Below are 144,179 nucleotides of genomic sequence, written 5' to 3' on the forward strand. Positions count from 1 at the left end.
AAGTTCAAAATGCAATGTCAGTTAACTACAGAGAACCATAGAAACAACTAAAAATAGCTCTATACAGACAGAGATTTTCTAGCATTTCTTGTAGGTAGTTTCACATTTGAATAGGTTTGTTGATCTTCTGCATTTCAGCACAGATGCTTTGATAATTTTGCTATCGGTATCCTGCTCAGTGAACAACGGTGATTCATGATTGCTTCTTGACATTTGGGTGGAACCTGACTGATCACAAGTTTCAATGTCAACTTCAAGTGATATGAATTCAGTAAATAATCTAGAAAAGTGCTGGCTTGTAGAGCATTATGTACCTCACTTAGCAGTGCTTATAGACCAAATATAGTAGGAGGATATTAAAACGGTGTATTATTCTCAGCAGATTGTTCCTCGCTCTGTCTCAAACTTCCTGCATTATCTTGTACAAATTAGTTTCACTTTTTCAGTTAATGTCCCAAACGGGGGTAACATTACAATAGTATCTCCTTGGCGATGAGGCAAAAGCACCAGTGAAGATAAGAGTTGTCAGATAAACCTGCAAGATAAGAGACCCTCAGTCAAATCCCAAAAGTTTCGAGTTGAACACCCAAGTATTTCAAGTCAGGAAACTCCAGTGTTCACAAACCTAGCAGGCGTCATATGGAATATAGTGTAAAAAAGTGAAAATTAAAACAGATACCAAATCAAGTGTTCCATCTTCTTGCAGAGGAGCAAACAAGACAGGTTTGCTTTCATTAAGAGTTACCAAGAAAATGAAGCAGACCTCCAGTTTCCTCCCACGGCTTAGCTACAGGTAAATTAAAAAGGTTAAAAAAAGCAAACTGCGGAAGCCAGGGTGTGTAACATTGCACCCCTTGCTGCCCATTGCCACTTCAGACAGGTACTTTAACAGTTACCCTTTCTTTTGTGTGAGAAAACAATGTTTCACAAATTAAATAATCACTCATACAGGATTACACCTCTCCCCCTTTCACAGGAATCTGAATCATGTCCACCATGTTTTTATACAAGCATATTTTATGACAAATATGAATCAGATTACAGCGTGGAACGAACCGTGACTGGTATGCGGCTACTAAAGCGGCTGTAGCTGGCCACTAAGTATCATGCCACTACAGAAGCATACTCCAGGGATACCTAGGTCTCTCTTGGGGTGACAGAGCATGAGCCTTAGCTGGGGGAATTTCCGTCTTCATTCCAGAGACCTGTAGCAACCCCAAACTATTGCGCGCCCAGCCAAAGAACAATTTAAAAGACTTAAGCAATAGGCGGGGGTAATGAACCATACCTGTACTTGGCACCGGGCTGATCTCCTCCCCGCGGCAGCTGGGAAATGCAATTAGCGAGGTCGCTGGCGGGCGTGCAGTTTCAGAAAGCAAAAAGTCAAAATTCAGCCCCAGCCCTGTGGGCTCGGTGTCACCGAATGCGACAGTCCTCAGACGCCCCCGCGTGATTCCTACGCGCACTGCAACGCCGTGGCTTTAAAGACAACCTCCAAAAAAACGAGTTTGGGGAGGAAAAGGTCTGGCAAGTACATGGAGTTTGCATCAACACGTTACGTTTTATGTTCACTCGTGAATTGGGGTGACTCAGTTCTTCCCCGAGTGGAGTCCTAGGGGAACACAGCTTGCTTACCACAGATGAGAAGTCACGCAAGTAAACGGGTTAAGTTTGAGGTTTTCAAGTAAATTAGAAATATTCTTGCTGTAGATTGGAATGACCCCAGACAGTCTCTCAATCCCGAAAACATATAAAAGATTCGTTATGTTTTATGAAATGTAACAAATAGAAATCCCATATCTAAAAGTATCTCAGAGTACAACTACTTAGTGAATGATTGTACTCATTTAGAGATGACCCGAAAATATTCAGTGCCCTCTTGTGGTTTGAATAATGAAAGAAGAAAAATTTGTAAGACAAAACTACTGAAGTTTGGACAGTCTCACAACTGAGGTGGCACATAAATCACACCTTCTGTGACACTACTGCCACAACTGTTACCCTGGAGAAAAAACCTACCATCATCCTACTGTTTTCTGTCCATGCCTCCAAAAACAGAGAACCTGATGCAAGGCTTTCGAGAAAACAAGTGCCTACTACTGTTAAAAAGCAGGTCTGCCTGAGATGTTTTTCTTTTTAAACATCATCCTAGTCTCTACAATACAAAAAAAAATACCTGCCCCTCGAAAAAAACCCAACAAAGTAAATGCTTCTAGCATTAAAAAAATAATAATAAAAAAAATCTGACTGGTGAGACGTTTAGATTCTTTCAAACTGCAAACACATTCTGAGAAACATAAACTCCTCCAAGCCATAGAAGTAAACATGGCAGGCGAACTCTGGAAATTATTGGTGCGAAGTTTCTTAATTACTCTATTTATCCCTGAGGCTCACATCGGCCCCGAGATATTGAGGGTACAGCCAGAGGAGCTTATAAAACATACAGAATATGAGATAATACTTAGTAGCTAAGTAATATAATCTTAGCTATTTAATTGCTGATTACTTTAAAAGACAGAAAGGGGAGTGGGAGAGAAACAGCATAAACTTATGAGAATTGCTGTAGGGAAATGCATACAGAGGAAAAAAGAGAGACAGAAACACAACAGTAGAGAAAGAATATAAAGTAATAGTAAGGAGCACTTTTCTCAGGGACTAAGCATCCTCATAAACTTAAGCAAGTTCATAAAAACAGTATTCTGTCACTAAGCCCTGGGAAATGACCTGCAGCTTCATGGAGCTGAGGAACACATCCTAAATGTACGCAGAGGATTGAAGGCAAAGATTTAAAATGGAATTAGATGCTTTCCACAAAACACATTTGGCAGTGATGACTTTTTCCGGGTTTTTTTGTGGTTTTGTTTTGGTTTGTTTTTTCAGTTCCCTAACAGTTTGGGGGATGGTGGGGGAATAAACATAAAATTTGTTTTCCTGGTTCTTTCTTTCTTGATCATGTCCACAAAAATAGAGATATATGACTGGCGGGGGGGGGGAAGGGGAATAGAATAAGGCTGGTTAGGTCTGGAAAATAAAGAAACTGGTGGAAACTGATCCTTCCCAAAGCGGAGACTAAGAAACAGTACAGACCTACTTTACTTATGAGGGGGATAAAAAAGTCCATGCTCTGACCCTAGTAGGAGTCCGGTAATTCACTGGGAAGCATCATTTTTAACATCATTGAGAACTCTTCTCATGGTGAAGGCCCTGGATTTTGTCTCCTACGTGTTTTCAAACATACCCCGCAACAGGACACAAAAGAAACCTGGCATGTAGAGCAAGCTTGAATGCACACTGTTCTGAGAAGGGACTAGGTAGTGTTTGTACCCTCTCATTGCTAGTTTCTCCAATTCTAAAAGAACCCTGAAGACGCTTTTGTCAGATATTCTTGTAGGTCTGCTTGCCTACAATAAAACAATCTCGTCTGCCAGGTTCTGCAGACATTTCACAAATGGCACAGCATTTACAAGACACAGCAAAGTGCACAACTCTTAAGAGCATCTGTGAATTAGTGTGTCTGTTTCAGTATAACATTGGAACAGGCTGCCGGGGGAAGTGGTTGAGTCACCATCCCTGGAGGTATTTAAAAGAGGGGTAGAGGTGGTGCTTAGGGACGTGGTTTAGTGGTGGTTTTGGCAGTTTTAGGTTAATGGTTGGATTCGATGGTCTTAAAGGTCCCTTCCAACCTAGACGACTCTATGATTCTATAAAACAAAAGATATGAAAAATATACTAGGTGTACTTTTTTACAGCAGAGTCCTCACAGACACATGTTTAAATCCCACCAGACTCAGAAGCCCCATCTCAAAAGAGGGACACAGGAATGCTTCCCAAATACAGAAAACCTTCTAGCCCTGACAACCCGTCAGAAGAGGACCTGGGTGCAAGTCTCCCTCTCTCCCTGGGAATGAAGCCCTGCCTTAGGACTGGAGCAGAACAAAGACGAGTTCTGCAGAGCTCACATATCCTATAACCAACATACTGCCAATGACAATTAGACACATTGAGCGCTTTCTCTCTAAATAATGAAATATGTATTGCTACAGTAAAAGAAAATGAAATGGAATCTCTAACAAAGGGCTTACAATCAGATTTACGAGATACAATAATCCATTTAGAGCTCAGAAAATTACATTCTAAGGGGAAAGAACAATAAACTAATAAAAAGTAGATTTACATACTTTTGCTATATTTCTAGCATTCAAAATAAGACATTAACTCAATTCATAACTGTATTATCATCTGTATGTCCTTAGAATGTAAAAGCACAAAAAATAACCACAGGGTTTTTCAGCTCAGAAATACAGGGCAGGAAGACAAATCATCTAGATGCCACCTTGCTGGTCCAATACTGCAACCAGCCCAAACTTCTTGACAATTCTTTCCTCAGAAAAACATTACCTCTTCTTAGTAAATCGACCTTTAAATAACAAGGTTTTGCTATCAGTCCCACGTGTCACAAACTCTTTCTCCTTTTAGGAGGTTATTTCTCCATTAATGACAGCAACATATGAACATGGAAGGCAGAAAAGAAGCATGAATGAGTTTTGCCCAACCTATCATCTTTTCTGCTCATGGAACTCTTAAGATGTGATGTAAAGTGACTCAGCTCATGAGAGGATCGTGAGCCACAACTCATCGGTTCCAGCAGGGTACATGCAATTCTAATCATTTAAAGCGTGAAGGCATACAACTGACCATGTACTTAAATTTAGAAAGCATCTGAAAGGAAGAAGTAGCATCAAGGGGACTGATCATCTTTATTATGCAACAGAGAGACAAACAGAAAATAAAATACTTTAATAGGAGAAAAAATAGAAGGTACAGTTCAAACATAATATACCATATTAAAACAATACACAATGCAATATGAACATGAAAACATTGTTAAACAGCAATCTTCTAGTAAAGATTGCATGTTTTGAGTACAAGCATCACCCATCACAAATACACAGCTTTTTGTGCATGTCTGCATTTCAGTGAGAAAGATCATGACCAGCAGCAGCATATTTAAATAGATTGTTTCATTTCCATTAAACGCTTACCTAGTGAATGTATTGGATGCAATCTCTTCATATTAAAAGTATAAAATCTTAAGCAAGGCAGCGCCTGCCAATACAGATTTTAACATATGCAAATAAAGAGGATAAACATTTTGCAAGGTTGGTTTTTTTTTTATATTGCATTTATACACATTTGTTGCTTTAAAAATGTGTATTCAAGTCTCTCAACATTTAAACATGACTAAAATGTTCAGCAACTATGCATCAAGTGACAACTAATTATTGCTATAGAAAAATTTGTTTCCCAGAGTTTTAAAATAGATGTAATTTCATTTGCAATTCTCAAGATATGTTCAAGTAATAGAAATATCTAGTTCCAGTGTCCATGAGGCATTCTGAATCTGTATTGGCTGTAGGCATTTATTGCCAGATCATATCAATATTTTATTTAATCTAAAAAAGTTAACCAAACTTACATATAACTATTAAAATCCTTAGGAAATGTATGCAGTAATAAAATCACCACGGTATGCATTTTTAGTTTAAAAAGCTAAAACTTTAGTATCAGGCTACCTTGAAATTCCTTTCTGTCAAAGTGCGCTATTTCATAGTCGGCTTTACAGAGGAACAGAGAAAGTAGAAAGTCCAAACAGCCTTTTCAGTGGAATCAGTGAACCACTCCAAATCAGTACGTGGTCACACAAGCACTAGAGCTGACAGACGAGTGAGAATACACGGGTAAGAGTACTGGGGGCAAACAGGGAAGTTGGAGTACAAGATCAAAGCGTGGCCTGCTGCCAAAATACTGTATTAAGCCAGTAACAAAATACAAGACACGTTAAGTTGTTACAAAAAGGATATCACCTTTAGACATTTCTGAAATAGCCAACTTTCTCTGTATTTCAACCGGTTATGCCTTCAGTAATGTTTTATACTCTTAAAAACCAGAAGATAGAAATAGCAAGTTACAGTGTATAGTGTTTCAGTTCCAACATTCAACATATTAGAACTAAGATTCAGTTCCAAAACCCATTACATTGCAGAACAAGGCATTTCAGCCTTACTAGTTTTGGAATAGGAAATATCCCAATATTCAAAGAATAATCAAAACCTCTATTCGGAGAGCAAATGAGAGCCAGGGCACAAGAAGCAGATTGTACTTTGTCTGCACAACTGATATTATTACACATAGGTCACCAACTAGACTAAGGAAATTACTGGGGATGTTCTCCACCACATGTACAATACCCATTAAGAACAGTAGTTTGACAATGGGCTATGGCGACACAGGATGAAGAGTCAGTCCTAAAAGGTATACATTCAGAACAGTCTCTATTTAAACCTACAAAATATAAGCTGTGCAGCTTGCTTTCCCCTTCTCCCCATTATAGTATTAAATAAAAGATTTTAAAGTTCTTTTACAAATGGACTTTCCATGTAAATTCAAAATTGCATTATTGCTCTGTTTTCTCCGATTTTAATGATGGTCTTCCTGGGAATGTGGCAATCTAGAACAGGAGTTCTTAAAATATGTTGGTACTATTTAAGAGCAAGTTTTTCTTGTAACTGTTTTTTCAAAGGCTTTGAATGCAGGAGATGTCCAAGTTTTAAACAGTCTTACTAAAATAAACAATTTCATTTTTCTGAGTGTTGGTAGGTCTGAAGCCAATTAGTTCTCTAGTTACGCAGCCTTCCATGAAAGACAGAACAGACCAAAATTTGAATTCCAATTCAACAACAGAAGTTCTTAAAAAGCTCCAACAAAATGAAAAACTAGCTGGTCACAGTCATATACCAAAAAAGTATACCCTTTGCAAGTCATCTTGAATTGCTCAGGAAGTGTGTCAGGGCACCATCTTCCTTAGTAGTTGGGAGTACAGGGAAAACACCTCACCCATAACTTTAGTAAGCAAGCATCCTATTTCAGTTATGATCCAAAAGGGGAAAAAATAGATGTAATTATTCCTAGGCAATGGCATCATTCTTTCTCAATGAAAGGTGAAAAAAATCTGCTCTGCGTTGTTGAGCTATAGAAAGCAAGTCTTTTTATTTCTTAAGTTGTTGTTATTTTCATTTACATAGTAATGGTAAAAAACAAATCACAACATCAAATAAAATTTTGTCCTTGGTCAGGAGGAGAAAAGCAAATTAGTATCTCATAGATACCTTAGCAGATGACAGCTGAACTTGAAGAAACTCAAACTCAGCACTGCAACAGAGCATCTTTGCATGTCTTTCTAAAGATACTACTTTCTAAGTTGGTTTTGGTGAATTAAAATATCTGACATTAATAAAAGAAACTGTAATTAACAGAGTAGTAAAAGTTAGAGAAAATCAGGACAACAGTAAGAAGTTCCAAAAAGGTCCCTAATTCCACAGGGACGGATCTCAGTAAAGATGTGAAGTTTGATTTTCAGCAAAATCATTTATGAACAGTCCTTATGAGTGTGGAAAAAAGTTGAGCCTGAAAAGTGGTTACTGAATACCATTTGCATTAATATACACTTCAGATCACCAACAGCAACAATGTAATTTTTCTCTCGGATAATCAATAAGATGAAGAGGGGCGATACTTTAAAAGTTCACATGACAGGATTCTTGAACTGCATTTTGGTATTGGGCTTCTTCATCAAGCTGAAGATTCTAAACAAAATGAAAACATCATCAAAATGGACAAATACTCAAGATATACCACAGTCCTTAGTTTAATCATTCATTTTCCACATTTTTACATAGGAATTGGCACCTAGATGAAGACTCTCCATCTTTATGTGTACTGGATGCTTGTTTACGTTACACAGTATCTTTTATTTAACCAAATACCAAGAGATACATGAGACAGGAGAAGAATCAGATGAGTGGGACAAGGCTCATTAAACAGAAGGGTCCATCTTCTCTCCCTGGCTCAATTACATTACAGAATAGCCAGCTCAGGAAAGCTGACTTGTGTCACACAATTCTTGTAACAGGGCTTGCAACCAGCCATAACATCCTCCATTAATAAAAACAAAATGTGATCCCCAGACAACAGTAATCATAGATTGTTGAGAATATACTGCTTAAAATGAGAAAGCAAACATGTATCACAAGAGATGGATGGTAAGCCTGCTACTTTTGAAAAGCTATCTTCCAAGCTGCTAATATGTCAGAGTAACACACCTTTTTTGTGCAATTCTGGCAGCTTCCCCAAATCAGAATTCCAATCACCAGTTCTACATCCTCCAACATGCAAGATACACTGACGTTGAAGAACACAATCCCCTGTATCAGTCTCCTAGCTCTTCATGCCTTTGTCAGAGATCACTCAAAACAAAGAACAACATGCATCATCTTTGCCATCTCTAACCAGTAAGGCTGCCAATGCCCCAAATACTAAGCTCGTCCCACACAACGCTCAAGCAGTGTACCCCAAAGCCTGTCAAACTCTGTAGAAACTACAACACAAACTCTCCAGCTCTCTGGTCCCATATGCAGAATTCAACTGGTTGGTTTGACTTAAGATCCACTCAGTGACTACATCTGTGTATGTAGTTCTGCATCTACTCAAAGGTCATTTACTCAAACTGAGCCTGAAAGAAGGCAACCAGAACAATGAACGATTTAATGACACATCTTTTTTACATTCCAGCCTCTCCCGCAACATACTGTAAGAGAGGCGGTAGCAGCGATACCCACTCGTCAAGCTACGCTTGGAGTTCTGAGAATTATGATTTAGTGTTTTCTGCCATAAAAGGTCAAAAATGACAATTAAACAGAGTAGCATCTATTTTATTTCCCCTAGAAGCAGCAGTAATAAACTGTTCTGGAGGAACAAATAGTTCAGATTGAGAACACTAAGCTAAAGACTTAAGTGATCAGTTTGGAGCAGGGCTTGACTGTTGACAACACCTATTCCCAGTAGCACTTTGTGTTGATAATGGAAAGTTTAAGAACAGACAGGCCTACTTCTGAGTTCTGTACAGAGCAGGAACATAGCATGTCCAGAGCACAAACAAGTTCAGTACAAAATTTTTATTTGTCATTTTTATTTAGTGAAAAAAAGTTACCAGTTATTCCCCTACACATCAAAGAAGAAAAAGCTTACCACGAATTCTCCGTAGTCAAACCGATGTCTTAGATTTAGATGGCTAACAAGATTTCTAGTAACCTGGTTAGTATCTGCCCAAGGAAGTGATACACAAATAGGACAGATCTGAATTTGGAGGGGAAGGGGAAAGAGAGAGAATGAAAAAAAGTTATTGGTAATACAGAATGCATTAAAGACATGTTCTATAGGAATAACTAGTCTATTACTCATCCACTACCAAAATACAGTAAAGGTGTTCACATAAAATCAAAATTCTAAGTGTTCTTTTCCTCAACTGCATAACATTTAAAAAATACATTTCAACTTCCCAAATTTCTTAAGCGTTTCTCTTAGGAATGGGGGATTATCATGTCTGTCTGGCACTCTTTTTGTCAATTTCCATTGCTTAAAATTTAGAAAAGAAAGGGATTATTGCATCCTACTTATCGTTTGGGAGGATTTTCATACAAATGAGATCATCAAGTAAGCTGAAAGAAAAAAATAACACACCCTATACAGATGAAAAGGATAGAAAACCAAACAGATTTTCTCATTCCCTCCCTTTGATTACCTTAGATTACTTTTCAAGTAACTGTAGGTTTCACATGAGACAATAGTTATGTTATAAATGGGATTCCATAGAATTACTAAATGAAGAGAAGTAAGTATCAGGGTTAAAAACTGAGCTTGTTTCACATCAAGATAAGTAAGACAGCTAAGTCAGAAATGCCTTAGAACTGACGAGAAGCCAGACAAGGAACATTTTCAAATGAAATGTTTCTTAACTCCTCAAGTTAAATAATGCACTGCATTAAGTGTATTGTCTTCCTCAGATCACAGTGATCTTTACAGATATAGACTACCTACTGCACATTTAAAGTTGTTCACATAATTATAATGAAAGTAGCTTAAGCAGCATACATAAGCAACTCTACTTACTACAGGAACTATCTGATAAAGATGTCTATTATTACAGTGATCCAGCAAACGTTGCCTGGTAAAATTGGACTCCTGACATAGGGGGCATTTGAAGGTTGGATGTCCACTGTAAACAGAAACACACAGTATTAAACAGAAAAGAGAGTTTTAGAAGTAGTATTACAGAAAGCTTAATTCATCTGTTATCTTGTCATTATTTTCCCTTATTTTGATAACAAAAGAAACCCCCACCCTCACTGACATAATAGTGGATCTAATGGAGTTCCACTGCTATTTCCAAATTGCAATTTTAGAGGACATTTATTACTTGTATACCTAAATGCATTCTTCTGAGACTTGGACTTTTGAAAATTTTTGTTCCAATTGCAAATGCACCCTGTTCTTACTTACTGGTAACATCTTTTTAAAAGTTCAAATCCTTCAGTACAGTACTGAAAAAAACAAATTCTAACATATAGATACAAATGTAGAGAAACTACAGGGTGTTCTTTTTTAATACCACTTGTTGTAGGTGGTTGCAGGGGTTTTTTTTCAAGTTAGTAGAAGCTCGCACTCTGTCTGTCTGATCTATTTTAATAGTAACTATAGAAAAATAAGCAGCCTACCTTGTTTCTCCTTGAAGTATTTGATTATTAGCCATCTCGCCATTATCAGATATTGCATCACTCCTGCTACTTTAAATGAAGAAAAAAAAAAAAAAAAACAATGAAAACTGAGATTATTTTACTCCACTATTAAATTTTTTAGAAGTTTAATAGTAACAGGGGAAAAAAAGATATATATGTATTTTTAAGTTCCATGAATTTCAAGGCAAAATATGTAAGGGCACATATCTTAACTCTCACAACTTTTCCTTTGGATCAAGGTATGTCTTAGTATTTAGTTACCATGGTGACCCTTGGTGGAATACTACACAACTTTATAGGAAAGTGGTACATGAGACAACAGACATTTAGTCAACAAGAATGGTAATGCAGATTACAGCCAAGTAGCTCAACTGGCATTATGAACTACGTGAATGTAAAGAAAGGTAGCCCTTTTAGTTTTTTGACTTATAACTATATAAATAGGTATTCAACTGCCATGTGCTTACACAAATAATTTACAACTTTCAACTAAGCAAGGTAAATTTTCTTATGCTGTGCACAAAATAAAGTCTTTCCTAAAGTAAGAGTGGCAGACAGGAACATTTTAGAAACAAAACTTGACCATAAGTGCATCTCTAGCTAAGCCAGAAGAAACTGCTCAGACATGCTGCTCATCCTAAGAACATTAATATTTACAGTCACAAATCTGGTCATGGTACATTTTTTATACTTCTGTAATGTTGTAAGTACAAGTATTTTACTGTGGCATAGTCAATAAATAGTGATATAACAGTATCCAGACACTTTGGTGAAACATGGAATGGAATGGAATATTTGAATTGGAAGGGACCTACAACAACCCTCTAGTCCAGCTGCCTGAACAATTCAGGGCTGACCAAAAGTTAAGCCATATTATTAAGGGCATTGTCCAAATGCCTCTTAAACACTGACAGTCTTGGGGCATCGACCACCTCCCTAGAAAGCCTGTTCCAGTGTTTGACCATCCTCTCAGTAAAGAAATGCTTCCTAATGTCCAGTCTAAACTTCCCGTGGCACAGCTTTGAGCCATTCCAACATGTCCTATCATTGGATACCAGGGAGAAGAGATCAGCACCTCCCTCTCCACTTGCCCTCCTCAGGAAGCTGTAGAGAGCAATGAGGTCACCCCTCAGCTTCCTTTTCTCCAAACTAGACAAGCTAAAGTCTTTAACTGCTTGTTTTGGGCCATGCCTTCCAGCCCTTTCACCAGCTTTGTTGACTTCCTGTGGACACACTCAAGGACCTTCACATCCTTCTTAAATTGTGAGGCCCGGAACTGCACACACAGTACTCAAGGTGATGCTGCACCAACGCCGAATACAGCAGGATAATCACCGCTTTTGACCAGCTGGTCATACTGTGTTTGATGCACCCCAGGATGCAGTTTGCCCTCATGGCTGCCAGGGCACACTGCTGGCTCATATTGAGCCTGCTGTCGACCAGCACCCCTCAGATCCCTTTCTGCAGGGCTGCTCTACAGCCACTTCTCTCCCAGTTTATACTTGTGCTCGGCATTACTCTGTTCTACGTACAGAATCCAGCATATCAACTTTTTAAATTTCATCCCAATGGTCCAATCTATCTAGATCCCTCTGCAAGGCCTCCCATCTCTCCAGAGAGTCAACAGCACCTCCCAGTTTGGCACCATCAGCAAACTTGCTAATGGTGCATTTAACTCTTGCATCCATACCACCGATAAATATATTGAACAGGACTGGCCCTAGAACTGAACCCTGAGGTGGTGGTGACCCCTGGTGACTGGTCACCAGCCAGATGTAGCTCCATTCACTACAACCCTTTGAGCTCTGCTCTTCAGCCAGTTCTTCACCCAGCACACCGTGAACCCGCTCATCCCACAGCTGGACAATTTGTCCAGCAGGACGCTGTAAGGGACAGTATCAAAAAACTTACTAAAATCCAGAAAAACTCTATCCACCTCCTTCCCTTCATCCACTAGGCAGATGCCCTTATCATAGAAGGATAACAAATTAGTTAAACAGGACTTTCCCTTTGTGAACCCATGCTGACTGTGCCTGATGACTGCATTATTCATTAAATGTCTTTCAATAGTACTCAGTATAATCGTCTCCGTAATTTTCCCAGGAACATTGCTGCAACTAGTTCTGCTAACAGCTTAAAGTTCCACTTTCAATATATTGATGGGTTGAAAACCAAACACAGAGAAGTTCAGACTGCTAAAAATAGAAAATAGATGTCAAAAGAAAGTAAATAAAGGACAGGCTATATATAATAAAGCTCTGTGAGACTAATATGTAAAACAGGTCTTCAAAAATAAGCAGAAATCCTCAACCAAACCAAATACATCAGCGAGAAGATATGAAAAAGGTTCTTTAACTTTACTGCCTGAAAAACAAATGGTAAGTGGCATTTATATTTTATGGGGTGTAACATACTGGAGTTCCTTATACGTTTCATAAAAGATCAGTTCAAAATAAATTCAATCAGAAAGCAAAAGCTTGCACAGTAATATTTTGAAACAGGATACCCACTGAAACAGACTTAGGGAAGGGGGGGAGGTGGGGAATAAAAAGAGAAGAAAACTTCCCTGTGACTAAATATTACGAAATTTGTTACAAAGTAAACTGCTAAAATGCTGTCAAGGCAGTTAAAGCAAGCTGCAAACACTATATGCTTTTTAGAAGAGTCCCTAGAAGACATTCCAAACCATCACGTAGAAAGGTTTTCTTCTGTTTGCTAAGAGTAAAGAAAAAGACCTGGAAAAACTGTCATTTTCTGAAGCACTAAGTACGGAAAAAATTATTGCAAAAAGAAGGCATGCCCTGGAAAAAAAATACTTTCCTTTGGGGGTGGGGGGAGAAGAAGATGCATTGTTATACATAAAACACCCTGATTACCTGTTCCCTGTTGAATCTTGGGAAATCTGTAAGTTTGGAATAATAGAAGAAACACCATATTCATCCTGATACTTCTTACACGTTTTATAATGCTGTCTCATCCACGAAAATCTAACCTGCAAATGAAATGCCAAATTATTGAAATTATACTAACCAATCCAGGGATAGAAGGAAGAGAAATTTCTGCCAACAGAAAGCAATGCATGCAGGGATTATTTAGACAACATATGCAGAAGAAACCAGAACTTGCGTCTCCCCTCTCAGCATGAACACTTTCTTCCCCAATGGGAGATCTTCGTTTCCTTTTTCCATAGAGCCTCTGTTACCCTGTGAGACTGGAAAACGTGCCTACGCCCCAAATCCCCCACAGCCAAGCAACTGAGAGTGCTCTCTCGGGCATAAAAGATGTGAGTAAACTCCATTTAACTGAAACAAAGTCACAGGAACTACACCTCCCAGATCCAGGATCAATGACTGATGAGCTACGACAGAGAGGGGCCGTGAGGATGGGATAAGCAATACTGCTCCTTCAGTCTTCTCTGGTTTGCTGTTACCTTGTGCAGAGCAAAGTCTTTTTGCATTACATGTGTTCTGAGAATACAGAACTTTTCTGAGAATAAAAAAAAGGAAAAGAAGCGGGGGGAAGCCTATCCAGCTTAAATGCAAGGAAAGACAATGAGTTGCTCGGATTTGTCAGAAGGCCGCAGTGCTGGGCATGCCCTAAATCAGAATTTCAGGTCCAACAGCACTGTCAGAAAGTGCTTAACAGGTTTAGGGGCTGAACAAGATCACATCTCATGCACCTGTGCCTAAATTCTATTAGGGTTCTTCTGGAGATCCATTTGGTTCTTCCTTCCAGTTTACCAACTCACTATTGTTTCTTTCTCCCAGCTTTTCATCCTAATGAATCATGTGGAACAAAGCAAGCGACTCAGCTTTCCACTAGTGCTAATCTTCACATTGGGAGAACGAAGTCCCAGGTGAAATGAAACGAACACAAAGACAACTACCTGGATTTGATGCAATTTGATGTAAACAAAACGTGCAGCTGAAATCCTGCATCCATTTATACCAGAAGAGAGATTACTCTTGATTTCAGTGGGGGTCAAGATTTCACCCAATGTTCTGAAAATAATGACCCCTTTACAAAGGGAACAGAAGGAACATAGACTGATGGGGCAGGGGGAAATTACATATGATTTTATGTACACCAAGAGTAATCAACCCATATTTTTTGGTTTTAAATTAAATTTTACAGTAGCTGCTCTAAGCACTTTCATTTCCACAGTGAAAGTTTCTGAGCTTTGCCATGTATCTGCAACTTTCAGTTGTCTAAATTTTCTTTTGCCAGTTTTATAGCTATACCCAGTTTTCGCATTGTTTTGGAGAAAAACTGGCACTCGACTTAAAAAGTTCTTATAGACAATACAAGATCCTCTTTCAGTTTACATCTGTTAGACATATCTAGCAGGCACTCCATGCCTAGCATATGCACAAGCCATACAAAGCTAAATTCAAACTAATATAGGCTCTTTAGTTCCAAGACAAGAATGACACACAGTAAAATTGTGTCTTGGTAAAAAATAAGAACAATTTATCCAACTTTTTGTAAAGTTTTACTCTACCTGCTTCTCACAGCATCTACAGCCCCCAGAAGCTTTCTTCATACTGTTTTCAACATCTAGAGCCCTTTTGGGATACGTTCTTTCTTTTTTAGTCACGCTCCCCCGGCAGAGAGGACAATGTGTTCCACTTTCTCTGATAGCTGTCAAGAAGCACTTCCTGCAAAACCTAAATTGAAAAGTTACCACAAACACAGGTTAGCAAAGAGAAGAGAGTTAGATACTTTGTCCTTGAAGAGAGCAGGGTGATTATTAGCGGTAAAAAAAAAAAAAAAGATATATATCAGAATAATAGTCTACTGAGTAGAAATCTTTATATAATATATATATAATAAGCAAATAATATATAATAAGCAAAATGAAATAATGGTGCTTACAAAGAAGTATACGGAAATTAGGGGAACTTGGCAATGCACTTTAGGTAAAGATCTTACTACCTATTGACTAGTATTCCTGAACCGTATACTGGATTGATCATTAATGAGATATGAAATGGTGCAGCAGGCACGTGATACTGGAAAATGTTATCAGAGTAACTCCTGTTTATTGTCCTTAAGCGGAGCCAAAAATACTGCAAAGCTTAATTTAGTATGCATCCCCAAAGACCTTAGTTCAACAGCTTTTGCCGTTCTCTCACTTTCTTTCCTCGCGTGCCAACTGCCAAAGCTATTTTGTTTTCCTTTTTCTACAAAGTAGCGCTTTGCAATCCAAAACTGCTCTGAAAAACGCCAAACAGATGAACTGAAGAGAGCCAGCAGCTAAGCTATGGTCCTTGTTTGAAAACGAAGAGGAAATTAAGAAGTTAAAAAAGGCGAGTTAGGTTAGGTGTGTGAGGCGTCTCCACCGGCTGTGGAACCCGGGCCACCACCGAGCAGACAGCCGGGGGCTTGCTCCAAGGGCCGCCCTTCCTGTCTGACCCCTCCTTATCGCTGGCTACAAAAGAAGGAGGCGAGGGAGGGCAGGCTGGGGCACCGCTTGGCATGCACCCCTCGAAGCCAGCTCTCGGTAGCGGCGGCGGGTCAGCCCCCGAGGTGACAACGAGCTCCGCGGTCCCCCGGTGCGGCCGGCTCCGGGCCGAGGGTCTGCGCCCTGGGGATGGGGCTGGGGGCAGAGAAGTGAAAGGCGGAGAACCGGCAGTAAAAGGCTTGTGAAGGGAGCCGGGGGAGGGGGAGGTGGGGGTGGTACGGGAGGGCTCGGCGGGGAGGAATACCCACACGTGCTGGCAGTTCGCGGTCCTCACGGGCGTTTTGAACACCTCCTGGCAGACGGGACAGTAAAAATCATCCTCGCTGAAGCACGCCGCTGTCGCCGCGGCGGCTCCCTCGGCCATGGCAACACGTCAGGGCCTCTTCGTGCGGGAGCGGGGACCCGGAACGAGCCCCGCCCTGGCGAGACGACCTCCGCTCCGCTCCCCGCCGGACGCGGCAGCGGGGTGGAGGGAGCCGGGGGTGCGGGAGAAGATGGCGGGTGGGCACCTGGCGCCAGGTGGGAGGCCGAGGCTGCGGCGGAGGCGGTGGGGGAGCGGGCCCGGCCTGCGCGCCGCTCGCCCCGCCTCCCCGGCCCGGCTCCCCCCCTCCCCGGCCCGGCAAGCGCCCCCGCCCCGCGCTCTACCTGGCTGTGCCCGGGGAGGGAGGGAGCGAGCCGCGGCGGCGGCTACCGCCTCTTCCCAACGGGCCCAGCCGCAGCTCCGGCCGGGCTCCCGTGGGTACCCACGCCCCGCCACCACCGCTCTCCCGGGGGTGGGCAGGGGCGGGACCGGGGCCTGGGTTTCCATGGCGATCGCCTGCCCGGCCCGCCGGGGGCTGCTATGACACGGCGGGGCGGCCTCCCTCCGCTCCGCCCTGCCCTGCCCGGGAGGCTTTCCCGCTCCGCCTACCCGCTCTCCGCCGGCCCCACCACCCTCCTGGGCCCCGCCGGCGCCGCGCACCTCCCCTTCCGCGGGCGCCTGGGGCCTGCGGGCGCCGCCGGGAAGGGCCGAGGGCCCGGCGGCGACTGGGGGGGCGGCCCGCTGTGGCGGCAGGCGGTGCTGCCCCTCAGCTTATGTCCACCGGGGCCGGTCCCCGGCCCAAGGCTCCGGCCTTACATCGGAGGAAAACCTTTTTGACCATTCTCTGAGGAGAAACGGGTCCTTGGCCTTCATTTTCCCCATCTCCTCGGGACTGCGGCTGCCTCTCCCATAGCTAGATGTTCAGAGGAGATCGCTAGGTTGGGGGGGAGACCTGTGGTTCCCCTGCGCCTTCCAGCGTTTCAAAACTCTTCATGCTTCAGACCGTCCATCAGAGCTGCTGCTTGTTATGGGCAGCAAGAGTCAATGCCCTGGCCACCATCCGGGCTCCTGGTTTGGAAGGGAGAGAGGCAACTGCAGGCAACAAAGCTGAAGCTCAGGTCTCTCCCTTCGTGTGAGGGGCAAACCACCTTGTGATTCTGTGAAGGATGCTGGCTCTGTTTTCTTATTCAGGATCTATCGTAATTACTATTAACTAAAAATGCTCGTGTCTTCCTAAGCAAAATCCAACGACTGCCCTAAATACTTTCTTTTTAGACCACATGGAGGCAAAATTTGAATGCCTCGAAATACCAGGAGATCTGCAATGCTGAAGGGAAGCACATCCGAAGCGATGGGCTCAATGTCAGAGTTAAGTTGCCTTACTGCCCATGCTCATGCCATGCCCATGCTTCAGATGAGAAGAAAATCTTGTGGAAACCTCTGTGGGCAGGGATCTCCCAGGAGAGGACAGGCCTGGGATTTGAGGCATTGTGGTAAGATGTCCTCTTGTAACTGTGGCTGTGCTAGCTCGGGAGGTTACTGCTCCCCTGTGCTCATCACTGCTCTGTTAGAGGCTGCTAAGGGTTATCTGAGCTGGCAAAAAAGCTCTACTATTTAAAGTGATTAACTGATTATCTCCTTCCCTGAAATGAAGTAGGAAGCCAGGCCAGTAGATCTGAGTAGGCATGACGGGCAATGAGCGGCGGTTGGTGGCAGTAACCTCTTCAACAGTGCAAGTACAGCCAGAAGATGACACAGAACTACACTTTCAGTGATAAATAGTCTGCAGAATGCTTCTTGTGTGGTTTTGTGTCAGTTAGGACTATACCGCAGGTATATAGCCAGCTTCAGGTGTGCCCTATCCATGCTGTGGTGGTACATTAAAAGGAAGAATTACAGAAACCTCAGTTCAGATGTTATCACGCTGTCATCTTGTGTCTCTCATTGGGAGGAAGGCAGCACGGCCTTCAGCCTCAGCACAGGAGAGGCTGGCAAAGATGGGCTTCCAAGTCTTTTCAGTCGTCTTGTATGACTTCAGCAAAGCACATCCTTATGCCTCAATTTCTCAATCTGTAAAAAGGGAGCAGTTTTTAATCACCGAATAAGGTTGCTGTGAAGTTAAATTAATTACTGCAGGTAAAGAGGGTTACGTCCTTTGAAGGTGTTAAACAAAAGCAAAGATTTATTACTAAAGGAACACGATAGGTCCATTTGAACTTTGTTCAGGAGACCGCAGTATTTTTCGATTAGTAGCTTTTGGCAGGGGGAGAAATTGCACAGATGACCTCAGGGAAGTAAACTACAGGAAGGTGTGTGTGAAGGCATTCGTGCTCTTGCTAACGTTATTGTAAATCTTGATCCTTTAATAAAGCTGTGACCTTGGAGTTGACAACTAGTACTCCACGGAGCAATATATAGCATGGCACCAGCCTTGTAAATCTTATGTAGTTTTTGCTATTGACGCAGACAACATGTAAAGAGAAATTGGGCAGCTGAAGTTTATGAAACACATTTATTTGAAGGAAAGCATTTTAAATCAGACTTTTTAGATTAAATGAAACCAATGGCCCTGCCAACTTTTTATTCCTCGTGTTACAATGTGCTTCTGAAATGAAATCTCAACAGTGAAAACTTGTAGAACTGCTCATAAAATTTTGCCACTTGCAGGGGGCAGCTGCCACCGAAGAGGTACATTTTAGATCACCTTTGCGCAGCTGTTGCACAACTCTGTACGGCTACTTTTTGTACTATTATTTTGGTTGCTTCCTTGACAATGCTGCTGCAAGAACAGCACATCTCCTTGCCACCGTGAAAAGGACAGGGATTTGTCCTGTGGGAGTGGTCAAAGATGGATATGAGGAGAAGGGGAAAGGGAGAAAGCCATGTAACTGCAGGGGGAATCGAAAGGTGCCATATGCAAGGGGAAGGACATCTTTTGCTCTTGCCAGGTGTGTCCGTATCACTACCGACAAAGAACAATTGCAGACACAGATAAAACCAAGGACAACGCTCCTACAGTGGTAGCTTATTTCATACATATAAAAAGTTCTCTATACATTTTTTAGATGTGCAGGAAGCCATAAATTCGATAACTTTTCCCCTATATGTTTGGCTACTTCGCTTTGGCATACCAAATTTATTTATTTTTTTTTTAGTTACTCAAATGTTCCCACAAATTTCACCCTTTGGAGAAGCATTGCCCATCTTTCTGACTGAGGAGATTTCATTCTGAAAGAGAAACAAAAGCAACTTTCCCAGGCACATGAAATATTGAATCTTTCTCTTCCCAAAAAGGAGCCGCTTTCTGATTCCAAGAAAAACCAGTGGAGACCTAAATTCTATTGGGAGTTTCCTTCTTAACATGTTACTGTGTGATTAAAGCTACTTTAATCACTGTACATGCTTCTGTGCATGAACATGAATTTTATTTTTTTACAAATCAACTGTATCTTTGAAAGATACTTTGTTATAATGTACATGTAAAAAAATGTACATACTTTTTTTTAACTTACATAGTAAGGATACAGATTAGTTAAAAGACGCTGTCAATCTCTTGAATGGGTTTCTATTTTTTTATTATAAACATAACATTCACTTCTTGCTGTCCTTTCAAGTCGGCTTCCACTTACCAACTTTGCTAATTTTAAGTCACATCTTGCACTGTAAATGGAAACTTAGGTACAGTCTTATGGTGTCAGTAACACTGTCCTTGACAGTAGGCAGTGTGCCTGATACTGTTTTGAGGGTGGGTTTGTTCCAATTTTTTTGGTCGTGTAGCATCTGGAAAGCTGTTGTTTGTCATCTGCCTCCAGCACTGCATTGTCATCATGGACGTACGCAAGACTGGCCTGCTCCTGGAACGGAGCTGCAAACAAATAGGAGAGGCTGCTGTCAAAGCCGGTGTTTCTGTATACAGGACTAGCAGCAAGTTCAGGGCCATTGTGTTTTAAGTAGAGAAACTAACAGTATTTTCTTTTATCCTTACAAAGAAAAAAAAAAAAGAATACATTTTTTAAATGAAACTGAAATTTAATTTACAAAAAAATTAAAAACAAAACAATGCTTAAGAAAAAAAAACCACAATATTTTTAGGTCCACGCAGGTTACTAACACCCCATTAATTGCAAAAGGCTAAATTTTAATGACTGTGTTTATCTACAGAACATGTTCTTCCACTCTTTTGCAGTAGTCCTTACACGCTGTTTGGATGACTCATGTGCATACATTCTAAGAATGATCCATCCACAACTCATTCAATAAGGACTTTTCTAACAGTGTTTACATCCTGAAAGAAAAAAAAAAGGTTATTTTATTGACTATCAAGACAGTAATTAATGTGTAAGTAGATTTAATTTTGACTGCTTGCGTTACCAGTTAACAAAACACTGGTTTCAGTGGGTTTACATCCATGTTTAAAGTTTACTGCCTAACTTTCTACTTCTTAGTGGTAAACGCTTGCAATAAAGCAAGAGAAATAATTATGAAACTTGAAATAAGTGAGAATGTCAAATGCAGAAACAGATTAATTCAGTGATTATGTAAAACGCAACAATGCTAATGCTATTTAATAAAGAGTCCAACTTGGTGATGCATGTTATATTACTGTGTATAGAAATAACTACTTAAGTCTTGGCTATACTTTATGAAGTTATATATGTGTAAGCTACCATTAAAATGCTATCAATCATACATAGGTCTGTTTCCACCATGTGCATGAATTATAGGTTCAAATTATTAAGATGGTTTTTCACCCCTGCCCTCTATTTGGACATCATTTTCTCTAGTGCTTTTGCCTGTTAAAAAAAAAAAAAAAAAAGTTATATATCTTTCTTTGGGATTTTGTCTGGATAAGTATCAAACATAAATATAGGAAAGAACTAAGTGATATTCTTGGGAAATTCTAACAGCATGTTAGCATGTAGTCTTCCTAGTGGCGTGTATGTCTGAGTTGAAGATGCCTTACAAAATTTCAGCTGAAATAGCTGGGATCTCTCCCAGGTGCTAAACAACAAATTGGACAACGCTACAAATAAATGGCAGGAAGTATCCAATTTTCATCTTGGGGGTCTTACAGAAGAAATATTATCAGTGTTTAAAAAAACATAAATGTGAACTAAGTGGACCTGTTAATGGCCAAATGGCATTCTCTGAGTGAGGCAAATATTGCTAGGCACAGTGCACTGTCAGATCAACTGTCAATTATGCTGTGTAACTTGTGTCTGCAGACATCCCAAGGACTGTCCACCTGTATAGATTTGATGGTTAATATATTCCCTCCTACTAGCTACAAGAGAACAGTTATGCAAAAGCATTTGCTTTATCCAATACAGAATTTGTTTATAATCCAAATCCATTCGTTTATCATTCAAATAATAAAATAATAACAAATAATCCATTTGTTTACCATCCAAGCCACTGTTTGGATGATAAAGTGCTACAAGAAACACACAGGCTTTCTCTGGCCATCAATAACAAATTAATTCATCTGTGCGCTTACAATAGAAATGCCTAAAAGACTTAATCAAAAGAAAAGCTGAATTACTTCCGGTGGGTTCTCTGTAATTTAAAAGTTGCAGTTGCTGCAACATTTATTTCTTCAAGCAATATCATGAGAACACCATGTGTATGCTAAAAAGATGATTATCACGGAATACACCACCATGAATATACTATGTGTAGACTAAAACCAGCTTTATGACTTGTTATGGTAATGAACATTACGATACAACACGCCAAAAAAATCTTATGCCTTTCTCAGAACTAGAAGTCCGATGTGTTTATTCTGATTTTGAAATTAAAAGGTTGGAACAGCTGTGCCAAAACACTTTTTCAGGTACTCCTGAAATCCTGAAACTGTTGCTCCAAAGGTGTTTCAGAATTAAAGGGAAGGGTCAGTGTGTCAGTAGCGAACAACAAAGTGCACGTCTCAGCGTTTTCCCTCTCTTTGCCTCGTATTAACGATGTGGTGTCTGCAGTTTATAAACCAACTAAAGCAGTTATGAAACCAGTATGACTTAAAAGACCACATTTTCATTTCCCTGCTTATAATTTTTACGTTATTTGCAGGCAAACATAGTTCTGAACATTGCTTTTTACATTAGTCTTCAAAGAAATGTGCAACCGAGGCTGTATAATGCATATTACTCACGAGTCTCTCAGGATCAGCTTCTATATGCAACTCTGAATTGAGCAAAAGATTTAATAATTTTCCAAGTTTTAAGGCTCAATTCTGCCCTAAAGCTACACAATACAGCTATTTATGAATTTGCCCTGGGTAAAAAAATAGTAGCTGACAGGTGTGATAAAAAGTATTGACAATTGTTTCCATTGACCAAAGTAAATACAGAGTCTAATCTGAAAAATACAAAATTTGGGAAAATGTTATACATTAAAGCATTAAGTCAGGTAACGGTGAACACAGTATACACTCTGAGTGAATTCTTCCTTTAATTTACTTGGAGCTCTGTCTCCATGATAACTTACTAATTTGATCATGGTTAAAGTGGTGAAAAAACTAACCTGCGAGGTAAAAGAGAACGGAGCGGGTTTCCCCCATCCCACCCACTGCGGGAAATGGGAGCGTTGGTTGATTTTTCTACAAGTCCTTCAGTCTGTAACCTCTCTAAAACACCTCTTCTGCGAGATGTGAGAATTGGAGTTTAAAATGCCTCAGCAAATAACGAGCAGGGAAGTAAATTACACTTGTCGAGGTCTGAGTCTACACCCGATGGACCTCAGTCCTACAAACAAGGTCACAGTAAGACCTTGCAGCCTTCGTGGGCCTTCAGAATGAAGCCATTTACGTGAAGTTATCTCAACTTTAAAAAAAAAATTGAAACCCCCACTATGACAGACTCGTATATAAGGCCACATAAGCAGTTCTCAAATTATAACCTCAACACCCAGATGAGAATGCGCAGCAAATGCTGCACATAAATCTGAGTTAGGGCAGTAGAAATAGCACATGCGGGATTTAAAAGCAGGCAAGTCACTGAACCTAATAATGCTCGTCCTCTTGGTTGTAAGTAACTGTTTGTTGTAGCCATCATGAGACTTCCTACACCGTTTTCAGTGCTCCTACCAGTGATAGGAGGGCTAATATTTTAAATACTATGTGCATGCATACTTGTCTCTGAAAGATGGGGAGAGGGAATGAATATAGGTACATTTTTCCTCTGCTGTCAAAATCAGTTAAACAATTAATATATTTTCTCTTTGTCTGCTATCTCCGATCAGTAATACTTGCTAGAATTAATCAGTTTAACATGTGAATTCAATAAAATATATACTCATGTACGTTACTGCTGCTCTCCTTTCTGATCTGTGGTGAGTCAGTGGTCCATTAGCTCGTCCTTATCTACTTCTCACTGGCAATAAGGGTAGGAATACCTGGGAATAAGAGATAGTGTATTGTTAGTGGATGCAGATATAATTGGTATATTTTTAGTACTGCAAGCAATAAAAGAAGTATTTATATTTCTTTGGCCAGATATCATTAGAACCTTCTTTTGCCATAGCTAAAACGCAGCATGGGCATTAAGACGTGTACCTGAGGGTGATGTATGCCAGGCTGGCAAAAGGTCAGCCTTCCTAATGGACGCTGCGAATGCTGCATGGAACTGTGCCAGCATCTCAGGGTATTGATCCAGAAAAGCACTCCTAACACAACCGTGACCTTAGAGAAGAACAGATGAACACTACACCTATGGGCATTTGATAAAAGCGTCATTTAATTGCTGCGATACCCTTGGGGCGTGCATGACCAAACTACCAATTCTCAGGAGCCCTCATTAAGTATTGACACTTTATCGCAGAGGATTTCTACTTAGTTTTCAGTACAGAGTATGGTCTTGTTGCATGGTGGAGATGCTGTTTTCAGGTTAGTGCAGTTTTCAAGTGCATGTGGATAAAAATTCAAGTTTTTCTGACCATTAGAAGAACAGTAACTGATAAGGAGATAGGTCTTCTGAGCAAGCAGCCTGAATAATGTGTCATTTAGGAATTCAGATAACCAAGAGTATAGTGACTTTAAATTATGTAAATCAAAAAAGCATTTTAGTAATGATATCAAAATTGCTCCCAATTGTTAATGGACAAAACTAAAGCCCATTGAACTTCAAGACCTCACTTATTCTAGAGTTGCTGCACGCCTAATCGATTCCTCTAACAGGTCCTGCCCTCAAAGAGAATGAAAGGGACAAAGAATTTGAACTTTTGACATACAACACACATTTATTCTGTAAATATATATATTTTCTCTATATACTATGAGTATATAAATAAGAAAAGCTGTCAGTCTTCTTAATTCAAAACTATTTCTGAAGAAAAAATTATTAGAAGAGAGCCAATTACATTTAGATTATTACTAGTCTTATTAATTCTGTAAATAACCAACACTTTCAAGTTTTATTTGAAAGTAAACATAATTTAAACATAATTCTCCCCCAAGAAAAAATAGCAAAACCTGCTAACTTGTCAAAATACGGTTGTTTCTACAAAACAGGACACATGTTTTACCAAAGCGGGGGTGGGGGGGTATGTTTTTTAAAAAAAATAAAACCTCTTTGTCCTGTATTTTAACTGATGCAGTTGTGGTCATGATTTTTATAGTCAGGCAATCATAGTGTATGAAAACAAAAGATTTATCCTTTCTCCAGCCAAAGCCAACATATGGAGTCAGGAAGATTCAGCTCCCATAGGTTTAGGCTTGAGCTTCATATTTGCAATGGCACTGGCAGTGTTTTAGAACTCTTTTAGATATGGAACTTGACAAATCACAAAAAATGTATTCTTCCATTATCATGTTGGTCAAGTTTCTCTGTTTAGACATGGCCTTAAAAAGGTGTCTTAATGGTGTTAGTTCTTGTGCATGGATACACATCTGGAATCATTTAGTAATTAGTGTTCAAGGTTGCAAACCTGTGTTTCACATTCTGTGCAACTTTGGTATGTGCTCTCCATTTTCTTGGCAATATCAGTAGCTGGAATTCCTTCAGAAGGACGATGAGTGCAGGAGTAAGGGCACATTGACACATTATTCTTTAAAATTGCAGAAATACAGGAATGACAGAATCTATTCATAGAAAGAAACAAAACCACATGTGATAATCCCCCTAAGACATGCTTCAAATAAGGCAGGGTATATAAAAAAAGAATTAAAATTTTGCACAACATGAGATCCCCGGTGTAACATTGTAGGATATTTGTTCTTCCTAGGATATATTGTTAAGAAGACTGCGGGTATTGCTTCTGCAGCACTAGCTGTGTTAAGCAGAGCACTGAAAAAAGACAAGCTGAGCATCCTGGTAGCACTGAAACCTGTGTGACTGTGAGGACTCATTTCAGAGCAGAAGTGAGGAACTCGTCCTCTGCGGGCCAGGCAAAGCCTGCACTCCATGATTCCAAAACTTGCTATCACATCTAAGATTATTTCCTTTTTTGTAGTGTTGCTTACTGTAAATCTTCCTAAGCTCATAAAGAGAAGAATAGTCCATGCCGCTCCTACGACAGACAAGAATCCATGTTGTTTAAGACGAGGGAATTTCTCCAATACATAGTGAAGTCGGGAGTCGGAGAATGACACTCTGAGGTTTTAGGCAGCAGTCGCAGGGAAAGCGTTGGGCTGCTGTGTGATAAGCTGTTCTTTTACCTGGCCATCACAGGGTTTGGACTGGGTAAAGGCATACCTGCCTCTGGGAGTGTCTTAGCCACTTCACTTCTCTGGTTTTAGGGAAAAAAACCCAATAGATTGGATTAGTGGTTACTGCATCTGCTTTTGAAAGCTTTCTGTTGGTTACGGATATGACAGATAAGCTTCGGTGAATCTGCCTGTAGAGATTTAAGACATTACTGCCCTTTGCTATCTGAGCACCATTGCAAAGGCCCAATGCTAATGGGACAGGAGACGGCCTTTCTTTGCATTAGATGATGGCTCCTCATAATGTCGAGATAGGGATCTGAAGGGTCTGGGGTGGAGTGACAGCCTGGAGCCACAAGGAAGGACAAAAGAAAGGATGCACACTGACTGCCCGCCCCTCTGGCTTTGGAGGAGCTAGAAGGAGCTGCTGTGCCAGACTGCAACCCGCAGCGAGCACATCCCTCGGCCTGGGTGAGCGTGCAGACAGCAGACACATACGGGTCAGGAGGTGGAAAAAGTCCTTGCTCCTCTATGATAAATTTGCACTTGTGCCCCTCTGCCAAGTGCCACGGCCCTGCAGCAGAACCAGCAGCAACAAACTTGTGTCTGCAGCCCCAGATGCATGAATGCAAAATTTCACTTAAACAGACTTTGCACCAAAGCAGGTAAGGAGCAGGAACATCTTCCTTTTCGTCAGTTCTGCCTGGTGACTTAAATGCAGTAGCTTCCAGAAGAGAGGAACCTAAAACCATAAATCACTGTGGTCCTGATGAGAAGGTCACTCAAACCTGCTAGTACTGGTGGTCAGGCTGTGACAATTTAGGATGTTGCCTCTTGCACCCTCCTGTGCTGCCCCTCCGTTGAATCACAGAATCATTTAAGTTGGAAAACACCTTTAAGATCATCGACTCCAACCACAAACCAAAGGTTACCCACCTTTCCTTCTGTTTCCTCTCCCAACCCTCCAGCCCAGCAGAAGGTATCACGTGCTTATCTCTCAGATACTTCTACTCTTTTTCGCATTTTTTTGGCAAATCCACCTGCTTTCCCAGTTGCTAAAATGCTAACCCTTGCACCACAGCTGCTAAGTCACGAATCTGCATTGTCCCCACCAGCTCTGACCCGTAGATAGCAACTCCAGCAGAGGAATGGAGTTGGAAGCTGAGGTAAAACCACCTTAAGCCACTGTAAAACATCTTGCTGAACTTGCCAGTGCACTTTGCAACAGCATTTCTAACACACTTAACAGCCTGTGATCGATCTATAGGAGGATTTCAGATGTAATCTCTTCTCTGGAAGCCTTCTTCATGTATGGCTCCATGGAGCCCCATAAAATATGATCAAAGCCTAAGTCAGACAGAAGGTGGTATTTTGCAGTTACTTCACAGAAGTATAAATGATTACACAAAGTGCAAAGAGAGTACAGCCAAGACCCAACACGCTCCCTGTCCAAGGATAAACTCTGAATTGTTACATACAGTTTGCCCTCAGGCAAGTTTTAATTTAAGATATTTCCTGTGCTTTAGACAGGGTTGAAAAGGTTTCTTTGTTTCCCTGAGGAACAGAAGAGTCTTCTATAAATAACCCTGTACAAGGTTCACACGTGCTGTCTGAGAGCTTCCCCCTTTTAATGTCACAAAATATAAAATCAGATTACCCTTTGCCAGTTTGTTAGCCCTTCCCCTAAAACTGTCAGTAGACGGAAAAAAGGGTGATATAAAGGATACAAGGACTGGCGAAGAGCAACTACACCCATGCATTATGCACAGTCTGCCCATACTAGTCAGTGATTTATTCTACTGATTATAAAACCAATTTGCAAGAATCTCAGGTTCAACAGCAAAAAAACCTCACCCTTAACCCAATTTATCACTCTGCTTTATTTGCTCAGTCTGTACCTAAATAGGTAAAATAAACAAACAAACAGAACTTAAAATGGTTCAGGTAGATGAAATAAAATGTAAGCATCTCTGGATATTGATCCTGAACACTGCTAAAGCCCTACTTCCCCCACCCCTTCTGTTTAGCCCCCAAACACTTGCCTCAAGTCTCTAGTTAGAGGCTGCATAACTCTTCTCAAATCCCACAAAAGCTAATAATTAGTTCTTGAAGAGACTGAGGGTGCTGTAAATAGTTGCATTTTTGGACATACATACATATGACGTGTATGTCTCACCTCCGGAGCACATCATTTTCCGTGACCTGTGACCCGGAATCAATAATAAAAACAAGCCTTGCCAGGGGAAGACAGAAAAGGTGCAGATACTTGGCTGCACTTCTGTTGAGAAGGAACTCTTCAAAGTTTCCTATAGTTCCTGAGGTCCACAAGTTGCCCTGGAAACTAAGAACAGGCGCAGAAACGTGCCAGGAAGCCTTTTATCCTTCCCCACCCCCTTTTTTTTTTCTTTTTTTCCTTTTTTTAAATTTTTCTTTCCCTTTTTTTCTTTTTTTTTAATTTTTCTAAAATTATTCCTAGACACTGTCTTAAGCCATACTTCTGACTGCCATTATCACTAGAAGGACGCCAGCTGCCACATTTGTAAAGGGAGTCGCAGATGGTTCATATTTGTTCTTGCAGTTTATACCTGCATACATTGCTCCATGCTGATTCTATTTAGGATTCTTGTGCTGTCCTTACATCTGGACAAGACTGAGATTATGGGAGATACTGCGATTATGGCTCACATTAAATTTGTGGTGAGGACAATCATTAGAAATATTCACTTGGAGTTTGAACCGGAAGAACACGCTCAATCTTGAACAGCTGGTTTTGCGCATTGATTTTTTTTAAGTGGTTCCGAATAACTGGCCTTACCCTAAAGCAGCTATCCCAAAACTGATTTTCTGGCATTTCCTAAACTTAAGTAAATTAAACTGGGATTAATCTAGGCATATTTCTAGGTATTTAACAGAGGAAAAAAATAGGACACAAGGTGTCCCAACCCCTCCCTGCAGTTAGCAGAGAACACAAATTCCTTAAGGTAATTTAGTCTTAAACAGGCTGACTCCAGAGCTGCTTTACCTGTGCCCATCACCTACAGAGGCACACATACGGTGCTACCACCGTACCCTTACCTATATGTAAATTACTGATGAAACACGATTATTTTTAGGCAGTTCAAAGCAGACTTTCCCCCTTTCCCTTGGCTTTTTCCCTCAGTCCTCTCCCTGCCTGGGCAAACGTCGGATACCTGCACCCCAAACCTCTCCTGCACCCCAACCTCCCGCCTGCCCCCGCTGGCAGGGTACGTCCCAGGGCCAGCCAGAGGAAAGCCCCTGTGCCCTGGTCACTTACAGGTGTCGGCAGGGTGTTGGGGTGGCCGTGGTGGCTAGTGGTCGCTCCCTTGCCATGCTGGCCAAGGGGCGGAGGGAACCCCCCCTTTTTTTTCAACAGAATTTTACTTCCCTGAGTGCAGGGGTGCTGCGGGTGGGGAGGGGATGGGGGTTGTGAAGTATCCAGGAGGCAGGCCTGACCTGGAAATTTTTAAAGCCTAAAAAGTGTCAAAATCCAGTAATAGCAGTGTATTTGTTGTGACCCCCTGTAATGCATACTTACAAAATAGTAATGTTTTTAAGAGAAGCCAGAAAGCTGGCAGTGACGCTGTTTTAACTACCAAGACGTGTAACTGTTGAGCACAGATGTAATTGACAACAGACTTAAAATAGTGGTAGGTTATCTTGAAGATGATAATTCAGTCAACGATTACTTTTTAAAATAAATTTCCATTAGCACTGGAGATGGCATTTTCTCAGGTGCAGACAGTGATGGCCCACATTCATTGTGACAGCACAATGGACGGTCCGCTACCACTGTCAAAGAAAACAGGGAAAGGCACAATGGCTAAAGTGATAAACAATTACAATAGACATTTGGGAGAAATTTATTTTTGCTCTCCCTATTGTAAAGGTTATGAAGGACCTTGATTCTCTGTTCTCCCTGTTTTCAGCCTCTTGCTTCCTCACCCAGTACTCTGATGACAGCTGTGATGGGGATGTCTGTGGCCAATAACAACATGGAACAATGGAACGAAGACACGAAGCATGTCCTTGTGTTGGCAATGAACAGAAACGCAGGTTAATTTTAGTGGAAGTTAAGGTGCCCAAGGACTGCTGAGCTGTGGAAACAAAGCTGTGATTTTTCTTGATGTGTTCTCTCATGTCATGCATCCCTGTGCATGGAGCTTCTCTGCCTGCAGTGGAAATGACTGCCAAAGACAAGGGAGAATCCTGGAAGGAGTTGAACATGTACAAATGTCACGCAGTGGCCTTAATGCAGCTGTAAAAGCAACCTACCAAAGCAACTGTTGGCTTATTTTTCCCTGTGGTGAATAGAAATGAAAGCAGATTTCTTCTAGGTGTCCCCAAGTACGTGAACACCTGAAGAACAAAGGTAGTATTCCCACTTATTTCCACAAGTACTGGAAACTTTATGATACATTCAGTAATGCACATTAAGTGAATCAGGATCTGTCTAGGTTTTTCTCATTTGGCTAAAAGTTGTATCTGCTCTATTAGGTACAGTTGGAACGGGTTTCAATATCTTTTGGGCACTGGATTTTTTATTATGACAGATTATGACCTTTTTCTTTAATATTGCAGAAATTTGGACATAGAATCAAAAAAACTAATATCTGGGCATGTCTCAATATATGTATATATTTTCCAGTATCCAATGTATTTTCTGTAACTTAATATTTTTTACAGAAGCAAAGTCAAGTATGACCCACTTTTGAGTAAGAAATAAAAAGGGAAACGCAGTAGATTTGGCAGCTCCAAGATGAAAGCATCAGCAAGTTCCGTATCTTTCAGTTTGCATCTGGCCTGCAGTAAAACTAGTAATCTCCTGTCAAAGTGATTTTCTTGGAAATTTCCATCACAGATGTGGTTTTGGAGGAAGACATCACCATTTTCTGGGCCCAAACTCTGCAGTGATGATTATCTCATACAAACAGCTTTTACAGTCATGTTATTAACTTGCCAAATCAAATATGTAATGACAACAGGACAGCAGCATTTTCTGTGCTTACTATTTACTCATATGCTACCCCACTGATGAATAATAAAAGCAGATCTAGGAAGAATTATGTCTCATCTTAGGTTAAAAACCCACAAAAATCAGGACAGCAGTACGCATTGTTATAGAAGCTGCAACAAAGTATGTTCCAGCATATGTGAAACCTTGTCAGTCAGAATCAAGTCAACAAATTTCCTCTGTCAGTTACTGGTTTTCTTTAGTATCAAATAAATCACGAGGAAAACAATAATACCACGCCACTGGCTGAACTCTAATTTTGCCTATTGCTGCCTATTTGCCTTTGCCTATTTGCCATCTGCCCAATTACTTTCCTAGAAAAAAAAATAGTTAAGAAATAAGAAAATCTGAGAACATACTAGAGGAGAAACTTAACGATATTAATGAAAATCAGGGTGTGTATCAGAAGACTTCATTACATGGTAAGTGTCCCACACTATTTTAAATCTTAACACTAACAATTTGATTAAAGCCTCTTTCTGGAAAAGGAAGGAAAGACAGCAGCTAGAAGTGGATAGCAATTGCAAATATGTCAATAAAAATTACCAAATGACGCCAAAGAAAGTTCAAGCCTAGTAAAACTAGGGACAATAGGAGGAAATCTAAAGTATAAACAAAAGAAGGTAAAACAGCAGCTGAGGCTTCTAGACTGATAGGAGAGTGCTAATGGTGCAAAGGAGTGTTCAACAGTTAGCTCCAGTATTTGGGAAGGAGAAAAAGGATGTATTCATATCTAACCAGGGCACTGGATAATTTGCCGGCCTGTAACAACAATGTAACTATTAAACCACAGTAATTACGAATAACTATTCTAAAAGGAAAGCAGAGAGAACTTTCACCCAATAATCCTAGAAGAGTTGGCTGAGGAGCTTTCTGTCTTGCTGTTAATTATTGTTAATAATTCTGAGCATACTATGGAAGTCCTCCAATGCTGGACTCAAACGACATGGTTGACCTCATCAGTTATAAAATGTAGATGATGAAGTTCAGTCAATAAAAGTGTATTGATGCTCACTAATATGGTTTTAGAAACAGGACTTGGCAAGTTGAACTCAAGCTGTAGTCTGATGAACTAACAAATATAATTGCGTTTTGTATCTGGGATGATGTAATACACTTCTGCAGGGCATTTAACTTAGTCTTTCATGGCCTTCAAACTAAAATAAGTTAACGATATATAGTATTAATAAGATATACAGGAAATAAGAAATGCTGTATGACAGATCTTACAAAGTAGCATCAAAAACATACATACCTGACCTTAGGTAGTATTTTTATGAATAACCTAGAAACAAATATAAAACCACCAAGTGACTGTTATTTGCAGATGCCAAAAGCACAGATGAAGTGATAAATCACAATGGCAACGGACATCGCACAGTGTGAACTGGATTCCAGGGTAAATTGAACCCGTTCAAAGAAAGTGAATCTCAAAAAGTTGAGTGCAATCTCATATATCTATAGGAAAAAAAATGTGTACTATACTTCTGGAAGAGCAACTAGTGTCTGAACACAACCTAGCCACAGGGTGGAGAAGCAGCATGCGCTTCCCTGATAGCACTGCTATCAATGAAGGCAGATGACTTCTCATGGGGATAACGACAGTAGAAGTTGAAAATTAGGATATTTATTGCATTAGGTTCACTGCTGTAAGTGCAGAACAAGTGAAGGAACCTCTGCTTAGTGCGACTCACCTAAAAATTTTTTTTCTTCATCAAGAGATAAAATTAAACACTTCAGTTTAGTTGTTGTTTATCTGAGTGCTGTGCACTTTTTACTTGGTTTTGAAAGAAACAGCTGCAGTACGCCACTGTTCATGTAGGGCAAAGTTGGGCATTTATTGATTCATATCAGACAGCTTTGGGTACTCAGATGTAAATTTTCACTGTTTATCAGGTCTTTATTGTCTGTTTTTGAGGGCTTTGAGCATCGTTCAACTAAGTATTCTGGAGACTCACAAAACCTGAAGGGGTTTGTTAACTTTGGAGTGACAGCGATGCTTATTCATGTATTTTTAGATTCAAAGAGGTAAAACAATATCATCATCTTCTCTGTGTATATATAAATTTGTCTGGTGGTGCCTGCCCTTGCTAGAGCCTCCACCCGACAACAGAGCTGCTCTGTTGAGACTTGGGCCTTCTTCAGTTCCTCACCCAGAAACGGTCCCAGCCCCATCTGTGGGCTGCTGTGGCTGCTCCAAATGCCCACTCAGAGCCTTCCCGGCACCCGCTGCCAAGGCACCCCGGGGGCTGGGGGACCAGGTGTCCTCACCCAGAACTCCCCACGGGGAAGGTGACATTGGGATTAGTCATCGGGGCAGGCCCAAGGAAAGAGAGAGAAATATTGTATGAGAAGGCTCAGGCAGGCAGTAGCTCGAAGAGGCTGAGCTCGGCCTGCTGGCTGGTTTTATTAGCTCTGCTGACAACAGCAAGGGCTACCGAAGCCATGATATTTAGCAAACACAGCCTCCATTGAAGGGATATGAGCATAACCTTCAGAGAGAAGAGCTCAGAACATCATAACATGATAAAACACTGAATAGTTTTCCCTCTTGGGCCCTTAATGTGGCTTCACTGTCACTTCAATCAAGGCATAGCATACTTCAGATAGCCCGTGTCCACAGATAATCTGCACAAAATTGCATTAGGGACATGGGGATAATCGAAGGGTATGAGACGCAGGGCGACAGTTCCTGAGCAGAGGCTCTGGGATACCTTTCCCCTGGTGTAACCTGAGTGTGCGTATAATAAACATTGCTGCTAAACCACAGAGCACGTCCCCACCCACACAAACCCCATGGTTTTACAATTGAAAATACTTGTTGAAGCACAACAACAGATGTTTGTTGACTGTCCAAAAAAAAGCACACCGAGCCGCCTTTCCTCCTTGTTCCCTTGTCCTAATTAAAAATGCTAACATTGTAGAGGATTTCCTTGTATGAGTTTCCTGTCATTTATGCAAGTCACAGAGGCCAGTATTTCCCCCTCCCAAAAGGGAGACACTAGAGCATGCACGTATGTCAGGCAGCAGTGCTGGTGCCTTGAAATGTGAATTTCAATTTCAGTGAGCATCTTTACATGATGACCCTTCATCTATTTACCTGATTTTAGTGAAACTATTATATGAGAGAGTAATCTCTGACAATGATATTATTCGGTATAGCTTTCTAAAACCTTAATGTCTTAATCTTTCTTAGAGTGAATCATAACATTAAGTAATTGGGTAAGGTCAATTGAAGCAGACACATGGTGCCTGATGACAGCATGTGTTGCCATGAAGTTGTTTTTATAAAATCATGGTGCAATCTCTAACTTCTTGTTGTACCTTGAGGAACTACAGTGTTGTCCCAGGGGAATTCAGCTAAAAAGACAAGCCATATAAGCATTGATATTTTTAATTGCTAGCATTTTCAGAGAAGGTTTTAAATCTTTTTGTTAATTTGTGAAATTAATTTTGACTTGGCAATGCCATGCTTTTGATGTGTAATTTATGCTGTAATGTGAAATACCTTTCTTAATTAAATGGAATTACTAAACGTAAAAATTTAAGCAGGCTGTTTGGAAGTGGTTGGAAAGTTTGGACTTTACCTTGCCATGGCTGGTACAGGACACAAGACGTGGAAGAAAAAGAGATTATATCCCATGGTCATGGCTTTCCAATTTGGGAGCCAGCACTGTCAGACTCAATCTAACACACTCCTTTTCCTTCCTTCATTTCCTTTCTTTCCCAAACAGCAAAAATATAATAATCCATTTTATTCTAGTTCCTAGCAGGGAGGATGATTCTCTCTCGTGTTGGCATTGTGCTGTCTGGAAGCGCTCTGATGCTGTCTCCCCTTTGCCCCCCACCTCTTCCCAAGCTATCCCTACAAACACCAGTGGAACAATCACATCTTGTGCACTAAATTCAGTGACTCCTGATATAATTCAGGTCAGAATTAATTCCTTTATGCTTCAAATGATAATACAGCAATTGAGAAGTTGAATAATATTGCAGAATAAAAGTAGTATTTCTTACATTCAGCAGGAATACTTAAAGCAGATAATAAACCTCAATAAATAAAATTACATCTTCTTTGTTTCCCTGTTGTCAGCCCTTTTGCCTCGGCATTACCAAGGAAGGAGCTCTGGTGCTTTCAGTGCAGGCAGTAGCAGATGACTGAAATTACCCTCAAAACAGAGCTGAGAGAAGTTAATATGTGTCTATGTCTACATTAGCAAGTCGTGCATCCTACAAGGAGTGGATTTCGTAGGCTGTAACAGCTGACGCTTTTCAACTTGTGGACTGGACTCCCATTAACAGTATGAGTGCAGTAGCTATGTCCATGGAAAGCATTTTCTAGTTCAATTACATCTAACCCCATTCCTTCATATGAACCCAAAGTGCAGAGAGCAAGCGTGCTCCTCATCCAAACCAAAATAGTGCCAAAGTTATATCCTGTGTATTGCCTCTGCAGGTCCAGTTCATGCCGTCTAAGGAACATTTCATCAACTCCACGGTGGTTTTGCAGATGGCTGAGGTCACTCACAGCCCAGCTTTCCTTTGAAAGGCCTGGTCCTGTCTCCAGCCCAGAGTCATGGCCCCTTTCTCCTGTTTGTGCAGTTTTGGCCAAGTGGTAAGCTGGACCACTTCTTAAAAATAGAGTTAATTTTCAGGTGTGTGAGTTCATTGCTCCAGGTGATTATGTCTCCACTTGAGAAAGACTTGAGAAAGACTTCTGGGGGTACAAAGTGCTAGCACAAAGTGGAGAGCAATTGGGGAGGGTGGAACTGTTTGGTTTTGTTTTTTTTTTTTGTCAGTGAGGCTTAAGTTTGCTTTAATTACTTGTGAAACTACTCCCTAAGTAGACATCCACATGATGGCTCCTAAGATAAATAGAAACGCACAGAAGTTATTTTTATCACTGATTTTATTCAGCAGTCACTGAGGTTGAAAGAATTATTAAACCGAGTAAAACTCATAGATTTTACATGCTATTTGGACTTTTTCATCTTTCCCTAAACTCTTCAGACACACAGAATGAAAGGAACATGTAACTTGAAGAAACTTTTTCCAACTGAATTTTTAATTGTGCCATTAGTAAAGAAATATCTCTTGACCAGTGCTTCTATTCTCCTGCTCTTCAATTTTTTGGCCAACTGCGATAATTTACAGTCACGGAGAGTCTAAACAGGGTACTTTCTAGGAATACTGCAAATTCTATTTATTAGCACCTGAATTACAAAATGTTGGTTTGGAAATGTTACTTCTCACACCTTTTTGCATACAATAACGGCAGTTTTAAAAATTTCCTTCTATTCAATCAGCCTGTGTTGGGATAGATGAATTGCATCTACTTGGCTATTGTGACCGTTAAATTACGGCAAGCTTGAGAAGGTCTTTCTATGGCTATTTAGCTGTTTCTAATGCATTGAATACCTTTTGCAGTGAAAAGCTGCACTGTTGATTCAAAGATTGAATTTCATTAAATGACGAGGAAAAGTTTATTTAGTTTTTTTGCTTTGTTTGCTCTCTTAAATGTGGTAAATCTGTTTGCAGAAAGACAGAGATGCAGTTCCAATCATACAAAAGACAGGAAATCTCACATTGATTTTATCCCCTGGAGAAATATCTGGTGAACAATGGAAAACTCTGATGTTATCATCCCAAGGCATTTTATTATTATTGTATGACTTTGCACTGCGTAGCACTTTATTTATGTAACTAAAAACCTAGGGAAGATACTCTTCGTGAGCCAGGAAAATATTGACTGCTAAGCGAGAATCTACTGTTTGGCTCATTTTCATCTTCTCCTGTCTCCAAGAGTAATTACTTAAATATGTTGAAAAGCAGAAGTGAAAATCCAGTTGAACACAACAGTAATGTACCACCATTCCCTTTTAAGAAAAAAAATGATAAAAAATTAGTATTAAGATGTCTTTGCAAGTTTCTATGCATTAAGCACATTGCTGTTTGACTGAAAATATTAAAATGTAACTGAATAGCAAAAATTTGTAAAGTCAGTATCTCGGATCTTTTAACAACACAGCTTGCACAGGTAACGTGAAAATTTGTAGATTCTCTGTGGACATCAGTAACAAAAATTTATATACTAGAAATATTGCATCTGGTCTTAAACCACAATCAAACCTGACTACATTAAAATTAACTCGAGGACATGATAGCTTCTCAATCCCTCCCTGCTGCCGTCTGTGCTCACAGGCAACAGCATCGCTGGCAGTGGCCATGGCATTGCTGGCTGTCATGGTGTTCACGGGCAACAGGCCTGCACCATGCTGGTGACCAAGTTTGCTCACAAATCGCCTTGCAATGACTTACAGGAAGGTTGGTTTTCATACATGGCATGGTACAATCTAATTTACTGTAAATTTTTTGCAAACAAAATTGAAAAGGTAGCTTCAGGTCCGGATTTATTTACTGTTTTGCTATATAACATGGTATAAAAAAGAGAGCTTTCTGTTAGACAGAAAATAGTGTTTACTTTCATTGCACTTAAAGCAAAAGCATTTTTTCCTTAATTTCAGAGGATTTTCATGGGAATTCATCTCAGGTGAACAGATGTTGAACGTTCATGATTACATCATGAAAAGTTCTGAAATCACAAATCCTCTTGAGAATGCGTTTTCACATCCCCAGCTGTCTACACATTTAAGTTCTTTAATTATTCCCCCAATGAATTATTTTTTTTAGATTGCTTGATTTTAACATTATTGACAGGAATTCCTCTGACAAAGGGCACATATACAAATATAGTTTCAAGAAACATACAGCAAGGATGGCTGATTTAAGGTAGAAGTCTCCGAGATCACTAGGAAAAGAGAAGGAAAGTGTGAGACTGAGTGTGTGTGAGTGTGTCCTGGCTTCAGCTGGGATAGAGTTAATTTTATTTCTAGTGATTGCTGTGAAAGCAATATCAATAATACCTATTGGTTTTAGTTGTTGCTAAGTGATGTTTACAATATTCAAGGACTTCTCTGTTCCTCATATCACCCCGCCAGTGAGTAGACTGGGAGGTCACAAGAAGTTGGGAGGGGACACAGCTGGGACAGCCGACCTCAACTGACCAGAGGGATATTCCATACCATGTGATGTCATGCTCAGTATATAAAGCTGGGGGAAGAAGAAGGAAGGGTGGATGTTCGGAGTGATGGCATTTGTCTTTCCAAGTAACCTTTATGCATGATGGAGCCCTGCTTTCCTGGGGATGGCTGAAGACCTGTCTGCCGATGGGAAGCTGGGAATTAATTCCTTGTTTTGCTGTGCTTGTGCACATGGCTTTTGCTTTACCTATTAAACCATCTTTATCTCAACCCACAAGTTTTCTCACTTTTACTTTTCTGATTCCCTTCCCCATCTCAGCTGGGGAAAGTAAGCCAGCTGCATGGTCCTAGTTGTGCGCTGGGGCTAAACCATGGCAGAGAGAGAGTGAGCGAGTGAGCTTCACTTTTTCTTATGAGGAAACTGAGAATTATACCTGTCCCTATGTTTTGTGGTGATTGGAGCTAAGGTTCAAGGTGCTGAGTTTGGACCCATTTACTTTCCTTCCTTCTACTCCTCTTTCTCTTTTGCAATGTGCCGGCCCCATACTTATATGAAAAACTTACATTGATTCTTATGGAGTCTTTTTAGATTTACATCTGTTAATAAAAAGAGGCTCTTAACTTAAAAGCCTTGGGGCAACACTGGCAAAGAATAAAAGATTGCTGTTAATCCTGGGCTGAGTCAGGGGAGTGGTAGATGGTTGCTTCTATGGGGAACAAAAGAGAGGTTCTAGAGAACTATTACCTTGGAAACCCCACCCAGAGCAGCATCATTAAGAGCTACCAGCTCTTTCTAGCTCTCTAGGTACTGGGAGTTTCACAGGAGGAGCTGTATTATCGTGCCTGGAAGGAGAACTGCATGACCATGCGTTCCCATCCCATGCCCATCAAAGGCATCGCATTGGGATCCCCCATCGGGATCCCCGAGTTGTCAGGGACAGTGTCCAATTGATTCAGAAGAGCTGGAGACTGACCATCTGCTGCCATCTACTCCTCTTTATGACCCACCCTGAGGCATGGCTGGGCAAACCTTACTGTTTAACTCTTGCAGCTGCAGATCTGACCTTCTGCTTCAGCCAGCGTGTCTGTGAGTCAGAGGATTGCCTGGGTGACCATGGCTTGGTGCCTATGGCCTTGGTACGTACTTGAGGCCCCTGTCACTTCTTATTGCCTGGGCGTGTAAAACCTTCCTTCAGAATTGTTTTTTTCCTTGTCTTCTGGGAAAACGTGAGTTGATTCAGCACAGGATGAGTCGTTCTTTCTTCTGTCTGCATGTGTTGCTTTTTGTTTGTCTTGCAAGGCACAGAAGGGCATTTCACGAGCTTCTCCTGGTCTGTGGAAGGAGTGAAGCTCAGAGGGCTACTGGTGCAGGGCAGGCTGCAGGGACCACAGCCTCACTCTGGCAGCAAATTCATCTGCCACACCAGCGACGCTGGTGCAGAACAGCTAACGCTGGGGATCACATTGTCCAGGAAGCTTGTGGAGGCCATACCCAAATCCAAAAGCTGAGAAATCAGGTTCCCGGGGTAACCTTGAGGAGTTACCACATGACAGCTAACTGGCTGTAAATCCACACCGGTACCTAACTTTTGTTTGCGTATCAGCGTGGTTTATTTAAAAGAAAACCAAGCAACCAACTCCCCTCCCTCCCACAATATGTAACTTCTTGCATGAGTTTAGCTAAATCCTAAAATCTCCCTTCAAGTTATGCTGGAGTGAATTGCTGTGCAAAACATCACTTCCATAACTCTGCAGAAGCTTGAACTGAGCAAAAACTCAAATGCACCCTTGAAGTTTGCAGGGAGCTGGGAGTTCATAACATGAACTTTCAAGGGTACAGTTTAACCTGTAACTAACTTTACAAGGAAACAGACACGTTCCATATTTCAATCACTGCAAATGAAAGCATTGGGTTCAACTTGAGTTTGCAGCACTTGCAATTCTGTATTCTTTTTCCTCTGTCTTAAACCTACACAATAATACAAATAGTATTTTATTAACAGGTGAAAAAAAAATCTTTCAAATACGTTTCCTCAGCAGCAGCTCAGTTCAGCAGAAAGCTCCCGCTCTCCGGCTTGGCCATCTGCACAAAGGAATCACAGAACTTGTAAGCTGAGGGAGCTTCCAGCCCGAGGGAGTGAGAGAGCACTCCTGGCAGCTGCAAGCAAGCAGCAGAGGGGTAGAGGATAAGCACTTTCAAGTCCAAGTTTTACAGTCATGTTCTGTTTTTTTACAATCAAAACAGTGGACATATTTTTCTGCCTTAGTGATATTTTTGTTCTGGTCTATTCAAGATACTTTTCTCACTATTTGTTCTCTTTTCCTATTCCCTCTGACTAGGCCTCCCCTGTCCCACCCCATACAACACAATCTCACTTCTGTTCGCTTGCTGTTTCCTTTGATCCATCCCTCCCTCTGTAAAAAACAGTATTTTCAGTTAAGTAATTCAGATGGTTAAAGCATGGATTCATGACTTCTTATTATCCCTTTGTACTTCTGTCCACTCTCTGTCCTGTCTATTTGTACACCGTCAGACTTCGAAAGCAAAATTTTGTGCACACATAGCCAGGTTTGGGAATGATACAAGTAATCAGCGATGATCTATTATATTCCTTCTAATGTGCTTTCTGCCTTGTAAATAAAGATAACGTTACTTGAATCCTCTTTGATGACACTATTTTTAGCAACAGATCTGTGACACAACACCCTGAGCTACCGTGTTCATTGACGATGGGGTTGTTTATCCTTCCTTAGTAGGGCAGGCAAGTCAGAGGCTGAATCAAAGGTTCTCCATCATGGGAAAACACTACACATCCCTGGAGATGGCAGAGCTGCTTGAAACTCTTGTGACAGCACCAGTCCTTGGGACAGTGTCGTACTGGGAGAGAACTGCCATGAGAGAGAGAAATTTGTAGGAATGTGTCTGAGAGAAAATGGTCACGTGAGCCAGCCTCCCTACTATGAGAAATTAGATTAAGAGCAAAACAGGTGGTAGAAGATGGAATTAGTACATGGGAAAAACGGGAACTGAGAAGGTAGAAAACATGTTGTGCTAATGACTAAGTAATTTACTATGTGAATTCTTGTAACCAACCTGATCTGTGAATGAACTGCATGGACAGCGCGTGAACAGAGAATGTAAGTCAATCATATCGCTGCCGCTAGCGCGTGCTCTTATTGCCTGTCTATATATACTCTGTGAAAACTTGAATGGAGGGAGAACGATCATACTCATATTGAGATTCCATCGTTACTCCGGGTCCGTCTCCCACTCCGACATCCTCCGACAGAAATTCTAAGGAGGAAATTCCTAATACTGGGTAAAAAGAAAATGGGATAGATATTAGGAAGAAATTCTTTACTATGAGAGCGGTGAGGCACTGGAACAGTTGCCCAGAGAAGCTGTGGATGCCCCATCCCTGGGAGTGTTCAGGGCCAGGCTGGATGGGGCTTTGAGCAGCCTGGTCTAGTGGGAGGTGTCCCTGCCCATGGCAGGGGGGTTGGAACTGGATGATCTTTAAGGTCCCTTCCAACCCAAACCATTCTATGATTCTATGATTCTATGATTCTATACACAGAAAATAAGTTTTGAGCACAGAAATGTAGGTTTAGAATGCTCTAATTTAAAAAAAAACAACGCAATTACAATAAAAATGAACAATTTCTCACTCTGTAATGGCTACCAAAGATTGCTAATAGACACACAAAATTTGAATCTCTGCCAGAAACTGGAATAAAAAATTCAATCTCTGACAGAAAGACATAATGATGGTCAGAATTCTAAAATAATTTTTAATGTCAAGTCACGTGTGAACAGGATTGGGACTTCTGATCCACTTCAATCTACCAGATGTAATTAGTGTACTGTTCTGAAGTAATGGATTACAAGGAATGGGGGAGAAGCACTGTTCTTCCAAAGTGCCCATGTGGAGGTCATACTTTAAACTATCTGTGAAAACATTATTTTGGAATAGCTCTGGGGAATTTTGAAATGTGGATAAGCCATAAATATTTGCAGGATAACTAATTTTTCATTCACAGAGGAAGTTGCTGACGCAACTGATGTAGACAAATGAGTTAACACTAATTTCCAAATTACTGAATTTGTTAGGGAAGACAATTAGATATTATTTTTCCAAATTTTATTTGGTTTTCAATTAGGATGTATTAATTCTGTAATATCAGCTACAAAAATAACCTCATCTTCCTTTAGCCTTTTTTTTTAATAGAAATAATGAGGCTTGGCTTCTTATGCCTTTGTAAGTCACGCATCTGAAAAATAATGTGCGATCTCCCATTGAATCTAAGTGATAATAACATCTCTGCCTCTGACATTTGCATTTAGAAAGGAGTGATCTCATGTTTTAAGTCTTCCCTCAGAATAAGCTCTCTCTCTTGTACTTACCCTGGCTCACTTCTGTTAATTGGTAAAAAACTTCCTGCTTCTGACAGGCCTGCCAAATACTCCAAAACTGGCTAATGATTTCCAAACCTTACTGTTGAATTCATGCTCTATTATGATCTTGTTAAGCCTTGATTTCCAAAGACACAAGGGCTTTTTTGGTGATGTTCACAAGCCTTGTCCTAAGGACTGTCCTGACAGTGTTAAAACCCAACCCTACTACAGTGCACTACTTTTGTGAAGAACATATAAAAATTACTCATTCTTAATTGTCACTGATCATCACTGTTGGACTCCTTCCACGTCATTTACTTCCTCAGGTTACACATGTAAAAGCAGGACTTTGTATAACATCGTGTGTTAATAGGTGAATCTCAAAAATTAAGTCATTTTGCAAGATTTTCATTTCATGCAGTGACAGGTCTGTCAGAGAAACCCCAAACAACTCTTTACTTTTTAACCATTCTGGCTATTTTTTTTTTTCTTAATAAAAACTCCAGAACGGTTTTTTTTTCGGGCGGTTAATAGCTCTGCAAAACCCTGGCTGATCCAACTCCCCCCTCCTCCTGCACCTCGTTCAATAAGCAGTGCCTCCGCCGGACGAAAAGCTGCCCAGCCACGATGCGGGGGGTGGGGGGGGGGGGAAGAGTGTGTGTGTGTGTGGGTGTAGAGGCGTGTGTGAGGCGAGCGGCCTCCTCGGCGGGGCGACCTGCCCGGCGGGGCGGTTGCCGCCCCGGCGCGGGCAGGGGGATCGCAGCGGCTGGGAGCCCAGGCCCATCGCCAGCCCTCGGCCTGCCGCAAACCGCCTTCCCGGCGGCAGAGAGACCCCCGGGCCGGGCGCCGGCCGCTTCAGGCCAGGCGAAGACCGTTGGTGACGACTCCCCACGCCCACCCCCTCGGAACGCACCAACGACCCTCTGCGGGGCAGGGGGTGGGGTGGCGGACGGACGGATCACACACACGCACCCCCGCCCGGCCACCGTCGCTTCCCCCTTCTCGTCCGCTTCCGCCCCGGCCCGGCCCCGCCCCTTTGGGCCAATCACATGAGCGGGCGCGGGGGCCGCTGGGAGCGGGCGCTCCCCGAGGGGCTCGGCTGAGGTGCAACATGGCGGCGCTGGCCGGTCGCTGAGCGCTCGGTGGCCGCGGCGTCGGCGGGCGGCCGGAGCGGGAGCCGCGGGCAGGCAGCGGCGGGTGGACACACGGCGAGAGGAGGGGAAGCCGGCGGGGCCGAGTGGAGAAGAGCAGAGGAAGGTGGCGGGGCCGGCCCGGGCCCCCGGGCGGCGGCGATGGCCCAGTGCGTGCAGTCAGTGCAGGAGTTCATCCAGGACTCGTTCGTGCCCTTGGTGGCCGCGCTGTGCAGCGAGGAGGCGGAGAGGCTCACCCGCAAGAACAACCTGAGCTTCGCCGAGCTGGTGAAACCATTCTGTCGCCTCACCTCGGAAGGTCGGTGCCGGGAGCGGAGCCGGGATCAAGGCTTGTTTACGCGGGGCGGGGGAGGCGGTGGCCCTCCCTTCCGCCCGGGGAGGGCAGGGGTCCCGCCCGGACTGCCGCAGCGGAGGCGGGAGGCGAGACCCCCTTTCCCCGGGCCGTGGAGGTGGCCGCTCGGACGGGTGTTACCCGGAGCTGTGACAGGCTCTGCGGAGGGACCCGTTTGACGGGGTTGCCCCGGGCTGCTGCTAACTCTGTTTAATTTTATTCGATCTGTTCTTCTCTGTGGAACCTTGGAAGTTGGGCTGCTCCTGGAGACATCAGGGGTGAGGAGAAAGGTGTCTGTGAATCTAGCTCTTCTAAACTGATTTTTTTTTTTTTGTAAAATTACTTTACTGTTATCTGGCCAATACTTGTCCTTGACTCTTGCTGTTGATCTTTTTGGATTTCACACTTATGGTAAGGCTGTTAGCAAAGTACCCAGTCGTTGAAAGTGTGGTCACTGTTTCAGAAACATTAACTGTAATTTCAGGCACAAGTCTTTGCGTTCCCGTACCTGTAGTTTTATCATATATACTTTTTTTTCCTGTTTCTGTCAGTAGGACCTGTGCAAAGAAAAGATGGCAATTGAGCTGGTTATGTGGCATAGGTGAAATAACCATGTAAAGCACCAGCAAAAATGGAAACTGGCCACTTAAGAGAACCCAATCATTTAGCTTACTGCAATGCTTTAAGAGACTATTTGGAATTTCTTTAAAATTTAGCTAAGCTGTGCAAGCTAAGACACTGCTTGCAAAACAGCAGTCAGAATGGAACTGCTCGTCAGAATAGCAATGAAGTGACATTTGTCAGATGTCGTTTTTGACAGATGCTTAACTCAGACTTCAGCCTCTTCATGTTATGTGTTGAGGGAACAGTGCAAGAAAATGAAACTTGTACTGTCACTTGAGTTAGATTTTTGCACCGCTACTTAAAAAATGGCGTGAACTTAAAAGCTAGTATGTGTTAAAATTTGCCTTAATTCTGTGCCAGGTCTTAATAACTTATCATAACTTGATAATAAATGTTTTTCCCTTTGTTTAGCCACACTCATGAGCTATGTGAGAATGCAGCAGAGATAAATGCAGAAGCTCACGTCCTTGGAATTCTGAAGTTACTTAAATATGTCTTTAGTTTCTTTGGTGAAAGGCTTTCAAAACACATCTAGCAAATAAAAACAGGCAGACTATTCAAAATGAAATGTTCATTCTGAAGAATACTTAATTCTGTTTTTGCTTAGTTGTAACTCTTTTTGTTCCAGCTGCTGCAACAGTTAATTAATTTACAAACCTGAATCCTCCTCAGTGTTGCTTGTCTAAGTGCAGACCTTGATGGTATGTTGATGCTTATAGATCAAACTAGTCTTCACCTTCTTTTAGTAAAGGAGTTAGTTATGGCTAAAGATTAGACTCCCACCCTTGATATAATGTAAGACTTTGAGCATATTACTTGAGAGAGTGATACTGTCTTGATTTCTGCATTCTTCTAAAAGCTTGTGAAGGAAAGCTTCACTGTTCAATTTTCATTATTTTGTAGTAATTTTTGATATTTCTGTAATTGATCTTCTGCAAGCTCTGTCATGTAATAATGAAAGCCCTCATGAACTGCATCTAAATCCCCATGATACAGTTTTAATTTCCTAATTTTACAGCTGTGGCCATTGTGAAGAATCTTTGAGGAGGGGCATCCTTGTTTTTCTGTGTAGGCAGCCTAACTTTCACAGTCTGAGCCATACTGTTCAAAAACCTGACCCGAGGGTTAGAGAACCAAGAAGCTGGAGCTCGAGCTCGGTACAGTGGGTTTTGTTGCTGCACTACTATCTGTGTATTCTGATTCAACAAGCTGCAAGCCTGACTGCAGTTCTTCACTCCAAGTGTGACTTCCTCTTCTAGCTTCATGGAAAAAACGTTACTGCATGCTATATGCAACTTCTTGCAGTGAAAGCCAGCATGTGTGAGGGTGGGGAAAGCAGTACTAGGCATTTTCTTCAGGCAGAAGAGTAGTTCAGTGTGAAAAAATTTTTCAGGAGTTTGTGTAACAGTAAGCAATTTCTCTAGCTTCACAATTTATGGAGCTCTATGAAAGGGAAACATGGTTGTTGCAGTCTGCACAACACTGTTGCATAGTGACACTATTAATTGTATCCTGTGCAGGAGACCTGGGAACATAGGATTAAGTCTTAAATTGCTCTACCTTAGTATGTTTGACCAGACTTAGCAGTAAAATTTTTCCATGGTGCTTTTCATGTCCAATTAAGAGGAAGAGAGGCATGATTAATCATCTGATCATGGTACAGCAGAATGTGTGTACATGCACATGCCTCCACAACTGTGTGTTTCACTGCTTGTGATTGTTTTGATCTCTTCACTTCTAAGCGCAGTTTTTCTTAAGGGAGCATGAAATACTGTTATCTTTTTAGTAATACTTGTGTCTTTACCTAGTGGCTATTCCACTAAGTTTGTAATGTAAAATTGGGTTGATTAGTATTTCATCTCTTTAGAAATAAGCTGTTCCTTGTGTTTGTGATTTCAGAGTCCTGTTACAATACAGATTTTTCTCTGAAGCTTTGGATTTACATAGTTTATGAGCCTGCTGAAGACTGCATGTTCATCAACATTCTCATTTAGAGAAGCAGTGCAGTTACAAATGGAATCTCCTGATTTATGTACAAAACAGTTTTGATACAGAGAACCTAAGTTGAGCTTTCTACTGTGCGTGTATGCTTCACATGTTAACAGATGTGGAGTCCCAGACCACGCTTGATTATTCAAGTAGTGTTAAACCACGTGCTTCATGTGGTTGCTCAGTCCAAGGAGGCCAGATTATATCTGATTTCAAGTAGAACCCCACAAACATACATAATGTGGATGTAGTGCCTCTGCATTAATCAGTATTAACCTGCTCATTAACTTCTGCCTATCAGTGACTTGATAATGTTGGTGTAGCCAAAATATCCTTGTAATATAGCAAACTGTGATGGTAGGAAATCCTGAGCACAGGTTCAAAGTGCTCCTTGCTGTAATTTTTAGCTTCTTGACTTTCATAAGTCACTTCTTGTTATTGAAGGAGGAATGGTTAAAATAGCAAGAGAACAACTTTACTGTCCTGGTAAGTCTTTACTTTAGAGGAAAACAAACCCAAAACTCTTCCCAAACTTCCATTTTTCCTTCGATAAAGGAAACCAAATGTATATTGTGGATTTTATACCTTCATATTTATTCTCAAAATGGCAGTCTTTATTAACTATTGTTTTTGTCAGTAAAGATGGATGCCTAATTTAACAAATGTATATATTGTATAGGTAGGTTTTCTTTAAAATAGCATCCTGTTTTTAAGAATCTTTAAAAATATTATCTGTGGTGGGAGGGAGAATTACAGTGTAGACTTCAATTAGGAACTGTCACTTTAAGATAGACTTGATTGTTCTTAAACCAAAGTGTTATATATCTTAAAAAGGGGGAGTTCCTGATAACTGTATTTGATTCTAAGCCTTAAATATGTGCTGAAAGTAAGGAGGTATAGTGGGAACAATGCATTTATTTGATGAGCTTAGTTTGATGTTAGAAATTCCTTGTTCATGAGTATTTTAGTCAAAATCTGAAGATTCAACTTCTAATGCGAAAGATCTTGTTCTGATATACGTTACTACTCCCACTTTTGGCAAAATACTTTCTGAAATGATGTTACAAATACTTGAAGGAAATGTGTATCACTGTAAAATTTTTATTAGGGATTAAGGCAAGAGCTTTGTGGGGTTCCAAGTATGTTCTTCATGTCAGTCCTTAACATTGCATATATGCCAAAAATGTCATGTGTCCTGTATGGAAATACATTTGCTCTTCATTATTATAGCTATTATATTTTAGGAGAGTCACCAAGGATGAGTTTTAGTGTTATAGCTGCACTGGTGAAGGCAAACTGACTTCTTAGTTGTTTGTCCCTCCCACTTCCTTTACTTTTGATCTTTTCAGTAATCATGTGTCAGCAGGGTTGATGATTTACCTATATGATAAGAATGGGGGGGGTGGGAATTCCGCCCTTCAGTGTTCTGATAGAAATGCCAAGCTGGATCAATTAAGTCTAGCCAGCACAATTGCACTCCTCTGTGTTGTTACAGCCTTATAATGAACCAGTTCAATCTGAAATTTATAGCTGAAAAAAACTCCTGTTTTCTTAGATTGTTTTGGACAGGATCAGTTCTCTGAACTGCTTCACACTGTTTTCTCATGAGTTTCAATTCAGGCTAAACGCTGGGAGTGGATGTGTGACCGAGGAGGGTAGAACTACGCCAGTCCAACTGCAATGGAAATCTGCTTTAAGAGCTAAGATGGACTGTGAGCGCATCTAGTGTGGTCTGGATCGGGCTGCGTAGTTGTTCCTTCTGAAAAGGTGTGGAGTGCTCTCCAGGCTGGAGGGGGCTGAAGTCTCGGTTTCAGACCTTCACGGTGTGAATTTTGCGGTTAGTTGCAAAATGAGAACAACACAAAGAATCTTCTGTTTTGCTACCCTTTATATGCTATACAGTGGTTTGTGAAAATAAAATGCGAAGGAGTTGAGGGGTGTACTGTGGGGCACTGTGGTAGTGCCAGGTGTCTTAGGCGTACTCAGTGGGTCCTGCCTGCACATATAGTCTGGCTTACTTGGTGGTGCTTGTGGTTTGAAATAGGGAAAATGACATGAAAAATCAAAGCAGATACAGAATTGTAATGTCTAGTTAAATGTCATGAATAGTTTGGTTTTTTTAAAAGCAGATAGCTGGAGGGAACAAGTTTCACAAAGATTCTACAAAGCGAGCTCTGCATTTCCGAGTCATGTGGAGCTCAAATTAGTGATTATGGTAAAGTGTAGCTTTGTCTGTAAGATACAAAAGTGATTACAGCCCAATCAAATTTTAGTGAAAAGATCACAGAGCTAGACTGTAAGTAGGAAGGTGATCCAGTACGCAGAAGTGTAAAACACCTGTAGTTCTCTTGTGATTAATCATTTTTTTTGCTTTTCAGGCGACGTGCTTTTTTGGAAAGCAAAAAAAAACCACCAAAGCAAAACAAAGTCAGGGACTTAGGGGATAAAAGGAATCACGTATCTATCATTAAATAAAAAAGTAAAATTTGCCTGTGATGTTATTTTTTTAAGCATATAGAAAATAAAGGCACCCTATGTATAGCTGTCACAGTTACATGTATTTTTAACTTTCAGTTAAATACTGTTGCTCATTAATCATCTTGCTGGACTTTGCTGCTGTCTTGTCCTTTAGGCTTAGTATGGACCCCTTTGCATGGGCTTGGGACTCTTTCTTTAGTGGTGTTTTCTGTCTGATGGCTTGCTTGGAGAAGTTGGTGTTAATGAGAGGAAAATATTATTTTGGATAAGTAACAAAAAGCCAAAACAGCATAAGTTACTGTGTGCTAATAACATAAGGCTGGTATCACCCTTTAAAAGGCTTATTTTAATAATGAATCTGTGTCTTTTTTTGAATATTATTTTATAATTGGTAACACTCTACTTCACTCTTTCTAAATAAGCAGCCTCTCCATGCCAACAACTTAGATGCTTGCCAGCTGTTTGTAGTTCTGTCATAGGCACTAGGTCCATGGACACTTTAACTGCACTGTTGGGGACTTTTTTTTTTTTTTGAGGCTGCGTGCAATAATCCACTATTTGTCAGGCAAAACTCTCATGCTTAATTCTGAAATCAGTACTTATACCCATAAGACTTTCTCTGTTTTTTAAACAAACAGTTAAAAATGAATCAGGAATGCTGGTGTTACTAACATTGACTTTGTTTTTAGCTGATTCATTTTTACCAACAGTTTGTCACTCAAGAAGTGTAACCTCAATAACATAAATCCTGTGATGCCTTTTGTAGAACAGGGGAATTCTAAAACCATTTATTTAAAAAACCCAAACCAACCAACAACAAAACAAAGATAACAACATTGTAGTACTAAAAACGAAAGGATATGTTAATTTTGGATGAACTAATACTATGCTGTCCCTGTCAAGTTTTTTTGAATGCTGTTATTTTGTACTGGGGTTTTCTTGGCAACTAGGGACCCCTTGGAATATAAGATGTTATGTGACATCCCTACATGGTTATTATAGTTTTTCTGTGCAAGTTGAGTATGTTCCACAAGGAAGGGGGTGTAGCAGTTTAGGGCATGCATTTTGGGTACTTTTTTACTGTGAGTGGGTATTCTTATAAGCTAAGATCCCATGCTAGCTTTTCATCAGTCATCTGCCTAGATGAGCTGAATGTTGAACGTGAAGTAATCTATTGTTCTTCCATTTCCTCCGATACTCAAGTATTATGGTCTGTGATCTAAAATTAGTAATGGAGAGGTTTAGTGAAGAAAGAAACCTGTAGAGAAAAAGAAGAATCCTTTGAAGAAATACTAATTTATGGTAACTGTTTTAACTCTCTGTTGTACTCCTCAATAAAGCCTATTTTTTTTCTTTTTTAGTTCACATGAGAGATCCTAATAATCAGCTTCACATAATTAAAAATTTGAAGATTGCTGTCAACAACATTATTACTCACCCACCTCAACCTGGTGCCATTCGAAAACTGTTGAATGACGTTGTGTCTGCCAGTCAGCCTGCTGAAGGACTAGTAGCTAATGTGATCACAGCTGGAGACTATGATCTCAACATTAGTGGTATGTAATGATATTGTGTTTTTCTGTAATTTAAACTGGAATTTACTGTAATGTTTCTAACCTTAACTTCAAGTTTGTGGCATATATTAAGGTTACTGTGAGAGTAGATCAGTTTTGAGTCATTGTTTCTACTGATTCAGATTTATCAAATAATTTTGGTTTAATACGATGCTAAAAGAGTGGCTGAACTTAATTATTAAGTTAATGTTTCCTAATGTTGTAGTTCTTCTGAACTTGTGATAAATCATCATATTATTTTAATGTAGAAAATACTTGTGATTTGGCTGCGTTAATAGCTCATCAAATTAGAGAGGTTTTCTTATTACAAAACTGACATACTAACTTGTTACACTTGTCTGAATAAATATCAGAACTTATTTATAATATTGGCCCTAATGTACAACTTTACATTGAAGTTAGTCCTCCTGGCTTCTTTTGTTTCTCTCTTTACTTATTGCTTAATGCATGGAATTCATAAAGTTGTCATAAAAAGTTTAAGGATAAAAGGGTTTTGAGGAAAGGTGTGTGATTCCTTGTCTTGTTTTTTTTTTTTTTTTTGCCATGAAACTCGATGCTTCATATTTCACTGTCAAAATGGCTAGAATATTCTAAAAATGTTATTTTTCAGATCTCCAAGGGATAGGGCATTGTGAATAATGCTAAATGAGACCTGATCTTGAGAGCTGAGAAGATTAAACTCTTCCCAATTAAGACCCTAATCCATTAAAGCCTTTGAGTACATACTTAATTCAAAGCATGTGTGCATTGCCCTATTTAAACATAAGTAATTTATTGTACGTAAAGCTCAACATGCAGTGAGCAATTTGGCTCTGCTGTAGCAAAAGACTGATGAACACTCATGAGGATTAGTATCTGATGTTGTCATGGTATGTTGATTTTTTTTTAATGTCGGCAATGATAAGTTGCGTAATTCTACATCTTTGATACCTAGTTTGCAAGCCACATCCTCAACTTGATGTGAAATATTGATAGTAAAAGTATCAATTTTTGGAAATTCTGATTTTTGAGAGATATTGGAAACTTGCACCGTTTTTCAGTTTCTGTGCCCCCGTTTATCTGTGAAATTGGTAAATTGCCATGTTTTTGTGGCATCTTTTTAGAGGGAAAGTCTGCTTCAATTCTAGGGATTGGAAGACGCTAAGAAAGCAGAATGGTTGCAATGAAGAGATGTTTCCATAACACTTCTAACTACCTTGACTTAGGAGTGAGGTGTTGGAAGAAAAATAGTGACTACATCAAGCCATGCTTTGTAGGTGTTGAAGCAAATAACTCTCACTTTGTCTTCTTTATTTGCTGCTGGAGCCTCAGATGTACAAATTATCATACTTGACTGTCTTCTGTCTCTCAGCGATTAGGTTCTTATTTCCATTCAGACTGGCTATATGCTTATTTGAGAGAATGAGAGATGCATCATCTGTTTAAGATAATACAGAAGGCCAAATCACGTAACAACTTTGTAGTTTTGTGGTACCCCTTTTTAGGGCTTTAGCACAAACTACTGACACAGTGTTCTTGATGATGAAACTTGGATTCCATTACACTGTAGGAGGACATGAGGAAGTCCCTAGCTTGTCAGGTAGAGTTCCTTTTCTACTTAGAAAACTATGAGTATTTATGAAGAAACTTTTTTTTTTTCCTACTTTGTTAGAGTATTTTATTGAAAACCCACAGAAGCAGTCATTACTGGCAAAAAACCATAATATTTTGGCATGGAAATGTGAAATACTCTAATCTGTTCTTTAATTTGCTCTTTTACTTTTGGTGAATTAGTTTTCTAGGATGCCAATATTAAAACATATTTCCTTAATCTTCACTGATGAGCAAGTGCAGTGTATTTTGAAGGAAGACATTATGAAGTTCATTTATGAATGTTTCTAGCACTGGGATCCACTGGGATCATGATCCTGCTCTCTTTTTAGAAAAGTTTTGTAACTGCTGTGATGAATTGGTTTAATTGTTTGTAATCCTTGTTTGTTACACTTTGTTATGCTTGTTATTTAATAGTCTCATAGTTCCATAATCTTCTTGTGCTGAGAGACCTGGTTGATTGCTGAAAGGGTGTTACGTTCAGCCGTGCCTGCTTCTCCCATGTACTCGTGCCTGTGGAAAGCGAGGAAAAGTGATCCCACTAAACACTTTAAATTTATTTTTTTTTTTTTCTTCTCCCAAATAAGTTTTCAGCTGGATCACTTCCTTGGCTATGTTTGCTCAGGGCTGTGTGGTGCTGATGCTGGCATGCAGCAATACAGCAATATGATGGAGATGAGGGAGAATATTGGGGCAACCATTTTCAGCAGCTGACATCTTCAGTTACTTTAACTGTAGTACTACAGGCTGAGAAATCTCAGAAATTAGTGTCTTATATTTATAGTATCTTCCAACTAGAAAAATGGAAATAATATCTAAATATAACTTAATTCTCTACTATTTTATAGATTTCCATTTTTGTTCAAGCCCAGAATTTGGTCTGAACCAGAAATTAATATTGAATTCTATTAAACTAAACAGTCAATTGTTGAGGAGCCTGAAATGTTCATGATTAAGGTTAGCTGGAATCAAATGTCTTCAGCCCCTGATGGGCCTGCATGGTATAGATTTTCTACTTTGTGCTACCAGAGCGTAAAAGCCAATAGTGTGTTTGGACCTCACCCTTTTTAGTATAATAATACCATGTTTTTTCTATCAGATCGCTCAGTTAAAGCTAGTGTTCCTTGGTACAGTAATTGGAAAGAGACACTGATGGAACTGAACACATCCACGTTTTATTCAGGTATTTTTTTGTGATTGGTGCCAATTTACCAAATTGCCCTTTATTGCTTTTCCATGTGCCCCATCCACCTTTCCTTACCATCTGCTACAACTTGTTTAGCACCTTTCTTGGCGTAGATGTGTGTTCCTTCATTTTTTTCTCCCTGAATGAAAAATTGTTGGTGATGGTTGTTTAATTTTTTCTTTTAGTCACATTTCTATTCCTGTTAATCCAAATCATTTGGTCTTTCCATGGAGTCAATAAATGCAGAGTGGTGGTGGGAAAGTACCTGATGCTGTAAAACCACTGTCCTGTTTGGGCCTAAGGAACTGTATGCTGTCACTGTTCTGTATTTCAAATGTACATACTTTCTGCTTCTCTATAGAACTTGCTTCTCAGGGGGTAGTAGTGCTTTACAAATTGGAACTAAAATGCTGACTGTACTTAGAGCACGTATGCCTCTGCTATACTGATGTTCTTTCTGGAGTGTGAATCTCATAAAAAAAAAAAAAAAAGCTTTGTAATACATTTTTGCCTAGTTTATAAGACTTTTTGCTACCAAAATGCATTAGTTATTGACCTCTCAACTTACAGTGAAACTCTGTTTTGTGGTCTAGAAGAGCCAGCTTTTGATTTTTTTCAGTTTTAGATATTTGGTTAGTAATTTGTAGTAGCCTTTGGTTAGTAATAACTATCCTTTCAATAGCATCTGTTCAGATGCTGCTAAATGCCTTCCTTTCTGAATGTGCTAGAGTACTGGTATCCATGAAATTCATCTTGGTCAGTCAAGTAGCTAAAAAGTACAAAACGTTATGAAGTAGTAGACTTCTTATTCTTAAGCTGTAATGTATGAGTAGTATTACCATTTTTTTTTTCTTAACAATTTCTGAACACATCAACAAGTTTGCTTAAACTTCACTCTGACTTGTATAGTATACTGGAAACATTACTGGAAAAATGCAAAACATAAATACCTGTGTACTTAAATGACACATTGTTGCTACGCACTGCTATAATGTGTTATGAAATATTACATCTGTGAAAGCTTTTCAGGTATTGTTTTTGTTTTGAATATGGTGTGTGTTTATTATTTTAAGTATCTACTATAAATGATTACAGTCCTGTAAATGCCCTTGAATGGATACTGTTAACTTATGTCATGGTTGCCTACAGGGAATCCAGTTTCCTTTGTAGCCACTTCCAAGGTTCTTAATAGGCTGAATGAGAAAGGGGAAGGGAAAGAAAACCAAAATCCACCCTGCAAAACAAAGTAGTTCTTCCCTGTTTGTAGCTGTCTTAGATTTTTAAAAAACTTTTTTTTTGCTGTGATTCAGCTGTAGAACAGAAATTGAAAAACTGAAATCAGACCTTGAAACTAAAATGCAGTTGAGATTTCTGTCTCTGGTTTGAACCTGAGTTACTATAAAGCTTTGTTATACTTGTGAAAAATATGCATATTGTTTTTAATAACAAGCTATGTGTTCCTTGATTTAAATAGTTGGTATATTTACACATGGGAATTAGTAAAGCCAAGAGGGTTTTATACCCTTGACGAGTGCTCAGAGAGCATTTGCTAGAAAGGGTATAAACAAAAGCTAGAAGTTTGCCTCCTATTGATTTTTTTTTTTGTGAGATGTGCTGACTGCTAGACTGAGTTCAGTTATGAAGTATGACTATATCTGACATCTGAGTGGATGAAGCTGATGTGAGATGGCCTGACAAGGTAGGATTAAACAAAATGTGTTAATGTAATGCACTAAAAGATAATTCCACCATAAAAATAAAACTCAGTTTCCTAAAGTCAGCTAAGAAATCAAGGTGGTGGATTTTTGGGGGTGAGGGCAGGTTGGGTGCAGGGGAATTTTACAAAGCATTAGAAAATCTTATGAGTTAAATCAAGGAATGTATTTTCTTGAGGCCATATAAGGAAAATACCTTCAGGATTTCTTATTAATGCATTTTTTCTCTACTAGTATTGTTTTCTAGTTTGCAGGTGAGTTTACACTGGATTCCAGCTAACTTCAATGTGAACTCAGGTTATTGGAAATGGACTGACTTTTTGCTCTGGGATCTTTTTTTCTGCTCAAGGGAAGGAGTTGCAGAATTGAGCTGGTGTAAAACAGGCTTCAAAGAAGAAATAATACTTCATTGCTAGACTGATAGGTGGAGTGGAAAGAAACAGACAAGACTTTTAAGTTCACGTGTTCCTTGGATGTCCCAGACGTATTTGGTTTCCCTTGGTTTGTTACCCTTACAAAAAGGAAATCCCTATTGTAAATGGGCATTTGAATGTGGAAGGTTAACATTATAAGGCATTAATGGCACAACTTGGATCTGAGCTTATAGCTTTTTGGATCTCAGCTTTGCCAGCTGACAGATGGACTGTTTATTTTATTGGGGCAGAGGAAGGAACTGTTGTCAATCCGAGTCACAACATTGGCAAAAAACTTTGGGCAAACTGGCAGGATGGGGTTTTGGTGATCCTTAGTTCCTCTACATGCTCAAAAATTAATTTTGCTTCTTGGTCAATTCTCACATCTCTAGCTGAGGCAAATTCAATGACAGTTAAGAGAATTTTGATTTGTTTTTTCTTTCCTAAGTGTGTGCGTGTGTGTATTTAAAGGGGTAAGGAGTGATTACTCTAACAAGGACTGAATACATGTAAGCTTACAATCTTGAGGAAGTTGGTGCTTAAACTACTACTCTGTTTCACAGGATTTGATTCAAAATGTTACTGTTTCTCTCACTTGTGTGTATTTTAGATGCTTTTTCCTTAGACTGTTTCCCCCTTCTTTCCTCTGCCATGCAAACCCCGTCAGAGTTTGCAAGCTTTGCTTTTAGGTGTAGTCTTTCATATTTCCTTTTCATAAATGAGTAAACAGAGTTTTGCTGAATATTCTAATTTGTCCTATCTTATTGTGTATTCCAGCTACTACTCCTTGGTTTGAGTCTTACAGAGAGTGCTTTCTTCAGTCCATGCCTGCATCAGATCATGAATTCTTAAACCACTATGTTGCATGTATCCTTTGAGTGTTACGCACCACTCTGGTGGAGTCTGTTACAGCTGGCTGCAGAAACGTAATGTAGGAGACTTTGGAATTTTGCAATGACTGTTTTTGCTATTATGATTTGAAATAAATGTTTTCAACATGTCTGACTATACATACTAGTGTACTATACTAGACTAGTTTTGTAAGGAGGTCAGGGTTTTCTTTGTGTGGTTTTGGTTTTTTCAAAACCACACTTTTTTTGTGTCAAAGTGAGCTTTAATACCTGTAAACTACACTTCCTTATCCTAAAATGCTTTCAGGTGTAGCTCTTTAGGTATCTATTGACTGTCCTTTATGTACAACAGAGGCTTGTGTTTTTGTGATGCACCTGCTGCTTTTTATAACTTTTTCTATCAGATGGAGCAGGGGGCGGGTGTTTTGGAAAATTGGTGAACTTTGAGCTATTTTGGACAAAAAGAAGTCTGGAAAGGTGCCTAAATGCTTTCACTTTTTTTTTTTAAACTAAAACTTAGGGCTGATTTGCTTGTCTACAGGGAGAATAAAAATATGCACTGTTTCATGATGTAGCTGATGTTTAGCTTTACGATAATTATAATGCTGTAGGTTTCATAACACTTGCTGTCTTCCTAACTCTTTAGTGTACTTTATCATTTCAGTATGGTGGAACAGGTATGTTAGTAGCCAAATTTGTGCAGAATTAACTTGGCAAAATATTCATTCTGGGCTTAGACTTCTGAACTTTAGTAACATTTGAAGTACAACTTGTTTTCTCGCTTCTCTGAATTAATGTCTTTGATTTGGTGAACAGATGTAGCAGAGCAGGATGTTCCTTATTAATGATTTTGTAGTTAAGTTGATGTAAAAATCTGAACATTTTTATTCAGAAGATTTTTGCTGTGTTTATGAATACTGGCTGTTATTGTTGCTCAGGTGATACCATAAAGTCCCAACTCTCCTTGGAAGTTGAAAACTGAAGTACTCTGGGGGTGAATTTCAGTTGTATGTTTCATATGTGAACAGTTGGTCTGTATCTAAAAACTTAGATGAAGTATTAGCTAATAATGTATCAGTTTAAACTTGGATTCAACCTCAGAATTGGAGCAAAATCCTGTTTCATCTTGTGTTATAGATGTTTCTTACCTGACTGTTTAAATAGTGTTTTTTATTGAGACTAAGGCCAAATTCTAATTGTACATACTTTTGTGCCTGTGTGTTTTACAGGTTTAAAGATTGTACTCATCTATTTTATTTTATACACTTCCTGTTTTATTGTATGATCAGTGGTTGTTCCTGGGTTCTTTTGGTAAATGTCCTTAACTTGAATTTAGGTATGCTTGTAGTTTCTTCTAGTGAACCAGAGCCTGTGGAGCAATTTCTGAAGCTGTCTCAAGAACAACATCGAATTCAGCATAGTAACGAATACTTATATCCCAAGTGGTTTATACCAAACACGCTCAAATACTATGTGTTACTGCATGATGTGAGCACAGGAGAGGAACAAAGGTGGGCCTTCTGCCTTCAGTGAACTTATGGATGAATTCTGACTGAAATGCTTGCATTTATAAATTCTGTTGAGATAGACATGTAACAGGATCTGTTAACTAGTATGCTGGCTATTATCAAGGCAGATTTCGTCAAGTATTATTTTTAAATCTACTTTTTGCGTTCATTTAAAATGAAAACAGTCAGTCCTAGCTTCTGGAGGTAGATGCTTTCTCTGCTAGCTCGCTGAACTAATTCTTAAAGATTCTCAGTTTCACCGCTTTAAAAATAGGAGAATTTTCCTTTTAATCCCTATGGATGATAGTCCAAAATAGCTTGTTGCAGTACACACTTAGAATAGAATTGGTTTGATATCAAGGCAGGGTAAATGTTATTTTATTCTTTCAGAGCTGACTCCATTTATGAAGAGATGAAGCAGAGATACGGAACTCAGGGTTGCTATTTGCTGAAAATAAATTCTCGGGTGTCTAACAGAGGAACAGATGAACAGATACCAGATCCTTGGAGTCAGTACCTTCAGAAAAACACTATCCAGAACCAGGTATTATAGTATTCTAAAAACAATTTCGAAGGTGCATATGAAAGACCATCTTAGTTGTGTTAAATTTCTCCTTAGTATTACGTATGTATTTCTACAGAATGGTCTAATATGCAGTCAGGATACTTCTAACATAGCTATGATTTTTTGCGAGAGCATAAGATGAGTGCCCTCTCAAAGAATTGTCCTCTATGCTACTTAATTTAACAGTAAGGAGCACTGAAATACTAGACTGTCAGAAAGAGAGTGACAGGAGCACTGAAATAATAGACATGCTTTATGCACTGACAAGAGCAAGTAACCTCAGAAGCGTCCTATTAATAGTAACTTTCTACCTTCGCTTTGATTAATTTTCTTTACTCGTAAAATTTGTGTGTCTTCCCAGTCTTCTGTACTTCACTGAACAATGTGGGTGTGTTGTTTTGTGGGGGTATGTGTGGGTTTTTTTTCTGGTAACTTCTTGCAGTCCATTCTGGTTTGTCATCTGCTAAGATGGCAAATGATAGTGTGTCTTAGCTCAGAGTCTTGAATTCAGCTGGCCATAAATGTCTGTATTTTTGGCTTCAGGTCCAAAAATATTCCTTCTTGAATTTGCTTTTGACTGACCTGCAGTTTTAACTGCATCTGATTAGAAGGTTGGTTTGTGGAATGATAGTTCTTTACCAATTCTAGCTGGCACTGGGAAGTCAAAACATCTTGTATTCTGTAAACTAAGAGGACCAGTAAGTAATATTCCACCATAAACTAGTTAGTTTGTTTTTGAAAGAAAAAACTTTTGTTTTTTCTGTCCCATGTTGACTGTCCAATGTAGATTTTTTTTTTTCTTGACCTTGTTCAGGAATCACTTTAGGGAGTGTATTTTCACTGCTGTAGGCAGTTGAAGTTGCTTGCTTTATTTGTCCGTGAAGCTATTTGAAAAAGACAGAAGATACTTGCTTCATTTGTTGGTGAATATAACTTCCATATTTACAATATGACGGGTTCTTAAGGCATTACAAACTACTTAAGAAATGAATGTATACAAACAAACATGCTTTCTTAATAATTCAGTTAACTGATATTAAAGTTATCAAGTACTGTTGACTGACTGTTGTGTGCGCTCCAGTATTCTTAAAATTCTGACGTTTTTCCTTTTTTTTTTTTTTTTCCCCCTCACAGGATTGCTATGATGATTGTCCTTATACTGTCATTTCAAACAAGAATACTGATCACTTGATATCAGATGGCTTAGACAGTGAAATTAAAGGTATTTTTGTAATTTCTATCAAAATATTGAAGTGATAGCATTTATACAGCTGTCTCATGTCTTGGACAATAATCACTTAAGTGATTTGTTGGGGAATTCAAAGTAATAACTTTCTAAGTGCTCAAAATTGATATAGCCTGGTGTCCACAAAGAAAAATGCTGTGATGCTGATGTACTGGATTGGAGGTAATTGGTAGATGGGTATTGATGTATTGGGCTCATCTTCTGTAAGATGAAGCACATTGTCTGCAAACTCTAACAATTAAAACATGTAAACCTATGTTACTTTTTATTATTTTCATCATAATAAAAGTTCCAGTTAGTGTGCTCTGATGTAGCTTGGAAGCTGAGGTGTGTGCAGTGGTTTGGGTTGGTTTGTTTTTTTTTTTTTTTTTTTGTTCTTGGTTTTTGGTTTTAAATCTGGAAATGACTGAGTGTAGTGACTCACTTTGTAAGTTGGCTGGAAGAACTTGCCTCCCAATTGAACTCGTGGATGGCAGAGGACAGTAAATGAAATTGAGTGCAAATTAATGCCTGGCCTTTTTTTTTTTTAAATTTTTAAGGCAGCTATGTAGGATTCAGATGAGAATCATCATCAAATAGGGAAGAAGTGGAGGTACCCCACGCTGTCTGGCCTCACTCAGTCCAGACCCTTCAGACCTGACTTGAAAGGCACGGGGAGACCTTGCGTATGTAGGGGAACCTGCAGTTGTCTACAAAAGCGGCTTTCTAGGGCATTACAGCCCAGATGTAGCCTGCAAGCTGCTGTTTGAATTTTGTATACCCTGGCTTACGTTTCATGAGTAAAATCCATTAAGAACTTGCTTTCACAGCTCAGTGTTGCTCAGTGCTAGCTAGGGCTAGATAAAGCAAGCTGATTTTCTTGTATAGAAAGGAGTTAATCAATAAGAGAGCTATTTAAATCTTAGGGTGAAATGTTGTCTTTGTCTAGTTTGGATAGCTAGATGCAGTAGTGGTCAGCAGCTCTTTTCACTGAACTAAGAGGACTTTGAAGGAGGTTATTTTACATCGTGATTGATTGGAGGGGCATGGAAAATCAGCTTGGTTTTTTTAACCTTAGAACAGAAGCAGAAAAGAGTGAACGGATCCAATGGAGCCGTTGTAGTAACTGCTGCATTTCCAACTTTTTGAGAACATTTGACTTTGGTTTTAATGTTTTCATAATTTTCCTGCGGTATTGTTGATACTTGGGGATTCTTTGCCATGTAGTTGAGAACCAAAAATTTACTTATTTAGCCATGTTGGAGTTCCTGAGATTCCCTGAGGTTTCTGAAGAATTTCAGGAGTGATGTAATACTCAAGTAGTGCTCTGCTGCTGTCTGCTTAGCATTGATCTGTAGTGCAGAATAATTGGTGAATAGCTTTGCTTAACAGAGTTCTGAGTAATAAAAGCTTTAAAGTAGGCTAGTAAAAATAGTGTTTTAAAACCAAAATGTTTAAGTAACTTTATACTTATTGGGGTTTTTGTTTCAATCTTTGAATAGATGGCCTATCAAATAATTTTAAGACTCACCCCCTTCAACTGGATCATCCCAGTGGCAGTCTGGATAGTACGGATTACGTGAAGGCTACTGCATCATTGCAAGACTCGAAGAAATCAAATTCTGGCACGCCTCATGGTGCTTGTTTAACACTCACAGATCACGATCGAATTAGACAGTTCATACAGGAATTCACATTTAGGGGACTTTTGCCACATATAGAGAAGACAATTCGGCAACTTAATGATCAGGTCAGTTTACTTTTAAAAATACTTTGTGCCGTAATAAGGAAAAACTGTTGGGGTATAAATCCAGTTATCCAAAAATCTGTTTTAAAATTACTACTTCCTTACACATCTAATGATTCAATGATGTTATTGAAAACTGTAAGTAAATTGAAGAGAAATAACGGAAATCATCATTTTTTGCTCAATTTGTCTTTAAAAAAACCCCCAAAACAAACAACAACCAAAAAAACCAACTTGTTTCAACAGAGCTTCAGTGCAAGGTGGCTTCTTGGTGAAAGCCTGTCTGAACTGTTATCAGGGTTATCTGTCCTTACTCCTAAAATCTTAGTATTTTTATGCTTCTGGACGATTCTGGCACAAGGAACAAAATGTACCTCTTGTTTTTCTACATTAGAATGCACAGCAAAAGTTAAGAAATGTGTATTCATCAATAATTGTCTGCCAAAAAGCTACATTCTTCCACCGCTGCTTCTTGATAGGGGGAGAAATGCACGGACACCCTAAATCATGCAGTTCTGTTTTGATCTCAGTAGTCTTTGCAACTGAATATTCTTCTCTCAAACTTATTGGAAGTTATAGTTATTATCATGCCTATGTTAAGTCAAGGACATGCATTAAAGTTATTTCCATCACAGTAAGGTCCTTCCTGAGTGTTTCACTTTTATATGGTCTTAAACAGTTGGAGAGATGGATTGACATAGATAATACAATCAAATTACAGGACTTAGCATTAGACTTGGACCCAAATATTAGTCTGTTATCTGAACTTTGTAATTTGATTGAATTGTCCATTCAGGTTATACTTTTAAGTATGAGGGGTTTTGATACGAAGTATCACATGCTGTAAGGAACACTTTCTCCCTGAATTGACAGTTGGGAGTTTCTATATGCTGACCATGTTTATGCTTGAAAAGTTTTATGAAGCCACCTAAAAAAAAAAGTGCATACATAAAGCGTAGAAAACTGCCTTACCATTAGGAATGTAGTATATGTTCCTAGTCGTGGTAAGAAAAGTTACATTTTCTTAAAAATTATCTTTAAAAAGAGACGTAGTTGGCCCTATATCTTGGAAATGATAATTCCATGTGGAAGTTTCCTCCTTAGTGGCAATCATCTATAAGAATAAAGTTGTGTAATGTCGCTTGCAGGCATGACTGTACCCTTGACACTTGAAATCGATGTTTGCAGTATGGTGATGCTTTGGGTGGGTGATGAAGGGGAGAAAGTTCTGTCTTGAATTATGTACTTAATCTAGATTTTAGGCTGGACTGATACCAGAAATTAGATAATATGCTTAGATTTCAAATAGATACATCAAATGTTTTAGTTTTTAGTATTGAGATGTCTGCAGTTTGCAGCAACAATAGTGAAGTTTAGGTGTCTGACATAGAATAAATAAATTAATTGCAACTTCAGTGATTCATTCTAAAGGAGTGCGCTCTTGGTTATTTTATTGTTTTTGTTTATTTCTGTTTTATGAAAAAAAAACAAACCCAGAATTTGGAAAGCCTTAATGAAGCTTGAGGCTTTTATATTAGTTTAACTTTTATATAAGTGTATCTCTTGCAATGTAGTACTCTAATTTAGTGTCTCTTTGCAGTTAATATCCAGGAAAGGTTTGAGTCGATCACTGTTTTCTGCTACAAAAAAATGGTTTAGCGGCAGCAAGGTTCCAGAGAAGAGTATAAATGAACTGAAGAATACTTCCGGTTTGCTGTAAGTAATTTCAGTCCATACCTTTAGATATAAACCGAAAATAAACCTCTTTTTTTGGGGAGGGAAAGCCTGTGTTTATTTGGTGTTCTGCGAAGTGAAGTAAATCAGCAATATCGTTATGACTTTAATTGGAGAAATCATGAAAAGTACTATGCCTAAAACTGTACAATAACGGAGTAGCAGAACTTAAAGAAAAAGGGATAAAACAAACTATTTACAGACCCGTCTGCCTGCTATATCTACAGTGTAACTTTCTAAGTTACAAATAATGTACATTTTTAAGAGTAATAATAATAAAAAGAAGCTATCTATGGTCTGCTGTAAGGTGGGGTGGTTTTTTTTTTTTAGATTTCTACAAGCTTTTTTTATTCTTAATTAAGCGAAACACCATTTACTGCAGTTGCTTGATTGACTATTAAGTCTATTGCTTTTGCAAAAGTGTTTGAGAGCTAAATTAAGCTCTAGATATTACCTAGCCAAAGTTAATGTCCCTGACACTTATGTATGGCTTTAAATTTGTGTGCTGTATGTCTTTGGATTCATAATCAGAATGTTGTTAATTTCAACTTCCTGTATTGAACTTGCAAGCATGGTTTGCCTCCTACAAAGTTTGACTAACAAGTGTCTGTGAAAATGTATTTGATCTTCACTTGAAGTGATTCTTATCTATTTGACTAATCAAAAGATAGACTGATGCTTGTGGAGGACAGGAACTTGCATAGTGTTTTAGTGGATTTTTTTCTTTCAAAAGAAATGGTGAGAAATAACAGCTACATCTAGATGAACAGTCAAAGTCCTCTTTTTTTTTTTTTCCTTCTCAAAGCTCTGTTTAGCTTTAACGGTTAATCTTCCTGAGCAGTTTCAGTGATAGCTGCATACTTTTTTTCAGTATTTCTTAGCTAAGAGAAATGCTTGCTTTCAATGTTAGTGGAGCAGTGAATTTCATTAATCAGAAAGTAGGGTGTGTAACCAAGTTACATGTGGTAGAAAGGAAGCAGCTTTACTTTTCTTAGCTGTTTTTTAGGTGAGGCTGAAGCAATGCAGTCTTTATTCCTACTCTGTGAATAGAAATTAAGATGAGATGGGAAGACTTTATAGAGCATGTCTTGCTCTATTTATTAAAATTATGACTTTGAATTTAAATATTTGTATTTATAGGTATCCACCAGAAGCACCAGAGCTTCAAATCCGGAAAATGGCAGACTTGTGCTTTTTGGTGCAACACTATGAACTTGCATATAGCTGTTACCATACAGCAAAGAAAGACTTCTTAAATGATCAGGCAATGCTTTATGCAGCTGGAGCACTGGTTGGTACTTCACATAACGTAAACATTCTGTAAACTTTTCTTAATAATCTCTAATATTTGTCTGAAGGTAACAAAATTCAGTCTCTTCCCTCCACCTCCAAATTTATAAGGGTCTTGCCAAACTTGCTGCATATCTTCAGGAAATGCTAATGTGTTCTCAAATCTATTGGCTGTTTTATGAATGGAGTACAGGTGTGAATAAAAATTGAAGACTTAATTCTTAAAATGTGAAATATGAAAGGAGCAACCTCCAGCAAAATGGATCTTTAAACTTGTAGTCTGATAACTCAAACAGGTGTGAAATGATTTTATAATATCTCTTTTAGACTTCGGCAAAATACTTATTTGCCAGGAAGTCAAGACTATGTCACTATAAATATGGTATTGTACCTTCTTTTTGGTTAAGACTCTTGAGTGATACAGTTTGAGTCTGTCACTACTGAACTTCACTGTAAACACATACTCATTCATTGATTTCTCTTGAGAGTGAAGATATATGTGACTAAAATAATTTTCAATAAGATAAATGGGAGCACTGGGGGAAAATAAGCTTGTTTTAACAATTGTTAGAAACTGTCTTGTAGGCTTTAGTCTGATTAGCTTGATTAAATTTGAAACTTTACATTGTAGAGCTATGGAAGCATTCTTGTATACACTGTCCCATCTTGATGTAAAACCTTTACATAAATGTCTATTTTTGCACTACAGAGAGTTGCTCTGCATTTGGATACTCTGAAAAGTTATCTTAATTTCTTAATGAATGGTTTGTAGAGGTCTTAATTATGAATTTTTGCAACCTACAAGTCTTAGTCTTATTGCAGGAAAACTTTGCTATCCTATCTTCACCCCGTAAGTAAAGAAGTAAAATTTCAGAGTGCACGTTTTACAAGTGTTTCCTTGGAAGCTAAGAATGTAACTTCATTTAAGCAAAACTCAGAAAACAGTCCTCATCTTAAAATAGTGCTACTTTATCAGAAAGATTGTTCCTGCAATATGAAATTACCTCTTGGACTTGTAAGGCAGTACTGAATCAATGCTTCTGCATAGTGTTGAGGGTACCATCAACTGAAAACACTTCTGTGAGTGTGTATAACTCTTTTACTGATGTCTAGTTAATTACAAGCAGAGCCATAAATAGGCTATTTTATTAAACCTTTTATCAGTTATAGTGGGTTGGATACACTTCTATATGCAAGTAACTGATTATATGATGACCTTGAATGAGTAACGGAAACATGTTCCTCAGCACTTTGAGGCTTACAGTTTTTTTGAAAAAAAACTACAGTGACAGTACTGAATTTCACTTGTAGGAAATGGCAGCAGTATCAGCTTTTCTTCAACCTGGAGCTCCTAGACCGTATCCTGCTCACTATATGGAAACAGCGATTCAGACCTATCGAGATATCTGCAAGTATGTTGTTTACTTTCATACTGATCCAATGAAAGTTGAAAGACCTGGTGGCTCGACTTTCTTCCCCTGCACAGTGATAGTGCCAGATGACTAAAAGATCACAGAATGATGGTAACTTTTTATAGAGTAAGATGTGTTAGTTTAGCTGGGATAACATTGGAAGGGGATCTGTGCTGTTCTGAACAGAGTGCTTATTGAACTTGTGTATTGGATTTACTTGGAAGATTTTGGTAGTGGGGTGGCTGCAGGGGTGGCTTCTGGAGAACACAGCAGGAGCTGCCCCTCTGTTGGACAGAGACAGTTCTCACCCAGTTCCAAAGTGGTCTTGCTGCTGCCCAAGTCTCAACCTGTGAGTGGTGCTGGTGATGCCTTTGTGACATACTTAAGAAAGGGTAAAAACAGCAGCAGCTGTGAGAGAGGAGTGAGAAATGAGAGAAACAGCCCTGCAGACACCAAGGTCAATGAGGAAGTAGGGGGAGGAGGTGCTTCCTTGCAGCTGGTGGACAAGACCATGGTGAAGTAGGCTGTCCCTGTGCAGTCCATGGAGGACCACAGTAGAACAGGGATCCACACTGCAGCTCGTGGAGGACCCAGCGCCGGAACAGGTGAATGTGCCCTGAAAGAAGCTGCAGCCTGTGGAGAGTCTACACCAGAGCAGATTCCTGTCAGGAGCTGGGACACATGGGGAACCCCCACTGGAACAGTCTGTTCCTGAAGGACTGTACCCCATGGAAAGGACCCATCCTGGAGCAATTCTTGAAGAACTCTATCTGTGGGAGGGACACTGCACTGGAGCAGGGGAAGAACATGAGGAGGAAGGAGCAGCAGAGATGAAATGTTAGGAACTAACTGCAACTACTTTTCTGTGTCCCTCTGCCCTGCTTGGCAGGAGGATGAGGTAGAAGAGTTGGGAGTGAAGTTGAGCCTGGGAAGAAGGAGGAGTTGAGGGAAGGTGTTCCAGTTTTGTTTTTAATTTATTGCTATCCTATTCTGTTATTGATTGGCAATAAATTAGTCTTCCCCAAACCAAGTCTGTTTTGCTTGTGACTGTAACTGGTGAGTGATCTCCCTGTCCTTATCTCGGCACATGAGCTTTTTAATGTAACTTTCTCCCTGAGTCTTGCTGAGGAGGGGATGTGATAGAGCAGCGTGGTCAACCCAGCACAGCTTGTTTCTGGCTATTGGACTTCTTGTTTATCAGATCGCTTAGTTGGTTTGATCATTTTAGTTGGTATTCTTATAAATACAGTACTGTCCTCTAAAATGCTCTCTAGCTTTGACTTTTGAAAAGCTACTGTAATAGTAGGATAAGAAACTGTGTCAACCTGTATGTGGTTGTTTTGCAGGGGATGAACTTTCATATCTTTTAATTTAAGAAGGATAAACAATAGAACATCAGTCTGGTGTGATGTGGAGAAAATTTGTCAGTTTTGAGGTGAAAAGTTTTCCATGGTTTATTTTGATAAATATTTATTAACACATTTATGTTTTTTACTTTAGGAACATGGTTCTGGCTGAACGTTGTGTGCTGCTTAGTGCTGAAATCTTAAAAAGTCAAAGCAAATATTCAGAAGCAGCTGCTCTTCTGATTCGTTTAACCAGTGAGGTAAAACACTTAGTAGCTTTTTCCACTCCTGCCCTTCCCCCTTTGTTTATTTACCCAAGCACTTCTAGGTTACATTCTAATTTTTGTTCTGTGATGTTTGCTAGCCCAAGGTAGCAAATGAGCTGCTGTAAAGCATGAAGCGAAGAAAACTCTGTTTACGCTTCAAGGGAAGAAACTAGTACTGTTACTCTTTTTCTTTCTAGTCAAATGATTTGCTTGACTTCTTTACATATCCAAATGTGCATTTGTTATCTTTGGATTTCTTTGACATCTGCTTAGCTCTTGTGTGGCATACTTTCAGTTTAAGAACTCACAGGTTAAAAGTATTAGCGTGGCTTGCCGGAGCCATAATGGGTACTATCCCACATATAATCAGAAGTGCTGTATAGTTTAAGTAACTAAGGCATTACTGGAGCTCAGCTGTTATGAATCATTAAAATCTTACTGTGTAAGTGAAAGCTAGTCTGAACACTTCTGTAATATTAAATGGTGGAAATTAAGCATGGAATTAACTTCTAATAGCCCAGAAAGGGTATTGCTTGAAAAAGAGTGAAACAAATGTAATACCAAAAAGGTATAGTGTCTTCTATGCAGCTTGAGAGGAAAGTCTAACTGGCAGTTAGTTCTGTCTTTGTGGCCAGCTGCACCAGATGTGATGCTTCTGAGATTTTTTTTCCTGGGATAGATTAAGCATCGAATAAATTTGCTTAGTTCTGTAAGTTTCTCTATCAAGTGCCTTTGTAGCTTTATTCTTGCCCTTTCAACTTAAGCTTGCTACTAAAATTTATATGAACAGTAGAAGTTATTTAAGCAAGGAATTTAAGTAGTATTGGCTCTGCGCAATCATTTTACAACTTAAAATTATATGTATTATGCTTGTGGTGCCTTTTGGCAGTTGCAAGGAAAATCTTCACAGGATACTATATAGGTATCTCTGAGTGTATTTGTAGTCAAGAGACATACTTGGACCACACTGATAGCATGGAATTCAGTTGTGGTAAAATCAAGTAGATTCTGTTCTGATTGGTTGAATACAGCTGTGCCTTGGCATGAGAAGAGAAGGGCGTAATAATAAGAAATTGTACACTATTAAGAAATCATCCTGCTTCTTGTGATACAAATTCACTAAGTTCCACTGCTCCCTCTATTTTTCCTTCATCCTAGTAAAGCTCTTATTTTTTATTTCTAGCCTTAACTTCTGCAGGGGGAGGGAGGGGGAAAAGGTACTGCTTTAGAGCTAATGGTTAAGTGTTAGAAACAGTAGCATGAGTAACTGAAAAAGCAGAAAATATTTCTTTTGTCACAGAATCACAGAATGGCTTGGGTTGGAAGGGACCTTAAAGATCATCTAGTTCCAACCCCCATGCCATGGGCAGGGACACCTCCCACTAGACCAGGCTGCTCAAAGCCTCATCCAGCCTGGCCTTGAACACTTGTCACTTATACTGAAACAGGTTGATATGTAAATATCTTCACTGGGAAAAACTACCAGCGTGTTTGGTATTGAACACTATACATATAACAAAGTGAAAAATACTTTTAGCCTTTTTTCTTTTATCTGCACACATATACATAAATGTTTTTATATAAAAGAATCTTCAGCTTCACAGCACTGTTACAGCCTATTTTCCCTGTTAGCATTAAAAAAAGGCCACTGTTATCATCATGTTTGTATTCAACTTTGAGGTTAATTCTCCTTTTTGCTTTTAAATAGGATTCAGATCTTCGCAGCGCACTTCTGTTGGAGCAGGCAGCACACTGCTTCATAAACATGAGAAGTCCGATGGTTAGAAAATTTGCATTTCATATGATACTGGCTGGCCATAGGTTTAGTAAAGCAGGCCAGGTAAGTATTATCTTTCCACAGGGAAAATATGCTCAGTATTTGATACTTATTCTGAAAAACGTGTTAAATGTGTCATTAGTCTGGAAAAAGATGCCTGGCTTCTGACACTTTTGTATTAGTCAGAAGTATTCAGCTGTGTGATCTTCTGAAAATGACTTCTGTGTTGATCAGCATAGTCTTTTACTTCTGTATTTGAAGTAATGCTGAAGATCACTGACTCGAAACTGAAGTGATGTGTGTTTGCATCTCTGGGTCTCAGTCTTATACACAGTGAAATATAAGGCTTTTTGTTTGGGCAAAGGAGTGTTTTTGCTCTTGAGAGAAGAGTGAGTTGTAGGAGTTAAGATTTGTTAAACTTTTAATTTATTATAATAATAGCAAAATTTAGATATCTGTTTTTCCTGGTGCCTTAACCACGGGCTTTTTAGTGGAGGCACAGGTGTATGAACAGTTACTACAAGACAAACTAAAGCATCTCTTTATGGCTGCTTAGACTTAAGTAGCAATTAAACCAATAGAAATCAGATTGGTTTTACTTCCATTCACATTGCTGCGCAGGCAGCTCTAACTGGTAAATAAACTCAAAAGTTTGGACATAACTTGCGTGCTTTATTTCTGCCACAGTTTTGGGATAGACTCTCTAAAGATAGCTTGTGCTTGATTCCTGCTGAGGGTAGTCACTGGAGTCCAGTTATGGGGCTGTTCCTGAATACAGTCAATTTCAGTTTACTGATAAGCTGTGAACCTGTGGTAGAACAGGTTTGTATTGCGAATTGGTAATACAGGAGAACCCAGGCATCAGAATTCGGTTTGAAACAAAGCCCTGTGGTCTTGGGGGATGTTTTCCATTCTACTTTAATCTTGTTTTTGCCCTGATAAGGGCCACAGAAAGTATTGTACTCTTGACTTCTGTATTTAAAATCACATGTGTGAAGAATAGTAGGAATGTTCCCCCCCTCCTTGGCTTTCTTCATGTAGTAGTTTCCCTGTCTATTGTTATGACAATAGTACTGACAGGGAGCTGTTGATCACAGTTTTTTTTATTTATTCTTTTATGTCTTACTCCTTTGCCTGGGAAAGCGCGTGCATTTTGTAAAGCTTTGACTTTGTCTTCATGTAACAGGTCTCTTGTTGTTTGTGTCTAATTCTTGTAGGGATTCTGGTTTCCAAGGGATACTTCTGCAGTGTTACAGTAAATGTAGGGTCCCCCCCCCGCCATATCCTTAGAGACACCAAAATATTAAATGCTGCTGAAGGGAAGTCAGGCAGGCTGATCAGCTGCATACTGTAATACCATATTTTAAAGTGTCAGTAATATCTGCTGATGTTAAGGATTTACTGATTGTACTCTGGTGTCATCACTATACCAATTTGAACATATCTTAGATTTTTCCCATTACAGCTGTAAATAAGGGAATGCTGTTCCCTTTTTTTAGAAGCTAAGACTTGCCAGTACAGTGAATGTCTTTGTAGATGTTCAATACCTAGACTTGCGACTGAATGCCCTGGTCCCAATGTAGCTACAGGAAAGGAACTGTGGAGCTGACTGGGAGCAGAGCATCTATCTCCCAATGGGTGATGTGATTGGTAATTTTGTCTTCTGTGTACCGTAAGGCTGTGGTTTTGTTGGTTTGCTTTGCATGGATTTTGTCTGTAGCCTGGCTACTGAGCAACAATTGACTAGAAGTATCACACTGGAAGTTCAGTTATGGAGTGAAATTAAATGTGTTAAATCTAGTTTATGTCCTGAGGCTTGGCGGTAGAGCTATGTAGACTTCAGCCAGTCCTAAAGCAATGCAGAACGCTATTTTAGAAAGAGTCTTCTCTTGTGATTTAGCTTTTGTAACTTACTGCCTGTTACACTAGTCTTTGAAAAAAGTGAATTTAATCTGCAGGCTAGGCTCTGTACTGTAGGAACCAACACTTCTGTACTTAGATTAGTGTTGACCATGTGCGATGAGGTACAGATCTGCAAACATTACTCAGCATAGTGGGGGTGGTGGTAAAAACTTCAATAGCTTTTTCTGACTTAGTGTTCAATCTTCCTAATGTTACAATTGCAATGAGTGGCTAATGGGATTATTTGAGAAATAATCTTGTTGTTTTTTTTTTTTCTTGCAGAAAAAACATGCCTTACGTTGCTACTGTCAAGCCATGCAGGTTTACAAAGGGAAAGGCTGGTCCCTTGCAGAAGACCACATTAATTTCACTATTGGTCGCCAGTCCTTTACACTTCGTCAGCTTGACAATGCTGTGTCTGCCTTCAGGCATATTTTGATCAACGATAGTAAACAACCTCCAGCTCAGCAAGGAGCTTTTTTAAGAGAATATCTTTATGTTTATAAGGTAAGTGACTTTTCATTGTCTTTATTCCTTGAGTAATCAGTAAGTTTATTACCAGTAACTTTTTATGAAGTCATTAAATGATTTTTCTGTCATACCTGCTTTGTTCCAGGGTCGTTTTATCTAGTTAATGTGTTCATTTTTTACTTTAGGCTTCAAAAACCCAAATATTCTGCATCTAGTGTGTATTAAGTGTACTTCCACTAATGCATATTAGTGTGATACTTTTTATGTGTTTTTATTACAGTAAAATGAATTCTTCCTTTTGAGGGTCATGGCCAAATTGCAGTTTGTGATAGTTGTTTCTTTCAGAAGAATTGGATCTGTTATGTTTTGATCAATTTATCAAAAGCCTCAAAAATCATTATAATAAATATTTAATAAAGACTGGCTAGCTCTGTCACCTTTTCTGGTACTATAAAGTACTCTCCATCCATGTTGTAGTGAATTTTATTAATTAGTATGGGTTTTTATAGATGAAGTGACTCATCAAGTTGGCTGTAAGTTTGTGAGTGATTCTGGATTGCAGTATACTATGTACATTATTGGGTGTTTAGTGCTGATATCACCTCACCACACAACTTGCAGCTGTATAGTTACTTACTGTCTTTTAAAGCTTGTAAACAGAATTTCTGTGGTCTTTACAAGTTATGGTAGACCTTACTTGAGGCTGGTGTTTGAGTCCAGAGCTTAGCTGTGGTAAGTCTTGTGTAATGGTGGTGGTGTAGTCAACATAGCTTATCGAATTCTGAGTTAGAGAGTCAAGCTTTGCATCAAATAAAGCTTGTAACAGCCATGCAGCCACAATACTGATTAGATCATTATTATCCTTTTTCCATAAAGTTTTCATGAACTTTAAACTCTTACTGAAGGAAAAAAATACCACTTCAGTCTGTCAAAGCAGAAGAAACTATCAAAACAGTTAATTGAAATGATTAATTCCATTTTAAAAATACCACCTGTTCAAACTTTGACTGCTTATAACTTGGCTTCCTTATCATTCAGTTATTGGTAATGTACATTATGTATTTGTATAATGGCATGACACCGTTTTCCTCCTTTGCTCCAGAACGTAACCCAGCTGTCACCTGATGGTCCCTTGCCACAGCTTCCTTTACCATATATTAACAGCTCAGCAACCCGTGTTTTCTTTGGGCATGATCGAAGACCAGCAGAAGGTTAGAAAACTTTATGTAAACAGCTTAAATTCCCTTGCTTATGGAAACAAAATATATGCAAGAGTTGGTGTCATGTAAAAAAAAAAAAATAAAAAAATCTATCATTATGTAAAATTAACGTGACAAGGTAACTTCTTAAATCAGATTTCAAAAGAAAAGCTTAAGCTTAGTACCTACTCGCTAGATGTCTTCAGACTTACAGTGTAAATATGAAATCTGCATTCATGGATGTGCCGACTTCCACTGTTTTTCATAGATGGAAAGCTTCAATGCAAGTCTGTAATGAACTTCATGAAAGGGGTTATTAATGTTTTAGCAAATGCTAGATGCTATTGCCAATGCTAGAAATTAGCTTTACAGTTAACTTTCTCTTGGATGAAATGTTTGAAACTCTGTGATTGCTGAATGTGAAGTAAGCTGAGTGGAAATTCTTATGTAAACCAGGGCTCTACTGTGGGTCTGTATTCTGTCAAAAAGTAAAAATAATCTGTAAACTGAGTATACCATGTAACATGCTAAAATCTTGGGTTTCCAAAATTTGCAAATAGAACTATACTCAAATTATCCTCACTATTGTCTTCCATGTGTATATTTGAAAATGTCTTGCAATTCTGTGACTTAAGTCAACTGTAACATAAAAATGACAGTGACTGAGAATTTAAGATATTTTAACAATACTTACCAAATTGCCAGTGCAGCCCTGCGTTGCAACTGTTACGTGCCACTGTTTTCATCTTCTAAGATTGTCTTACTCATACTAGGTGAAAAGCAGGCAGCTACGCATGTAAGTCTGGATCAGGAGTATGACTCGGAATCATCACAACAGTGGAAGGAACTCGAGGAGCAGATTGTTTCTGTGATAAACAAAGGAATAATACCTTCAAACTTTCAACCAACACAGTTCTGTTTAAATCGCTACTCAGATAACTCCAGATTTCCACTTGCTGTGATAGAAGGTAAAGTTAAGATTTATACACTTCAGAAATAAAGTGAATTAGATAAATATGTACGGTATTTCCTGTGTTATTGTAGACTTAAACTAATGTTCTTGTACAAGTTGTTTGCACAAGAATGGTTTGAGTTAAGTGAACCTTCAGATTGTGGTGAGGATAGCCTGTTGTCATTACTTTCTTGCACTTTTTTAATAGAACCAATAACTGTTGAAGTGTCCTTCCGAAACCCTCTGAAAGTTCCACTTCTTTTGACTGACCTTTCATTACTGTGGAAGTTTCAACCTAAAGACTTCAATGCAAAGCATGATGGAGAAACAAAAGAGCTGGTAAGGAAAGCTTCATCCTCATCCAACCAAAATCATACAGCTACAGTTCTAGAGTATATATGAACTTAAGTCTTCAAAAATCTGTAATATGAAAACAGCTGGTTTAAGTGTAAATTTAAAAAAAAATGCAAAAAAAGAGTAGCTATTGAATTTCTTTATGCATTGTTTAGGTTTTCCTAGATCCATAGGGCACAAAGCAATCAAGTTAACAAACATACAGTAATGAGTATTGTAAAGCTTAATGCAAAGCAAAATACTTCCAGCATTTCATTGTATGTGTAGTACATCTATTTTGAGTCACGCTAGCCTTGACCAGCAGAAATGACTTACAGTGTCAATAGGTATATTATCAAATACCTTTTTATTATTCGAGCTACTGTATGTAGTGAAAAAGACTGTCTGGTATGACATAGGAACATCGTGGTATCTTGATTAGAAGAAAAACAAAAATTTATTGTAATAAAAACTAATGTTTTGAATACTTTAGATACTACTGTTTAATTTAACACTTCAGCTAATATTGCCAAAACTTCCTTCTGAAGGGCTGTTCTCACATTCATATTTTTAAGGTTTTAATGTGTTCTAATACTGAATGTTACAGTAAATTTTGGTTTCCTGGCCAAAAGCATTTGGAACAGTGATCTCTAAAGGTGCTGTGTTTACCAGAGTTATGAATACGGTTTCATATAAATAAGCCTCAAGGATTACCATACTCTTTCCCTTCTGTTCTGCTCTGAACTGCTACTTTAATGGTATAATAAATAATTCTGTGAGCATTAGTGAAATTGACTGGGAATGGTTCCAATTTACAGTGATAAATCTTAAATTTCTCTCAAGTAAATGTTCACTGAGCTGTCTGGCTGCTTCTTTAATTCAAAAAGCCTGAGAAACTGGGCATACAACACTTACTGGTCCTAACTGCCTGCAGTTTGAAACTTGTGTGCTTTTTTTTTTTCCTTAAGCACTTTAGAAAAGGTGTGGGAAGTAATATTTATGGCAGTCTTTCTGCCTAGGAGTAATAGTATCTGAAAAAGCTGTTCCTTCTTTTCAGGGAACGTGCGATGATGATATGATAGGAACTGAAGCAATAGCAGAATTTTTAATTAATAGTGAGGAGACAAAAGTGGTAAGTATTATACTTTGTTTTAAAAATAGTCTTTTCAGTGTTGAACTTCAGGGTGGAGTTCAGACTTGTTATGATCTGAACTTAATGCTAAACTTGTGGAAGACTTTACTGATACATGAAGTACTAGAACTTCTGAATCTCATCAAGTGTCTGTAAACATCTGAAGGGAGGATGTGACAAAACGAGAGGTAGTGGGCACAAACTGAAACATGGGAGGCTCCCCGTGAACATCAGGAAACAGTTTTGGGTTTTTTCTTTGATGGTGACTGAGCACTGGGCAAGGGCTGCCCAGAGAGATTGTGCAGTCTCCATCCTTGGAGATGGTAAAAGCCATTTGGACGTGGTCCTGGGCAGCTGCCTCTAGGTGGCCCTACTTGAGCAGGCAAGCTCGACGAGATGACCTCCAGAGGTCCTTTCCAAGTTCAACTATTCTCTGATTCTGCCTCTGTTAATGTTAATTTTTGTTAAAATTTAGGATTCTTTCCTAATGTAATGAGCACCTCTTAGCTGTGGACTTTGATAAATTCTGTGTATATGAAACTTTGAATCCAGTAAATGACCTGTAGTTATTGTATGCAGTTACATCTGACACAACTATAAAGTAAATACAGCTGTGAGTGTCTTTAGCAATTGGGACATTTAAATGTAATAATACTTTTTTCTAGTAGCAACAACAACAAAAATTTAACATATCTCCACAGGCAAGACTAAAGCTCTTTCCCCATCAAACAGGGGAGCTACATATTCTGGGAGTCGTTTATAATCTTGGCACTGTTCAGGGTGCTGTGACATTAGATGGGATAGATCCTTCTGTTGGATTACAGACAGGTAAGTGCGTTACTCCCTTAAGCTTTGTGTCTCTGGAAGGGGGAGACATGGCATAGAACTAAATTCTAGTGTTTAACGTTTGAATATCATGATGCAAGGCCTTCCTTCAGGTAAGGATGTAGAAACAACTAGAACAGGAAAAGAATGAATTGTCACCTGTAGGAATCCCATTAGAAAGAAAGTAACCTCTGCCAAACCATACTTATTGTTCCTTTTAAATCTGGAAATTCTGAAGCCATTAAAAAACATAATCAGAATTTAAAGATACCATCTATGCTATGTTGAATCTATAACAGCTTTCACCGATTCCTTTGCCGTTCATTTTTCTTCTGAGTCTTTTTGCTTTGTTAGCTTTCAACTTTTGTCTAAATGAAGTTCTTTGCGTAGATTCCCAAGTTTAAATTTGGCTGGCATAATTATTTGTTTAGCATCTTGACTTTATTTTGGTTCTTTCCTTTATATTATCATATAAATGTCTTATTGCATGTTACTTGATCTGTTTTGAGTCACTCATCTGCAACTCTCTCACAGGGAAAATTTAGTTGTGGGGAGAAACGGGCATTAAAGCATATGTTTGAAAGCATCTAAAAGAAATAATGAAACTTGGTTAGCTATCTACAAACTGTAAACCTTTGGAATAAAAAACATTTGGAGGGTGGTGGCCTGTCTTTGAAGGAAATAAAAATGTTTCAGGTGACCCTTCTATAAAAGGGCAGAGTAGGTTGGATAATGGATAACTGGCTGTCTGAACTTGCAACAGCAATGCGTTACGTGTGACAGTAAGCTTTGAATAGCTCTTTGTCAGTGATGCTGCTTAATCAATGAACACTGCATGTGCCCAATAACAGAAAAATCAAAATGATTTTTGAGATTGGGTAGGGAGCTTTGGATCACTTCTCAGAAAAAAGTTAGGAATTACTTTAAAAAAAAAATCAACCTTTTTAAAAATTGTTTCAGGAAAGTTTGTCTCCAATGGGTTATCTGTACGAGGACGGCAAGATTTAGAAATCCAAGGGCCTCGACTTAATAACACAAAAGAAGAAAAAACGTCTATTAAATATGGACCTGATCGACGTTTAGATCCCATTATTACGGAAGAAATGCCTTTGTTGGAGGTATGCAGCTACTTTCTGTTGGCAGTTTTGAGCAAATAACTGAACCTAGAGCTTATAAATGTAATTCTAACAATGAAGTCTTAGACTTTGTTTATGTCTGAATCTTTCCAGTTAATTTCTGATCTGTCAGCGCCAATCTTGTGTGGGTTTTTTTTTCAAGTGAAGTTTGAAGCCCCCAGATTAATATCCTTCTGAATTTGTTATATTCCATTTTGAATTTTAGTTGGCAATAGCTTTTGTAGCCAAATTTCAAAGTGAGAAGGAGTAGGCAAAGAAGCTTTTTTCTGTTTGCTTCCCATTCATCTAGAATAGTTCTTCAAGTTGGTTAATTAAAACACAGTGGTTTTCTTTACGAGGGTTGTTAAAATGACCTGATTAACTGGTTAATGACAACACTCTACAGAATAGAATAGTTCAGCTGGAAGGAGCTTCCAATGATTATCTAGTCCAGCTGCCTGACCAATTCAAAGCTGACCAGAAGTAAAAGCATGTTAAAGTTATTGTCCAAATGCCTTTTGAACATGACAGGCTTCGGCCATTGACCACCTCTCTAGGAAGCCCATTCCAGTGTTTGACCACCCTCTCGGTAAAGAAATGCTTCCCGATGTCTGGTCTTAACCTCCCCCGGTGCAGCTTTGAGCCATTCCAACATGTCCTATCACTGGATACCAGGGAGAAGAGATCAGCGCCTCCCTCTCCACTTGCCCACCTCAGGAAGCTGTAGAGAGCAATATAGTTTAAATATGTTCATTGTTGTATTCATGCCCAATCGCAATGTGGTTCAGCATTCAGGTTTTTTTTTCTCCTGTTCTCTCCCATACAGGTGTTCTTTATAAATTTTCCTACAGGGCTTCTCTGTGGAGAAATCAGAAAAGCATATGTAGAATTTGTGAATGTAAGCAAGTGTCCTCTTACCGCACTGAAGGTTGTGTCCAAGCATCCAGAATTCTTTACTTTTGGTGGAAATACTGCTGTTCTAACGCCACTAAGTCCTTCAGCTTCTGAAAACTGTAGTGCTTACAAGACTGTTGTGACGGATCCTACCTCTGTGCGTACAGCACTGCTGTCTTCAGCTTCTTCTGTAGACTTTGGGGTTGGCACAGGAGGTCAGCCTGAAGTAATACACGTCCCACTTCCTGATGCTGTTCTTCTTCCTGGGGCTTCAGTTCAGCTGCCAATGTGGTTACGGGGACCAGATGAGGAAGGTGTTCATGAAATTAACTTTTTGTTTTACTATGAAAGTATTAAAAGACACTCAAAAATGTGGTAAGTTTTTTATCTACTTTTTTGTCATGCTTATTGGACACATTATAAATGTTGTAAGCATACCTGTAAATTTTACTGAATTTCTGTCATTTGCTGTGATGGTGTAAATGTGGCTGGTTATCTGCTATTCTAAGCAATAATTTTTTCTCCTATAGGATCTAATTTCCGTATGAAATTACATAGCCTACACTTCTATCGAAGTGGTAATTACTAAAATTATTTAGTAGAAGGAGGATTAATGGAATAACGTTAATACAAACTCTTCGTATTTAATTTCTCTGGAAGCACATCTTTCTGAGGCATAGGGAGGAAAAACTCGTTAAGTGTTTCTGCATGCTATAAAACAATCTTGTATACTTTGAACAAAAGGTCTTGCTCTTCATTAGAATGTGGTTAGTAACTGTACTATGATGAAAGTTATTCTCTTTGAAGAGTTTAAATACCAAGTTTGACTTGCATGCTGTTGTATTGTTCCTTTTTAGACCATTTTGAGACAGTGGACAGTCAAATTTGACACCACAAGCTAACAAATAGTGCTTTCTTTGAACTTAACTTGAAAGGTAGCAAGTTGACTTTGTTTCACTTATTCCCAAATCCCACTCATGTCCCAGGCTAAGAAGGCTCAGAAGATAACTTTTTTGAGAAACCTGTTCTTCAAAGATTCTGGGCTGAATAGGCCTTTGTTCAGAAAGTGGAGATCAGTGTTCAGGAAGCCTTAGTGTAGCAATCTAGCGAACAGCCAAATTCAGAAATGAAGACTGTCTCTTTATCCCTTCTCTTTCACTCTTCTGGAAATACTGTTCTTGCATTGCTACCTTGCAGCTGTTGGAGCTCATAGCTAGAGCTGAGAAAGTTGCCACAGGCTTTGTCTAGATTTAGTTTTTAGCCCACTAAGAATAATGGCCACAGATTTAATGAATGTTACTACTTAATTTTCTGGGAGAGAAATTTATGATGGAGCTGCATGTGCTAGATTTGTTTGTCTGGAGAATGTGTCTCTGCCCACCTTAAGAAGCTGTGCAGACAGAGTGGATCTGTAATCAGAGCTGGGGACCTGGTGTGGTTTAACCACAGCTGGCAACTAAGCTCCACATGCCTGCTTGTTTGCTCCTTTTCCCCTGACAGGATGGGGGAGAGAATTGGAAGGGTAGAAGTGAGAACTTGTGGGTTGAGATAAGGCAGTTTAATAGGTAAAGCAAAAGCCACGCAAGCAAAACAAAGAATTCATTCACTACTACTCATTGGCAGGCAGGTGTTCAGCCATCTCCAAGAAAGCAGGGCTCCATCATGTGTTATTTAAGACAAATGCTGTAACTCCAAATGTCCCCTGTACCTTCTTCCTCCTTAGTTTTATTGCTGAGCGTGACATCATATGGTATGGAATATCCCTTTGGTCAGTGGGGGTCAGCTGTCCTGGCTGTGTCTCCTCCCAGCTTCTTGTGTATCCCCAGCCCGCTCGCTGCCGGAGTGGTGTGAGGAGCAGAAAAGGCCTTGACTCTGTGAGCGCTGCTCAGCAATAATGAAAACATCCCTCTATTACCAACCCTGATTCCAGCACAAACCTAAAACATAGCCCCTTAGCAGCTACTGTGAAGAAACTGGACTCTTACTACAGCCAAAACCAACATACTTGAGTGTCTTTACTGTACATATTCAGGATGATGGTGGGGAGCAGGGCTACTCCAGATAAGCTCTAGTTGCATGGACTGAATGTCTGCTTGTGGCTGGAGCTTGTTTTCCAGGCTAGTTCTGAGAAAGAAACCAAGTTCATGTGCTGTGAGACTGCTCTGTAATGTAAACCAAAGCAAAGTGAGTTGATCAAGAGAGTGGATCAGTGGCATGTTCTTGAAATTAAACTAAAAGCCATGCGAATGCACCCTTTGTTTAGATTTTTCTGTAGCTTTTGAAAAGCCAGTTAACTTTTCATTTGGCTTTAAACTAGTCTGTAGGAATAGGGAATTTGTTCCCCTACAATGTAGTTATTTTTCTTTCCTTTTTTTTTTTTTTAAGAATAGAACTTATTTCTCCTCTGAGTTCATAGTATTCAGAAAGCAAGGTGTTTCAGAGATGGAAGGTGGTTGTTTGGGGAATATATTTGTTCCCTACTACATTGAAGTTTCCAGGAAAACTTAAGTGATGTGGTCTTGTTTAACAGTACTCTTTGTAGACTGAGCATAGCTTTTAAATTTTCAAAAAACGATTAGTTTGTGACACTTGAAAGTTACACAGACATCTGTGTATCTTTCTGAAGATTAACTGCGAAACTGTTAAGTTTATCCTGTAGATTGCGACGTTATGTTGAGTAGAGTTCAGGAAACCACTGATTCTTCCCCTCCCAAAACAAGTATTACATGATGTTTCAGCATATTTAGTTGGTAATGTGTGTCAAACTTTTACATGCCTTTAATGTTTCCAAGTGAAAGTTATGATAACACAAATTTCTACGTGGGAAAAGCTCATGTGTTTGATGGTGTCCAAGAATGTAAGTTTATTCATCATTAGAAAAACAGGAAGATAACTTTTACAAAGGGCTTGCTGGCCTGGAAGTTGAGCTTGTCTGGAAAAAGGCAGGGCAGAGTAGTGATGGTTCTAGAAGTAAACTTTCAAGATTCTCAGTTCAGGGGAATTTGTTGAATGCAGTGGTATTCTGTCTAAATGCTTTTTAGTAAATATTTATGCAGCAGATGTGACTAACTAGTGGACCTCTTATGGTTTATTTACTCAAAAACTCTATTTTAAAAAGCATGTGGTGGCATTAAATAGTTCAGTGACATCCCTCTCCCAATACATGCCTGTTTGCTTTCACTGTGCCAGTTACCTTACACCAGAAATATTTTTGGTGTATTTTTTATCATGGTAACTTATGAACCTTTCTCCAGTATTTCAAAGTGGCTAAGAGATTGCATGTTTGAACAGCACTACCCATGCAGCATGACTATTAAAAATAATGTAGTTCTGATAGGAACCTAAAAAGTGTCTCTCTGGTTAAAAGGAATAAATTGTCTAATGGCCTTAGTATTGATGGCAAACATAAAAGCTAAACTTCCTGATGACAAGTTCTGTACAGCAGTCCTGGTTGTTCAGAATGTCTCTTTTTTTTTTTCTTCCACTTTTCCTAGTCATAGGGTATTAAGGCACACTGCAGTTATTTGTACTAGCCGGTCTCTGCATATTCGAGCTACTGTCTGCAGAAGTAATGCACTTGAAGATGAAGAAGGCAGAGGGGACAGTATGTTGGTGTTTGTGGATGTAGAAAATATCAATACTGTAAGTTCTTATTTTTAATAATACGGTTCTAAATCTCAGCAGATGTGTAATGTCACCACTAGAACCAAGACTTAAGTAAAAGGTTTTTTACAACTATTCTGCAAATGCTAAGTAAACCTTGCATATTTAATCATTCCAGTTACTGTTGGGAAGAGAATGCTGACATTAAGTTATATCTCAACTCTCTGGAAGTCTGCTTATAACTGTCTCTGTTCTAAGTGAATTACAGTACTGTAGCCCGGAGTCTTTTTTCTTTTAGGAAGACTTATTCCAAATTAATGAATGTTGTTGACGATCACAGCTTTCAAGATAGTTCTGAACGAGATGTGTGCCCCCTGCAACCTTTCAGTGAAAACACTGCTGGAATAAGTGGTATTGTGAAGTCAAAAATTTAAGCTCCAAGTTGAAGGAAGCTTCTGTGTTTACATGTATTACCAAGTTCTAAAAGATGTTTTTTGCAAATATAATCCAAATACAGATATGTCTGTATCCATATATGTTGTGATCTGTTGACTTAGCAAAGCAGACTAAAATACTTCATTCTGTCATACCACACTAATTTAAATTTACTCATTTTTTTGGTAAACCTGCTCCCATTTTTTCAAGCTCAAAGCAAGGTAATTGAATCCTCTGCTTAAAGAATTCCTAGACACTTAGCTGGTAGTGGAATCACTGACCTGATTTGTCATTTTGTTTCAAAGGTGTGTGCACTCGGCATTTTTTCTTCAGCTATGAAAGTGAATGTTGTCCAATCCTCCTTTGAGGAGGAAGGGATGTTTTATAAAGTACTTACAAAGTTATCAGATTACGTTGTGACTTAATTTTCCACTACCACTTTGCCCTTTCTGAGGAAGGAAACCAACACTGAAAGCTACTTTTCATTGTGTATATATGATAAAAAAAAAAAAGTTCTTGAATTTCTGGGATTTACCAGCAATGTTCCTAAAGTAATCTTAAAAACTAAGTGGCCTTGTCGACAGTGTTCTGCATTGGAGTTAAAAGCCTAGGTTTTTTTATAGTTGTCTTAATCTAAAATACTAGCTTGTGGGTATTTTTCTGGGGGATCTTTTGTTTCCTCTTTGTGTGGCTTTGTTTACTGGAGTTGGAAGTTGCTGTGAGCTGGGACTGTTGTTTAACCTTACAGTGGGTCTTAAATCTCCTTATTTCTCCTTAGTATTGTATTATGGATGGTGTGAATAATGAGTTAAATTAAGATTCTAACAGTGCCACCTTGCAATGAACACTTAATGTGTTGTGGAACATCACAATTGTGACTGGTCTTATTTGACATAACTTTTGTTTTTTCCTTAGAGTGAGACTGGTGTTAAAGAATTTCATATAGTGCAAGTTTCAAGTAATAGCAAGCACTGGAAGCTTCAAAAATCTGTTAACGTCTCTGAAGACAAAGGTGTGTATCTTTATCACCAAAAGGGTGGCAAGTCTTGCTTCTGTGTGATAAGGACTGTTAAAGGAATCATACAAGGAATTCAATTTGGCTTTCAGAATACTTACTTCTAAAAACTTTGTTTCAAACATACTACAGCCCTTCTTTTGTTAGTGTTTCAAGAAAAGTATATTGACAGATAACTTTCAGATATCATTAATTTTAAAAATAGGCTTAACTTACAGATAAATTATTTCTGTGAGGTAGAGAAATCCATGTCTGTGTTGGCTTATAACTTGCCTCACAAGAAATACGTTTCAGTGTTCCTTTACTTTTAGTTATTTATATCAGTGTTAGATTTAACTGAGCAACGGAGTATTTGATAAGTGCTCTAGTCACTTATTAGAAACATACCAGAATTGCTACTGCTGTATCCTGCCTTAACTAATACAAGCTGCTAATTTTTGAAAAGGCTAACTATCCTGGACAAAAAAAAGTGCTGTTACTGTATCTGACAAATATTATTATTACTTGTATGCTGACATTTTATGTACATCAAAATTGCTCTAGGCATGTATTCCTCTTGTATTAATATTGAGGGTGAACCATTTATGTAAAACTGAATCTTTTGTCTTCTGTTCCTTCTGTCTTTGTATCTTTATGTATTATGACTCACTTCCTGCTCTAGAAGTAGATGGAAGGGGTCAGCAGAAGATGCATCTTCTTTACTACCATACAGTCACAGAAAATGCAACATCTTTACTACCATGCAGTTGCTCTGCTTGATTAGTTGTGCTTCTTGAGTATCATCGGTGTGTGTTTTATTTGTGGATTTTAAAGGCTGACTTTTGGCTAATCAGGAGGGAATCTGATTATGCTGAGGGGGAAAAAATCTTGCAATCTTTTTCTTTCAGATACTAAACTTGCTAGCAGAGAGAGAGCGAAGTTATGCTTTAAAGCAGTAAGGTGCAAAAACTCGGAAGGTAGGTTTTCTCCTGAATACGGTAATGTTTTGAAGAAAATACCATTTGGATGCTGTATGCTGAAGTAACTTCTCGTGATGCTGAAACAATGCCTTCTCTTTTTATCCCTCAGAAAATTACACATTTGCAGACATTGTCTTTGGAAATGAACAGGTAGGTGAACTGGTGCAACTGCATATTTAGTCTTGTGCAAGGTATCCCTGTCATGTGCAAGTATCCCAGTGAAAGCCTCTTCTAAAATTCAAAAATGGGAACAGTGTGTTAATAGTTGGGAAGATGAGTTTTGCACGTCAGAAACTATTGGTCTTCCAGGTCAACTCTTTTGCAAAGAGAAGGTAAGGTTGCATAGGCTAGTGGGTAGCCTGGAATTTTAACTCCACAGCTGAACTAATTTGCTAGTGCATTGCGATGCTAATTTCTTTGCTAATGTTTTCCTTCCTTTCCAACTCTTCAGAGCAGTTCTTCTGAATATTTCCCAGCTTGCTAGTTTTCTAGTAGAGATCTGTGGATATCAGATTCTTGTTCTATTGTTTTTTTCTTAATTATATTTTTATAAGATAAGTTAAAAACTCTAATTAGAGCTTATTCTAAAAATAATCCGGAAACCTCTAATGAATGTTGGTACCAAAATTTCAAAACTGCTGATGTAGGTTGCAAGCAGTTCAAGGAGTCTGTTTCTTTGATTTTTCTTTTTAAAAAAAAAAAACAAACCCAACACTTTAAGATTCTAAACTGTCATGCTCTTTTAATCTTTTTAAGCATACAGGTGTTGTTTGAAGAAGAATCCTTTTAGCAAATGCCCTTGGTACAGTGAATGCTTTCTCAAAATGTGAGGAAAGTAGGCCACTTGCATCAGATCAGAAACTTACATCAGCATAGTGGATTTAGTTAGCTGGATTTCAGACTGCCTATGAAATTTCAGACTGCCTTATGCTGAGTGTACATTTTTCATATATGTATCCAGCTTTTAAAAGCCAAAGAAAACCTACTCAGTGCCACTTCATTTTTTGGGAGTATAAATTTGAAGTTAGGACTAAAAATCTGAGGTAGATGATCCCTCTTTGCATTTTCAAAGTTGGATGAACTGCATGAACTTCAGCTTTATTATAAGAAAATGTTCTGTAATGGGGGGGTGGGCAGGGGGACCTCCCTTCTAGACAGTTACTCCAAAAGCAGATTTTTGTCTCCCTGGGTATGAGTATTCTGCTAATGCAACAATTAGCAGCTCTGCAACAGCTTCTTCTGGAAAGGGGAACGTTTTTGAAAGGGAGGGGTTAGGAAGCTAAAGTCTTTTGTTTTTTACTTATCTTGCTGTCTCCAAGTATCATTGCTGTCAGTCTTAAAACCACTGCTTTCCTATCAAGCTTTTGGTGTTGGAAAAGCTCAGCATAAATGATGACAAACTTGACAAACAGCACAGTGCTTCTGCTGTGCCACTTGTACATGGGGAATATGCTATGCAATCTGCCTTCGCTGTTGCTAGCAAAATGTATGTTCCTAACTTTGATAATTCTAGCTAACCCGAGGAAAATATTAATAAGCAATAAAGACTTGTATGTGACTTATTTTGTGGGTTGGACACTTCAGCTCTCTCCACTATGCTTGGTACATCACAGTAGGCTGTCTGGTGATAATCATCAAAGCCCTTATTTCCAATTCTGGTATTTGTAGTTTTGGGCCAATAATCTATAGCTCTTTTTCACTTAGACAGTTCATTAGGTAGGGCTGATCTCTAACAGGGCAAGTATGGAAACCAAAATGTGTGGCATCCTGTAGGTTTGCAAGGAGAAGCAAGATGATGGAACTGAAGTACTACAGCAATGAGCTGTGTTAGAGTAACTTGTGTTAGCTTGCATCCTGTTCTGAGAGCAGTCTTTCTTGCTTTTTTTTTTCTTGCAGATAATAAGTTCAGCCAGTCCTTGTGCAGACTTTTTTTTTCAAAGCTTATCATCTGAATTTAAAAGAACGCATGTGCAGTCTCATACTCATGCTTCTCAAAGGGCTGTGAAGCAATCATTTGATGAGACAGTCCGATTGATACAAAGATGCAGTGAAGTTGATTTGAATGTTGTTGTACTGTGGAAGGTATGTATGGTTGTGGCCTTTGCAGTAATTTGGCTGTGAAGTATGACTGTTAGAAAAAAAATTTAATATGGCATCCTGAATTTCCGGAGTACTCGTACAAAATTTATGGATGAATTTCTTTAGTGAGCAGTCAAATGAACTAAAATGGTGTCAAGAAGCAAAGACAGTCTTAGTAGCTGTTACTGTAACAAGTATGCTTAAGTGGTTTTACGTTATTTTGGATGCGCCCAGTTCTTACAAGTTCTCCTCTTAAAAGAGAAGATTCTGAAATCTTAAACTAAGATTTGCTAATGCTTGCTTTTATCATAGAACTGTAAGAGTAACCCAGTCTGCTTTCAAGAAGAGGATCTCATTTACCAGAATGTGAATATTAAGTAGTGGAAATCGGCAGTCTGTACTTCAGTAGTTGTCTGTGCTTTCAAAATTGGAAGCATAAACATAAAATAAATATGTCATGCCAGCCTTTAGGTTTTGAACAGTACAACATCTTTCACTTAAGTTAGGGCGAAGTCAGTAGTTCTGTATTACGAAGCTTATGACGGTCTCTGGTCTGCTAATGTCTTTGTGTTGTGTTCTGTAGGCATATGTTGTGGAAGACAACAAGCAGCTTATTTTGGAGGGCCAGCATCATGTTGCCCTTAATACAGTTGGGAAGGAGGCTTTTTCGTTTCCTCAGAAGCAGGTAATCTGGTGTGAAGCGTCCTTTACAATTGCTTGTTTCCCAAAATAGACTTGATGTGTTTTCTTGTAAATAAGTGGAATCACTTTGGGTGCTTTTGTACAATCTAACATCAGATATGTGTTATTGCTAAGTAATTCAGATTTACTTACCTCACCTTTGATTAGTCATCTGTATTGAAATAGCTAGGCTCAGTTTAAAGATGAGAAGAGCATATACGAGTAAGTATACTGCTGTGCAGTTGTTGAAGTAAACTGTTCTGTGGTATTTCAGGGTAGAACTAGGAGCTTATTAATGGTACTAAGTCAAAATTAACAACTGTTTCATAACAAGGTTAATAGTAAAATGGTGAAATTATTTTTGAGCGTTACAAAATCAATTTTATGATTTCTTCTATGCACAACTTTTAAGTGAAGACCTTTAGCATAAAATGTTAGAACAGCAGAAACACTGGAGCAGTTAAAAAGATATTGAAAGCTCCATTAGAATTGATCAATTAATAGCATGTTACTTCACTTTGAAGTTTTATAGCCTATTTGATTGTTCAAAGAAAATAGCATCTGTAAGAAATTGGTGGATGTCTACTGGTACGTGAATCAGTAGCAACTATGGAAGCTATAGATAAGTTTCTGTAAAAACATCTATACTAGATGCAATTTATGCGTGTGAAGAAGACTAATGTGCAAAATAAAAAGAAACAAGTCTTGTTTAGTCTTCTGAGCAGTACCTTGCTGTTCCGTCTTGCTTTGGTGCCATTGTGATGTTCTTGCCAATGTTGCAAACATCATATATAGCTTTTAGTGATCTCTTACTCAAAAGTGCAGCAGGTAATACTGTATATTAATTTTGTCAAGAAAACAATGTAGGACAAATTTATGTTTCTATACATACCATGCTATAATGTAAGTAGTGAATTACTCTGAAGCTGTGCACTTGGCTTTGGTTCATAAGCCTTTAAGTGTTTTTACATCATTAAGATGACTTTTCCATTTGGTTCTTTGTGCTATGAAATGGACGGGAAGGGACATGTAGTTTGAGCTAAACTGGCTGGTGTTCTTTGGTACTGAAAAATAGGACAATTCAAGTTCTAATGTCTGAAGATTATTTTTTTCACCTAACACTGCTACCCCCCCCCCAAAAAAAAAAAAAGAGCCTTTGCTGCACATGTGGGCTCAAGCTGTGCTGAGCAATACTAGGCTGTATTGGTCTAATGACAACTGCCCACTCTGGTATTACCTTTCCTGTTTTAAGGCGTACGTAGAACAGTTGATCACACTGTAGACATCTGAAGTTAAGAGAGAAAAGACGGTGGACTAATTCTGATCTCACTGAGGTTTGGTTCTAGCAAACAGGTGGGAAGAGAAGTAGGAATGAATCAGATGTGCATCCTAAAGTTAAATAGATGACTGAACAGGCTAGGTATAGAAACTTATGTTTCTTGTTGACTGCACTGGAAATCTAGTTGTCCGGATGAAATTCAGTTTCAAACTAAAAGAAATGAATCTTGCCACCAGCAGCAAGGAGGATCCATTTGTACCCTCGATTTGTTTTAAGGAAAACATGCTACTACATTAGCATTCTCTGTCTATAATCTGTTTCTCATCTATTATTATTATAATTACATTTAAATAGATGCTATATTGATTATTGCATTAACTTTCTTCAGCATAAGGAATATACTTCCTTTGAAACATTCTGTACCTGGGTTTGAAGCAAAAATGCATCTGTGTTGTGATGCAGTTGAAATCTGGTATAAGAGTAATGGTGGCTGTTTTTAATAAATGCGTAAAGTCTGTCCCCATGGTAACCAAAGCCCAGATTTAACTTGTATTTTAAGAGCCCGTAATCTCAGGACTGCTAAGAATTGAGAAATTTCATATGCTCATGTACTACTTTTTTTAATTGGCACTCTGTACTGTGAGGAGAGTAGATAAACTCTGCTGAGATGGGAGGTGAGGTATAAAAAATGAAGTGATTTGAGACCTCGCAGCCATTTACTTTGTGCACACTTAAAAATTAAAAGAACCCCCAAAATAGGATTAAATGAGGCTAGAGAAAATTATATACTTACTGTATTAAGGACTGCACATTGCCTTTGAATTACCGTGCTCTTGCATTAAAGTTATACAAGCAGTAAAAAGCTGGGGAGGGGGGGAAATCCCAAAAGTTACTTCTATCTTAACACTTCCAATATATAGTTTCAAGACTTAGAACATCACATTCAAGTAGTTTGTCTTGTAAATCTGTATTTATTCTCTAAGTCATAAACAGGGTTGGAAACTCTAGACTGTTCCTGAATGTCTTGTGATGACAGTATAGAAGTTGTTTTCTGTCCTCTAGACAGCAGAGGGAGATGGAGATACATGCTTTTTACCAACACATGTTGGTTACCAGTTCTTAAATGATAAAGAACTGTTCAGATCTGAAAAAATAGATTTATTTGCAGATTATGAATAGGGTGTCACCTAGGATGCAAGAGTCTGTTCTATGTATTTCTCTTCAGCAACTTTCCTCTTGATTTGGGCTGCTTCTACTTCCTGCTGTTGCAACCAGGAAAGGAATTTTTGTCTGGCAATACAGCCATCCCCAGCCAAGAACAGTCTCACAATAGACATGGAGAAAACACAAACAAGACTTCTCTCTGTATCCCCTTTCTCCTTTTTTTTTTTTTTTTTTTTTTTTTTTAGCCCTCTGAGAAATGACTCAATTCTCAGCTGAATTCATCAAATAACTATGTTGAACAAATTAAGATAGCTTGCTTTATATGTTGGTTAAATTGTATGTACTGGTTGGCTTCTGCTGCTTTGACTGTGGTATCTCTCAGACAAATTCTTTGCCAGCTTTTAAGGATTTAGTTTGGATTTATAGAAGCTTCTAGAACTGTTCAGGGAAACAAAGCTGCAGGAAAGCAGTGTAGTAGAAGAGTAGTGGGTCTGTATTCATTGGCACTATTATGTTTCTCAAGTTCTTCCAGCAGTTGCTGGTAGATTGGTAGTTGGGTGTACTGATATAATGTCATCTTTATCGTATACCTAAGCTAAGATGTCAGACTGGCTGAGGTGCAAGGACAGATGGTTACTTCTGCTTGGTTCATTGTGGAACATTTAATGCATACAACAGGGATGTGGAACAGACGGCAGGATGCGATTATTCCTGTATTGCAGTGGCATAACTTGCCATAGTATTTGATAAAATCAAGATAAGACCTCTGCTTTCTATAAAACACAAGGTAGTGGGGTTTGCAGGAGGCTTAAAATATTTTTCTGCCTAAAATTTCTGTATGTACCCACATAAAAAGAAAGAAAATAACAGTAAAATTCTATACGATTTTACTTGGAAGGTCAAAATACATGTGCTTCTTTTTCTTCCCGTGTTCAAAACAGAATTGTGAATGCTGAACTCTTTTCATTCTAACCGAGACAATGATAACTGTGACTTTGAAGCTTACCAATTTTCTGCCATGGAATACAATTTTTTCTTTTACACTACAATGTGTTTTTTTTATTTAACTCCATGGCATTGCTTTTGAGCATAGGTTACTGGACACAGTAGACTTATCAAGCGATGTGATGAACTACTTGCATCTTTATGTTCTAGAAGTTTGGAATTGTAACACATAGTATGCTGAAGGAACACTTAAAGAATATTAACTCTGTTAAAGCATTTCTTTGTTTCATATAGAAAGCTTGCTGAAAAGCTTCATATGGAAAACCTTACATTTATCTTCCTATCCTTTCTCTCACTTTTTTTTTTGCAAAAATAGCCTTTTGCTAAAGGTAGGGAAAAATGCTAAATATAGTTTATTTCCTTGAATCAAACCACAAAAGGTGCCACAAAGTGATACATTACAGTCACTAGCAATGGTGTGTGAAGAATAAATCACGTAAGTTGTTAAAGTGAATAGGTGTGAAGATGTGTTAGCAGTAGCTGTTAGAGTCCAAATAGTAAAAGCCTCACTAATAAAAATTAGCTGTGTATTTGTAACCAATGGCTGTTCTTTTTTGACAGTGATACTGCTATGGGTTCCATTTCTCTTCTGAAACTTACATTCAGGAATCAGGTTGTTTTAACTGAAGGTCAACTTGCGATTGCACTTGAAATACAGCTATTCTGTCTCTTGTTCTTGACCTCTCTACCATAACTTAGTAAAAGGACTAAAATTTCAGATACTTTAAACATCTGTTCATTCAGGGCTGTTGATCAATATTATTTCTTATTGCCGTCTTCCATATTTTTCTGATCTGATGAATTCAATCCAAAAGGAAAAGCACAGTGTAATGCGGTGGAATGGAAGTAGTAGTGTGGGGCTGGGGCATTTGCCACGCTTAGGATTGGCAAAGCCTTCACACTGATGGAAGGTGAGAAGCAATCTAATAGAGGCGTGTCACTTGGGCATGCTGGCATGTTGTGAATACTGTGTCCATACTTCTGAAATACATTAGCATGTGAGTGTAAACTTAGTTTTGACTGAAGTCTAGATGAGATAAAGTGGCTACGAGTGTGTTTTAGATCAGGCATACTTTTTTTTAAGAGACTGTCCCCATGTACAGCACTCTGTTTTCATTGTGAAGTGGTCTTGTAACGCACAAAGTGGAGAGCTGCCAGGCAGAATTAATCTAGATATGCTCCAGGACTGCACATGGTGTGCTTCTGTGCCGCTCAGTCAGTCCTGTGGATTAGACCAGTGCTAGCCCAAAGTAAAATCCATAAATGCATTTAGCACGGATGCAGGCTTTTTGTCAGCATTGCATTTGAGAGATGATTATTTTTGGTAACACTGCTTCTTAATGTAGATGTAACTTAGTGAGGCAGCAATAGTTCAGTTGGAAGTAGGAATTTTGAAAGGTAGGAGAGGGTAGGGTTTAAATAATTTTGCTTTTCCTAACAGTGAATTACTGGAAGTGACATGTTATGCTAGTTCATATTTTTTTTGTTTTACAGAGTTCATGGGGAGGGATACTTGAGTCAAACACAGCTTTAAACAGGCTTAGTGGGGTGAAAGCAAAATTCTTAAGAGTAAACATCAAGAGCTGAAGTGTACATTTTTCACTCTGAATTAATGTACCAGTTACTGTACCAATTTTGGGAGGACTGGCTTACATTATTGTCATGAATGAAATACTCGAAATAGGTGAAAAATTGTATCTGATGCTTTACCCATTGATGGACTGCAGAGCTGATGACAATATTTATGCTTTCAGATGCATTATTACTGGTGTCTTAGTAAAATACTATTCCTGGAGTCGTCGTTTCTATAGTTAGGAGCTAGAATAAATGTAGATGAGTTACATGGTAAAGGAAACCGACTTAAAACTGAGGTTTTGAAGTGGAAGTTCTCGGTTCTAAAATGGGAAAGGGAGAAAGACACATCACTTGGGATCTCTGTCTTACGTGTTGCTTTCATATATTCTGCTTTTACTTATGCTTAGCGTTGTTCCAGAGTTTCCTATGTAGATTTTCTTGTATACTGTGCATATTGGTCCTTCATACTTGACTGAGCATGTTAATAATCCTTTTGGCTGCGTGTAACTTGTGATTTATAGGGCAAATGTGCTGAATTTCCATATAACTTGGAAATCAAATTGTGGTGCTTAATTTCTCCTAGTACGTTTAAGAGCACATTGCCCTAGTCATTGAGAAGACTGGTTTTGAAATTGAAAACTTCAAGTTGTCTAAAATTATGTAGAAAAATCCTTTAAAATGATTGCACGTAAAGATACCATCACTTCCATCCACCTGATGGAAAGGAAGAACTTTTCAATTTGAAAGTGCATTCTAAGATATTAAAGAATACGTTATAGACAGACTTGTCTATTGCATCTATCAGATAATGCAAAAGATGTTTTGAATGGTGTAAGTTCTGACTTTTCAAACTTTTAGCTTAGTGCAGTTGCAGGAGATATCTAAATCCAGTGTGAATGACTAATATGTAATTTCAGAAGTGTAAGTGATAGTATGTAACTTTGTTTCAAAGTAGCTAAACATCAGACTCTAAAGATCCAGGCTTTTTTGTAACTACGAAATAAGCGAAGATATGGAGACTATTCTACTTGGAACAGTAAGCTTGTGTCTAATTTTAAGTATATTTGTTTGAAGCTAGCCTTTGTAAATGGCTATGGGCAGCAAAAACTTTTCTAAGAATAGAAACAACTTTCCTAGCACCAGTTGCACAGTGTGTATGTAGCTCTTGGAAAGCAACTGTGGGAGTAGTGTGGTTCTGGTGCTACTGCCCTTTGTGTGCTTTGAGTCAAAAACCAAAAAGCATAAAAATGCAGCTATGAAATTTAAAACAGTAACTCCCCCGTGTACAGTTCTTCCAAACTCTTCTTATGATGAAGGCTCTTCCAGTCAAGTTATCTGTACCTCTACCGTTATGTATGAATGAGACCTTCAAATTACACCTTAAGCAATTTTTTAAAGGGAGCATATTAACCATTGTTTTGGCCTTTTTGTATATGGTGTTTGCTGTCTACTGGAACCTGCAGCACTTCTGGAGTCTTTGGAAGAAACCGTAATGGGTCAACAAGCAGACTTTAGGTGTCAGAATTCTTGTTATTGGCTTAAAAAAGGCAGTACTCCCTTTGGACTGGTATTCTAGGAGTTCAGCAACAAAATGCTATCTGTGTAAACAACCTAAAGACTTGAGGCTGTTACCTGCTTTGTGCATATTCTTGAAGGGAGGATACAGGTGCCCAAGTAGGTATGGACATCTTTTTTTCAAGCCTTGATCCAATTTCCCAAGCTCCAGAGTAGGGCAGGAGTTTTATGCATCCTTAAACTTAGCATTTCTTATTAGCTGCCTCTAGCTCCTGATCTGTATGCACAGCTGTATTTGGAAGTGCTTAATTCTGTGCTGAACCATTAGGTAAGAGAATCATGTACTAAATGTCATGTTTTAGCCTTTGTTCTAGGTACACAATTGCAAAAAAACTAGTCTTTGAGCAGCTGAACTTGGAGAGACAGATATCTTTTCTGAATCTGACACCCAGAGGCTGATTGGAATTAAGGTTTAGCTCTATGATGGTAAATGATTAATCTTACTGCTTTCCAGTCCTTCAACAGAGGTGTGATATTAGAACTAAAGGTTTTAAATATTAATGGCACTCTGGTACTTTCACCAGTAAATGTTCCTGCTGCATTTCATGATGTTCTTGTCTATTTGTAGAGATAAACCTTCGTATTTGTCTTTTGTAGGGTTTTAAAAAAATACTCGGGAATTCTGATTGGGAGGACTTGGAACAGGTAACTGACTCTAGGGCAAACTACAGTGCGTAGGATATTGATATGTGGTTGAGGGCATTGAATAACTGGTTGGACTGTAATTTGAGGAGAAAGATAATTTAAATGAAAACCTGTAATCTCATCTCTCGGGTGTTTCATGTTGTCAATTTTCATAAAGTTAGATAACCATAGGGTAGGGTGGAAATACCATATTCATTCAATGCTTAAAATATATTTCATTGTTACTGTGAAATATCTTTTTTCTTCTCAAATTACTTTTTAAGAAAACTACTCTTTCTTTCAAGAGGAAAGAATTGCAAACCTGATAAAACATTTGATGTTGTCTTGGTATTACCAGCACAGGCAAACAGTGACTGAGACGTTCATACGTATTGCAGAATACCCAGTGTGTCTGTTACTTTGAGTCAGGTTTTGTTGCCGATAGTATTTCTTTTCAATTTAGAAGGTACAATCCATCACCCTTAAATGAAAAGTATTAGTTTATTACACTGTACTGACTTATTGATGGCTTTTTAAAATATTCTTTCACACGCTTCTAGTAGTCAGTCATGCTTATTGCTGCAAATTTCTTTTTTTTCCTAAAGGTGTACTTTTTGCAGAATAGATTCATAAGGGTATACTAAAAGTCAGCCCCTTCCTGAATAAATCCTGCTTGCAAAACAGATTAGATGATGTTGGACAGAGTTACAGTAGCGCTGGAATGCTGGACCAAATGCAGCCTGATTGCCTCATTTGGTGTTGCATCTTTCTGTATCATCTAATTTCTTCTGCTTCAGAGATTGATTCTGCCCACGGGGTTAGGATGAATCCCAAGTAGTGTGTCAGTGCTTGACTTGGGTTTTCAGCTGGGGACAAAGGTAACTTCCATATCTGCAAGAGCTTGCTATACAGTTTTTAAGATACTCTGCATTAAATCCTTCTGTCGTTGCTAGCATCTTCCTATAAACTTCTGTTTGCTTTACTTTGTATCTGTTTTGGGAAACTTGGACATTGGTTTTCCTGTTGTGAACTTCCCAGGGCAGGTGATGGATATTTTGGGGTTATTTTAGGTACAGCTGCTGAACAGGGAATTGTGTAAATGCTATCCCTTTTTCCTAGAGGCAAAACAAAACCAAACACTAACAAACTACTGCAACAATAGCATGCTTTTGTGAAACTTGCATGGACGTGTTTTCACAAGCAGCTGTGAAATCTGTCTGAAAATAAGGTAACAGATAAGTCATATCAATTCCTCATCTAGCATGCTTAAATACAAAACACATTGGGGAAAAAAACTGTAAGTGTCATGATTCTGTAGACTTGTTTCCCTGGAGTTATAGTTCATAATGGAAAATCGTGGCTTCTGTGACTGGATTTCTTGTGTTGCATTGCACCGTACCTTATATCAGTATTTTAAATGTCATTCTGAATTTGTGTTTCAGGAATTACCAGAAATGGTTCTCCTAAAGTTTTTTCGACCAGAAAACACACCAGTACCTGCTAGACCAACACCAGAGCAGCTTTCTAATCTTATCAAGACAAGTCTTCATTATCCAGAGTCTTTCAATCATTCTTTTCAGCAAAAAAGGTTAGTACAATGTTTTCTTTAGAAACTTTTGAAATATTGTTAATTTGACATAAGTCCTCTTGAGAGATGCTATGTGGGTTATGATACAAAAGATAAGTCTGGTATGCAAAGATGAAATCTTGCTCAATTCTTAAGCTCACTTCTTCAGAATTTTATAGGTAAAATGGCAGTTTCGTGTAGAGAAACAGGCTGTAATACCACAGTTCACAGTTTTAATGTTAACAAGTAATGTTATCAAACTTACCGAAAGAAAAATAAATACTCTGCTGCCTTTGTTTATTTTTGGTGTCAGAGTAACCAGTGTGACTACTCTGAGAAGCTAGACAGAAAGTAAGAGGCACTTTTAAGTCAAAAGAACTGTTATGTCTACAGCATCTGACTTGCCAAGATTAGCTGCACGTGGTTCTGATTTATGTCAGAAAAAAAGATGGTAACAAATCAGATCACTGGGGCTTGTCACCTGGAGGAATATCAGAATTAACCTTTGTAAAAAAAGTAGATTGCTGGAGTGAATTAGTTGGGGCCTGTAAAATCCACTAATCTTTCAAAATTAAAATACATGAACAAAGCCCCCTGGATTTATTTCCAGATATGAAATGAACTGTACTCAAAACATAAAGATACCTATTTATGTTTGAGTTGATTTATCTGATAACTTCTACTGTGTTAACTTTTTTCTGAAATTTCAGTTAATATAAGTAAGTTGCAAAAAGAAAGGGATTTCTTTATAAAACCTATCATTTAAATGTTTTATAACGTGACATATTTTAATGTCAGTTACAAAGCATGAATTAACAAGTTCATATCTTATTCGTTGAAGTTGGTAATTGTTCTTTTCTTGTTGGTCAAGTTTAGGATATTTAAACTGTTAAGCAATGACAATCCCTTGTTGCATACATAGAGCTGTTGCAGCTGCAGTAGTCTGTGTACCTGCCTGTGAATATCTTGCGGTCTTTCTTGCTGCAGCATTATTTCTAAAAACAATCATACTAATTGTGAACAAGCTGAATATCAACTAACTGTATTAATTTTATTCAGGGTAAAGTCTTAAATTAACACTAAATGTGTATGTGCCGTCTGTTCCGTTTGGGCGCTGTTCTGGCTAAAACTAGGCAGTTCCTTTACAAGAGGCAGTGCAGAAGAAAAGTATCTAGACAAAATGTACTAAACAGCAGTTCAGAGAATAGCATACTAGACCACGTTATCTCATTCTGAAATGTCTCTTGTCATAACAGTAGATTTCCTGTAAAATAAGGCGGTATTTATGCTTTTGCTAGCCTTTCTCAGCTGCGCAAAGGAAGGTGGTAACTTCATTTGCCTCAGTTGAGCCAATGCTGTTTGCCTCAACTAATAGCTTTTACTATAATTTGCTCTAGTCAATGTAAGTGATTATGTTGCTGTGTACACTGACTGTTGCGTAATAGAAAACTGCATGTTAATTTTATCATACTTGGAATTTATTTTAACTATTTAAGAGTATAATTAAGACTATCCAGAGTCAGACATTTTTCCTTTACTATGGAACTATTTCTCGTTGCAGCCTCTGTCTGGTACCTGTCACTCTCCTACTTTCCAATTGTTCCCAGGCTGTTGTAGATGTGATGATTGATTTGAGGCATAAAACAGCAAGGTAATGTATGAATGCTAATTTAAAAATACTTTCTGAGAATGCTTCTTAGTTTTGGGGAGTCTTTTAATGTTTTAACTGTATTAAAGATCTAGAATAGGATTTTTTCAACAGTGGCTTCTTTGAAAGAATGGAAGGTGATAAAGACTTCATACAGTCAAATGGGAGTCTTCAGTCAGTGCTCAAATTTTACTTTGGTTCTGACTACTGCTAGTTGAATTGTGACTCTTGAATAGTTAAACTCTGCAGAGCTCTTCTAGGAAAGTGGAAATGCTTTTGATCTTCAGCAGCCTTACTTTATTAAACATACATTGTTGAGTTTTCATTTTTAAAATATCAAGTAATTTGTAGAAAACAACTTTTGAAGCTTAAACAAGTACATCCTACTGCAGTTTGTCTTAGTATAAAAGCCAAAGGTATTTTTAATGCTTCCCCTAGGTTTATCAGCTGATTCTTATGACTAGTTTTTTTTCTTAGAACTGAAGTATTATGTGCAAAAATATTAGCACTGAGGAAATGTTTTGTGAGTCGCTTCTAAAAGCTTTACTAAGGATTTTGGTGGGAGAGAGAATTCAGTACCATGATATACCATTGTAAATTCTTCTGCTTCTTTTAAAACTCATGTGTAATTCAGGTGGCATCTCCTCTTCCCTGCCTTCTGCCCCTGGTAGACATAATGCTACTTGATCTGCTTACCACAGAACAGACTGTGATATTCTTGACTGAATATTCTTGGGGAGGGAGGCAGATTCTTGAAGACACTCAGGTAGGCTTAGTCATGGGGGACCATTGGCTTCTTGCCAACAGTCCACCCAGGCAAGTAAGAAGTTAAAAGCACAGAGCCTTCTGAACACAGGTTCAGAAACAGAGGACGGAAGACTTAAGCCTTCTGGTTTATTTATCTGTTAAGAATAGGAAGGTATTCACTGATCTGGTGTTTTTTCACAAGGCAATGATGTTTTATAACAGCATTGTAAAACATGTCTTTGGAAGGATATTGTAGTTCATGTGCTCTGAAACATCTTAAAAACAGACAAAGCCCCAACACCCCCACAGCTTATTAATGCAACGTCCCTAAAGAAGTGTATATCCTTGTTGATAATTTCTGTGTGACATAAACTCTGATTTAACTCTAACTCTTGGGACAGGCATAAGAAAGCCTTATATAGGAATTCCTAAAACTGACGGTTTGGATCTTTTTACGATGTCTATTGTTAGTGTTGTGTGCCTGTTCTGTAGAAAGCTAGGAATGCACTGGAATTCATCATTATACATATAAGTAATGTTCTGTATGTAACATACAGTATACTAGGAACAAAATAAATGCTGTAAAGATTTGTACTGATTCATTTGAGCCAAGGGGAGAGCTGCTGCAATGAGCATGTTAAGTGTGAGTCAGAGAACATAAAGTATGTGGTAATAAGTAAGGACCCAGAGTTAAATTTAGCTGATGGGTAGACGTGGGGATGCATAAAGATAACCAAGGGTACCTTAGGTAATCTGTCTCAGTGTGTGTATATGTTTGTGGGGATGTGGATGCAGTAGAAAAGAGGCCGTACAGACATGACCTTTTTTGAAGCTGCATTTAATATCTTGATAAAATGTTAAGTGCAGTTCTGTCTATACCTATGGTCACAACTGTTACCTGTTCAAAATCTAGCTTTGTCTTGCTAGAAAAACTTTGAGATTAAAGATAAGGGGCATGTGTGGAACAAAAAAAGCACAATGCATTTGGGCAAGGTGGTGACTTAAGGGAAGTTATTGTAGGCAAGCAGTCAAAAAGACTCAGCAAGTTCCAAGACATCAAAGACAAGTGGCAGCGGGCACTCTCACATCCAAAGGCTGCCAGAATAGTAACTTAAGTTCCCAGCTCCTGACTTCTGAAAATAAGTTTTCAGGAAGCATAAACAAGCATATCTTTGTAATGGGCTGGTCAGGGGGACACAGTGCATTCTATCTTGGGAAAACTGAAGCTCAGAGGGAATGATGTAAACTGGTAATATATGCTTCAAATGCAGACAAATAATGTTGTTATCTTCTCTTTCAGCCCAGAAGCATTAGAAATCCATGGATCTTTTACATGGCTTGGGCAAACACAGTACAAGCTTCAACTAAAAAGCCAGGAGGTCTATAGCTTGCAGCTGAAAGCTTGCTTTGTTCATACAGGTGTCTATAATCTCGGAACCCCCAGAGTATTTGCCAAGCTAGCGGACCAAGTTACTTTGTTTGAAACGAGTCAGCAGAACTCCATGCCTGCACTGATTATTATCAATAATATCTGACCACTTCCTGGGGAAAAAAAAAAATCACACTAAAAAACAAAATAAATGGGATTCTTTTCTTATATTGCTGGTTGACATTTTGCTGCAGTTTTTGGAAATAGCACCTCAAACATCTAACTTGTTACTAAAGATTGCGTAGGAGGAAAAAATAGCGAAATATTCAGACGACTTGTCACTTTGTTTCTCAATGCAACGCACGTTGGACTGAAAATACATCTATCCTTTTATAATATATTTCTTCTCTGGTAATTAAGATACTCATAACACAAAATACACTTTAACTCCAGATCTGAACATATTTGTATGTCCTATGCCCTGTCAAAAATGCAGCTTGACTGCTGTTACAACTTCCAGCATGGTGTGTTTAATATTTGTGGCTGTATTAGGATACGGTTCAGGAAGAAACCCTCATTGGCTTTTTCCTGTCTGAAGCCATTAGTCATGATAAATCCCAACCTTACTGTGACGGTCAATAAGGTCTCTCAAATCCATTTTTGTTTCTCAGTTCTTTAGTTTAAAATCTTGTTTTGAGTTCTCATGTTTATGGAAGCTAGTGACCTTTCAAGGTTTACATACAAGTCCCACCTAAGGTGTTTAAAAAAAATTAATTTCTTCAACCAGTTTGAGTATTTTCTCATTCATCTCAATGCAGAATGCACTATTTCACCACCATGAGATTGTCATTTAAATTGTCACTTACTTTATTATGTAACTATAACAATTGATCTGTTTTAAAAAAAAATCTACTCAAGATTTTCAAGAAATGTATTATATTTATAACAAATGTACTGTAAATAGAATAAAACATACACCATATTCACTGTACAGATTTGTGACCCTTCTTCCTTTTCATACAGCTGTGGCAATCTACAGGTGCTGATACTGGTTATATGTTTTCTGCACTGTCTTCATTGTGGCCCTCTTTGCTCAGGTGAAGTTCCTGCCCTGTTGCCATGTGTAGCGTTGGTGTACATCAAAACTTGTAATGGCTGCTGTATTTGCCTTTTGAGTTCTTATCCGGTGTTCCCAGGTACAACCCAGAAGTCTGGGAAATCTGTTACTTGTGGTGTGCTGGGGATTTTTAATTTGAGTAATAGCTGCTGAAGGTAGAGAGGGCTGTGTGAAGCAATCTGGTACAGCAAAACCAGCTCGTTGGGAGTTGGGAGTTACAGTTTATGATGAGTTAGCTGAGTACAAGGAAAACTGAGCATCTAAATAAACCTAATGCTTCTGACAGTCTGCTCTATCTTGTGGCTGAAGGAAATTTCTTAATAGGACAATATTGTACATCTGCCTTCAGATGCATTTTTTTCTTTTTAGACAAGGTTTCCATTTTTGCTCGTTCAGTACTACTGTATGACTGTGGGATTTAAGACTTCCTGAAAAGCCTTAGAACACATGCACAGCTCGTGTCCTTTCATAGTCGCACTTATATGGCTGTGGACCATAGTAACCAATCAATAGAATACTTGAGTATTATCTAACAATGAATACGTTGCTTCAGGAATTGAGTTATTCTTTTCTTGGGCAGATTGGCAGACTGATCTTTCTAAATGGTTCTTGGCATTGTAGCCTTAAGCTATGTCATCAGTCCTCTTTACATCTTGGCACTCTTTTTAGGGAAAGAGAAGCCATCATTGATGCCATTCAGCTACTCAGCTGTAGGCCACAATATTCTAAGTCACAGTTGGTGAATTTTTAAGGCTTGTTCAAATACTCAGTGGCACAAGTCACATTATTCTGATAGAGGATGTCTCCACGAGAGTTTTGTGAGAAGTTTAACTGCTTTTCAGCCTGTCAGAAGAAACTGGTAGAGACAAGTGGTATCTTCTGTGATTTCAAAGTTGCACCGCCGTAAAGAGCAGGCTTGACTACCCGCAGAAACTACCAGGCTGTCCTGGTACTGCTGACTGGTATATTACTTGTCAGTGATTCTAACTTTTAGATTAAGTAAACCAATACTTGCCATGTCCGTTAGTGCTAATCTAGGTAAAAAAAATGTGATAACACATTGTGTAGCTTGGCTTGAAGGACATACTGCGTGGAGACCCTTCTTGATGTTTCTGAGAACTTAGTGGTATTTTGCTCGTATGAACGGTCATGTCTCCAAAGTACTTACAAATAAAGCTGCTTAAGAATATTAGATGCTGCCAGGAGGTAATAGAAGTGAATAGGTGCCTGAATGGTACAAAAAAAATCAGCTTCAATTGCTTTGAGTTGTTTGTGACACTATGTGACAAGGGTGCTGAGAAAGCTGCATGCCATGAAGAGTTAGAGAGAATGTAGAAAGCGTGCAGAGGGAACGGTCTGAGTGTGTCTCATGAAAGAGCAATGGGGACCTCAGCCAACGGGGAGGGGAAGGAGGAAGAGAGGAGCAGAGTTGGACACAGCTTTCCAAGTGAAAACCAAGGGCCTTCACCATAATGAAAAATAAGGATGATGTCTGGATGGTGCCTGGAGGCAGAACAATTGCCAAGGGAATGTGCCCAACTGCTGCTGCTTTGAACCAAGAGGACCAAAATCTGGCTTTTTAAAAGATGAATGCTGTCATTGGGGTACATCTAGTGAAAGCAAGGAAGCTTGTCAGAAGGATTGAAAAGGAAAGGGGCAGGTTTAGAGAAACTGTGGGAAGAAGGATGGGATCTCGCAGCTTGAAGCCAGACAAAAAGGAAGAAGCCGCGCAGAGCAGCATAAGGACAAGCCCTGGGAGACAAACATTTTCTGTGAACAGGTATTGCCTGTTAAAAGTCTATGTGCACCTTGAAGCTCCATTTCATTTGTTGTTCAGGCTGTCCGTCACAAATTCTGGGGTAATTATAATTGGTGGTTACTAAAAGAGACGGAGCCTTTAATTATTTTGTGGGCAAACAAAGACTGCTTCTAATGACTCCTGCAATTAGACTGGCTGCTGGTACGGCAGAAGGAAAGCCCAGAATCTCCTATATAAGCTTCATGAAGAGGCTCCATTTTGTGCTTCAGTTATAATAGTTACCTGGAGATTTCTGTGATTCCTCTTACTGATCTAGGAGATGACTATGAATTCACAGCATGGTCTTGTGCCTTTTCTGGTCTCAAGCATCAATCCTGTCCACCTTTTAAAAAATGGTGGAAATCATACTAAATGTAATATTCCTCTTGGATTCTGTACTTCATTTAAAAACTTTTTTAGAAGGACTGTTTATGCCGATATAGGTGTGGAGTTCTCAGAACTTGTCGCCAGTCTTAACTTTTAAACTAAACTCTTCTATGCGTTGAAACAGGCAAAAAACCTGAACTTTAATTTATAGTTTAAATTACTTATGACAGAAACCCATCTTTAATGTCTCTATCTTAAACTACGTTATTTACATCTTGTTTGAACATTCTACGTAATGGAATAAGGCCTTAACTAGCAATGAATACCTAGAAGTCATATGTATTGCAGATTCACAGGATTCTAAAATAGTTGTCTGAAATAGTTCATAGCAAAAGCAGTGTTAATTGTTGTCTAACTTGTAGACAAAATACCCATTTCCTTACTATTGTGGCTGGTTTAATTTTAACTGACTATTACTGTCGTCTTAGGAAAATGCCTACCAAATTACTTTAAATACATTAAAAAAATCCATCCTTACAATGGATGTAGGAATTCTAGAGGATGCTGGGCTTTCACAGTACAGTTATTAAGACAGGTGGTTTTCTCCTCATATTCAGCTTGAGTGAAAAGCTGCGCCCTCTGTAGGAGTTGGTTACAGCTTCAAGTTGGGAAGTTTGGAGATAATTGGTCTTCGTCACACAGCCTGGATTGATACTGATTAGTAGGAAATCCCCTGAAGTCCACTTAATTTAAAAAATGCTTCCTAAAATTAAATTTAAAAGCTGTCTTATTTCTGAAATCATGCACTTGTACTGGAAAGACTTTTGAACTATCTCTATGCTGAAACGAGTAGGACTAGCCACATAGTCAGTGAAAAATTCAGAATGAAAAATGAGGGGAAAAAAAATAATGGGAAAAACAGATTAACAAGTATAAGCCATCGTAAAACAATCTCCCTTTTCAATTTCAAAATAATAAAACTTTCAACTTTCTAATTAGAAAAGAAGACATTGAGCTAGTGTCTCCATCGTGTTTTCATAACAACAAAACTTGCCTAAATAAAAGGGAAATTCTGCAGTTAGATTTCCCAGAGACTTTCAAAAATTCCATGCAAAATACTTTAACTCTCGCATCCCACTTTTTAGACTGATAAATGAGATAGGGAGTATCTTGTCAAAATCAAAAGTAAAATCAGAAAGACTGTCAGTGGTGCCCAGAAGTGTACGAAGTTCCTGGGAAAAGTGCTATAGACATATCCTGAGAAGGTTATGGATAAATCACAATAACTGTAAAATACATCCATTACAATGTCTTTAAAGATATATAGACCATTGTATGGAGGGAAGGTGATCTTATTTTTATGCCCACCAAGAACCTGATACTTGACTGAGGGCCACTTTAACTCAGGTCCATTCCAATCCTTACAGCTCATGCAGTTTCTTCTGGTGCACGCAGTACGTGGATCTGGAGACTCCTGTTCCTCTAGCGAAGAAGTCCAGTTTTGAGGTTGAGAGGTGCAGTTGGCATCATGTGCAGTCAAAAGATAATCATAGTTGTGCATTCCATTTGTTTAAAACGGAACAAATTTGGCAGGGAAATGCTCCTGAAATCTATTGCTTTCCTGTAACTCAAAACTTGGCACCCAAGGATTTTTATAATGTACCAGAAGAGGACATCCCAGATTTGTAAAGTTATATTTGATCTGTAGATTGTCCTGCTGTGTATCTTTCCTGGCAAGAAAATGTGAGTCAAATATGTTATGGCTGATTGTATAACTGAAATTATTTCTCAGCGCCGCTTCCTGAGTGAGTTCTTTGTCACGTACTGTTACATTTTTTTTTTTACAAGTCTGATGTGCTCTGCAGGTGGGCAGGACACTGCAACAAGTGCGGTCAGGGGAGCCACATCCATACAGGGCAGCAGGTGGAAGGTGGTAGAGCTAGGGTTGGACATATGTGTGTTTTTGGCACCCTTGTACCTGAAATAGGCCCCTGCCGCCTTCCCTGCCCCATTCTCTCTGCTTCTGTCGATCAGCAGGCCGTTCATGGCAAAGGAGATGAAACTGTAGACCCTTAGAAGTACTCCTTGCTCTGTTGTACTGGTCTCAATGCGGGTACAGGTGTAACCCCATCCTGAGAAAGGAAGGTGTGGCTGACCGAAACAGAGCGCCTGGCATCGTAAGCAAAAAGTGTCCAGCTGAGCCCCTTGCACTGGGGGTCTGCTCCTGTGTAGCAGCAACGGGCTTTTGAGAGTTCAGACACAGGGGACGTGAATCTTGCTGATGGGATCCCACCTGTCAATGGTCTTGAAATCCAAGTACACCTGTCTGTTGACCTCCATGAAGGAGATGGCGCTGACAATGGCTTCCTTGGCCTCAAGCTCTTTGGGGGTGGGGAGTGGGGAGAGGTAGCTCTCAAAAGCCTCCAGGCTGATGAAAATCTCCTTACCCAGGTCCACATCCACCTTTGGCTCCCCCCTGCCAGGGCCATGCCCCTCCAGGGTGCTGCAGGACCAGGGGGCTGGTGCCGTGGCAGCTCGTGTGGGTGTCTCTTGCTGGCTTTGTGTTGTGGCCAAAATGTATTGAGCACGCCAGCTGTGCGTGGCTGCAGCCTGAGCTGCCCCTGTGGCCCCGCAAGCAGAGGCACAGACAGATCTTGGCCACCAGCATCTGCCATGCTGCAGGCACCGTGTCCCTGGTGGCTGAGGGCCTGCGATGGCAGTTGTGGGGGGTTAGGACTGCCCTAGGTGAGGCTGCATGGTGGGTAGCCTGCTCCCCCCTGTCCGAGAGAGACACTGTCTGTTACCAGGCCATGTCTCTTGATCACATCTAGTGTTTGGGTAGCACAAGGGAACTGGTACAGGTCAGAAACCTGCATGTCTAGATAGTTATTTTATCCTAATTATTGAAGGGGGAGGGGAATGGCCCAAAACCACATTTTTTTACTGGATCTTATGATGTTACCAGCTCTCCTTCAACCATCTGAAGCTTAAGCCTAGTCTGAATTAACCACTCGCCATCACCATTAATTGCACAGAAGATACTGGCAGTCCTTAGCAGGGTGGGAGGTTTCTCCTTCCCTTCCTTCAGCGGCACCAGGGCCGTGCTGTGGCAGGCAGAGGGGAGAGGGGTGGCATTGCCCAGCCCTGTGGAAGTGGGAGGTGGGAGATGAGACAGGAGCGCTGTATACCTCCAGCTGAACGGTATTTTTCCCTCTGATGCTGAGAAATACAGTTAGTGGTTCTGTCACATTACTAGTCCTTATGTCTTTTCTTATGGCAGTGGGAAGTTGGAAGATTGCTTGATTCTGCTGTTGCCTCCTGTATTCACTGAGAATTTTAGCTTTATAAGATTTATCTACGCAGTCTTTAGTATCAAATTCCTGTCTCAGGTGCCGTGGGAAATACATAGAAATTGCACTGCCAAATATAGGTGACTGCTCTACTTTTGCATCTAAATTAAACGAGTTGAGCACTGCTGCCATCTAGTGCTTTCTGCTTCTATATGTCTGTTCTGTCTCACCAGTAAGTGGACATCATTATTATTTTTTTTTTTTCCATTATTTTCCTTCACAGAGCTGGTTACTGGAGGTGCCAGGAGGTCTAAGCCAGCTACAGGCAAGACTGTGGGATCTAGGAGTCTCTCAGTCAACCTCTGTGTGTGAGACAACTGGAGAAGTTGGCTACTGGAGAGACCAGGAGGTCCTGCTACTGTGGAGACCGTGAGGTCTGGAGGTTGACCAAGAGACACATCCACATATGCGCCTCTCTGTATGCAAAGCAACTGGAGATGAGAAGATCTAAGGGTCAGCTGCTGCATAGACTTAGTATCTAAGGCCAGTTGCTGCAGGGACCCACAAAGTGGTGTGCGTCTGTACGTGTGTTGGTGTGAGCAAGAGGGCTCCTGTGTACCAGCAACTGGAGTAGGACTGTGGGCATTGGGTGCTCACCTGCCTAGATGCCTCCAGCTGGGAGGAAACCAAGGACCCAGGGCCAGCTACTGGGTAAACCAAGTGTCTAAAGGCACTTGTGGTATTGGTAGCGTCCCTCTGGGGGTGTGTGCATAGTTGGGAGTCAGGGGCTCTGCATCAGCAAGTGGAGTTGGGCTGTGGCCCTCAGGGCTTGTAACTGTTCACGTGTCAGCAACTGGGGGGACCTGGCATCCAGGGGCTAGCCACTGGGCAGCCTGAGTGTGCGAGGCCAGCTGCTGGAGGGGCCCCACACTGTACGTATTTCCAACTAGCACGCCTTCATCCTGATCAGCCATTTGTGTTGTGTGACTGCTGTGGGTTTTTTTCTGTTGATCTGTGGAGCCGGCCATGTGTAACGTGTGTTACAGGAATGTGTCCCTCTGCCTATCGGGAAAACGTGCTCAACCTCACTGCTGGCTAAAGCCAAGAACATGGAGCTGCAGTGGCTTTACGTCTATCAGGACAGATTCAGCATCTCCTAACATCCTTTCAGTATCACTCAAAACTTCAGGTAAAAGAAAGGGTGAGCGTGTGTGTGGTGGGAACATAGGGAGGGCTCGGTTCTATAATTGGAAACTTACCAGTAGGAGCTGAAGATCTATTTCTCTCCCCCTAAGTCCTTATACAGAAAGCCAAATAGTAGTATTATCCTTCATGTCATAGATAAATATCATTGACTTTAAGGATTCAAGACTTGAGGCTAACATAGGAAATGAGCACCAGCTTGCTTTCAGTTTTGACTATGAGTAGGTTTTGCTCAGATACATGTTCTCCAGTGGCCTGCGCCTTGAAACATCAGCTTCTCCATAACGAAGATTATGTGTTCCTTGGTTCATATGTTTTTAAAAACTTAAGTCCTAGCTTTGTTTACTAAATAGTTTGGGAGTCCTCCTGGAATTATTGGCATTCCCTCAGGAGAAAATACATCAGAAAATTCCCTAAACTATCTCTGTAAGTACAATTTCTTGCTGTTTGGGAAAAGTTCCTAGTATTAGGAGGAGATACTGTTTCTCGAAACATGCATTCGACTGCACTTTTGAAATAGGGTTTTGCTGCGTTCAACAGCAGAATACAGAGGTTCAAAGCAACTGTTCGTTTGACAGTTACTTACATTGTGTGTTGCTGCTGAAGAAACACGAAAGATGCCAATATAAAAATAGAAGACTTTTCACTTTTAACATTTGGATTTGTTGGCAGAGCTCCTGTTCAGTAGAAATGATGCTCAATACCTGTGGCTTGTGTGTCAAATAGATACTTTTTCTATGTGTAACACAAAACCGTTTATGTACAGCATATTTGTTAAGATAAAGAGTAAAATCAATTGGTTTAGGTTGTGAGAAACACTCTGTCAAAATGCTCGTAGGAGTGGAAAATACCTATGGCTCAAGGGGGAGGGTAGTGTATAAATAGTATGATGAAAATAAAAAAAAGTATATATATTTTTTTATGGCTTTCATTATTTAAATCCGAGGTCACAATAGCTACATAACATGAGGAATCGTTCTTACTCATCAAAAATAAGTTTTCCCTCCACTGACTAAACCATAAAATCAATATTTCTATTATTATTCAGTTGTAAAATGCAAGTATGGCTGCCTTACTGAAAGCTGTCCCCCTGCCAGTGAGACTGCTTGGAGGAGAATGGAATCTCATGCGGTAAATCACAGCTACGCCCACATTAACAGGGACAGAATTTATCTTCAACTTTGTTCCCAACCATGGTCATGAAATATAAAACCAGGCTTTCACCTTTACTCAAAAGATTTAATTTTGAAGCTTATCTTCTAGTTCAGTATCTACTGTGATACGGAGCTGTGTACACTAAAGTGTCATCTAGCCCAGGTATCAAAAGTCAGGTCTCTGATTTGCAGTAGATAAGAGACTCCTGGTTGTTTTTCACTTATTCTACCCTTATTCCAGGGACATAAGGAATTATTTCTGAGTATATTAAAATATAAAGATGTTTGCAGTAATGGAAACCCATGGAGGGAAATACACTCTTTCTTCATGTGCACATTGCCATTATTTCAGTCACTTGAAATCTTAATGTTTGCTGTCTTCTCAAAATTACCCTTGAATAATTTCATGGACAAAATTACTTCCATAGAGCAAAAACTAGACTGGAACAGAAGATAATAATTTTCTCAACACTTCTGTTTTTAAAACCCTGAAGGATGATTAAATTTATTCCAGGACCGAGTGATTTCCTGATCCCATTTATATCAAGATTTATTTACTATGCATTTCTATCAGTTTACAGGAGTAAATCATTAATTTGTAAAATGTCACTCGGCTAATGAGTCCTGCTAATTGCCTTAGTGGTAGCTGGAAAAGTGAAAAATTAACATGGTTTAAAAAATGTTGCTTATAGACTATAGCAGTGTATAAATCAATTCAGCTGATGCTTGCAAATGTTGTTCCTTTGGGTTTTCCTCTTTCTCAGTTAGAATAGATGTGCTGCTGTTCTCCTGATAATTGTGGTGTGGTTCCTTACCCCGTTTCCTCCAGGATGATGAAAATTCTGCTCAAAACCGCCCCAAAACTGTAGATTTTTACTTAACGAAGGAAATAACTTAGAGTTTTTAAGCAAGTGCCTCATGATCCCTAGGTATTTTGAAGCCCTAGGATGAAGGAGGTATTTCTGTAGGTTGAGATTGCAGAGAAAGTAACAGCCCCCTCTGGCAATGAAAATAAATTACTGAAATTCGCAGGCAAAATGTTTCTTTCTTCCTATCCTTGTGAAGAAATCGTCAGGAGATATGCCTGGGTTTAGCCCCTCTCCCTGCAGATGCTGCTGCCAGGGGCATGCCAGAGGGAGCAGCAAGGAAGTGCCTGGGACATGGGCTCCACTTCTTGTCGTTGCTGGCACCCAGGGTGGTATTGAAGGTTTTTGCTCTTTCAGCTAAAACTTAAGCTTTTGGATGCAGATGATACTTTGGGGCTCTCAGCTTTTTGTAATATGCACTGCTAACTCTCATGGTGTCAGGGAAACACCCGAAAATGTGATCTGAGTTTGCCAAAACCTCTGCAGCCATAAGACAAGTTTAAAAAGAAAAGAAAGTAAAAAGCCCCTCCCTATTGCCGTGCCATGGGCAACTAAAGGGAGCTGCTGGAGAAGGGAAAGGGCAGCGGCAGCTTAGAGCAGTTCTGGCTCTGCTTGGGAGGAACAGTGGGAGGTTTATGAGGGAAGACAACCCCAGAGAGTTTTCTATTGTGACAGAACCGATTGAAAGCATCAGTCGAGTTGAGGAGACGAGGCTCAGGAATCACAGCTAATACCATTTTTCGTCTTAACATCTGTCCTTAAGGATCACAGTTTTTATTCTCTAGACCACAAAGGGGAGATGTCACTGCCTTAGAGGTTCATGTTCTGTTTCCGGCTGCTTTTCAAATCCACTCTCTTCATCTGTAGGTCAAATGAGCCCTAAGCATTCTGGATGAATGGTATCCTCAGCTACATTAAAAACACTATTGAATTTATTTCTTCTTTTATAGATGCAAATTAAAGCAGAATTTTTCTTTAACTTACTGAAATGCCATTTAAAAATATATGTATTTTTAGAGTAATATGTAAAACTTTTTCAATATCGAAGCTGTAAAAGATTACAAGGAGATAAGGAATATTCTATTGTTGTTTGTGACCACATTTTTTTCCTACTAGGTGAGATTTTTTTTTTTCTCTGCAAGCCAGAGTTCAGAGAACATGACTGGGTGCTGAATATACTCCTCAGAAAAGTTTTCTTCTGCCCAAGGCAATACTACAGTTTTTTTCAGTATGTTATGAAACTGGCTACTGGCTAGGATTTTTTCTGAAGATTTGGTAGGGGTTTTTAGCATTTTACAGTATCCTTTTTGAGGGTGTGGAACTTGACCTTGATGAAGGTTGCCATGAAAATACATTCATTTTCTTAGCATTGAGAACTTCCCCTCAAAAATGGGAAGTTTGAACTCCTTTCAATGAAGGGTTTTGCACAGTGATATTCTTCTGTTAGGCAAGACAAATGAGAATGTGCGCATTAGGATGACAGAGGAATAGCAGGTATGTAATGGAAACCTTCTTCACTGTGCTGCTGTCTTCCTCACTTTGGCTGCTAGGAATCGGTGGAAGTGTGGGGCTGTTGTGAAAGAGCAGCTTCATCGCATCGCATTGCCCCATCCCTGGGAGTGTTCAGGGCCAGGCTGGATGGGGCTTTGAGCAGCCTGGTCTAGTGGGAGGTGTCCCTGCCCACGGCAGGGGGTTGGAACTGGGTGATCTTTAAGGTCCCTTCTAACCCAAACCATTGTATGATTTTTTTTTTTTTTTGGGGGGGGGGGGCGGTCTTGAACAGAATCTTTACAAAGAAAACTTGTAAATTTAAGTATATAGGTTTGAAACTAACATGAAACTAAGAGCCTTTTATGTGAGTTAATGCTCTGCCTGAGCTGTCAGTGCTCTGTATCTCAGTGTGATTAAGGACACCGTGTGACAGGGAGGTTCCAGGCAGCCTTGCAGAAGCCCTGCAGTGCTAAGCAGCTCTGGAAAGAGAGTATGGGAACAAGAACTCGAGCACCTGCTCTTTCATTGATTGCGTGAAGGAATCCCAGAGCCAGCTGTGGGACCAACACACCAGCTGTAGCATCCCCAGGAGCAGCTGGGATAGCAGACCAGAAACCCCTGCTTGCTAAAAGAGCTGTGTTCCTCGATGTCTGGTGGTAAATGAAAAGGGGACTGTGCTCTCCATATTCTTAATTAGAGTAGTTTACCAAATATAATTGTCTCCTGCGAGTATGGTCCTGCTCATTATGAATGCCCTGTATCAGCTATCTTAGTAAAAATCCTATGAGCTGCTGTAGACAGTTACGTTTGTTAAACAGGTAATTATTCTTGTCAGGGTGCTTAATCAGGTATAGCTGCTTAAGAGCAATCATACAACTTCAGCACGGTGTTACTTATACAGTACCTCTATGATGGATGCCTTGACCAACGTGGCATTTCCAAAGACACTGAAATGAGAAATAGATCCACCATTGACAGCACCGCAGTGGGCAGTGGCTCCTGGCTGAGCAGAAAAAATGTCAATATCTTCATTTCAAAAGGCTGCTTTTATGCATGAAGAGTACAAACCCAACTGTTCGACACACTACTATGGTTTGACACTTGATACCACTGATTAATAGAATCTCTGTGTCTATGAAATGAATTGAAGTTTGGCATATATCTTTAAGCAGCAAGGCCAAAAATCCCCAGGTCATTTTTGGCTCAAGCCTTGTCAAAGTCAAAGGGGGGTTTGTCTGAACAAAAACGGAATAAAATCTTCAGGTTTTGGACTAGCAAGCAGACGTGATCCCCTCCCTCCAGCAATTTTCTTTCTCTTTCCCTAATGTCCTTAATTATTTTTTTTCTGCTCATAATTTTTCATTTTTGGTACAATATTTTTTTCATTGTTCCAATCCTTGGAACTTTAAGTGGTAAAACAATACTAACAACATTTGTTTTAGCCAATGTACAAGAAGGGGGCTAAGATTAAACCCAACTTCATTATAGTGAAGTGGTTTTAGTCCTTCTTTAGCTTACACTGCTTCTCTTCCTGTTGTACAGGGAGGCAACACTGCAAACAGATGAGGCTCTCTGAACAAATCAGCCACAGTATTTATAAGATTTTTGAGGAAAAGTGGTTTGTTGTTGCAACCAAGAGTTTTCATAGGAAAATTCTTGACTGTGCAAGAATATAACGAAGCACAAAAAGGAACATATTCTGAGCATAAATTATAAACCAGACAAACCTATTGCTAAATTAAACTGTAGTTTTTATCCCTGATTGTCTTTTTCGTTTTTCAGAAGAAAATATATTTTTGCATTTTATTGTATTTACTAAATGTTATACTACTAACAACATACAGATGTACAACTAACAACATACAATTCCTGAAACAGAACTGGCTTCTGTGAATTCTCATTTCATATTTTATTATATTTGTTTACACTTGGTGTTAATTTTTGCAAAGACACGGTACTGTGATATGTGTTAGATAAAACAGAGTATATTTTTAATTCAGATAATTTTTCTTTGTTTCTTCTATGGCATATATAGCTCAGTGATTATATAACCCTCTTCAAACTAGTCCTGAAATTCTCATTTTAGTGTGTTTGTTCTTGTGATAAGACAAGCTGTCACTAGGCAAATAAAAAGGGGGGTGGTGGTGGTGGGAAATAAATACTTAATCCCCACTAAATTTATTCTGCATTTTTTGAAGCATTAGTGTCCTGATACTGGACCTAAGAGGAAGGGATAGGGTACATGAGAACTCTGAGCAGTGGTCTCACCTGGGGTCCTAAGAAGAGAAAAGTGTGGAAAATGGTATCTGAAAAGTAGTATAGATTTACTATTTGAAATCATCTGCTTTCACTTTGTTACCAGATTGGAAGAAACAAAGATATAACCACCATTCCTCAACTTGGATGGGAAAAGGAGTTGAGCATAAAAGCCTTGGGCTCCCTCCCCCTCCCAATCCTGCAGAAATATCAGGAAAGAACAGTGGTAGCTGGTAGGTTCTGGTCGCCGTTTCTGTCAAAACCTGAGGAAAACGCTGATGGAGATTTTCGGAAACTAATCGACTTGTATACGTTTAACTTGTGGCCTATTATAGAGAGCCTCAGGATTTTAGTTATTTTGGAGACTATATCTGTATTATCCTTTATGCTGCTTTAAAGAATATTAGGCTGGAGATCAGGTGGCTTCCAGCAATGGTTGATGGATAATCACAGAACTCTCTAAAATTGCTGCTCGTGGTGACTGTCTTCTATAAAAGCGAAATGAAGCTGGCAAAACAAACCTAAAAATTACTGAAGGAGAAGTATTTGTATTGTGGCCGAGTAAGAAATCTGAGGCAAGCAGGTTTTGGGCAGAACTTCAAAAGGTGAAAGGGGAGATTGAGAACCAGGGGAGGTAATGACCTTCTAGGTTCCTGGTATTCCCTCTTTACTACATGCAGAAGGGAAAGAAAGGTCTCCCTGACTTTTCTTTCTTCTTTTTTTTCCTTTTTTTTTTTTTTTCTTCTGATAAACCACTAGCATTCCATCAAACTATTACTTCACTTTAACCGCCAGTGGAAATAAATCCAAATTCCCTGAATACAAATTGTTCAGGTCAAAAGTGACAACTAGATCATATAGGTTCCCAGGAAACCTAGCTCTCTTTGAAGGTGTTATTTTTGGGAGAGAAGAGAATGTTTTAGCTACAAACTTACTTTGCCAGCAATTGTTATTTTATGGAATCTTTCTGTGCAGATTTCAAGCAGTTGCCAAGGTCCTGGAAAGAAAAGGAGAAGACAGTATATGCTAATCTGTATCAGAAGCAGATGAAACTAAATTTTTCTTTTAATAATAAGCTGATGTTGTTTTGCAGTATCCTTTCACTTAGGACCCAGAATACACAGTAAACGAAACACAACGCAGCACTTGTGCTGAAGGGATTCCTACCTAGTAGGAAGAGTATGGTAATAGACAGAAGCGTACGTATGAAGAACAGACGTTTATGAATAATGCATCCTGAATCTCTAGGAAATTGCACAAGGATGCAAGCAAAAACTAATCTTCTGTATACAAAGTTGTCCATAGGAGATAAAGGTAAGAAAAAGAAAGTCAAGGTTTATTAAAAGAGAGCGAAATTATTGGAGAAGTGAAACATTGCCAGAATTAATATCCTAAATTAGTATAAAGGCGGAATGCTGGGCTTTGATTTGTACTATGTCTGCAGAATGAAATTCAATGACACTCCCCACCCCCCAAAAAAAAATAATAAGTTGAGATCAGATACCCATGTGCAAATGTGTGCGTGACATTCCCCACTGAAGACAGTATTGTCTGTGGGATATAGGATCCTAGATAACACGCCACTGACAGCAACAGGTCTGACATTGGAGAAATACTTCCAAGTGATGGGCTGCTGATGTTCAGATACTGACTCAAAGGAATAGTAGTTACTAATACAGGATAGTTATGTAAATTCAAGCTGAAGGAACACAAAAAGGGAGAGCACAGCCAGTATGACCAAGAATTCATTATGGAGTGGCATGTATATATACACAGAAACGTTTGGAAGCAATATGAAAGATAGAAGCAAAAATGTCCAGTCTACAAGCAACCATACAAAGGATATGTGAAGAAACCAATTTGTGTTTCGGTACTACAGATACCTCAAGAAGAAAAAAAAGCTCCCCTGTATTGAGTGGGGATGTTAGAGGTTACAATTAAGATGAATGACGTGATTAGCCTAGCCAAGAGATGCATGCTGCAGGTGGCAGCTGTCAGCCATTCAACTGGTATTTTCTGGATTAATGGTTTTAGAAGAGTGACTAATTAATTTGTATCTGGATTGTTGAGGCATTTGCAGTGCAATCCCCACAGTTATGATAAACAGCAATATTTGACTGGGAATCCCAGCTACGTACACTGAGAAATTTCTGAGACCAGATCAAACCTCGGCTATTGACTGTATGTATTTAAAGAAACAAGCGTTAGTGTCGGGATCAGAAAGGGGATATCACCTCCTTGTTGGGGAATAAGGTTGGGCACAAATAATCACAGGATAATAGAATTATTTTTTTTTTTGAAGGAAGGGAGTCATGACATACATATAGTAAACTTAGAGGTCTTACTGAGGAGAGTGGTAAGGAAATGGAAAACGGATAAAAAGTGGTAGTCCCTGATTCAAACAACAGTAGCAAACTGAATTGCACTGTGTCATATGGTTCAGCACTTAAGAGGAAGCTGTGCAATGGTATTCCCTCCAAAAAAGCAGCAAGAATGGAGTCAGCAATGAAGGCAGCCAGAATACCAATGTCAAAGGCAGACAGACTCAGTTTGCCTTAACAGTGTTGTACTGTTCCTTTAAAACCACTCAAGGACAGGAGTGGTTTTGAAGGCCCAACCAGCTGTATCTAAGGCTCTGCTTTCTTATTAGATAGCTGCCCACAGCCTGAGGGAGGGATAGAGCAAGACCTTTGGAGGAACGCCCGCCCGTCTAAAAAGACAGTTGTGTTGCAAGAAAAGAAACTTGGATCAGAGGCCACTAGCCCTGTGTGAGCAGATCAAAGTCCCACTGCCATTAGCTACAGCAAAACGTCTCAAATTCAACAGTACAAGCGGCAGTGGAGCCAAAATCACACGATGAAGAAAGACTGTGGTGTTAAACTTTAATGAGCAACTTTAATTTTGTTTTGGATTCAAGCATTTTCATAGCTTTTTTATAGGAATGTTCATTCGTGGTAGCTAGTAATTATTAAACCAGTCTGATTAGGATAGTATTTACACTAAAGTTGATGAATCTTTTGCTCTCCAGGAAGATAAGCACTATTTAGCCTGGCTGCCCACGGCTGAATCCAATGGGAGTGGCAGGCCTAGTTTCATAGATGAATTTAGGCCCATCATATTAATTTATTTATTCATTCATGCTTAGGTTATTTGGATATTTTAAACTACTTCTTAATGGTCAAAAGTGGTACATGAGGACTCTTTTTTTTCTTAAATCATTGCTATTTTATATGCGTGAAGTTCTGTTTAGATTAAGATCCAATTCAAATAAGAGTGTACATGACTGTGAAACGAATTGTTTTAACAATTTTTTTAGAGATGTTGGAGTCTTCATGAAAACTGAGCAAAGAGGTTACACTTCTCTGTGTATGTGACTCCAAGTTAGCTTTAGTTTACCTCATACCAAATAATTTTCCAAATAAAGAATATGTTAAGATTTATGAATATTGAATCCTTTCATCTTCTTACCTAACTTCTTTTGCATGAAAAATTCCTTATTGGTCTCTCTTATTTCTTATACTTTATTTAACTATATTACAACAAAACTGATGTCCCTTATGATGCTAGTGCTACCTTGCACAAATATTTCACTTCTAACTGGCAGATTTTTAGAGGTGTCTTCAGCAACAAAACAGAGCAACTTTTGACTTGATTTTATTGCAATATTTTATATCAGCAAAAAATTGGGCCTTACGAAACACTGCTGGAAATGCTTTTGAGGTCATAATCCATTTTCTAGATTTAGTATTTAAAAGTTATTGATAAATGTGGTCATATTTCCAAACTATGTTGGTACATACTGATAGAGAAGAACAGTTTTTAAAAATATCTTTTGTAGGCACACATACTCAATTTCTTTCAAAGCCTATCTGGTGCTTTGTCTTTTCATTTGGGTACTTTGAGGTTTTTTTTTTTGTTTGATTGGTTTTTTGAATCTATCAGGGCCCTCTCTTCATTTATAGATGCCTAAACAGTGCTTCTAAAATCTGTCTTTCTGAATTTATTTGTAGTACCCCAAAATCTTCAGTTTCTCAACTGCATTTTTCAGCAGCTTTTCACATTATTCCAATCAAGAAAAAAAATGATGAGCACTGTTGAAAGTTCCACATGACATGATTCACTGCAGAACTCGTTGTAGCACACAACCCTCGTCTGTGATAAGAAGGGCATTTTGTTCTACTCAAAAGGATATTTAGCCCTCAGAGTGGATGAGTGAGTATCTATGGGTTCTTTCATTCCACTTTGAACAATGTTGTACTGCAGTCTTTAAACAATAACATCTCTATATACAAATAAATATTGAGCTTAGAATTAACACATTTTGAATGAATGCCTGTGACTTTACCAACCTTCTTTCTAGGTTTTTGTGGAGAATGTGTATATGCATACGGATGTATGTAACCCTTGGTGTCCAGGGAACTAGTAGGTCTTATTTCACATTGTGTTCATATGCGCAAGTCAAATAAAATCTTTAGTTGAAGAATGACATTGAGAGCCTGATAAATAAAAAGCACTGAACATTTAAATATTCAATATGTGCTCAATATGTACCACCATATAATTGTATTTACTTCTGTAATCCCAAAAGAATATCCTGAGAGGGGATGGTACCTTAAATTTTGATAGCATAGAGCTTTCAAAACCAGTAAGTTTATAAGTAAAAACTGTGATTCTCAGGCCCAGGAAATGTGTGTGTTCAGGCTCCTATTTCAGACATTTGAGTTTGCCAAAGAAAGATTTAGAAAGACATGGATGTCTGGGATCAAGAGAATGCTTTAATTTTACCCATACAATAAAGCAAAAAAACCCCCCAAACCTCCACAGAATTGTTTATATTTGTATTTTAGAGTATTCTAACAACTGTTGGTTTTATTCCAGAACTTTACAGAGAGAGTCGGGCAGTTAGTCTGAAAAAGTGCTTTTACTATATCTGTTCTGCATATGGAGTGTGTATTTCTCTACGTAGGTTTTTGTTTACTTCCATCTCATCTGCCTTTAATTGGCCACCTAAATTGCTAAAATATTTAGCAATATATTTAATTTATATTCCCCACGGAAATCTGCAAATCCTTGCCTGACTTTGCTGTCTTTCATTTTATGTGTGTGGTTGGGGCACAGGAAGAAAGTCTAGAATTGATAATTCAGATCCTTGACTTCAGGATCAGTGAGGTGCCTCAAAGGAAAGAGTATACAGCATCTTTTTCGCCTAACCTTGAGTAATGGATTATAGTCTACTTATTCACATCCAAAAATCCTCACTTCAGATGCCAGATGTCTCTCCTCATTTGCTGCGTTTGGCAGAAACAGATCCTCAGCTGGTGAAAACTATAGTAAAATCATTCAGGTAAAGACTGTCCCAGTAATGTCCTCATGGAACATCAAGGCATGCAACAGAGGTGGACGATGAGAACAAAACTGATAGTTACATCAACACATTTTAACAGTAGACACAATGTGGATATATCCCATTCTTTTCTTTTCTGTTTTTTTAAAAGATCAATTTTAGATTTGAAAAATGTAAAAGTGTCAAATGAGAGAGATCATATAAGACTGTAAACCATAAAAATCTTCCATGCCTTATACCATTTTATTCTTGAATACTGCAGAACATGTGGGTAGGAGACTTTGATCCTGTTAGCACTGCATGAGTGAAGTGAAAGTCTATAAGAAAAAAGAACCTCAAGTTATGCCAATGGGAAAGTCAGTTATGTAACTAATTGTCTTAAGAAAAAAATACTTATTTTATAAGGAACTAAGGTCATCCATGGCTAACTGGAAAACAGAGTTAGTCCTTTGCATCAGCTCCTGCCAGATGTGCCTGCAGCATTTTTGGTCCTGCTTTACCTAAGGGCAAGCAATGAATATAATCTTGTTCTTCCACCCACCAAACATACCCAGCTCCTGTCCTTCAGGATATAACATAGTTGTCCTGTAATATGGGCTACTCTGAGGGATCTGGTGTGAGTTCATGGCCTGATTCTTTGGAGCACATCACAATTTTTTTTCCATTTTCTCTTATGCAGAAAATAGTTCTCCAGCTATTAGAGTACTTCCAACTAACTATTTCTGAAGTTATTTAAGATCCAGAGGAGATTTAATGTGAGGATCTGAGTATTGCACCACAGCCAACACTGCCTAGTGCTGGTTTCTGTCCAGTGAAGACTAGATAACTTGGCAGATCATATAAAGACTCTAGATAACTTGTTCCAGGCACTACAGATACTTACCCCAAATCGAAAACCAAAGAAAAACACAACTGCCTGATTACTCTGAGGACTTGCAGGCCACTGGCAAGCCAGCGTGATGTGCATCCTACTGAAATTTTTAACATATTGTGAGTACTAGTGCCCTTACTTTATGGATGGAGGAAAGGAGGCTGCTGATTAAATAAATTGATTACAGCCATAGAAAGAACTGGTCTCCAAGCCAGAGCCAGAGTACAGAAAACAACGTTATTCTCAGCTGACTGGAGCTCATAGTATCTTCTGCCCTTGGGCCAGTTCTCGTCAGGTGCAGAGTAGATGTTAGAGTTGACTCTAATTTGCTTGTCCGCTGCCGTCAAGCAGCACCGATAACTGCTGGTGCTGTGCCGGCTGCAGGTGGGTGCAGGAGGGCTCACTCGGCTGCTCGAACAGCATCCCCACATCAGTAGGGCAGAGTGGCCTCTGTGTTGCCTGCTGTTCATGGACCATAGTTTAGAGATGGTTTTGGTTCCTTAGAAGAGGAACTAGAGATGGTGAAGGCAGCTGCCTTGGAGAAAATGGTCAAGTGCATGGATAAAATGCTAGGATGGGATCTGAATTTAATTCCCATTCTACTAGAGGTGTCCTTTGGGCAGGAGCTGTCCCAAACTCTCTAAGATTTTAAAGCACCTAAACCACCTGGAAGTTAATGATTTAGACATCTTGAAGCTACAGAACCTGCCTGTCTTTTACTTCCCACATTTTAAAAATAGCAGAGTGTGTTCCTATTTCGTAAACATAAATAGACTAAAAATTAAGAGTGTTTGACTGTAAAATATCTTAAATAACTTGTGTTGGCTTACTTGATCTAGAATGAAGTCTACGACACCGGTGAATAAAAGGATCATCACTCTCATGGATTTTAAAAGCCAAAAGGGAAGCACCCATGAGAGATAAATAATGACTTTCTGTGTGGATATCCTCCCACAGATAAAGCTAACAAATCTTAATTAAAAAGGGGAAAGACAAATTAATAAATATACTTGGACTGATAAGTATGAGGCCAAAGTTACACTCAATTTAATGAAACTGCCAGACGTACAGCTCCTGGGTAGTTAACAATGCTGGGTCTGTGATAAATTTGTGCAGAAGAAAAAAGATGATAATTCTATTACAAAGTCAGTAAGCAGTACATACATTTTATATTTCTTAAAGCAGTGCACTGGATTGTACGTTATGTTTTATGTTTAAACAGCAATGGTTTGTTAATTGTTTAAAATTTACTGAGGAGTTATAGTCGCTTTCATCTCCCAAAAGGCTTTAAAAAACGGTATCTAACTTTTTCTCTAGACTGCTGTCCCAGAAGTTTAGATGTTTGCTACAGCAACATTACAGTAACCAGACTTGTTCTCACAGTGACTAATTTTAGTTGTTTTACTTTCAAGGAAATGACTTAAACCATATTCAGATTATTTGTGCAGCCCTCCAAATTGCATTTCAAGAAGTAAAACTTTGCAAAGGTGATTAATAACTAGCAAACAACATTTGAATGTTATGTGTCTGATTTGAGTCTTGCATCTGTTTTGTTCACGTGAAATACCATCGACCTCAACTGAATTACTCCTGATAGAAACTGGAGTGCAGTAGCCTCCTAATCCTGCGTTTAATGAAGCCAATGGCAGATCCTATCTGTCTCTGTTTGTGAAACAGCATTTCTCCATGCTTGGAAGTGCAACACTTCGCTGCCAAGGATCCATTTTGAGGGCGTTCTGTGTCATTCTTGGAGGTGTGTGAAGGGAGGAGGCACCTACCCCATGCCAGGTGCCTGCCCTCCGCTCTGGCTGTTTTTCCATCCAATGCCTTGGATGTGGGCAAAGCTGGCTTAAATGGTCTATGCACTCCTGCCTTTGGCTTCTTTTTCTAGTTGGACCAATATAACTGTTTGGGATCTGTGTGATAACTCACAGCGTTAATTAAGGTTAAAATACTCTGCCTTTTTCAGCTGTGCAATGAGCAGGGAACACCTGAGCTGGTGTCACTAGAAAGGACAGGGTTGCACAGCAGCCCAAGCAGAGTCAAGGCTGCTGTAGTCCTGCTCTCAATCAGTTGTTTCTGGGAGACGATCCAGTTGCTGTTACGGGTTTTTCAGTGGCTGGCATTCTCTGAATCAGCTCGCTGCGCCAAGACATGGGGCAGCACTGCAACTTTGCATCAGCTTTAAGCTGACATGGATGGATCTTAATGCTGAGAAAGACACCCACGTGATCAAGGTCTTCATTGTCTCCTCTTAATGCTGCAGAGACTGGCGTTTGGTAGCCACTGATAAACTCATTATGGATACCAAGGATGGACTACTGCCATACAGGTATTTCCATCCAGTCCTCCTTCATTTTATGAAGGGATGAGGAACAGCTATTCAAATACAACCTGAGCAGCCAAACTTCACCTTCTGACAGCTGGAGTTTAATACGCAGAGGCAAGTAGTGACTGGTGCAGCTGCAGAGGTTGAGGAGGAAGCTACATGACTCTCTGTGGCAGGAGCGAGTAGTAAGAGTTACCAAGGTAAGGAGAAGCAGTCTTGGAGATCAGGGAATCTGGAAAGGCTCTGGTAAGAACTGGTGTGGAGGTACAGCAATGTAATGTTTAGCAAGCTTGTATTCTATAAGCAGGGGCTACAGAGTGCTTGCATATCTGTAAGGTGAATTTCAGAGACTGGTGATATTTTGAAGGCCAGTTGATAGACTTGGTCAAGTCAGAACCGTTTCCAGGTGTGTATTAACTTTGAAAAAAGGATTTAATTTTTCTGGGAGATATACTTGCATTTGGTAATCATATACTGTCCCATAATTATGTTTTAACCTCAACAGTCTGCATGACTTCTTGCTTTGTAGGAGCTGGAGTAAATTAATAGAAATGCAGACTTCAATGGATGGAGGGTAAATAAAGAATGGAGGGAAGGCTTTGATTTACATCCTCTGTTTCATTATCATGTTTTGGTGGGAAAAAGTGTGAACTCCAAAGAAAATAAGGGTTTTTTTCTGTACAAAAATCTGCATAAGATCTTTAGGTAGTGGAGTTTTTTTATTATTTTTTGTGTGTTTTTTTTTTTTGTTAATTTCTTGGAGATATGTAGCTAATTAGGAGCCAAAATTTCAGCTCAGTGCCTGTGAATTTTGGCTTAGAGAACACTCAGAAATGATGCTGTGCAATTGGTGGTGTTGTTGACATGCCACCCTCCACCGTCCTCTGCTTCAGTGCCATGCATTGCCGTTTTGGGGGCAGTTTCTATTTGCAGAGACATTTTGGGTTCAGCTTGTGCTGAAAGCGTGACAAATCCAGCTGTCCTTGGTGTCAGATATGGGTGTGGATGTGTGTGCACTACTTCTATAGCTTTGCTGTATTTGACCTGGTGGCCTCCTATGGAGCCTGGGAAGGCTGGAAGAGGTTGGCTCCAGCAAACAGTGGGGTAATTCTGCTCAGGTGGTTGTGGAGACCTGGGTCCCAGCAGAGGCCGTGGAGCACTGCAGCCAACCATGCAGTATTTGGGCTTGAGGTGTGGGGAGCCCCTTTCTCGGCAACAGGGAGAGTTAAAGTCTGAATCAAGTGTGCTTTGGATCTGCCTTGGTTGTTAGACAGGCTGCCTCTTCCCCTCTCTGTACGCAGAAGAAGATTTTGATAAGGAGCACTGAGAACATACGGTTTTTTTATGGTGATGATAAGGGGGTTTTCATAGAATCATAGAATCATTTAGGTTGGAAAAGACCCTTGGGATCATCGAGTCCAACCATCAACCCCACTCTACAAAGTTCTCCCCTACACCATATCCCTTAACACTACATCTAAACGAGTCTTGAACACATTCAGGGATGGTGACTCCACCACCTCCCCGGGCAGCCTATTCCAGTGTCTGACCACTCTTTCTGTGAAGAATTTTTTCCTAATGTCCAGCCTAAACCTACCCTGCTGCAGCTTGAACCCATTCCCTCTTGTTCTATCGCTAATTGCCTGTGAGAAGTGACCAGGACCAACCTCTCTACAACGTCCAGCGTTTTGTTTCGTTTGGGTTAGTTTTCACCCCAGTGCTGTGGAGTCCGGGGTCGAGATTTTTTTTTTTTTTTTTTCTTTTCTCCTTCCCCCCCAGGGAGACGGGAAGAGCTACGGCTCTATGCGCGCCGCGTGTGTCGCATCATCTGGATGTCGGGGCGAGACATCCCGGCAGTTTGGGATAAACTGGGACCTCAAGCGGCTGCAATTGGCCAGCTCTTGCTCGGGCTGCTGCCGCTGGACCTTGGGGTTTTTTTTTTTTTTTCTCTCTCTCTTTCTTTCTCCCGCATCAGTTCCCGAGGAACTCGGCTTTGCCGCCTCGCTGGGCGGTGGGCGCTGCAGCCGGGCTCTTACCTTGCTGAGGTTAGAGGATGCGTGGGGGGGTGAAGAGGGGTCTAAGGGGTGGCCGTGGGGCCGGGGAGGTGCGGGGAACCGCCCCGCCCGTGCCCGCCGTCGTCCCGGCAGCGGCGGCGGGACCGTCCGGTCCCGCCGCCGCTGCCGGGACGACGGCGGGCACGGGCGGGGCGGCTGCCGGTTCCCCATCCCGGAGATCGGGAACCGGGAGGGAAAGTGGCTCTTGGGTTCAAGGTGCTTGCGAGGGGCTCTGCGACGCGGGGACCGTCTCTCCGTGAGTACCTCCTTCCCCTTCTCCTCCTCGTTAACGCCCCGCGGATGAATGCCGCTTATTCAGCTCATCCGCTAATTGGCTTTTTTTTTTTTTTTTTTTTTTTTTTTTTTTTGGAGGGATGGGATGTTCAAACGGTAAATACTTCGAGATGGGGCTCTGGCTGGCAGAGCATTTATCAAGTGTCCCGGTCCTGGAGCGCTGTTACCCAGCGCGCCGACTGTCCATCCACTGTCACCTGCCTGGTGGCGGCTCTACAGGTGCTTCTGCTGTAGAGGTGTCAGGGGACGTTCACCGCTGCGCCATCAGATGCATTGTGATATACATAGGGAAGCTGTGGAGCTTTTGAACAGAGATATTAATCTTGCGCATCTTCTCCATTCACAAATTGTTCTGTGTTGCCGCGTTGCCGTGATCGGAATGTCAGTTCAGGGATTCAGGGAATTACAGAAAAACTGTAGATTGAATTTAAGTAGGCTTCTATCCGTCAAGCTAACGCCAAAAGCTCTAACGCATTATGTCTTAGTCTCTCAAAACATTAGCCAAAGAATGAAAACCTGGAATTTACTCTCTTAAAATCCCATGATCTATAAAAAATTAAACAATTCTTGGGGGCTGAACTGCATGAGTTTAGCACTCCGGAGGTTGGTAGAAGGGCCAATTTAATTTATTCTTTTTGCAGTGTCTTTGAATATATATATTTTTAATGTATCGCTACTTATGACATCTTAGAAAATTGTGTCTCTGAGTCTTTGAATATTTGTTAGAGATGTTGAGTTTTGATTGGTGAAGCTACAGGAGATGGATTTGTTCCTCATTTCTTCAGCACCTCATAAACTGGTTATACTTTGACCCGAAACAAAAAATATTTCTTAGCTATTAAACACTTCTCAGCTGTGAGTTTCCAACTTGCTTCTTGTGAAATCTAAATTTAGTTCAGATGAGTTCTGGTAAAAAGAAAGTTAAACTCCAGGAAGTGTGGTCTTATTCTCATATAATAATAGATAACTGGCTTTGATATTTGTCTACAGTCTAGCTTTAGTTTTTCAATGGTAGTCAGGAAATACATAATTTTTTTGAATACAGACACTGTGAGATACAGCCTTTGTTAAGGGTAAGTAGCTTATGGAGATACCTCTGTTATCTTCACTTTGGAACAAGTAGTTGCTGCCCTGTAAACAATCAGAAGGGTTTTGACATGCACTATACACCAAGACTGTTTGACAGTGATGTTGCTAAATGATTCTGAGCTAGTTTGATTCCCGTATTTCGCAGAAGTTATGAGATGCTGGGGGAATATGGCAAATCCAACCATTTTTAGTGTCATCACAGTGTTTATATCCTTGGAACAAGGCAAGACATGTAGGGGCCGGTAATGCCTATATTTTTAAATTATCCGATAAAGACAAAGACCAGCAAAGTGTGAGCGCTGGCAATTGTGTCTACCTTGGCTTTTCCTTCAAATTGTCATGTGGTAAAGGGATAATGTCACTTCCAGGGAAATATTTACTAACCTTTTTCTACACAGAGAAGCAAGATCTGTTGAGTGATAGTGAGAAACGTGGTAATAGTGCACAACTACTTGCACATTTGGGCAGACTTTCTCAGAGCTCTAAAAAGGTTTATAGACAGGGAATCAGCTCAAAGTGTGTAACTACCCGGTAGTGGGATGCAAAGCCTTTGTCTGCCACGTGTAGGGTGTGCATGGCCTCAGCCAGCTTCAGGATGGAACAAGGATGTTCTGTGAGCAGAATTTCCTTCAGGTTGTGGAATTGCAAATGATTCACTCTGGACGAGAAATCAGCTTGTAAAACAGAGTATGGAATAAAACCACTATATAAAGGAGAATTTTTGAGGAGACAAAACCCAATGTTAAGTTATTCTCTCCTTTGCCTCATATCCTCCTCTTCCCCCAAAACTGAGTAATTAATTCTTCAAGAATAGATATGGAAACACCTGGGAGGAGGTATAATCCAGATGGGATTAGTTTTGCTGAAAATTTATTATGTGGTTTAATGTAGGTGTGTGGCAGGTTCCCTCTAGTGACCTGTATGTGACCTGTAGTGACCCTTTAGTGACCAGCGGTTCCCTATGGCATTGTGCCTGGGAACACTCAAGTCTGAAGAACCTCTTAGAGCTCCAGAAACTGACACTTATGGGAAAAACCTTGAAGCAGCTTTCCAAGCATCCTGGAAGACATCAGGGCTAACAAAAAGATCATATGAGATGTAAGAAATGCTCCCTTAAGTCACAGAGAATTAGACTCCATATAGTAAGGAGTCTTCAGGCAGTGAATGCCTCTAAGCCGGGTGCCACGAAGAAGATCTGGGAGCTCTGTTAGAGCTGCCCTGGAGGAAGGTCATGGAAAGAGAGTTCTTTATATTTTTCCTCTGTGACTTGATGCAAGTCCTATAATGTCAAGATACTATAGCCAATAAAAAGTTTTAAGAGAGGAATGTGAGGGGGAAGGCTGAAGAGATGTATAATTTTCAGACCTGCCTTAAAAGTACAAAAAGGTGCCAACTAGAAAAACAAAGTAAAATATGTCAGGTGGGCAAGAAGGTAGTATAAGGGATAGCTAAGAGAAACAGTTGAGGACAATGACAGACACAGAAATGCAGTTAGATAAAAGGATTTTACATGTTCCTTTAAGAACCTGGACAAGGTAAATGAGACAACAGAAACCCTTGATTATTTAAGTAAAGAGCCTGAGGGCGAAAATTGAATGTCTTAAGCCTCTGGTGTAAAGCAAAGTCTTTTGAAGGGCTGATGGACTCAGTATGAGAGCAGTTGTGACTCAGCTATGGACAGGGAAGTACATTTCCTGGTCAGCAAAGACCGATGTGAAAGTGTGCGTGAAGAACACCTTTTCTAAGAAAACAGCTATAAGCTCCAAAGGCATAAGGAAAAATCACAAGGATAAAACAGATGTTCTCTGGTGAAAAATTACTTAGCAGGACAGGAGAGGATGGTTTTAAAAGAGAAACTTCGCTGGGGTTGAACTAATGAGTGTTTGTTGTAAGTTTTCAAATTTGATTGAGAGAGATGTGTCATTATGGACTGTGGCTTTAGTAAATTTTAATCGTCTAAAACCAGCCTGTAGTTTAATGTAGAGAAGGAAAAAAAACTGTATGTCAGGTATTGCCCCAAGCCTGGTGATGGCAGGGCACAGGTGGTGGTTGGGCCCTCGCTTCCTGGGAATAAATCCACATCTTTCCCTCTGTGAAAGAGGATGCATAATGTGTTTCTGGCAGTGATACGAAGGAGGTAGATGTGGCCCTAGACTGTGATAGGTATTTCTGATAAAATACTGGTACTGAGCTTAGCAGTGAAGTACAGAATGGTTTCATGGGAGTGGAAGTTTGACCGGTAGACAGGGAAGACAGGATTTTTCCGCACCCTTTGCAAACAGGTTAAGCCAGGGAGTGGACTGGGAGAGAAGAGACAGTCGAAATAAACCTTTTGTCATTTTATTTGGAAATGGTACAAGATGAGAATAAAACTGGCTCTGAAGAGGTGTGGGTTGGTATCACGATACTGAGAGACTTGGTGGTAAACTAGAAGACAAGTTTAACTTTGAGTGTGGAGCAAGGAGCAAGTAATTACACAAGCACATTGAAGATCCCCAAGCTAGCTATCACAGCTCAAGAAAAAAGTGTGGTAGTCCTAATTGTCAGTTCTCTTTAACATCTGTTCATTGTATAGTAGCAATCAAAAAGAAAAAAATTAATTTTAGGAATCACAAGATGAAGACTGGAAAACAAAATAGAGAACTTGACTATCTCACTGTGCAATACCACAACGTACTGGTAGTATTTGTGTTTCTGGTCTCTGCATCCCCAAAAGTACATAGCAGAACTAGAAAAGATACAGTAAAGATCAAAGGTATAGAAAAATTTCCCTACAAGAAGAAGAAACTTGCTTGTAACTCCACATCCGGCCTCTTCCCTGCTTCTCAGTACTTTATGTCTACCATTACTTTCTGTGGGCGAAATGCCAGAGCAATGAAGCTTCTAGAGAGAACCGTCGTTTATGAACTGATTTGCTGGGTTGACGTTGTGGACCACTGAGCTGGGCCTGCTTCATAATTCATTTGTGCTTTCTGCAAGCGCCTTCAAATGCTGCCTTTTGCTATTTTACAGAGACTGTACCAGATCCCTGATGAGAATGGTCAGGTTTTCTCGTGGTGCTTCCCATCTCCCACAATTCAGGAGCTTCCCCAGCCCTGGCAGAACAGCGGGATGCAGAGGGAGCTGGGCTGTAGTGTGTGTATACTTAGTAAACAGGGTGATTTGTGTGTTGGCATGCCCTTTATATTTAATTTGGGTGAAGAACAGAAGACACTGCCGAATGGAGAGTTGAATTTTATCTTAGCAGTAGTATCGGTGTGGAGTAACTCTTGAGACATGATGGATATAGAACAGCCCAACAGGCCCTGTGAGTTAACTGCTTGTTTAGGCAGGGATTTAAAAAAAATAAATAATTTTTTTTTACAATGCTTTGCTGTTCAGAGAAAATGGGCTTGTTTGGTGGGGCTGTAGGCACCCATTCTGCCTGTTCACCGAGCGCTGCACAGTGTTGATTCGTCAGCTATGTAACTGCTGGGGGGGATGGCAATCTGATCAGTGCATGAGGTACTAACATTTACAACCCACTGTGTCTTTTCATGATCCCTGTTAAACATGGGCGAAAAACTTTTGATGAAAGAGTGGAAAAATCTATAAAACTACCCGTTTCCAAAGCCACCAGTGACTGCAGAGAGATTCCAGTTTTTATAAACATAATAAAAAAGCAAGCAGAACTTTTTTCTGCATTTGTGCCTGGTTCAGGAGCAGTGCCAGTGTAACAAAGATTTTATAGCGCATAAGGAGACTGAATGGATGTAGTGTGAAAACCATAAAATGAAAAACGCAATTGGCTGAAGGTGACTAACTCCAAAACTAAAATTTTGCATCTGTAGAGATGGCAGCTCCTGTTCACCGCCATCTTCAAAAGCTTTATGTATTCCTGGTTATTTTCTAAATGGATGACAATAAGGCAGCACAGCAAGTCATGCATTTTGACTTTGCTTTTGTTAGTGGTTCCGATCAGGAAGAATATGAGTACCTGCTTCGAAACCTACCCAAAGTTTGTGAAGTAATTGGTAAAAATACATTTTTTCCCCACAGGCAGTGATGTTTCCCAAAAATATCCTGAAAGAGTTTCCATTATGGATTGAAATTCTTTCTTCTGTCTGTGTGATTCTGCATTCCTGGATGGTGTGAGATCTATGAAACTTTGTTTTGGTCCCTGTGATACCTTTTCATCATTTTTTTTCCAGGAAGAACACAAAGAAGTCTGTGGATAATGACTAACTCTTGGTTTTTGAGGAAGTGCTGGAAAATCGAGAGATCTTCTTGAAGTGGGAAAATTCGCAGCTATGTCAAGCGTATTTGAGATGAAGCTGTTATATACAGTGTGAAATTTCTCTTGAAAGGAGATGTCTCTGGGACAGTGGTTCAGAAAGAATGACCTGAAGTCTATCACACCACTTCTGCATGCAATATCATGATGGCTCCAAGGTGAATTATATCCTATTACTTAAGGAACAATTTGTGTGCATCTCTTGAAAGCTCTAATCATTGTGGTGGGTGATAGAGGTGCAATAAATTCAGGGTTAGGGAACTACTGAAGATTGATAGAAACTACATTCTATATCTTTTGGTGAGACCATAGCTGACTGATATCAGAGTTTTGTGTGTTTGTGCACCAGAAGACTCTTTGTTGAGGTCAGGACCCTGTATGTTGCCCTGGTTGCTTGAGGGGTCCGGCTGGGGTCCGGCTGAGGTCCGGCTGGATGAGCAGAGAGGGAGAAGCCACAGATCTGTGCCCATGGGCAGTGTGTTTTAAGGTATAGCCACAAGATAAGATGAAAGCAGAAACACTCTTTGCTGCCTAAGCTTTGAATAAAGTATTTTCATACGACTACATAGATATGCAAACCAAAATTTTGGAAACTTGGCATGTTAACTTTGATGATGCTGGAAGGCAATTTTTTACCATCGAGTTTTAGTGGGACTTTTTTCCAAGTATAGGCATTCTGATTCTTGTTCCCACATGCGACGGCCTAACGCTTATCTGCAACTAATGAGCTAGAATCATTTTTATGGGCCGCATTTTCTAAGTTGTAGATATCCCTAGACAAAACAAATCTGAGCTAAACATTCTGCTTAGTGAGGTAAATGTACCGAAGAAGTAAAGGAAAAACACAGGGACTGATTCAACACTGTTTTTCCCCACTTACCAGCTAGAGTACTTAGTTCTGAAGAAAAAAATTGTTAGCAATTTTTTTTTTTTGCCTGGGATGTCTCAAAAGCAGATTTTTTTTAGTGGAATTGTACTATTTTTATTTAATTGGAGAGTTTCTTCATGCTTGGAATTTCACAATGATAAAGAGAATAGAGAAAACACTCTCATTCCTCCTCCTTCCCAGAACAGTCTTTGGCTTCGTGTTTGAAGTACTTTTCTGGATGGATAAGACTCAGATTCACCTAAGTAAGCCTTTGCCTAATTTGTATGAGGAAATTGCTTAGGCTGCTGTGGAAGATTTCATGGCATGGAGCAAAAGAAAACTCATGTTCTGTGAACAGCTTGCCATAATTCAATTACTAAGTTAGTAGTGCTCAGTTTAGCTGAAGTTTGGAGCCACAACTGGGATCCAAACGTTTTTTTGGCAGGTGAGGATAGCATGCTTTTTGTCCTTCTTGCCATGTAATTGCACTTGGAGAGCACATTAAGTCTGTTTGCAGCTTTTTTTACATACCTGGTCTTTCTCCAAGTACTGGACCCTTTATGCATTTGTATACAGAAGATGAGCAAGGAAAGGGATTTTACTGTTCTTTCTGGGAAAAGGTTTGCTGCAAGTTGCCTGCTGCTGCCAAACAATTTACTGAATCACAGGATGGTTGAGGTGGGAAGGTACCTGTGGGGATCATCTGGTTCAAGTAGGATCACCTAGAGCAGGTTACTGAGGGCTGTGTCCAGTCGGGTTTTGAATATCTCCAGGGATGGAGACTCCATAAGCTCTCTGAGCAACCTCCGCTCACTGTTTGAACACCCCTACCATAAAGAGGTTTTTTTTGCTCTGTTCAAACAGGATTTCCTGCAGTTAGTGGGCTTCGCCTCTCTTTCTGTCACTGGGCACCACTGAGAAAAGCCTGTCTCCTTCTTTGTTGGTCCCTACCCTAATGTATTTATACACTTTGATAAGCTCCCCCTGAGCCTTCTCTTCTCCAGATGCTCCAATACTTTAATCACCTTCCTGGTCTTTCATTGTCCTTGTTCCAGTATGTCCATGTCTCTCACGTACTGGGTAACCCAGAACTGGACTCAGCACTCCTACTGTGGCCTCACCAGTGCTGAGTAGAAGGGAAGGATCACTTCCCTTGACCTCCTGATGACGCTCTACTAAATGCAGCCCAGGAGGCTGTTGACTTTCCTTGCCACAAGGGCACATTGCTGGCTCATGTTCAGCTTGGTGTTCTATCCCAGGGGCAGGACATGGCATTTCCCTTTGCTGAATTTCATAAGGTTCCTGTCATACCGTTTCTCCAGCCTGTTGAGATCCCTCTAAATGGCAGCATGACCTTCTGATGTATCAACCATTCCTCTCAGTTTTGCAAACTCTGCAGACTTACTGAGCTTCCACGCTTTCCCAGTGTCCAGGTCAGTAATTAAACAGTATTGGCCCCAGTATTTATCCATGGGATACTCCACTAGTGACTTGTGTCCATCTGGACTTTGTGCTGCTGATCACAACCCTTTCAATCCATAAGTTCAGCCAGTGTTCAGCCTACCTTACAGTCCATTTTTCCAGCCTGTACTCCTCAGTGTGTCCATGAGGTTGTAAGTGTTGAAAACCTTGCTAATGTCAAAGTAAACAATATCCACTGCCTTCCCCTTGTTCACCAAGCTTGTAATTTCATTGTAGAACACTATCAGGTTGGTCCTTTTTGTAAACCCGTGTTGACTGCTCCCAATTATCTTGTAGTTACTATGTTTGGAAACAGCTTCCAGGATTGTTTGCTCCTTAACATTCCTGTGGATCAAGGTGTGTTCCCCAGATCTTCCTTCTTGCCATTCTTGAAGATCTTGCTATCTGACATTTATTTGCCTTGTCCCTTTCTCTTTGAAACCTGAACTTATCCATTTTATAGTCATTGAAGCCAAAGTTGTACAGACCTTCATATCCCTGAAGTTCATCCTTGTTTGTAAGTGTGAGGTCTAGCAGACAGTCTCTTCTTGTGGGTTCCTTGATCCCCTTTCTCAGGAGGTTACCATTAATTCATGTCAGAAACCTCATGGATTGCATGTGCTCTTCTGTACTGGCCCTCCCGCAGACACAGGGATGGTTGAAGTCCTTCGTGAGGACCAGGTTCTGCAAACGTGAGACTCCTTACAGTTAGCTGAAGAAGTCCTTATCTTCTACTTCTTCCTAAGCAGGCAGTCTGTAGCAGACATGCACCACAAGAGCCCACATTGGTCTACCCTCTGACTCTAATTCTATGACTCATTTCATAACCATGTCTTTCCCAAGTGCCTCTCAGGGATGCACAGGAGCGGGTAGGAATGGTCCAGAAGAGGTGGCCTGGCAGAAGAAGCGTGCTTTTGACCATCTTCTTTCCATAAGGTCCTTTGCCCAGCTCTTCCTGCCCCTAAATGCATGTGTGAATGTGTCTTGTGCTAGAACAAGTACAGCGGAGCCTTTGAGGAGGTGGCTGAAGAAGCTGAGAAGTATTGCAGGCTGATGATTTACTGCATGCAAGCTAGAAGCTAGTTTGGGCTGACCAGCTTAGGCTCTTTATGTTAGCTCTTTGAAAGAAACGTGATGTGTTGGATCACCGCTCCTCTGGGACACTGATAGAGACAGCCTAGCTGCCCTGGCAATAGGGCTGCAGGGCAGACAACATGCCTCCGATCAGACACAGAAGAATAGCAGGTAAGACCTAAGAAACTGCAGCATTCAACCTTTTTAAAAGGACCGAACTGTGGAAAGCAAAATTTGTTTTTTTCCGCTCTCTGCTGTCTCAACTACCAAGTTTTTGATCTGGGGATATGTTCAGAGACACCAGTCTCAGCTGCAGCAAAGCACTGGAGCACATCTTCCCCTTCAAAGAAGCCAAGATGCTATGAATGTGTGAGATCCTAAGAAGGGAGTGCAAGACTGAGGGTCAGCAGAATGAGTGAATTTCATGCTTAGAGCTTTCATCTCTTTGCTTGAGGTGCTTCTCAGGTTAAGAGGTGCTTCTGCCTTGCATAAGAAGGATTGCTGTCAGAGCTGACCAAAGAGATAGATTCCTTGTCAATTAAACAAGAAACACTTTTTAAAATAGAAAAAATATATTTTTCTGCAAAAAGATAATGTTCTGACCAGATATTACGCAAGCAGTCATACTGAATATGATGCGGATGAGGGTTTCTGTGTTAGAATGTAATGAAGCTTATAAGAAGGTATGATGTGACTGGACTTGTAACTCTTCTGGGTTACACGCGAGGGCAACTATGACATTAGGAAGTGTTTGGCCAGCCTTCAACATACACCTTCCCGGAAGGAAAGGTTTTGCTGTTTTCCCAAGAATGTTGTAATTCCTGAGGGGGGATCATCAATACATGTTGTGTTGTGGTGACATTGTGTGTGCGGCACCTCTTGGCATTGGATAACAACAAAACGAAGTGCGACAGTATTTCTGCTTCCTATGATTGGTCATAGCTGAGTGATGCTGGCGGTTTCTATGTTATCTGAAGCCAAAAAGTCAGGCTTTGCCTTTTGCCTATCAGATTTGAATATATGAATTCAGTAAATAAGTATTAGGGCTGTCAGGAGCACTTCCTGTCAGCAGTGATCAGGATTCATGCATGGCATATAGGTTTTTTGGCATCCTCTGAATCCCAACAGGAAATTCTTGATGATAACCATGACTTTTCATGTCTAAAATATTCTATTTTTTCTCAAAAAATCCAGCCTTTTGTCAGACATACAACCTTTAGATAATTATTTGAGATTTGACAAGCAACTATATATTGTGACCCTGGCTGTCATAGACAGAAAAATCACTTTGTGCTGTTTTCCGTCAGCTAAATGGGAGGTGGAGGTTCTGGACTTGCCAATGCCAGTGTAATACTCACTGCAGTGGAACCAAGATTTTTGCCTACATCTCCAGCTGGGAACAAGAGGATAAACAATAAAACCTCACTGAAATTGTTGCTAACTGGCTGATCTGAAATCTGTTTAATTGTAGATGACTTTGAAAGAAAATATTGTTGAATAAATAGTTCATTTTACAGGCTTTGAACACAAATGATTTGAATCCAAGTTTCATTTTGATTTGCCAAACTTGTCTTCATATGCTGGGAAAAGGTTAAACATTGTGAGTTTGAAGGATTCTTTGCTGCCCTCACCTTCCAAAACTGAATTGCAGTGAAACAGAATGGGATTGCACAATATCTCAACCAAAACTAAAAAATAATAAAGTTAAATGTAAGTGTAAATGTAGTTTCATGCAAATGGTTATTTTTTCTCCGTAACTGGGTGTCAGGTTTCAGTGACCAAGACTGTTACAAAACAGGGAGCAGAGCCCTGGGAGAGCACTTTAGAAACTCCAGTGGAAAGTAAAAAAACTTGTCACTCCCACAAGAAATGCAAGCCTGGCTTGATTCACAGTGCAGGAGGGTGAAAGTATTGATGTAAAGTAACCCCGTTCAGGATATTAACGTAATTCATGACATCAAAAGATTAGGTAAAAGATCAAATGTAAAGGTGAAAATAAAACCTCGGATGCTTTGTAGCTCCAGGGCATGCATTGTGTCGGACTAGACAGAGCGATGGGTGAGGGGAATGGCTACAGCGTGAGCTACCTGCTCCCATCTTGCAAATGAAAAGAAGGTAAAGTAGTTTTTTATTGCCGTGACCTGGCCTTCTGCCTAAGCCATAGTAGCAACAGCAAAAGAGATGCTAGACTTGCTAATTCAGCTGTAGCGTGGCAGAAGATTTCCTGAGGTTTTGAAAGAGTAGTGCTGTTAAGCAAAGATATACGTGCAATGGGAAAGAACCGATACTGGAGCAAAAGGTGCTGTTACATAAAATCTTATGAAGAAAATCTATTCTCAGTGTAAATGTAAAAAAAAAAAAAAAAGATGGACTAAATAAGTATTAATTAAGAACAAAATAGCTAAATATATGTAAAAGGCCATAATAGCAAGACCTGACACGCAGCTAGGATGGTACTCTTTCAGGGTGGGAAGAAGACATTTTTTTAAATATCACTTGGCCCTTGACAAGAAGCTATGGGTATTTTTTGCAGTTTTACTTAAGCAAAGTATTCGATAACAGCAGGAAAAAGTGTGTAGCATGAAACAGGCCACAGTGGTGCGTGAAACAGCACAGCAATATCCAGGAAACTTTCTGGCACTACGTAGATAACAGTGCACAGATGCAGATGGCTCAAACATGGAAATCTATTATTGAAACATAATTAGTGGTGAAATACATAGCCATGTTAACAAGGTTACTGTTTATTATTGATCCTGTGGGTCTTTTACTTTCTTATTCCTTGGCCCAGGGTTCTGGGAAAGGGTAGTGCTGGGGAAAGGGGAGAGGCATCACACAGTCCTGTCTTCTATCACTTCAGCTGGTGGCAGAGGAAGTAGGCTTTTTCCTTCTCACCCTGTTCTATTTGAACTGCTCAGGACTGAAGAAATCTACTTACTGTCATCTGTCAAGCTTGGGGGAAAACATGGACTAGGAGATTCAAAGTTACAATTTTTTTTCCCTCTTATTTTCATAGCAGAAATGGTACAGCTCCTTTGTTGGCATTATAGTCAAGCTGGAAGATCACGCCTGGTCCCTGAGGAGAAGGCAATTTAAGTTCTCTCTAGCAAGAATGATGTAGGAGTATCAAGATATGGTACAAATTCCTTCAGGAACAAGGAATCCATTTCACTTGAAGGCCTCCCTCTGCACATTTTTTGGCTTTCTCTTTTCTTGGTGAATGATTGTTTCCTTCTCTTTTCAGTTTGGTATCTTTCCTCCAAGGAGTCATTCCAAACACTAGCCAGAATCTAGAACCATAGAAATTCCGGGAAAATATTTTAGCTTCTTTCCTTTGATTTTTGGCAAAACCCAACTACTTTGCAAACTGTTGGAACAGAACTGTGGTATTAAAATAATTTTGGTGTGTGCCACAAAATCATGTCTAGTCCCAGCATGCAGCTCCACAAGTCTTGATTTCTGTCCACTTTCTCTTTGTGCGCTGAAGTAATAACCCTTCCAAAAGTATTTTTGCTGATTCATATTCCCAGGAAAGCTTCCCTCTTTCCTTCATGCTTGACCAGTAGGTTATTGGGTACAATAATATTTCTTGAATGCTGTACGTAAACAATGACTTTAAATTCTTCTTTTGACCCAGACTCAAGGTCCTAGTCTGAGAAACATGCAGCTTTTCCTAGCTGCTAGAGAAATTCTGTCATAATTTCTAATGTAAAATACTTCCAAAATGACAGTTTTTGTAGGTACGTAAATCTTACCACTGCCAACTTATAGAAACAGCAGCTACAAGGTTGTCCCAGTCCCCTTTAATTTTTCGGGAAGAAGTTGGAACAACAGCAAAGCGGTATTTACCATTCATTTTCCCTTATCAGTCTATCGCTCTCAGCTGGGATCATCAGGGAGAGAAGAAGCACTTCTGAAGAAGTACTTTGGATCCATTCTCAGCTAATTGTAATTTTAAAGGACTAAAATCCTTCCACGTGTCTGTGGAAAGTTCATCTGTCTAAAGGCTGAACTGGTAAAAAAAATACCTTGAAGCCCTTTCAGGGCATGTGGATATGTTTGAATTGGTCCTGTTTCTACTTCAAAGTTCTTAGTTTCTATATAAATTTGGCTCATCTGAGATTTATCAGTTCCAAGATTTAGCAAACAAAATGACCTGAATCAGTCCTTCCCTCTGTCCCTGGAAGCCTGAAGGTGCCTTGGCTGTGGTTTCTCATTCAAAGTACTTATTCTCTACAGGCAGTTTTACAGCTGTTCATCACTAGAGAACACTGGCTGTGAAAGATGTGTGGCTTAGCACGTTTTCTAGTCCATTTACACTGGGCTGTGATCCGTAGCTTGAGTTGCCACAATGTTTACTCCCAGACATCAGTTGAGTTTTGGATTAAGACCAGAGACTTTGCCAGAGCTTTCTTGTAATGGAGCAAGTATTGCACCACGCTGGCGAGGAAGACCTGTTTGGTAATGGAGAATTTGTCCAGTGGCCCTTTTTCACAAGGTCGGGGATTGCAAGGAGACAAGCACCTCTTTGCAACAAGCCCTTTCTCTGTTTTCTTCCCCTGCAGCATCTCAGGACCCTTTACAACTTTCTCTCAGTAAGTGGAAGAGAGGTGGATTTTTTAAAAGCAAAAATACCTCTTTCTGTTGTCATTACCAGCAATAATAATAATAATAATAGGTTTAGTGACACCCTTCTGTGTATGGGAGCCACGCGGTGTTCGCTGTATCCATCCTGCTCATGGTGTTTATTTAGATTGTTCTTAGGCTCAGGGCCATCTGATGAAATACCTCTCAGCTATACAGACCCTGGAGTGTCGTTGGATTTAATTAGAAAGATATAAACTAAATAGAAAGAAAAAATAAAGAAGACAGCACGGATGTCAGGGTAAGGGAAGAAGAATTAGGTGTGAAAAAGGCTGAACTTACATCTACATGTCTTTCAGGCAAATATCAGAGAAAGGGAGAATACCTTAATCAGGGTAAACAATATGTTAATCAGGCTTATCACCACTGCCTTGAACAAATGTAACTTCCTGTAGCATCAGTCTGCAAAGAGGCAGCTAACACATGAGGTGGTGGTCTTTGTGGTGGCAGTATCGGAGCAGACAGGCTGCAGTGTCATAGGTAGGGTTTTGTTTGTCTCAGAGCTGGCAAGCGTGGCCCATTCTGGAGCCCGTCGTTCCACTATGACCTTTGCTGTTTGGCAGTGTGTTTTTTCCCTTCATCCATTGGCCCCTCTCCTTGCTAGTTTAGCTAGCTGATCTGGCAAACTCAGTCGCTGACCTCCTGTCTTGCTTTGGCAGCTTGGGATGTAGGTTTGAAGTGGTGCAGCTTTCTCCTCGTGAGAGAAGAACCGTCAGTGTGAAGTCAGACAAGAGATTTCCTAATCTACTTAAGCTCTTAATTTCTAAGAAACGGTTTGTCACGTTCTGTGAGGATGTACATGGTCATGTGTGTGTCAGAGTGAGGTGTAACTGGGTGTTGTAAACTGTGAAGTACAGGAGATGTAACATTTTCATGAAGAAAGCAGCACTTGTATTATTAATTGGCTGCTTATAGGACATTTTCAGACTAGGTAACTTTTTCTAATTTGGCAAGTAACATCCAATACCTGCTGTATTTCTACAGAAATCTTAGTTGAGGATGTTCCATTAGTAATAGAATGACAGGTCTCTTAAAGTGCCTTTTGTGTCCCTTAGAGGGTGCTGTGACAGTACCAGAGTAACCTCAGAAGAGCCTGCAGCGCAGGGGTAGAATGACAAATTTCTGTTGTATTTATCCTACCTAGAACAAGGAAGGAAATCAAAGCATTAAGTTCCCACAGCAGTAAAAAGGCACCTTATTTCCACCTTATTTCTTGTTGTCACCTCTGGCATTTCGTCCTTTTTTCAGAACTAAGTTCCTCTCACTGAACTTCATGGCCTCAAGGAGGTTCCTATGGCAGCACCTGAGTCTGAAACCAGGCTTTATTACTAAATTCTTGTTGAAGGGGAAAACTGCCTTCTTTCAGCTTCCCCTATAGGCCGCAAACCCTATTCTTGCTTTGATGTAGGGTTCCACTGAATTTACATCGTGGAAGTAAATGGTATTTCAAGTCAGTCATTATTGGGTTTTGTTTTGGCAAGGATTCTCAAAACCAAAAAAGGGCTCTTAAATTGGACTTTTAGTTAAACCAAAATGAGGAAAACAGCTCCTTCCCAAAGGCATTGTACCAAATAACTAAATGGAAAATAGAAAATCCGACTGTCCTTTTCCACCTTACAAATGAGATGGGAAATAGACTACTTGAAAACATTTGGAAATTCAGATAAAATAAGGAATCCTGTTACTGTTTCAGCTATTCAAACAAGTAGAAAAAAAGTACAAATGTTCTAGCACTGGATAGCACTGGATAAATTGGAAGCCATGGCAGGAATACTCAGTTAACTAATGAAACCAGAACAGTGTGATGAAGATGCGCTCTCATTTGCTGGAGGCCTCCTTTCCTCTTGGGCAAAACTGCAGTACGAAGCCAATGAGTAAGACCAAGAGTTATAACCAGCCAAAACAGGGGAACTTCAGCTGTTCTGAGAGCTATCGATCACGTTGACCTGCCATACTCTGCTCTGTACTGTTGAGCCCACACTGGTCTCTGTTCTTGCATTTTGCTTTTGTTTTTAGAGCTACTAGATCAGGAACCATGCCTTCTGGTTGTAGTGATTGCCCTAACCATGGTTTTCAGGAGTGATGCCCCTCTTCATTTAATTTAGTTAAACATTTGCTTTAGTTTTTGTTGTTTAATGTGTTTCTATGAAGATATTACTCTGGTATTGGAGTTTCTGATGGGCAGTGGGACAGCATGGATTTGATGCTGTTACAAAACTAAAGGTCAGTAGAGGGTCCTCTGAAAATGTTTTCCTTGTTAACCTCTTGCTAGATTCTGCGATGTTATGTTCCAGTGATATTTCTGCTGTCGCTGTAGCAGACATCTTTGTCATTCACATTCTTCAGTGCCTTGGTCATCTCAGCTCTAAAACATGTAGCTACTGCCTTTCCCATGTCTTCACAGTATTTTGTGTTGTTATGTTATCCCAAGTTTTTGCACATTCCGCTTGCTCTGCTGCTGGCTTGCAATTGATAAAGTCACAATCATAGCTGGTTATTTACTTCATTTATTCAAAAAATATAGTAATATGCTTCTTTATAGTGTGCCTAGATTATCTGAATCCATAGGTCAATTTTTTCTTTGGTTATTTTGTCAGGGCAAAAACAACAGTAAATTCTGTGACCACTTTGTAAAATCTTCCTTGTTCCAAGGGCACCTATTATTAGCAAGTAATGCAGCTCCCAGTAGCTATGCCTTTGGACTGTAGTGTGTTTTAATGTGTCTGAAGAAACCATGCATTATCCGTGCTCAGCACATGACTGAGTTTATTTTTGCTGGGTCTTTTCAAGATCAGCAATGGATTTATTTCCCAAGCATAAATAATTTGGTCCTGTTCTAGCTATGCAGAATAATTATAGAGCTTCCTAATAATCACCTTTGCTTTCTGTATCATTTAGTCACATATACGAAATGATTTTCCAAGTATTCTGAAATCTTAATTTAGTGACTGCAATCGACTTGTCATAATGTTTTTTTTCTCATAATCCATAAATGCTTTAAGTAATGTCACTGTTCCACTGTATGACCTACTGTAAATTCTTTGGGATTGGAACTCCTTCTGCTGTGTTTTGTGTGCCATACTGCAATGTTAAATAATATTAATGGGCAAAAAAGAAAAGAAAGGGAAGCAGGGGAAATAAAAGTGAAGAATGCCTTTTTGAGTAGATATTAGAAATTATGGACAGAGCTGTGACGAGTTGTTCTCAGGGTACGTAAGTCCCTTTCCAACAGTGCCTTTTTCATGTTGCTTGCTGCCAGCACTGCTGTCAGAGTGAGACTGGTACCCTTCTTGTAATGTCTGAAAGTGCCAGTTTGAAATATGATTCTGTATATTTTGTAGAGCTTTTTGACCTTTTAAACCTTTTTAAAAGCAGATACAGAATTCTAGTGTGATGACAGTTTTTACATTCACTTTTCTTTGATTTTATAGGGAAATTATGAGCATTCCAGAGTGTCACTCATCTCTTGATCTCTAAGTGTGGGCCCACAAAGCACCATTTTAGAGTCTCTTTCAGACAGGAGCAACAATTTAGATCTGACAGACCTAATTCAGTTAGTATCTACAAACTGAGGGAGGCAATATTTTCTCTTCTAAAACCTGGCCTAATATTATTTAGTTTATGCCTGTGTTTTTCCTGGCAGCAAATTCATGCAAAGCATTCCCTTGCCAGCCCTCTAAATCTGTTTGGGGTCCTAGAGTCAAGTTTCATGAAGAGGATCAGCATATTCAGTAGCAGCTAAGACTGTCTTGTGGATGATGAAATTCCTGACTTCCTTGCTGAGAGAAAGACTTTCAATCCAGAGAGTCTTTAGCAGGCAGAAAAAGAATATCTCCATTTAGTTAAAGGGATAAACGAAATAAACATTTTTTTCTGGTTCACATGAAGCGATGGTGGTGGTGCATGTTACCTTTTATGAGGTACTATTCCCTTGCTTAAGGCATCTTTGTTTCCCTTTTTTCTTTATTTTCAAGCTGATATCAACCTCTAAATCAATTGAATTTCCCTTTTGATTTTTTAATTTTGTATCCTAAATGTAATCCTATTTTTTAATTTTGTATCCTAATTTTGTATCCTAATTTGTATCCAAAATCCTTAATTTTGTATCCTAAGGTAAAAGTACCTTTTATGAGGTACTATTCCCTTGTTTAAGGCATATTTGTTTCCCTTTTTTCTTTATTTTCAAGCTGGTATCAACCTCTAAATCAATTGAATTTCCCTTTTGATTTTTTAATTTTGTATCCTAATGGGCTCACAGCTTTGGACTGCTGGCTGACCCATGGAGCCTTCCAGCTTTTTAGGTATTTTACCTCTTTCTTTGATGCGAGATGTCTACCACTTGGTGATTTAGAGTTGATAGACACTCTTGTTACCTGAGTCTTCTTTGGAAAAGTGTATAGCTTAACCACTTTGGAAATGAAGACGTTAATCTTTGCTTATATTTTCAAATATTGTGAGTATTATGCAGCCTTGCTCCTTAAACGCACAAATTGTAAATTTCCTAATGTTTGTGAACAGACATAGAATCATAGAATTTTCTAGGTTGGAAGGGAGCTTTCAGATCATCAAGCCCAACCATGTGTCCTGTCGTTTGTCACCAGAGAGAGATCAGGACCTCCCCCTCCACTGCCTGCCTTGAGGAAGGTGCAGACTGCTATGAGGGTACCCCTCAGCCTTCTCTTCTGCAAGCTGAACAATCCAAATGACCTCAGCCACTCTCTTAAGTCTTGCCCTGGACACCTTTCATCATCTTGGTCGCCCTTCGGCTCACGATACTGAGCTTGATCCATCCCAGGACACAGTTGGCCCTTTGGGCTTCCAGTGCACACTGTTGGCTCATATTCAACTTGCCACCAACCCAAACACCCAGATCTCTTTCCATGGGGCTGCTCTCCAGCCCCTCGTCCTCCAGTTTGTACATATAACTAGGATTTCTCTGTCCCAGGTGGAGAATCTGGACTTGCTCTTGTTAAATTTCACAGAGTTGGTGATTGCCCGTCTCTCTGGTCTACCCAGATCTCTCTGTAAGGCTGCTCTTCCCTTGAAGGAGTCCTCAGCTACTCCTAGAGGGCCCCAGGAAAGATGAGGACAGACTTTTCAGCAGGGCCTGTTGTGATAGGACAAGGGCTAATGGCTTTAAGCTAAAAGGGAAGAATCAGACTAGATCTAAGGAAGAAATGTTTTATGCTGAGAGTGGTGAGGAGGAGGAAACACAGAGTCCCCAAAGAGCTGTCACAAAGAAACAACACGACCTACTCCACTGCTATTCTAGATCACGGATTTTTTGGCAGAGTGGGTTTTTTTGGTACCAGGCGAGTGGGCTACAGATTTTAGGCCACCACTGCAGGCATGTGGGAACACGTCCTCTGCCTGCAGGGACGGCACAAGCTGCAGTGGGTACAAGCAGCAGAAGGAAGTCCGTGGAGTGAAGCCTGAAGGGGGGAGTTTTATGCACTTTCCCCTTTGGGGGAGGCAAAAGCTACTGCTGCGACTGAGATGTTTCAGGTGCCCCCATAACGGGGCAGGAGCCTTGCCTCGGGGGCAGCATAGCATTAACTCACGCCGATGGTTGAGGCCATGTAATCCGCACACGTCTTGGAAAAGTCCCGCTCCAGCACCCCGTAGTAAAGACCGTAGAAGAGAAGGGAGATGCCAAAGTCCATTGTGTTTTCTGGTTTGATTCTGAATAACAAGGTAACATGATGCACTGCACTGCCAACTCTCTTTATGCTGACAAAAACTGGAAAGTCTGATTATGACATAAATCAATTAACAAAATACATTATAGAAACTCTAGAATGCAACTTGTTTAAAGCAGAATTACAGTTTCTCTGTCTTGTAGCATATAAAGAATTTTTGCAGGTTTTTCACAGGTTTGGATGCAATGTACACAAGTGCTTCACCACAGAAAGTGCAGTCAGCTCGTGGAGGGAGTCTTGATCCTCAACAGAGCTGACAAAGGTTTTCTAACCAGGATTTTCACTCAAGTCAGACATCCACAAGGCAGGATTGTGTTCCCTTTCCTTCCAAATTGGCTGGAACCTTGTGTCTAGTTTTGTTCTTTAGCAAAGATTCTTAAAGTTTCATTTCCATTCTACAATTACTAGTAGAGGAAACCTCTGTTCATTGAGTAATCTACTTTTAAGACCTAAGTTACTTCATTTATTAAAATTCGTAAGCAAGCTGAAGAAATAGAGAACTATGTGCAAGCATCCCATTAGGCTAAAGATTATTGCAATAATATTGTTTATGTCAGGTTTAAATATTATATTTTGAACTGTGCTTGTTAAGAGGGTTTACTTGGTCTAATGACTTCTGTATAATTACAGCAGTACTCATTAGTTCTGAAGTAAGCATTTATGTATCAATGGCTTGTACTGCAAACCTTATCATCTTGTTGGTTTTATTCTCCTGGGTCATACCTTGTAAAGCAGAGGAGCAGGCTATTATTTGTTCCAGTTCTTTTCTTTGCTGCAACATAAATTAGGATTCTAATTACAAAGTGAAACACAAAAACAGTTGTAAGAGCATGTCCTCTGTGTATATTGAAGGCATGGGTGGGTAGTTACAGGAAAACATTCTAGTTTAGAATGAGGCAAGCATCCTGCAATACAATTGGAGCTGGACACCTCACTGATAGGTACACAGACCCCCACTGTGAGGAAAAAAGATGATTTTTATCCTTCAGAGGAGCAGAAGGGGATTGTGTCTCACACTCCTGCCGTGTGAGAAAATATAGGGGTAGGGTTCAATATTTTTCCTATTAATGAGTTCAGTATTAATGAATGGATGAAATTGGTGGGTCCATATGAACGGCAAAATTGGTCCTCAGAGCGGTAGAGGTTAGAGAGGTATTTAATTTAGTAAGGTATGTCTGTGTGGTTTTGCCTTTGAATATAGATATGTCTGCATATAGACGTGCTTTCATTCTTTGTGGTAGATTTGAGATGTATCC

The 144,179-nt window shown here is 39.7% G+C and overlaps 2 protein-coding genes and 1 long non-coding RNA gene across 13 annotated transcripts; 1 reads left to right on the top strand and 2 right to left on the bottom strand.

Annotated features, from left to right (window-relative positions):
* Positions 1 to 7,019: 7,019 nt before the first annotated feature.
* On the bottom strand, positions 7,020 to 16,866 carry RNF138 (ring finger protein 138). 3 transcript variants are annotated; one of them, XR_008464985.1, is made up of 8 exons: positions 16,344 to 16,866; positions 15,133 to 15,298; positions 13,508 to 13,623; positions 10,611 to 10,679; positions 10,006 to 10,111; positions 9,085 to 9,192; positions 8,160 to 8,303; positions 7,020 to 7,643 (listed from the first exon to the last, which is right to left on the bottom strand). XR_008464985.1 is itself a non-coding variant. In XM_054192301.1 (7 exons), the coding sequence occupies exons 1-7, from the start codon at positions 16,457 to 16,459 to the stop codon at positions 7,575 to 7,577; spliced, it is 747 nt and encodes a 248-aa protein (XP_054048276.1). In that variant the 5' UTR covers positions 16,460 to 16,865; the 3' UTR covers positions 7,020 to 7,574. The 3 variants fall into 3 exon arrangements, 2 of the variants coding, with proteins under 2 accessions (XP_054048276.1, XP_054048275.1); XM_054192301.1 differs by lacking the exon at positions 8,160 to 8,303 and having other exon boundaries at positions 10,611 to 10,676; positions 16,344 to 16,865; XM_054192300.1 differs by lacking the exon at positions 8,160 to 8,303 and having other exon boundaries at positions 16,344 to 16,863.
* A 3,115-nt stretch (positions 16,867 to 19,981) lies between these two features.
* LOC128905792 (uncharacterized) lies at positions 19,982 to 32,484 on the bottom strand. Of its 2 annotated transcripts, none has more exons than XR_008464986.1 (3): positions 32,321 to 32,484; positions 25,316 to 25,469; positions 19,982 to 20,261 (listed from the first exon to the last, which is right to left on the bottom strand). It is a non-coding gene; the product is annotated as an uncharacterized LOC128905792 (long non-coding RNA). The 2 variants fall into 2 exon arrangements; XR_008464987.1 differs by lacking the exon at positions 19,982 to 20,261 and adding an exon at positions 20,480 to 20,681.
* An 11,080-nt stretch (positions 32,485 to 43,564) lies between these two features.
* On the top strand, positions 43,565 to 100,412 carry TRAPPC8 (trafficking protein particle complex subunit 8). 8 transcript variants are annotated; one of them, XM_054193412.1, is made up of 31 exons: positions 43,565 to 43,950; positions 50,436 to 50,630; positions 53,338 to 53,421; positions 56,330 to 56,419; positions 57,740 to 57,914; positions 58,302 to 58,455; positions 59,611 to 59,698; positions 61,204 to 61,451; positions 63,049 to 63,164; positions 64,323 to 64,473; positions 65,784 to 65,884; positions 67,385 to 67,490; positions 69,205 to 69,336; positions 71,458 to 71,682; positions 72,749 to 72,857; positions 73,619 to 73,813; positions 74,006 to 74,136; positions 75,188 to 75,262; positions 75,964 to 76,090; positions 77,048 to 77,205; positions 78,029 to 78,471; positions 81,591 to 81,738; positions 83,050 to 83,146; positions 84,037 to 84,105; positions 84,218 to 84,258; positions 86,005 to 86,190; positions 86,771 to 86,872; positions 94,064 to 94,111; positions 95,533 to 95,678; positions 97,219 to 97,308; positions 97,940 to 99,342. In XM_054193412.1, exons 1-31 carry the CDS (start codon positions 43,794 to 43,796, stop codon positions 97,974 to 97,976), a joined length of 4,224 nt encoding a protein of 1,407 aa, XP_054049387.1. In that variant the 5' UTR covers positions 43,565 to 43,793; the 3' UTR covers positions 97,977 to 99,342. The 8 variants fall into 8 exon arrangements, 7 of the variants coding, with proteins under 7 accessions (XP_054049387.1, XP_054049389.1, XP_054049383.1 ...); XM_054193408.1 differs by lacking the exon at positions 97,940 to 99,342 and adding an exon at positions 99,353 to 100,412 and having other exon boundaries at positions 43,566 to 43,950; XM_054193411.1 differs by lacking the exons at positions 53,338 to 53,421; positions 97,940 to 99,342 and adding an exon at positions 99,353 to 100,412 and having other exon boundaries at positions 43,566 to 43,950.
* Positions 100,413 to 144,179: the final 43,767 nt, after the last annotated feature.

This window comes from Rissa tridactyla, chromosome 2 (assembly GCF_028500815.1).
Source record: "Rissa tridactyla isolate bRisTri1 chromosome 2, bRisTri1.patW.cur.20221130, whole genome shotgun sequence".
NCBI lineage: Eukaryota > Metazoa > Chordata > Aves > Charadriiformes > Laridae > Rissa > Rissa tridactyla.

Coding starts and splice junctions, on each gene's coding strand:
- RNF138 (XM_054192300.1), bottom strand. CDS start 16,459: ATGGCCGAGGGAGCCGCCGCGGCGACAGCGGCGTGCTTCAGCGAGGAT. Junction 15,299..16,343: donor ACCGCGAACTGCCAGCACGT/GTGGGTATTCCT, acceptor TTTTCAATTTAG/GTTTTGCAGGAAGTGCTTCT. Junction 10,680..13,507: donor CAAGATTCAACAGGGAACAG/GTAATCAGGGTG, acceptor CTTCATTTAAAG/TAGCAGGAGTGATGCAATAT.
- TRAPPC8 (XM_054193408.1), top strand. CDS start 43,794: ATGGCCCAGTGCGTGCAGTCAGTGCAGGAGTTCATCCAGGACTCGTTC. Junction 56,420..57,739: donor CTTAAACCACTATGTTGCAT/GTATCCTTTGAG, acceptor ACTTGAATTTAG/GTATGCTTGTAGTTTCTTCT. Junction 77,206..78,028: donor AAGAAATGCCTTTGTTGGAG/GTATGCAGCTAC, acceptor TCTCCCATACAG/GTGTTCTTTATAAATTTTCC.